The sequence below is a fragment of the Patella vulgata genome, chromosome 3 (assembly GCF_932274485.2).
Source record: "Patella vulgata chromosome 3, xgPatVulg1.2, whole genome shotgun sequence".
Taxonomy (NCBI): Eukaryota; Metazoa; Mollusca; class Gastropoda; family Patellidae; genus Patella; species Patella vulgata.
In genome coordinates, this window is record NC_065881.2 from 69,958,796 (window position 1) to 70,102,974 (window position 144,179).

At 36.3% G+C, this 144,179-nt stretch overlaps 2 protein-coding genes across 2 annotated transcripts; both read left to right on the forward strand.

Annotated features, from left to right (window-relative positions):
- Positions 1 to 200: 200 nt before the first annotated feature.
- Positions 201 to 79,237, forward strand: LOC126815826 (neuronal acetylcholine receptor subunit beta-3). The gene is made up of 6 exons (XM_050541799.2): positions 201 to 456; positions 55,188 to 55,330; positions 55,980 to 56,024; positions 74,124 to 74,233; positions 76,169 to 76,710; positions 77,341 to 79,237. The coding sequence occupies exons 1-6, from the start codon at positions 393 to 395 to the stop codon at positions 77,835 to 77,837; spliced, it is 1,401 nt and encodes a 466-aa protein (XP_050397756.1). The 5' UTR covers positions 201 to 392; the 3' UTR covers positions 77,838 to 79,237.
- A 26,046-nt stretch (positions 79,238 to 105,283) lies between these two features.
- On the forward strand, positions 105,284 to 120,321 carry LOC126815828 (neuronal acetylcholine receptor subunit alpha-7). Its single transcript, XM_050541803.2, has 4 exons — positions 105,284 to 105,351; positions 116,219 to 116,328; positions 116,558 to 117,096; positions 119,785 to 120,321. Exons 2-4 carry the CDS (start codon positions 116,276 to 116,278, stop codon positions 120,162 to 120,164), a joined length of 972 nt encoding a protein of 323 aa, XP_050397760.1. The 5' UTR covers positions 105,284 to 105,351; positions 116,219 to 116,275; the 3' UTR covers positions 120,165 to 120,321.
- The last annotated feature ends 23,858 nt before the right edge of the window (positions 120,322 to 144,179 follow it).

A 144,179-nucleotide genomic window follows, 5' to 3' on the forward strand; every position in this document is an offset into this window, starting at 1 on the left:
AGTTTAATAAGAAAAGATTCAAAGTTATTAAATATATAAAGGAGTTTAAATATCTATAAATATCTATTAAAGTTTAAAACATATTTAAAAACCAAAAAAAAAACAAGAAAAGATATCGATTCAATTTTCGGTATTTTGGAGAATATAGTGCCATCGAGTAAGGGAATATATTACGTCACCAAACAGAAATATTAATTTAGTGTGGGCTGCAAAAAAGAGTTCACGCGCGTATATTCGATATTTAGTAGATATGTTTAATACTCACAGAACGAAGGAATTTGAACATGGATGTAAGTTTAAAGTGAATTTGTGAGATTCTACAAAGGATTTAAATCATCGACGGCCTATAGGAATATTAATTACCAGTAATTAAGCATGGTGGAAAGTTAGAAATGGTTTATAACAACCAGTATTTATTGTTGGGATTCATTATCATCACTAGATTCTTCAGGACAGGTGAGTCATCATTATGCAATTGTACATGACATATAATTATTGGTGCAGTTCAAAATTATAGACTCGAATAAATTTTAATTCAATCAACGCATCCGAATGGAGAATCCTTAATACTATTATAGAACGAGTTTATATTTTTAAGAAAAAGTATGATGCCACTATATTACGCGAGAGAGTAACGGGGGTATACTAAAGCTGGAATTATATGTATTTTTGAGTAAATCTGTAAGCCGAAATCTGCTGATAAGTACTCGGTTGTATTTCTATTATAGCTATAATGTTAACATATAGCCTTGTATTGCGACATGGCCAATTATCTTATTACTCATGTCTGTTACATCACTGTCTGTTACATCTGACGGACACGAAGTTTCATACTTGGATCACTTTTATTTTTTATCAGGCAATCCACTAATATGTCCGTTTCATGAATTAGGATTCAAAAGATTTAAAACTTCATGTTAAATGTTATATTCACCAAAGTCTTAACTTTTAGTTACAACAGTTTCCGCTTAAGTTTGCTTTGTATTTTATATTAAAGGGCATGTATGTATATTTGTCGTCTATGTGTAAGTGACTACATATAATTAGTTTTTTTGTGTGGTTTATTTTGTCTTTCTCTAAATACAAAACAAGGTGTATAAAGAAAACGACGTGACTTGTACTTCTTGATTCAGATACCGATAATAAATTATTATTCCCGCGGGTGTACAAATGACGTCATATACAGATTTAAAATAGCTGGCATCATTTGTTTACCCCCTCCCCCAATTCTTTAACATTAACATATTATGATACCATAGATCAATCCATTGTAATTAAAACCAATATATAATTGGTTTTAATACTAGAGATATATCTATACGAAAATATAACGAAAATACTTCAAACATTATAATATATAGGATTTAGACAAAGAGCTGGCCCCTTTTGCTATAATAGTTGTAAATAAATGTCTAAATAATAATATAACATTTGATGTTAGATGCAAATGCAGACTCATCTCTTATATAATACCTATTTAATTGTGTGAAAATTCCTGGTTACACATAACCGTCGACGCAAGTTTGAACCCTTGCATCGAGAAACCTGTTCAGTATCCGGTACACAAATGTATAACAGTTTTAGTCAAGTTGTAATGAATAATATTCATTTCACCAGAAACTAAACTGGTTTTGGATGTTTGGCCACGAAACCCCATGGGAATATGACCTTTTCTTATAGTTAACCATGCTCGATACTCGATATGTCAAATAAATGGAAGGTCTCCCCACCTTGACCCAGAGTCGTTGAAAATAGTACTTTCCTAATACGAAGCAAATATTAGAAACTGACACAGTTAAAATGAGCTACGAAGGTTTGTAGGCAATTCATGGGATTTATGGTTATGCGAATATCACGGAATTCGCAAATGTTAAATACATTCAATGAATTTTCTAGTATCAGTTAATCTGGTATTATGTCTTTGTCGTATTGTCAGACATATCGTATTATATAATTATAAATTTTAACGGTAAACCTTGAATGCCAACTACAAATCAACTTGATATAACCATGTCACGTGTCATTGAATCGGGGAGCGTGTAGGAGAATACATTACTATTATTGTTTTTCAGAACACTTGGTATTCTGTCGGTTTTTAAAAATAACTATATATTTAAAGATACATTATGGGAGATTAGAGAAAAAACTGTCAGTTCTCACTATAATAGTTAAAAACGTGATAATGTAAAGGGTATTTACTGCAAATTTCAAGCCAGTTGATCCACTCTGAACCAAGAATTAAGCGATTGGATTTTCGGCCTAGCCTCGATCATCATTACTAAAGTCGGTACGATAAAAAAACATAGTCTCGATTATCCATTTCATGATTAAATCATGAATGAAAGTTGAGCAGCAAATATGATCCTAATCCAATAAATATCGCAGGCTAGCGATGACATCGAAAGTTGATTATGGTCTGGATAAATTAATTTTAATTAATTTGTCTAATTAATAATTTAGATAACATTTCAGGCCTAAAGAAAGACCTGCAATAGGCAGATTTAGCTCTTGCATAATGTATGATAAACTTATTACAATTATAGACGTTGAATGCCGCGAGGTTCGGCATCCGGGGGGTGGTTGACTTTACAGATATTATTTTTATAAAAAATTTCGTGTAGAAAAGCATTTGGCCAGAGTTTTATTGCATGAAAACTGGGCACATCTACGTAATCGACGGCAATTAAAATTTGATGCTACAAATACAAGTTCTTTTTGCGACTTTTAACCTACCAAAGTATGTGACGTCATAGGTAGAAACCGCTATTAACATGATACAATCAACAATACTGCAGATATTCAATCTGGATATTTTTCCTTTTTCACAAATCAAAAGGCGGGGTGCCTCACTTCTAGGAGCGAATGTTATGGAATCGCAACGAATATCATTTTCGGAGATAAAGGATTTAGAATAACTTGTCAGGAAAAGTAATTACGAGCAGATCTACAATTGAAATTTAAGAACAGGGTAAAATTCCCCTTTCTCAAAACAGATGATGGAGTCGGTATTGTGTCTCCTAAAATATAGAAGTACAAAAAATACGACAAATTATATTTCCTTAACACCAAAAGAAGTCTTAACCATACTTTGCCAGACTGCAGTAAGACAATACAGACAACATAAGATGACTCTCCATTCCATAACCGGCCTATAATTGTCAACGAAAAACGCTCCAGAACCTACATTTGAATGTTTAATCGTATAACAAATATAGATAATTTCTGTCTGTTGGATACAGCTGCAGCATGGATAAGTTCCGTGGTTTATCTAAACCGATTGAATATAATGTTAAAGGCTCAATACCACTCTTGTTGTAACTGAATAATATGTCCCAATCTTTATTCTGGTCAATAAATTGTACTATTTTATACAATATTCCAATTAATTGATGATATAAATTTCATCTTAACACACCTAATTTAAAAAATTGGAAAAATTCAACTAAATGATTTGAAAAGCCTGGCGTAAAGCTTTTCAAATGTGACTTGGATTTAAAAATATTTTTGAACCCTCTGGACAAGTAAAATAGGATTTAATGGATAATTTACACAACAGGTAGAACACTAACACATCTAGTACTTAGAATAAGGCAATTTTTTATTTTCTGGTGCTGTCAAGCCAGCAAGAGTGTTATTGTCCCTTTAAACATACGTGTTGGCGAGGAGCTTACGTTTCGTTAACGGGCAAACTAACTTTAAATTATTATAATTCCTCAATTAGTAGCGACAACCACGTCTGATGTACAAATTGAATTCTTTAAGTAATTTTATAGCTTTTTCTTGTTTCATAAAATTTATCTATCTGGCAAAACTACAACTACCCAATTTCTCGTAAGTGGACTTCGATGTCATAATACTTTGTGTTGATTATGAATTCGTTTTACATTTAATACATTGTCAAGAATCACAATTATCGAGAAGTTATTATATGTAAGCATACTCAATTAATTCCCCATATGTTTGTTGTTAGCAATTTACTACCCATAACGCGAACACACAGAGGAACAGATATATAATCTTGTGATTTTTCTAGACACTGAAGTAGGATATCGTCGCGGTGCTCGAAACTCAATTCATGTCTAGCACTTTTCACTTTTTCTTAACAGAAACTTGTTGAAATTCACATGACGATATACAGTAGACATGATTTAGCCTCGGGATTTCTAGACATTGATTGGTCACAGCGTAATTCTAAGTAACATCACTTTTTAAACATGTTACAGGTTTTTGGTAAATAAGTCAAACGAGATCAAAGTTCCCCAGGACTAGGGTGAAATCTCTGAAATAGATTGTAAAGGGATTATTTAAACCAAAAATTAATTACAAGTCCAGCTGACAACATGATTTATATTGACGAGTATTATGTTTCGTTTGTTTTATGTTCTACACTAAACTTTTTAATCTTCACAGTCCTTTAGATTCAGACCGTAGCGATATCGTCCTTACATGACTTCAATAAATTGCCGGATTAAGGCCGGTTTGTCACACATTACTGTAAGGAAATAACATCATTGAGGTTTGTATCTAAAGGATTGAAGCCTGTATACTTAAAATCTACCGAAATCGATTTGTTTTCTTAATTGACACTTATCTTCCCTTAAAAGTTCCGTTGCCAGAAGCTAGGTGAATTATAACTGGTTTTGGTCTATTTACACTATCACTTCTAGAAAATACTTAAATGGTGTCTTCGAACAAATTTCTTATTAAATAAAGGGTTTCGGCGTAAATATTAGGTTTAGGACCGCTCTAAGACATACATCACGCTGTATCTATTTTTAAAAAACCCACTAAAAGGAGTTTTAAACTATATTTCGTCTTCAGTAGCAATTAACCTTAAGGTACACAGGGATGAAATTATACTGCAGTATATTAGCTAGATTATAACGCGGATTTCGGTGATCTCATTTCGAAATAAAGCGTACATTAATAACCAGATCACAAAGTTCACTCTGTGATCTGGTGATTCATTGGTTTATAATGAATCTACGATTTCATTTATGATGCCCCTCTTGCTTCTATGGCAAGGTGGTTTCTTGGGTAAAAGATTGTGGAGATAAAAATGAACGCTTCCCACAGTAATCTAAGACTTGGATATCGCGTCTATAGATTACGTCTGATAATCATTTTAGCAGGAAATTACATAATTTACACATCAGGTCAATTTCAGTCGTTTTCAAATGAACCGGACATGTGATACGATCAAGAAAAATGTTCCACTTCATGGATATTTCTCTTGTTAAGCCAGGGCAGCTCAGAGGTCAACTCTGTAACCCACAGTCGTATGTCGAGCGGTCCGGTGTCAGTTTTGCTGGAGAGGGACTGTCTGTTCTATGCTATATTAAAGGAGATTGTACATAGCTATATATAACGATGTTTATAAAAAGCTCCCACCCCACCCCTCATAAAATACCAAAACCAACAGTAAAATAGCTGCTGTTCTAACAAAATTGCCATATATTTATAGCACACTGCATGACATATGCCCGGCTTCTTCTTCTTGGATCGCCTACCTAACCTAGTGCACCCCCCCCCCCCCCGAGTCCTCATAAGTTAAGTATCGAAATGATCAGGTTTGTGTCGAGTGGATGTCAAATCCCATTTCTTTTATTGTTGGTTGACTGTATTTATTGTCTACTGTTGTTTTACAGTAATACACGACCAACCACCTTTGAGCACCTTTCGCCTCCATTATATGTGACTGCAATAACGATTATATTTGCAATCATTTGTTAATATATCCATTGGCAAGGAAAGCGAGCGAATTTCCAAATGTCAAACCCTACGTCATTGCACCGACTTGTTTAGCTTATGTAAGATTTTCTCGTTTTTCATTTTCCAGTGACACGGTGGGTTATTATTGGTTGGAAGTCAAAACAAATCTAATTCAGTGCTTGTTTTTTTTTCAAATTAAATAGGGTTAATAATTTAGTTTATATTTCTATCCATGACTATCCACGGCGTAAATTAAGATGTTACCATTTTCTGTTATTTATATGTAATATTAGGTTTTAGATAATTTAATATCCAATCAACATCCTGTATTAATGAGGACGTTTTATCTCTTTCTATAATATAACAAAATAAGATAATGATTTAAGCTACTTCGATCAATCATTATAAAATAAGGTAGGTATGATTCGTTAAAGTACTACCAGATCGCTCAATCTGGCGCCAAGCAAATATACAACACACCAGCTAAGCATTCCAGAAGAAGTGTTGCTTATGTATTGTGTAGAAATGAAATGAAATGAGGTTTAACGTCCTACTGTTATGTTATATTGTGTAGGCAGTGAGGGCACTTACATGATACTAAAACTGATGAAAAGTAAAAAACAAACTATTATGTAAATATCATAAAAAAACTCAAATGCGATTGCCCCCGCCCCCCACCGTCCAAGTCTCACCCGAAAGGGATCATAAAGATAACTTTAACATCCATAAGTGTTTTCAAAGTAGTCAATGTAAATTACCCTTGAATTTTTGGAAATAGTAAAAAACAATTATTGAAATAACAGCTGTGATGTAATTTTTTACGAAACTGGATGATAACATCAGCCGCTATAACGCCCACAAAATTTCAAACCGATCATTGACAAACTCTGACATTAATGATCGGATTCTTCGTCTCTTGAACATAACACACTATGTATAAATTTCAATCGGGTGATAACATTGACTTCTATAGTGTCCACAACGAATTGTACAAAATATTGAAGAGAGACAAAAAAACTCTTAATCCACTGGTCAAATTGGCAAAACAAAAGCAATCTCCCTAATAATGTTTTAAACACTGAAAATCCCAAAGCGGACATTGCTTACTTTATAATTTATAACATCATTGTGATAATCTTTGGATATTATTAATTATTGATGAAAGTAGATATAGTAGAGGGTTTGTATATGTGTCAGCCCCCATAATTACTTGCCACAGCAGCAAAATCCTCAGAGCAGTCTAAATCGTTGGCATATTTGGATTGTTTCCGACCAGAAAATAATATAATAAGGATTATTTATCCCCAAAGAAACCCCATCCTTATGGTATTCACGGACACAATATGTCACCGAAACATAACTACCTAGAATGCTGAAAATCAACAGGGTTCATCCTCTGTAATCCCGATGTTTCACACCAAATTTGAAACTCAGTGGGATTATATTAATCATGTTCTAAAGCTTCGCATCAACAAATTTATGTCTCTATAACGTTCGGAAGTGTGTGTGAGTCTGAAACTGTAGGTGACCGAACATTGAATATTAATACGGTTCGACCTTACATGACCCAAGATCTTCGCGCCAGGTTTGGAATAACTCCGTCAAAAATACTAAACTTCTGTAATGTGACCATTCTTTGAAGAAAGAAAAGGGGTGGGGTGGAGGGTCTAACAGCTTTATATCGATAGTGATGTCACGAATGTAATCTTTTATATGTCTTCATTCTAACGCCAATCGGTTGTCTTTTCAGTAGCATTGATGGTTATCCATCACTATATCATAGAAATTAGTGAATCACCATCTACTTTAAAACAGCTTTTTAATTTCATTCACAATAGAAGATTGAATTCGATTTTATGTTGGGTGAGTTTAATACGAAAGATTAAGCGAAAGTAGTTTTGTTTACTAATTTATGTTTGCTAATATACCGTGAACTGTTGAACACAAACTGAGATATATGTATACACTGGTACTAAATTTCTAAATATAGAGATAACCACTAACCAAAATCAAATTAACACCTCCAATATAATTAAATCGAGACTTTTATTTTGTTTATCTAAATCAAAGAGGTTATATATCTTTTTAAAAGAACCCGAGGCAATATCACCATGTCATTTATTTTGGCCATTATCGCTTTTTATTTTGTTATTTTGGCCATTATCGTTTATTTTTTATTTTGTCTTTCAACTTCAATTTGAAATCTTAAAATTGATTAGATTCTTGAGATGTCGTCCTCCCTCTGAAAACACAATGAGTTATGTTAAAAAATAAAACCACCAATATGTCACCCAAGCGTTTAGATTGGGTCTAATTTTAAAAATACCCGATAAACTACCTAAAATCTAAAACTACTTCCAAATATTTTAATACGTTGGTAATTGAATGACATTCTTTCGAATGGTTATAAATACGAATCTGCAGCGCTATTGTCTCGAGTTCCTTTTGTAAACAGTTTTGTGAAAACTTTCTCTATTAAAATAAACGTAACCACGACAAGGCTATAGATTTGAATTTTATAATTATAAGAGCTATCTAATATGAACTAATATTAAATTTCGTACTCCCAATTTCCAAGCAGGGCGTTGTATAGAAAGTATCAGGCTCGCTAACGTAGGGTCCCACATCGGGACTAACACATGGTCCAATTTTATTTCAAAAATTCGCTTGGTATGGGTCTTTAGCAGTGGGAGGAAACCGGATGATCGGGCGGATAAACCCACTTGGTTGGTCAGGCGACCCTACTCCTTGTCACGTACAGCCGGGACCGGGGAATCGAAACCACGCCAGTTGACTCAATGACAGACCTTATGACACAGCGCGGACGTGCTAACCAGTCGGCCTTACCCCCACCCCCACCCCCGGGTCCCACGTTTGATCCCGGAGTAAAAATAGAAAGTTCATCGGGATTTTCCCGCGTGGTTCCCAAGTGTCAGGGGTGCATAAAAGAGGGCATGACAAGGGACAACGTATAGTTGTTCGGGTGGAACAAAAAATGGAGATCCCGTGCACACATTGGCGTACATGCAGAAGATCCCTTGACGGTTGGAATTCGAAATAAGAGTGGGCCGAAGTACCGGGAACAAATTACATCATAGTACACTGTATAACGTATGCCTGTCTTCATTAGCCCAGTCGGGGCAGATTAGTAGGACGTTAAACGCCATTTCATACTCGTGTTGTTTACCAAATAAAATCCAGTTCATTGTTGTAGTATTATAAATATCATTTCTTAATAGAAAATCTGTGCTGTCCCATACTCTAATGTTCATCGATCTCAATTTATCAAATGAACATCTTTCTAATTGACCTTTGACATTTTATATGAGGTAAGTTGAATTGCGTTCAGAGAAAATGCATACATCAGGACAGTATCAGAAAGGTCAACTAGACAAGTGCGTCAGTTAAAAGTTGTGTTTGTGTGGCACACTTTACGTCTAATTAAAATGTGTATATATTGTCTGTACTGAATATATGGATCAATCAGTCGGCTATAATTTTGTAATATTCCTAGAACAACACAACCTTAAATTCCCTAGGTGTCATTAGTTTTTTTTTTCATCCAAGCTAAAATGTACTTAAATTGATAACATTTTATTAAAGCGGCATTAGGTAAGATCAGACAAAGAGCCGACAGTTCTCGCTATAAAAGTTAAAACATGGATTATGAAAACAAAATATGCTGAAAATTTCTGTCAAATTGCTTCACTGTGAACCACCGTCTTCATTAGCCAAGACGGAGCAGAACAGTAGGATGTTAAACCCCATTTCAATTTCACTCTGAACCAAGATATTAACCATTGAATTTTAGGCTAGTCTGGATCTTCATTACTGACGTTTGTATGATAACAATCAAAGTCTTAATTATCCATTTTTACGTTATACTATTCATCACAAAACATATTCAAATCCAGTAAATATCGCAGGCTAACGATAGATGGCACCGAGAGTTGATTAAGGTCTGGATAAGTTAATTAATGTTCAATTAATAATTTAGATAACATTTCAGGCCTAAAGAAAGACCTGCAATATGCAGATTTAGATCTTGAATAATGTATATTATTAAGAGAAAAAATATATATATCGACCGCACATCACCTCTCGAAATGGATTCGGTCGATTTAAAATCAATTTTGGCAGTTTTGGTTGCCGTCCGTTTTGACAATATCCAGTTTTCATTGTCTGCCGGGAGATTATCTGGAATGTGGCGAAATCTTTAATGAATTTTGGAGATTGACTTTAACAATATCAAAGTGGCGATGAGTCGATCTTGAGATCAAAGAATTTATGTTATCGCCACTTCAATACTACAAGATAATGCATTCGAACTGTTTGTCAAAATATCTAACAAGCATATGTCGAGCATTCAAGTTCTGAGTATCAAGGTAGATACTGTGTGATTTTATCTGGCCATAGCATCAATTTGACAATGCTATGCAATAGACTCAGCGATGCTTCTTCATAAAATTCCTCATTTGAGCAATTTCAATTCATATCTATTCAAAATTATATTTTTTTGTTCGTTTCGCACAGTTCCATTTGTACAAACGGCAACTGTATAATGAATACCCTTATAGAGCCGTTTACATGGTTTCGTAAAATTAAGACGATAAGAAAGATAGAACGCAATTTAACTGAATGCTTCTAATGAGCAGTATACAGACCAACCAGGTAGAATTTATCAGATACCATTTAGCCCGTCTGCTCATTTAAAGACGACCTGCCAGATTGGGCATTTATGAAATTGCTGTATTTTACGTAATAGTGTCATCAGGAAATAGTAAAAATCAATAGTTGAATACACTATATGTTATGAAGGGGGGGGGGGGGAGGGGGCGTAGCACCAAATCATGACAAATCAAGTCGTTTCGGGAATAACTCGGTGTAATTTCATTTCAATAATTAATGTGCGCGTTTTGGGTCTTTTGGTAGTGGAAGGGGGCCGTATTGTCCAGAGAAGATCCCGGTAGATCGTGGGGGGGGGGGGCACCCACTCATACCAACTCGGGAATAGGATACGGTATAATTTTATTATACGCCCACATGGAAATGTGGTCGTATATTGCCGTCGTCCCCGTCCGTCCGTCTGTCGGTCGGTCGGTCCGTCCATTGTCCACAATTTCTTGTGAACACTCTACAGACTACATTTATCATATGAGTGTTTTGGAATTGATATATGTTGTTAGTGAGATAAAGAAGCCTATTTAATTTCAGGAAGTTATTTTCTTCTGGAGTTATGGTCCTTGTTTCACTTTGTTGCCCCTTGTGAACGCTCTAACGACAACAGTTATCAATATGCATCATTTAAATTAGTAAAACAAAGAAGCCTATTGAATTTCAGCAATTTCCGTTAATTACATCTAGAGTTATGGCCATTGTTTCACTTTGTTAAATCTTGTGAAAGCTCTAATGACAACAGTTATCATCCGATCTGTTTGAAATTGATATGAAATTGAAAGTGAAATGAAGAAGCCTATTGAATGTTAGCAATTTCCGTCAATTACTTCTAGAGTTATGGCCCTTGTTTTACTTTGTTGAATCTTGTGAACGTTCGAACGACAAAAGTTATCATCCGAACTGTATGAAATTTATATGCATTATTTGAATTAGTAAAACGAAAAAGTCTGTCGAGTTATGGCTATTGTTTTAGTTTTTAGAACCCTGTGAACCCTCAAACGACGAAAATTGTAATCTTTTCAATAATATGTATGCGCGTTTGGGGTCTTTGGCGGGAAACCTTACGAGTCCAAAGAATACACACGTATGGCTTCGAATCAAAACCACGCCACTTGATTAAATGGCAGGCCATTAGACGTCGGTCGATCCCCAACCCTTGTCTTTCAAGGGGTTTAACGTGTGGAGATGGAAGCTCCTTTTCATTTATTCTCTACATATTATTAGGTAGATTGATACATTATTAAGCAGAATCTTCCGAGGACCAACCATCCTTCAATACAATTTCATATCATATTATTGGTCATATATCATTATTGTGTTATTATCTATACCATGGTTCACTGTCAAGATTTGGCAATTAGAAATTTAGGGAACCATTGAGGTGACCATCCATGAAATGAACCGACCAATAACCACGTTAGAATATCAACTATGTAACGACATGCAACGATTCCATAGTGATGTATTGGTGCCAAGGTCTCTCTGCAGCTCCCAAGATTCTAAATAAGACTGGGGTATATGCACCTGCATGTAGACATTTGAACGAAACTATGTTATTTAAACCATGATGAAATAATATATTCAGAAACTTTAATGAATACATGTGTTTTGTTCTGACAAGGCATTCATTGATACCCACGATCATAATATTTTGAATACGTTACCTCCTTACATTTGTGGGGGGGGGGGGGTGAATGGCCGAAGGGTTAGCACGTGCGCACTGTGTCATAAGGCCTGTCATTGAGTCAACTGGCGTGGTTTCGAATCCCCGGTTGTACGTGACAAGGAGTAGGGTCGCCCGTCCAACCTCGTGGGTTTTCTCTGGGTCCCCCGGTTTCCTCCCACTGCTAAAGACCCCTACGCACAAGCGAATTATTGAAATAAAATTAAACCATATTAGTCCCGAAATGACCTAGTTTGTGTCGAGTGGACGTTAAACCTCATTTTTCTCTCTCTCCTTTCATTTGTAAGTCTCTTTATTGAGTCACGAAGGTTAATTTTCTAGCTAGAAAGAAATTCACACACAGGCTGCCGAGTAGTAATCATTTTGTGTCCGTACATACTTTAAAAAAATTCTAATGCAATCTTAGCAAATATGGCCAAGCTAAAATTGATCTCAGTGCATACACATATATTGGATAGCGTATATGAAGGAACCATCTCTAGAAATAGTTGCATTTAACAAGCAACTGGCTCGTAAACCCTGTGAATTTTTATAAATTTGCTGTGAAGCATTGGGGTCATGAGAGGATGAACCATATTGATATTGAGCGTCCCACACCTTTCCGTCCCCGAGTTATTCCCCCCTTTTTCGCAAACCTTGTGAACGCGAGGCTACAGTTTATAAAGGATTTTTTTTTTCAAATGTGGTAGAAGGCAAATTTGAGAGGACAAACCCCATGAATACGTTAACACAATAGAGGCTACAGATTGTAATGTTTTTGTTTTCATTTTGGACTGAAGCGCTCCATAACCTTCCGTTGTGAACCCTATCGAGATTAGATTACTTGAAGGCATCATTATTAAATTTGGTCAACATTCAAAATTTTTCCTCGGATATGCTGCTGTGTGGCTATCTTTTGTAATATACAGATTTATATTATTCTGACTTATGGCAAACCGAACGATTAACGAAGTTAAAACCTACATTACTTAAATTTATTTAGCAAATAAATGAACAACAGATATTTGACCCGAGCAAATATTAAGGGAAACATAGACAATAGGTTTATTTGATCATTTAAAATCGAATCTTCCATTGTTGCATGTCGTTTTTAATGGATATGTTTCTTTTCGTACATTGGCCCGATAATGTCTGGGACCGTTTGATCTATCAACCTCATCTTACACTAGGTATTTGACTAAAAATAAAACAATTACTTTATGTTAACCGTTTCAACATCTGAATCATGTCACGGAATGTCGTCATTTGTCTGATACTTTGGCTCAGTTACTGGAGTTGTCTGTAAAGTTAGGGAGTGGCGCCGAAGATCTGAAGATACTTCTCGTAAGACTGAACAAATATTAGCCTATCGCGTGTTGTGTTAAAAAACGAATAACAACTGCATATGTAATTATTACTTATTCCGTTATAGTAGTAATAAGATCATTTACTTGAGACCGAGATCGTAACAGCAAGGGTACCATGCACACTACAATTAGTTAAAATTACAGTAATACGGCAAACCGTCTGCAGTGTACTTTGAGAGAAACTTCACACGGACAACAGCGTCTCCACCTAACTCTTTATCACAATCAAGGGATATTTTACGTGCGCACCGGACCTCGGGTGTTCACCCTATCCAACAGTGCTGTACCACTAAAAAGAAACCAATCTGACAAATTCACAGAAACTTTCTTGGCTAACACCAGGACCGATGCCCCCCCCCCCAAACAAAAAAAGTTCAAACGCTCTCTGCAGCTCATGTGTATATCCGACTGTTATATTTCGCTGACAATCAGAATTTAAATCAACAAAAATTGGTAATTCAAAATCTCGAAATAGTATCGGAAAAGCCATATACAATGGCGGTCATCTTGAAAATGTCATCATAATGGCTGCTGCTGCAAGTGCATTTTCAATGTGTGAAGTCGGATATACTCGCCGGATGCAGTGGGCATTCGGATCTTGCTTCTGGCATTCATAGGTTTGAAAATAAAAAATAATGTATAAAAGCCGGCGTCCGGGCCATATTGAAATCCAATATGTCGGCTGTTATAAGTGAAGTTTAACAGTCGGATATATTCACGAGGTACAGTAAGCTAAAGTATTTTATGGATGACTTTTATAGTTTTTGATACAAATGAATTCTTTGAAATGTTATATGGGGTTGTTTGGCAGAATCTCTGATAACTCCATAAAGTTCTTTGATATTGAACAGATTGACACGGCGACGGACACTTAATATCCCGTCCGAATTACAGTATAAATTGAGAAATGAAAAAACTTAGTTATTTTGGTGACCATTTTTTAATTCAAGATGGCAGTTACGAGGACGCGTCATACTTTGGGGTCCATTGTTTTTAATGATTCTCAATAGTGCAACATTTACTCAACAAGTGAACGTTTTTGTATTCTTAGCCGCTATATATACGTCAATGTAAGTATTGGCCCTGGGATGTTGCGCCTTGGTACATCGCTACAGGTAATCCGATTGTTGTATTTAGATACTTCTTAGAAAAAAAAAACCCGACAAGGCGGCAACTGCGCGGCGGGGTCAGAACCCGGCATTGCCAAAAACACCCGTATAGTGCATGGGAGAACTCTTCTATCTCAGTGCGTGGTTAAGGGTTATTTTTAAAGTGCATTGATATTTGCACACGAAACCTGCAATAAAGTGGTTTAGAGTTTCAATATTTACATAACGAAACAAGGCTCAACCTTCTTGCCTTCCAGTTACATAATTCTGATGTTTAAAATAGATGTTAAAAATGTAATTGAAGAAGATGTAATTGGATTTGAAGTAAAATTCTATATGGTCCAGATGTTACAATTGCTCCCACTCTTATCTGGCAAATCCCGCAAGGCAGGTTACTTAACAAACAAAACGTTATTTAAAGCAAAGTTTGATTTTCTGGAAGACAGAAAAAAAGAGATACACCATTTGGTCATTGAATTAAGGGGCAATTGACATTATAGATAACCTTTACACAATCAACTTACTATTGAACTTTTCATAAGAAATAAAAATGCAACGATAGTCACATTTTCTATCTATAAACTATTCTACACAAGAGAGTTTCTTTCAAGAAGAATGACGGCATGTGTAAACGATTTGACAGTAGATTGACTGACGGTCGTTTTTTGCTGCTAACATGAAGCCGTCTGGTGGCTGATGTTTAACTACAGATATCATCTTCTAGTTATAAAACATCCCGAAAAAAATGCAAGATGGTTTGATAGGTCAAAGGTTACAACTCCTCTATTGTTTATCTTAATATGATCGGCTGTTTTACTGATATCCTCGACAACTCATCTGGCACGCTCTACAAGTATCAAAACGTGAAGGAAAACATCAGATAGTATTTTGAAGACATGAGTTTTTATCAAAGAGTGACAGCATGGTGGTAGAAGATGGTGAGACTTTAATACCCATGATTACATCCAGACGGCGATATATTGCTGCAATATTGGTAATAAGATCAAAGGTGCAGAAATAACTTAACTGCCACAGAACTAAAACGTGTTTTTATGTATTTATTCTAATGTCAAGATATACAAAGAAATGGTGTAGTTGATTACTTTAGATATTTGTTATTTTTTAAATCATCTCTGCCGTAAAGCAAAGCTCTAATGATCATTGTTCTGTGTTATATAAGGAATGGATTTGGCTAAATTGTACCAATTATCTTAATCAGATGAAGATACAATAATTGAATGTCTAAATGTGGAAACACTTCTTGGACCTTTAATATACAACTTTCAAAGAATGCATTGACCACAATATTTACTATAACATATAGTTTAACGTTTAATTGTGTGTAAACAAGCAAACAACATCGAAAAGATATTAAAGTTTCACACTTAAGCCACAACCTAGACTTTCGCTGCCAATGTGCAGTCCGAAATCAAATTAATTGCTCATTATCAGTTTTACGATATGGTCAATCTGTGGGGGAATTGCTTATTTCTGCTTAATAAATTCACTTTGTTCTATGTTGGATTTCCTTAATTGACAAACATTGACCCGATCAACTTTGTTAAGCTTTCCTGGAGCCCGAGGGGAGACAAATCATAATGTACCTAGTTAACTCAATATATCGTCTACTGGTCATTTAAATATACTTGTATAAACTGTCGACTATCTAATTACATTGTTATTGTCTTTAGCTATTTGATTGACAAATGCCACTTATGGTCAGTTTTAATAAAACTAGTTGGTTGCACTGCCTTAACCCGGGGTTTGAACAATAATTAATGATGGAATTGGCATCTAATGGCCTTTCTTTATGTAATTGATTCACTCTCAAATGTCCATCGAAGGGATATTAAGAGAGCTGACGATTGGAAAAGTCACATTCTGGAACCCTTGATCAACAAGTCTTCACGTTCATATAAATCTGTCACAGTGTTCGGGTATTATTTGTTCTGTTACTTGCATTGCTTGTTGGAAACGAAGCAAAGACAATAACCACATAAACGCGATATAGGTTTTTTTTTACATTACTTTTTATTTAGTACAGAGCAGAAACATTATAAAATGTGCATTGCTTGTTGGAAACGAAGCAAAGACAATAACCGCATAAAAGCGATATAGGGGGGTTTACATTACTTTTTAGTTAGTATAGATGCAAAAACATTACAAAATGTTGAACACACTTCTAGAATGTTCGAATCCTTCTTAAGATCGGTTCAAGGGTAAACCCGAAGAGACAAAACCTATAGGCCCGTGCAAAACATTAACTGAGAAAGTGGATGCCGCACGATGGCTAAGTAAGACATTATCTCTCATATTCGATCCCGGTCTTGGCCGAGAAAGTTCAGCAAGATTTACCGGCGTGAGCCTCCACCCCTCACCCTTGTCGGGAACTGGCACGGGACAACGTATGGTCGGTCGAATGGGGTGAAAAGCGAGGTACCGTGTACTCATTGGCGTGGTTCATGCAAAAGAGCCTTTGAAAGTCCAGGCAAAATTTCCTTCAGAGCCCACTATATGGCGTATGCCCGTCTTCATTAGCACAATCAGGACGTTAAACTCCATAACGTGTACGCCAATGTGTACGTGAGACCTGGGTTTTTCGTCCAATCCGAACGACTATACGTTGATCTTTGTCAATTCCACGGTTCTGCATCACTGACAAGAGGTAGACGTGTGGGAAAATCCATATGAACTTTCTCGGCCAACGCAGGGATCGAACACCGTCTTACTCACTGAGCCCGAACACAAAAAATAACTCAAAATGCTTTATAGGGGGCGGGGAATAGAAAGGTTTTATTTCACAAATTATTTTTTCTAGGATCATCTTCCCTGGGGCGTCGATTAATGATGCTGACAGAGGACAGTTATTGCGCGTTGGTTCCTTGTGACAAAAAAAAAAAAAAAAATAAATAATTTTGATACTGCCATTGTTTTGATATTAGTTTTTAAATGTCAGCTTTTTTAATAATTTGAGAATTTTAGCCTAAAGCAAGACTTTCCTACATTAAAAACATAATTAAATATTTCTCTGATCAAGGCATTGAAATAAGAATACTAGAGCTTCAATAATCCTGTTTCAGTTCCAATCAGGAAAATATCCCACGCTCGTTCCTTAATGTTTGAAGTATGGTAGTATACAACATATGGTACATACGCACTCAGATTGATAGATTAAATGATATACAAAAATCTAAAATAAAAAGTATAAATATTGCGACTACAATTTTAACAAACATAATCAACATATAGATATTTATTTCTGATCATGAATGACCAATACAGAGGGTTATAATTTCGTGCTATTTGATAAGGTCATAAAGGAGTCTACTTGGCGAATCACAAAACGTCATCAAACGACAACCAGTTTCCATGCGATCAGCGTTTTAAGACTCGACAAATTATTTCAATTAAATGAAGGATTGGGGTTAGTCAATCTAGTACCTAATCACTAACTTGACATTGAAGTGTCTTGGTGGTCACAATCAATAATGTTTATTCTGCACAACATCACATGTCGAATATGGCATCCATTTCATTGCATGGATGCCTGTCCTAAGAACACGCCTTTTGAAATAAGTTACGCAAGTCCAGTCAATTAATAATTGGCGCTATTGACAGTGTAGACATTACTTACCGAACGATTATTAACTAGTCATTATTATGCGACACCCGTATTGTATTTTCTAGTACACTTCGGTTCATTTATTCCATTAAAAATAGTTCAGATCTATGGCACCATCCACTGACAGTTCATTGACTTCCAACCAAATACGCATAAAACAATTTCTATGGTATTTGCAATAGAGGTTAGAATGAAAGGGTAATTATTTGCTGATACCGAGGCAAACCAAAGGCAATAGGCGTAAAGATACCACTTAAAATGACTACGCCTTAATTCTGGAGCCGAATGGGCTAATACGAAGCTGGGGGCGACATGAATTAAATCTTATTAATGAACGGTACAAGCCGAGGGCCGATTTCAGATGAATTTGTCTATGTTTATTGGGTGATAGAATTAGCTTAGTTATTGGTTTGTGGCTTGACACGAGTCATTCTTAACCGATTTACGACAGAAGACCGTGAGTTATCAAGGTCAGTTATTGTTTAGGAACTGGTGCAATAAAGGCAGTGGGAACAGACTGTTACGGAATGATTCGGGACACGAACTCTTGCCGCACTCCATCCCATCAATGCGCATTAAGCATGTGACTAGCTAATTAGCTTCGGCAACCTTAGCTATCTTATTTTCGATATACATCAAAGACTATCGGCGGGAATTACTGACATGAATCATTCCCAAATACAAGTAACTAAGACCAAGTGAGGACATAATCATTAAATATTTAGATACATCTAACTACACAGAATACACGAATCAGCTTGATATCCAAATATTTTGGCTTGCGGCACGCCCCCCCCCCCTCCCGTGTGTTACAGTTTTGGAACAACTTCGCAGATTTCAACCCAAATTGGAAGTTCTATTCTGATTGTTAGGAAGCCATTAGAAGCATCACTTTGGCGGCCAGTTCCGCCCTTATCTTAGCCCAGTAGCTTTCAGTCCGTAGTGACTGCCTGAATGACCAACTTACAATGGCACAGACCTATGTATGTGACCTGAGCTATTACGCCACTGATGATAGAAAGATGATATCACAAATCGATGATTGGAAATTTGATTACGTCTTGATCATACCATTTTATTTCATAATTTAGTCTCGAGTCCAGACGACTTAAAATCTGGAGAGGTATAAAGTATACAAATGTCCTATCGTACATCAAAAGCTGTCTGCGATTCCGTATACAAATACAATAAACTCGGTAATCTTGACTTTTTAAATGATTTGAATGTTTTTGTCTCAAGATATGTTACCCTTAAAACAAATATTTATACATTTTCTTGGTAATTACTTCATATCAATCAATGGTATTGACATTGTGTCAGTCAAATATCTCAGAGCTGATTGGTCAGTGATCCACAATTTCTTTTTTACTTACTGACTCCTCTCTACCTCACATTCCCTAATATTCTTTTTCAGTCCCCTAATTTCGTTCGTTCATGGCGTTAACGTCCGCTTCCATCTGGGTGATATTGTTGACACTGATCTCCGGAAGAGGTGTGTGTGGGATAGGGGTGGGGGCAGATATGGAGAACATTACTGTTATTGCGGGATTTGTAGAATTATTCAAAATCAAAAGCAAATAATTTTGGCTTTTCAGAATCTACGTCTGGTCTGACACCCCTCCACTCCCTTCATTCTTACGCGACAAGGAGTGGGGTCGCCTGTCCAACCTCGTGGTTTTTCTCCGGGTCCTCCGGTTTCCTCCCACTGCTAAAGACCCCTACGCGCAAGCGAATTATGGAAATAAAATTAAAGCATATGTTAGTCCCGAAATGACCTAGTTTGTGACGAGTGGACGTTAAACCCCATTTCTCTCTCTCTCTCCCTTCATTCTTTAACTAGGTTTTAATATATTAAAATAAAAGGTTTTGTAGGACACTGGGAAGATTAAACTATATTTAGAAGAAAACATGTATTGCTATTCCATAGTGACATTGAATGTAAGTAACGGGCATTAGCTATTCAGTAGATGTAGCTTTATGTATGGCCACTAGCATTAACAAGCAAGATTAGTTTTAAATATGCTGAAACCCCATTTCAGTCTGAGAGATGTATAACACGCTAAACCTGGGTACGTCACTTAGGTTATTGCTAAATTGGACGCTTCTAATAAATAGATTCAAATACGTAACTCTAATTAAATTTAATAAAACAATTTAACTGAAACAAATATGGTGGTCAGAAAACAGTAAATTGGTATATGTACGCCATAAGTTGAGAAAGTTAACAAGATGGCGCCCAACAGCTCTTCCTGTTCAGACTTAGAACATTTCAAATCGAGCATAAAGAAAATCAATGGAGGAAAATGACTTTAGCGGAATAAAACCCCGAAGTGATTATTCTCTCGTTTATTATCGACGAAATTCAGGTAAGTTATTGGTTAAATTTACTTTTCCAACCAATGTTAACAGAATAATTATATAATACAATAAAGCTTTTCTATCATTTTGATCGATCTTTTATAAAATTCCAAGCCATCGACCGAATATTATGCTTTATAATTTAAAGCGATATGTAGTTGATTATGTGGATAAAGAATCCACTAGATTGTTAAAGCCAGACTCCCACTTGAGAAGGAGATATGACACGAGACTGCCGTGAAAAATCTGTGTGCCATCTGGTAATGAAGTTATGAAGAGTCTGACACATTTATATACTTCATAGATAAACCAAGAATTTTAATTTTAGTCTAAAAATATTCGGCTTATTTAAATACAGATCCAAATTGTCTCTCCATTTAGTTATAAGTTGTGGTGTGCACACAGCTGGCACACTTTTCCAATTAAATTCCATGAAAAAAGTGAGGAAAAAATATAAATGAATCGCCTGAACAGAGTGCTTGAGAGCATTTAAAGTTTAGTTCTAAATGAAACTTATATTGTAATAAAACAAACATAAACAATAATGTGTTCTACTGTGCAGATTCACTATCGGATGCGCTTTAAATATTGCACGTTAAGTTTTAAGACACCAGAAAATTATACACTGCATTTGTACGCAGTCCGAATGCAATCCTCAAATATACAGAAAACTATTACTTTGAAATAGGGTTGTGTACGGCAAAGATAGTTGATAATAGTCATGTACATTATCTATATCTTAGCTTGCCTGAACGATCATTTCCATAATCCAATTAGCACCCATTTACCCCAAGTCTGCTTCCACGACATTCACTAATTTGATGCCGTCAAAAATAAAACAGTCAACCAAAAAAGGAATATTGGGGGCTTAGATCAGATGCTCTTCGAGGCATTTTGCCGACATTCATTTATTAGATTACAGCAAAAGAATTCATGACATTCGAAGAAGTATTCATTTTTTTTAATCATTTCAAGAACAAATTCCCAGTAGGCCTAATACATCCTCGATTTTAAACTCCCCAGTTTATAACAACTTTCACTTACATAAATAAGTGCAACAGTTTTTGGGGAGAATGCAGCAATATCAGTCGAGTGGGTAAATTACTAGGGAAGTAAGCGGCCGTGAGAAATAAATTGAAAAACCAGCATTATGGGCTTTTCGTTGAAGCAATATGTCCCCTCCCGGCCCCTATAAATTTTTACAATTCATGCACCTTTAAGTGGCGAATACATTTCTGTGAAATTAATCCAAATATAGATGGAATAAATTCTGTAAAACCAAACTTTCACTTAATTCGTTTGTAATTCTACTATGCAAATCGGTTCACTAAATATCAACCAAATACACTGTACATCAATGTCGGAAAACATAATTTTAATTAATTGGTTTGTAATTCTACCATGCAAAACAATGCACTAAATGCCAATCAAATACATCATGGTCGGAGAGCAGAATTTTGTTGATTTATATTCAACACAAGGGCATATATAAATAGAACGGATTCTCAAAAAATTGAAACCAGATCTGTAACTCGGCTACATACAATTGAAATTGGGTTTAACGTCCGACTCTTCTGCCGCTACATACAACAGTTTAGTAAATTTCAGACGAAGTTAACATACTTTTCTGACCCACCCGATCTAATGCAGACGTGCAGCTAGAGAATTTTCTCCCAGCCGACGGTGTTTCTGACTACTCCTCATAGAATTATTTTACAGGACCGCGGCTTTTGCGTCCGATCCAAACGACTAGCCACTGTCATGCCCCGATGTTGTACCACTAATAAAAGGGGGTGGGATGCAGACTGGAAAAGCCCGAGGAAACTTTCTCGGTTAACACCTGGAGACATTCAAAAACCTGGTTAGGGCTCCAGCGCCTTATCCGCTGATCAATTGTTTGTGGGGGGTAATTTTAGATGCTACAAGAGGTATTCTAGTAGTTAAAGAGGGGATGCTTAAATCCAGTTGATCGATAGAATGGTTCCGAATAAATTTAAGTTACATATACATCTGTTTATGTTGTAAGCTAACCCCGCAGTGATTGTGTCAAGTCTTTATGGTAGTAATATTAGCTTTTAATCTGTGTAAATTGATTTTGAAAGAGGACCTGGAATTACTTCAAAAATAAATTAAATGAATAGATTTGAATCAAAATATGTTATACCCCCCCCCCCCCCCAAATAAAAAAAATAAATAAAAAAAATTAGTATTCATAGAGATCTCTGTGAGCGTTTAAATTTGATAGACTAGTCTCCGGGACAACACTCAGACATCGTCTGCCTTATCATAATCTAGTTATCTAGTATATGTGGCTTGCATCGTTAAAGACTCAAGTTACCCAATTATAACCGCATTACGATTTGATAATTATTTGCATTTCTTCAGAAATTCAATTCAGTACACGCCCATGCACAGAAATCAGAATCGTAACTGACAAAAAAAACATATTTAAACAAACTAGAAATCTTTTGTCACATTTCGTGGTCATTCCCCTGTATAATTGTATATTATTATGTCTTATTAGGCAATTTACTGAAATCGATTTCTTTAACATAATTATTTTATTATGAAATTGACCATAAAACAGGAATATATTTAATCAGCGCGCATCTATTTACACACCATGAGTGAATAATTGACCGTGGATCTAAACCTCCTTCATTCAATTAGCTTATAAACAGATTATCCTGCTTATTCCAATCCACGAAAGTGTTCGTCGTGAAAAGATGTTAGGATTCTCATTATCGGTGTCCAAAGTGGTAGCCTATATCAGTCTGGTAATGCAAATAATCAATAACTAGATCTAACATGTGGATAGTTCAAGGATTACCCGATTTTTAATTTTAATTTTTTTTTCAAGACAATCAAAACATTGTTTAAATAACTAAAGACTGTGTGTTATTTAGGACACAATAATATTGAACATCAAATCCAACGTAAGGGGCCCAAGTTTGAGCATATTATGCTCTGGCGATCCAAACATTACAAATTCGTTCTAAGTGATGCCTCCCAAATTGCGTTATCAAAATACGGCTGTTCATTTTAAGCGGTATGTAAAGTTTCTTGTCCTAGTGAGCCGTTTACATTTTCAACTTACGCTGTTATAGTATGGTAAGTCACCTGTTTATGACATAGCTAAAATGGCTTTTTGGAGGAACGGCTTGGTCTTTAAATCCAAAGTTGCTCAATGAAGTCTAGAAAGTCACTTACAGTAAGATTTTGCTTTCAATGATTTGTTGGAATGTCTCCTTTTATTCTTGTGTTTTGAAGGCGAATTACTGCAAATGTGTCTGACTGTGGTTTTTGACGAGACTTCGTCAATATGGCATTATGTCTTTGAATTTGTTGGGATTTCGATCTTGAAAGTGGATTTTGTTAATGGGATTTGGAAGAGGTGTAAGGTTATCCCAAGATGTCTGAGAAAACAAAAGAGAATAGAAAGATAATAATATTTAGGTAGCTGCCATGAGTATCTCTAAACAAATTCCACTCTCTGTCGTGTCATTAATCAATTAACAAAATATTGTTACTAATTGGCCAGACAGTATCAACTCAATGTCATTAAAACCTGACCTATAACCCCACCAACTCCTGGTAATGACCAAATTTCTGGGTCTTTAGCACTAGTTGATGTTATCATAATGTGCTATTACCATTATCATTAGTGTATGTACTGATTACCTACACGTAAATAAAGACATTAAGACAACGTCATTTCATTACCAAGAAACCTACATTAATCTATTTGTCTAATTCTATGCAGCATTAATCTACTTGCGGTTCTTGGTTTACTGATTTGATCAGCTTTTTAATGTCAAAGCATACACTTGTTCGAATTCTGTTAATTTATGTGCATATTTTGCTTACATTCTTTTATGCTTTTAAGAGTTTGAGTAAGTATGTGTAGCATGCAGTTTCCATATTAGTCCGATACACACAAAAAGTGAGCAGTTAAGTGCTTCTGCTGCTGCACCCATTTTGGTAGCTTCGTCTGTGAAAAACTTAGTTGCTCCTCTCACATGGATCTTTACTGTGCTACGCTTCGAAATACTTTCATCGTTCAACTTAATGGGACATTACATTCTATGTTTGCTGGCTCGATGGGCTGTCTGCCCAATAATACATATATATTCGAGGTGTGGATGTCAGAATAGAACAGACAGTGCGCATATGTGTTGAGGACTTCCATCCAATTTGAGATAGGCTACAGCTTGACACAGGACAACCGCTGTTTGGTTGCCGATATGCGCTATTTTTCTGCACGTAATGCATTTTGCCAACGGACTGAACAATCATATGATGTTGAGAAAGTTGTTCCTTTAAACTTCTCATCTGTTGGTATTTTCGCCCGATTCTATAAACATGACCACAATACTGTTGCAATTCTATCTTGATAATTCTAAATTATTTAAATTAACATTGACCAAATCAATATTCTTTATATTTTTCTCACCATCAACTGGCTTCCACGTATCATAATTAAGTTCTTTAAATATCAATATTAGCGATTAAATCCAAATTTCACTAAATGGTACGCTAACTCAGTATCATCCACAGTCTTCAACATTGAGACAAAATTGGCACACGAATCGTGTACCAGAATGCTTTCTAGCGTCATTTGTAATGAAGCTACTCGATAAACGAGGAATAATCAGACCCCAAAGACTGCCATTTAATTTGGATTCTTCGTGTATTTCGCCAAACATAACTGATTAGAAAGTACAGTAAAACAGAATCCATTGAATGTACAACAGATTATGTATATTCATATTACATTATTAAATGCGTTGCGACCCATTTGTGTCTATTTCTAGTTGCCAAAGACCCAATTAATATAGACCGGAGGCTCAGCGCGGCAGGTGGGGGGGGGGGTGTCCATCAAATGGGCACAAAACCAGACCCAACTTTTCTAGAATAAAATTTTGCGTAGAATACGATGCCAAGTGGTAATCAGTCCGTCGTTGGGGCGATTTCGAGATATTCGGGGTCAAAGGTCAAATGAGTTCATTTGCACTGAAAGTGAATGTGCAGTCATTCCTGTATTATGAAAAGATACTGGAAATGATCGAAAGTAATCACACTTTCAATAAAAATGTAAACTTGCTAAATTCACCGTTAGTTTTAGTGACCCTGGAGGTCAAAAGGTGAAATTTACCGTTTTTGCTCTAGGAAGATTTAAAGCAATAAAATGTCAACGTAAAATATAAAAACTAAAGCGAGAAACCTATTCTAATTAAAAATAGAAAAATTTAAAATTTATCTTATGGGGGTCTTAGCACCGAACTCTTACTTTGGAACGTCGAAAATGACCTTGCATAACAGAACCAACACACTTTGAAACTTGTTTCAAAAATACGTAAAAACTGTCAAATCGAAATCTCTCAGATTTATTTTCAAAACGATTATTATACATAAAGATACTAGTTATCTGAAAAACAAATGAATAGTTTCAGTGTTGGACTCCAGCCTGCAGGTCGCGTGGATTTCCGAGAATCCCAGTCCAGGGAAACCGACGTTAATCTGTGACGGGAAAACACGTATCTGACGACGAGATTAAAAGTTTTTATGAATTTCGCCCGAACATGGACGCAGATAAAACCGACGGATGCATTGTACATAGTAGTTCAAAGGATGTATATGTCGTATTGATGAATGTTAGCGGGGAAAATTTTGGCAGGCTTTGTTTTTTTCAGACAACTAGTATCATTATGTATAGCATTCGTTGTAAAACTAATTCGGAGAGATTTTGATTTAACAAACTAAAAGTTCGGTGCTAAGACTACCTAAAGATAAATTTTAAATGATTGAAAGTGTGATTACTTTCGATCATTTTCAGCTTATATTCATGATACAAGAAAGACTGCGCATTCACTTTCAGTGCAAATGAACCCATTTGACCCCGAATATCTCGAAAACGCCCCAACGGACTGATTACCACTCGGCATCGTATACTACGCAAAAATTTACTCTAGAAAAGTTGGGTCTGGTTTTGTGCCCATTTGGTGGACCCCCCGCGCTGAGCCTCCAGACTAATAGACTGTGTTAATAAGCTGGCACCACCCTATCTGTATGATCTTTAGTGATACTTTTTGGGCATCGATTAGTATTTGTGAATGCAGCTGCAATAGTCCTATTGGATGCTTGGAATTCAAGTCGGCAAAGAGTGGGATTACGGTTGCACAACGACTGGACAACTTTGAAGTTGCTTAACGCGTGGGCCAGAATAGTAGAAAAACGCAGTTGCGGCGGTTAAATTTTCAAAAATTTTTCGAGGAGGACGAGGCCCCCATACCACATTGAAATTGCTGTATTCGCGGGTCCGTCTTTGTGAACTGAGACCGATTGAGTGCTATATTACATCACTTTGAAGTAGTTGTATCCATGAGCTGGAATAACAGGAAAACGCGTTTGCTGCCGCCAAGTTTCCCAAATGATCTTGGAAAGGGATGGGGGATACCTACACGGTAAGCTCAGCTCCTTCGTCTCTGGCAGACGAAAGGCGCCGCCGTCTGTAACCCGAGATTTTTATGGCCATTTCAGGTTCTGCACACCCAACATTCATCGAGTCCGTACACCTATGCTCATCAAACTGGGGTGGGCACCAACACTATACGACCACATTAATATATGTTTGCATACAATAATAATAAAAAAAGAAAAAATTGAAAGGACGCAAGGTCGAAATGCATAACTCTCTCTTTATTGGTAAAGAAAGGTATTCACACGAAGCAATCCTGCTGTTGATACAATGAACTGTTGTAATGACATCCCCAAAGATGGTGACAAGAATAATCTTCAACTAGCTAATCATCTGCATGGACGTTATATGTATGTAATTGCTAAGTTTAATGTGTTATATTTTTATGTATATTAAGTCTGTTGGTATTTGTGATAGAGGTGATAATAATTGCTGCAAATGTAACGTTTCATAATTTTATGTATATGCAGCTGGTTCGTATTTGGATTAAGAGGAGATAATACTTGATAACTTGTAATGTCAAATGTTGAATAAATTTATATTACAATAATGAATACTAAGTTGATAATTTGTTTGGGTAATTAAGGACAGATAACATAAAAACAATGATACCAGGACAAATAAAGAAATCTAATATTTATCAGACCTAATTCTATGTATTTTTGAAGTTCAATTACTTCACTCGGTTATCTCTATCTCTGAAGATTATATTTTAGTATAAACTCAATAATATTACAGAGTTATCTCCTTTGATCGTATTAATGCGCTTGTGCTGTCTAGTCGAAACTCAAATATATTAATCGCTAGTGGATAGGAAGTTTTGGCCTAGTGGGAATTTTCGCTCTTTGCGACGTCTGTGACTTGGACATACATTACTTTATTGGGTTTTGACTCTACTTTCTTTTCCAACGACTTTTGAAGTTGATTTGCAAAGGTTGGAGATGAGAAGACGTCAAGTTCAGACCACTCTTGAAATTCTATCCAATATATGGTCTAACTGAAAATGACAGTAGTGTATTTCTGTGTCTGCTGACAGAATTTTCACGTCTGAGTTTTTCTCTCTTTAATTGGAATAAAGCTTGATTTCAGACGACTGGAGATTAGATGATCTGTGTGTTTCTAACTAATATGTTTGTACTCCAATAAATATAACCCAACTTTACTAATTAAACATATGCCTAGATGACAAAGGCTACACATCTTTGTACATTTACATCAGTCTTCCATACAAGTTTATCCATGGAGTATCAGGGATGTATTCGTCTTTATTATAGAAAAATGGTGAAACAAAACACGAGCACGACACCTTAAAGCTAAATGGAGCAATGGCTTGGAACGAAGCCAGTGGGTAAATAAATGTCCGACAACACATAGTGTAATCTAATGCATTATCAAATCGTTGCCCGATTATGTGAATCAAGTGTTTATTTATTTTAAAGATACCCCCCCCCCCCCGCGTACAAACTGGACTAAAAATATGTTCAAATTAATTAATCTAGCAAACATTGCTTCAAACCCCTCTCAAAACTTTGTATTCGCGAGGAGATACCCAAAGATATAATAAAATCTTTTTAGAAGCCATGTTTGTCATTACTTACTGTCAATTTACCATACATATTGAAGCCTAAGTAAATTCTTGATTTATTTTTTCTGCCAACTTCTTTTTTCGCCGTTTAATTGAAGAGTTTGTTATACGTTTACATCCCTCAATGATCCCCAAACCGCCTAACCATTCGATCAAGAAATAACAACCTGACATTTTTGCTTTCCCCATGGGTGTTTTTCGGGTAATCCAGTATTATATTTTCTGGGTGTCTTTACCTTCCATATATAACAAATTTGCCATACTTTTATTGGAAATAACCACCCGATAAATACTTTCGTAAGAATGTATCTTTAAAGGAACGAATTATTCCTATTCAATGTAAACAAGAACATAAATGTTTTTGCTGACGAATTGGCTGCCATCACACATAATTAAATCCATATAGTATGCAATTAGATCTTAAGTAAAAAAATTCTTTATACAGTAATTTACCAAACATGGTATACTATAATTGTAAATGTACTGTCTTGTCATATATAGACTTTTGTGTGCAAAAAAATATTGAAACATCTGGTATATATCTGGTCTTTCACATTCTGAAAGCTCTTCATAACGATTTTACTTGATGTCCAGTGTCTCTGAGAGTGGATTAATTTAATTGTTTTTTTTTTCCCCGACCTCGTCTAATCATTTTGATATGTTTATCGTTTTACACTCGTCTAAAGTTCAGATGGAAATGATCAATAGAATGACTTGGTCATCCCCGGGGGCCCATCATAGACCACTACCCCTCCATTCAAAGATAACTTGTAGTAAAACTACCATCAAATTAGTCAACGTGAATACTAAAAAAGACGATAAAGAGACGGGAAAATGAATAAAATTAGATTAAATGAATTAAAGCTTACTGGTTCTGCAAGTAACTGTTGGATCACAAACAATTGTTTCTTTAAACTGTTTTTTCTTGGATCAAACCATTTTGTGTCGTGTTTTGATAATAAAAATGTTCTTCTAGACACTTTTAATTTTTGTGAAAAGAGTGCATGTGCGTTACCCGACCATTTTGCAAGGAAGAATACTTTTGAATCAGTTTCGAATGTCCATATTGTTCAGGTTTAAATGATATTTTAATACAAAAATAGAAACATATACAATTATGTCGAATAGTAAGTGGATTGCCCTTTAATTATCAACACAAGCATTTATTTGCAATGAAACGTACATTCAGTTTGTTTCGTTGGAAAATATCCGGTAGTTCCTCATTTTTGGATCAAAATACAAAGTAGGAGGGAATTAAGCACATTTCCATACGTTTCTGCAATCGGCAGATCATAGACCTGAAGATACTCGAAACTGAAAATCCGTTTCTATTTGATAACGTTGTTGTTTGTTTGTTTTTTTTTGGGGGGGGGGAGCTATCATGGGATCTGGCTGAAATATATAATGTTAAGGGTTTGTTTACAAAACAAAAAAGTAAAATAAAGCAGTTGTTAAAACTGACATTATGCAATAGTTCCGAGTGGATCTACATATGTATCAATATTCTCCAAAATGCAAATCTGTGCTCTTTTAAGTCGATATAAGATATCTTTTTTTATATTTCCCATGGACCCTGCTTTTTAAACATCCACTGTATTCTGTTTTATAAAGAGTTGGCTCATTTATCCCAGTATCCAATGGACTAAACACTTTTGTATTGCTGGTCCAGAACCTCCGAACCAGCAACAGTCAAAATAGGTTATCAAACAACGAAATAGAAAATACATACTCAACGTTTAGAAGAAAATGTATCAATGCGTTTATTAAATGTGTATAAATTGTTACGTAAATCAACAAATATAGAAATAATGAAACACGTTAAACATATAATTTTTATCTTTAGCATATTGTATGTATAAATGTAACAGTAAATGTCGACCTGAACCCAATATCTGGCCATTACTCAAACATATATCTTTCTACATATCTTAACAAACGTCTTTCTACCTCCATTTTATTCTCTTTGACATTTGTAAAAACTTTCTTTGATTAGATATTGCCCATTGATTTATATTCATGCCATTCTTTATTCCTTTGTAAAATTGGGAAGTTTTTTTGTTTCGATTCCATTCAAACCTGTAAGAATAATATCAGTGCAATGCAGACTAGCGGCAATTAATTGATCTTTGCAATCATTTTGTTTCTAATTTATCGATTTAACGATTTTTCGATCAGAATTAAGATTTATGGTTGCGTAATCCTCCTCTTATTTCCTGCACCTCGATTATCCAAAAATAAAACGGTGCGATGACTTCTGAAATAGATCAATACCGAGATCGATATCGATAAATAAGGCTGGATAATGATAATGTCAATACTCAGGTCACGTGATCAATCAGCCATAATTCAGTTCTGTCATTCAATCTGCGCATGGTACTTTGAAGACACGTAAAATGAAGCAATTAATATACCATGAATGGCGGTATTGATACGCTTAGAACTTGATCTATGCTAAAATATATGTCCTTTAAAGTGATTAAACAACATGTAGCAAGGTTATGGAGCATTGTGCTTGTTCAAAAGTTATTAACAACAACTATATATTATTTATTGCATTCGGATCAGTTAATTTATAAATCCAGTAAATTATTCATGTAACTATTAATTTTAAAAAAAAACCTTATTGACCAGGAACAATACAAGACATCCGTTAGTTTGTATCCATCATAGGTCAATAAGTACATCTTAATAATGCACATGGAAACAATACATAATGAATACAATTGTTGACAAGGCACCGACCATACTAGACAATTACTTTTGAAGGAATTACAAAAGAATAGAAATTATCCATATGTACATAATTAGTATGCTTCCTACGAGGCTGACCAGACAGGAATTGCCATCTGACTAGAGAAAGTCACACAGTCTCATTAAATGTCTTTGTAACCTTCTCTTGGTGTTTCAATTGATTCAAAACCAAGACTGAAAACTCAGACAGAGCGCAACTGTTTGTGAACACAAATAATTTGTACACACAGGCCTGAAAATACGACCAACTGTCACACATTTAAGTGCCCTATTGATAAATAATTATTCAATATGTAGGTGATTATGTCTTGGGCGTTTTCAATTAAATTTATACCGTATAATTTAATTAGTCTGGAGCAAAAACTATGTATTAGAGATATGGAAAGCGGGAATATATTTCAAGAGCTGCTTCGTATTAATCCAACCTTTGCATTTTTAAATCAAATTGAATGACAGTTGCAGTCGAAAGTGGCTTCGACTGGTTGACTATCAAAAGGATTCTCCCTCCTATATAGATAGCCAACCTATAGAAATTTCAAAAACAGTTGACGAGCTGAAAATTGTAGTCGTTAGGGTATTTATACGAATTGTGTACGGCAGATAGACCGACAACAAAAAACCGCCACAGAAAAGTATAAAAACACATTTGTTTACTATAATAGTAATACAATATTTGCGCTACGTGGCGATACTATCAGGTTTTTTTATACTCTTCAAAAAAGTAGGGGATATTGAAATGCAAATACCTATGAAGGTTGCGATATGATAAATAGTCATGGACATTTGACACGCTTTGAGAGTATGTTCACAGATGAAGAACTTATCGCCTCAACAGAACCACTGAGCCGCACATGCGACACGTAATAGCGCCATACAAATGGGAGGGGTTCATTTTAAAATTTGACACTTCAAGGAAGGGTTGATGAAAACTGCCGCGTGCTGTTTTATCTATCCATGTTTGCTTTCCTATCGGTTTTTGCATAAGATTTACTTTTTAGCGTATCTTTTTTAGTGTGTTACGTTTAATTTGATCGGGAGACGTGTTCGTCGACGTCAACGTCAACCGGCACCACTGCAAGAATTTACCGTGGCACTGCAAGAGGAGTGGATCAGATTGCCCCAAATCGTGATCGAACGCGAGATTAGGAGCATGCCACGACGAACTCCTGAATGTCTGAGGATTGTTGGAGCAATTACTCATTATTAAGACAAAAATAAAAAACGTCCATTATCACTTTTGACGGTGTATCTCTTTGCGAGTGAAATGGGGCCGTCAGATAAGCCGCCCATATGAACAGTTTATGTTCATGTATGCAATTGGCCTGTTATTAACATAACTGGTTAACTCTATAGTAATAAAAACAGCAGTGCATTTCCGCAGTTTTGTATTGTTTCTGAATATCCCCTACTACTTTTGAAGAGTATATATTGTGGTCAGTCGCAGCAATCGTGTTGATCGTATCAAAACGTATCTGCACGTACCAGATCGTGGACTCAATAGGGACAATCCTATCGAAACGCATCGCACGACAGTGGGAACCTAGCATGAGATCGACTTGGAAAAACTTGTCTGTTAATTAGTTTCAATTTGTATTAATCAAATCTGTTCCCGGGAATATGACAGTTCTATAAGGTCTAGACTAATTGTGTTAATACATACAAATCCATTAGTTGTAATCCGTGCCTAGATGACCAGGTTTCTTAAGAGTGCCACTGTAAATTTTGTCGTGGGACACCAATGGCTAACACAATAATAATATTTCCAATGTTAAGGTTTATGAGGTGTGCCAATCGTGTTTTAGGACTGATAATGCTAGGCTCCCACTGTCATGATTCGCGCTACGATCGGAATCCTATCGTAACGCCTCGCACGACAATCGGAACCGATTGTTATCCTGATTTAGCTTCAAGCAAGTTGAATCTATACATGGTTTAATTTGTCCGATACTGAAGACATTTTTGTAAGCAGACTTAGAGATCTGATCCAGCATCAAATAATCTAAAATATATATTCTTTACACTTTATCTTCGATACTATACATTATAAGGGATTTTAAACCCTTTAATTTATTATTATTATCGGTTTATTTGGTAATACGATTGACATATATAGATTCTACTGACAGTTTAGGTTTATAGTCAAATTATATAATAAATCTAGGGACATTCTTTTCATCGTATTACTCCTGTATTGTAAGGTTATACCGCATGTGAATTAATGTCATATTATGTTGGTATATACTTTAGAAATTGTTGTTTTATTTTACCTGATATTATTTATAATCCATTGTCATGGTAATCTATTTATGTATACCTAATGTTTATTTATTTAAACATGTTATAACATCCGTTGACGCCCATTAAGGGTAGGCAGTTGGTCTTTGATTTGATGTATATCAGAATGAAGTGATTTCGTAAGTGAAAGTGGTTGATTTTCTTAACAGGGTGTATTTATAGAGAGAGAGAGAGAGAGTTTTAATAATCACAGATGGCGGCGCGATGACCGATATGATCTAAAATTATTACATTTAATATCGGAAGTCGTTATGGAGCAGTGTTTACTAGTCGGTCGTGACAAACGCTTCAGAAACTGCTAATACTACCGGTAGTGTAATACGCCGCTTGTCGACATACATCTTGATTTTATTTACATCTTTGTTTAAAGCTGCAGTGTCAGTCTACGGGAAAGTTTCTTGAGGTGTCGATTTGAACAGCGAAGGCTTTTACGGGTGATGGTTGGTAATAGATCATCAAATAAAACGGAATAACTAGGGATGACTTCATTTATTCGGTTGATTAATCGACTACTGGATTTTGACAAGGGGAAACCACGGTGGAAAATCCTAAGGACCTTTCACGGCCAACGCTATGAGCAAATCCGAGACCTCCGTATTAGCGAGCCAGTGTCTTCCGCGAACCCCAGATAAATGTTTGCCTGTCGGTGTCTGCACTAGATGCTTACCTTCTCGCATCGGTTAATGTAGATTCAATGATTAGCACAGATATATTCCTCTAATAAGACAATGCTACCATACATCTTTGTGACCATGGCGGCTCTAATAATTAAAATGACCACCATATTTCTCGCCAGACGTTACCAAGTATCTACAATCCCCTCGTTCACTCAATAAACCCCATTTGTATAACAATTCCAATCTAAGTTATTCCCCATCCCCACAAACACACGAGGCGCTTGTTGACCTTTGCATAATGATTTATTATTATAAATGTACATGAAGGATTAGAACACCATCATGTGGCTTATGTCCCGTAACTACATATATATATACTTTCTAAAGATTATTTCATCATTTAATCAGCATTTGGTAAAACCTATGCATTTACTTTACTTATATAGTAAAGTACCTGTCCAATGGCGTTACAATAATGATATACACTTATAAGTACTTAAACATGCATTATGTAAAAAATAAATCTGCCTATTGCAGGTCTTTCTTTAGGCCTGAAATTTTATATAAATTATTAGATATTAATTGACTTACCAAGAACATAATGAACCCTCGATGCCATCGGATGTAGGCGATATTTAGTGTATTCAAATACGTTTTGTGGTGGATGCGGTTACCGTAAAAATGGATAATCGAGACTGTTTATTATCGCAACAACGGTGTTAATGCTAATAATTAAATTTGACTAAAATTTTCAATATATTCTCTTTTCTTTGTCTACTTTTTAACTATTTTTTAGCGAGAACTGTCTGCTCTTTGCCTAATCTTACCTATCAGGCTATATATACGCTGGATCCAATCTCTCATTCACCAACACTTAATCATTAGCATGAGAAAAATCAAACATGTTGAAGCATAAGTTGCACCATGTTGCCTAAGCAACGACAGCGAGTTTTACAACATCTAGACGTTGCAAGGTCTGCAATTCCCCAACTTATAGCTTACGTTATCTTCCTTTGACGAAGACACGTGAACGATAGCGGCCAAGCAGAGGTTGTGACACAAACAAATTCAAATCAAACATGGCGACCTCCACAAATGGGTCGCAACGCATATAATAATGTAATGTGAATGTATATAAACTGATTTACATTCAACCGTTTCAGTTTTACTGTAATTTCTAATCAGTTATGTTCGGCGAAATACGCCAGAAGTCTCAAATGGATGGCAATCTTTAGCGTCTGGTTATTCAAATCTACACCGATGATATTTATTGCCCATACTCGCCAGATAAGAATATAGCGTCACCATTTGACATGACTTGTGGAATGTGTCTAGCCGCGTTCTTTGAGTCCCGTGTTCCAAATGGCGCTGAAACGCATTATGGGACACAAATCGTGTACCAATGGTAAAATGTTTATTTTGTCTTGAATATTGAATATCAGAAGCCCATCTTTTCCCTGTAAGATCACAAGAACAATGTTGATTTCAATTGACAAATAATTCGTGTTTTCAATGTCGAAGATTTTTGATGATATTGAGTTAGAGACTTAGCTACTTTAAACTACATTAATTTACTGAATAAGATATCCTAAGCTACAGTAGAAAGCGTGATAATTTATCTGTGACCTCAGAAACTAAATTAAGCCTTAGCTTATGTCCTTCAAACAAAACTGAGCCGAATCTCAGACACACTCATATTATACGGAATCGGATATCATTTTGACAACAAACTCTGCTTTTAACCTATTTTAACAGCGTAATGCCAACAAATTGTACCCTTTCAGAAAAACATTAATCATAATTTCTCGTCATTTTCCAAATTAATCATGACCGTAGGTAGACCAATTATCTAGCCTCAAACACATCAATTATTGGCATATATAAGAAACTAAATGTATATCATAAAAAGATTTTTACACGCAGCTCCTGAAAAGAAAGTTAATTCCACTGATCGGTCAAGACGTTGCCTTTTATACAATATTTTTATTTTCACATCGTTTCATTTCTGTGCCATAATTTTCTATTAAATACTGATAGAATGTACGAGTTTTGAAACATCCACGTGATTTATTTCGGAACATATATTTGTACCTGGTTACATCTTGATTTGTATGGGTGCTTTCCCGTTCTCGGTGTCGCTGAACTGAGTTCCTGGATAGGACCGAAAACGAGGTCGGAGTGCACGTAAAAGAATTCGACGTAGGGTAAGCCGAAACGCCGTGACGTATGCCTGTCTTCATTAGTCCGGTTGCTGCGGACAAGTAGTAAGTTAACCCCATTTCAATTAATTTCATTTCGTTATATATGCAGCGGGATATATAAATTATTGTCTAAAAGCTACACGTAATTCATTTGCAACATACAGTGAATATTTAAGACAAAAAAATCAGTAATCGAGTTATTCGCAACATACAGTGAATATTTAAGACAAAATAATCAGTAATCGAGTTATTCGCCCGATTCGATATATTTGCCTTTTTCCCGGGTAAATTTGATATATTCTTCCTTTTATAGTTACAATATTATAACTTTCAAAGCCGACAGACCTTATCAAGACTTGATTATAGCCTTATAAAAAAAAACATTTAAAAAACCACCAAACGATTTACATATCTGATTACAGTCTTGAAAGCACCTGCTCCACTAAATAATTTCCATTTCTCCCTTTCCTTTGTTACTTGGTGCTGTAATTATCTAATCTAACATAATATATATTTATTTTTTAAAATGTTATCTAAGGTATAAATATCTTGGCCAATTTAACACTTCGGGTAACTTCAACAAATTCTCCGGTCGTTGAATACAGTTATATAACGGCTTGGCCGAAATTCATCATCTGTTAGAAAATAACTCGGTGATTCAACGGATCTAAGCGCAAATATGTAAGTCCGGTTATGAGTAGAAAAAAACATTTCCTTCTGCCATGCGCATAATCATAATGATCCGTCTGTAGTCGCGTTCAATAACAAACCCACACTTTGAACTCTTCAAATGTCACGATGTATAGCAACTGTTTTTATATCTCCACAAACACGACAAGATGACATGTATAACAATACATTGCAAAGCTTAAGGAAAAATAAATACGCATGAAATTTAAACGCCAAAATAATGGTAAATTTGCTTGTATAAAAAGTACTTTGTTGCTCTTCCCAAAACCTTTTAGTTACAAATACTTAAATATTTGAAATTTTGACAAAACATCACCCACAAGAATTGGATGTGGTCAATTGATTAAGGCTCGAAACAACTAAACATTAAATTGGTTTGGCCGGAATGATGTGGATAACGTGGTCACATTATGTTAGATGCTAGTAGCTATGCCCCTAAAGTTCAGATTACTTTCAATGAACCATAGACAATCGATTGAATTATTCAAATTGCGTACTTAAAGGAACATTAGTTAAGATTAGAAAAAGAGCTAAAAGTTATCGCTATAATAGTTAACAAGCGGTTGCCGTGCAAGATACGCCCACATTTTGCAAGACATGAACATTAAACAAGCTAAAAAAAGAAGCGATTTTTCGTTCAATCAGGGGACATAGTTCAGTAAGTTATTGTCCGATATGCACGAATATATCTCTGGGATATAAACAGATAAAAAATCTGACCTCTAGAGGGTCCACACCTTGGTATTACATACTATTACACTATTTTCGTACAAGGAGCAGCCATTTGTCCGGCAGTTTCGGTGCGATTTTCACGAATTTCTAACTCAAACATCATTATGCTTTAATGATATTTTTTGAGCGTTTTTTTAAATCGGATAAAAATTGTGACTTCTATGGGGACCACAGGCTAACGCGATTTTTCATACAATCAGGGTCCATATCCAGGAAGTTGCGGTTCGATATGCGAGAATATCAAACGAAACAGAGATCTTTGGGTTAGAAACATACATATCAAGTTTCATCTTAATCGGATAAAAATTGTGACCGCTAGAGTGTCCACAAGCTAAAAACGTGATTTTTCGTACAACCAGGGGCCATAATCCATGAAGTTTCGATCCGATACATGCCAATATCGAAAGGAGCCGAGATCTTTTGGAGATACATTCGGACAAGAATTGTGAGCTGTAGAGTGTCCACAAACAAATTGTGGACATACGGACAGGGGCGACGACAATATACTTCCACATGCAAATGTGGGCATATAAAAATAGTTAATGAAAACAGAATATGTGATTTTAGCGATTCGATTTTAGGCTAGCCTCGATCATCATTACTACCGTTGTTACGATAATAAACAAAATCTCTAGATTATCTATTTTTACGTTAAATCACACATGACAAAATGTATTCAAATCCACGAAATATCTATCGCAGGCTAGCGATGGTCTTGATAAGTTAATTGATGTCCAATTAATAATTTAGATAACATTTAAGACTCCTGGGCAACTCTACAGAGCCTCCGTGTAGCCTCCGTGTGTCATCCGGTTATAAACTACAATATAAAATTCACAACTTTTTATTATCTTCGTGTGTGATTCGGGTGCTATCTGTAGGTATCGCACTTGCTTTGGCTGTTGATTGGTTTTTGACCAAGTTCGGGGCTATCTTCGCACGGTATAAAGACAAAAAATACAGCCTGTACCCCAAGGAACATTCGACCAACTGTCCGTTACGGTGGAGGCTCAGTAATGGTTTGGCAGTATATCTTCATGACTTCAAGCGGAATTTAGTTACCATACAAGGCAGCCTAAATGGTGATCAGTACATCAGAGACGTCTTACAACTGTTGTTCCACATTTCGACAACCACTCACTAGCTAGAAGACCTGTGCAGCATTACATCGGGAATAGCAGCAGCTAATTAACACAACAGGACGTCCGACGTCTAACAGAAGGGATAAGACGCAGGGTTGAGGGCGTCATCCAAGCACGTGGTGGTTACGTTCGATACTGAACTTTAAACAATAGACAGCGTCAGTGACATTTTAAAAGTGAAATGCCTGTATTATCGGTTTTTTGAATTATGAAGGCCAATACTTAAAATGGACATGTTTTACTGCAAAAACTGGCCTTGTGATATTGTGCTTAGATAATCATTTAAATTAAAATATCAGTTGACATTTTACATTGTTTCTCAGTCAATGTTATGTTCTAACAGGTCGGAAGATTATCTTGTCAGTGACTGTTTGATATCTGTAGTAACCTTTGTCATTTCGAAAAAAACATGGAAATGCTTATTTTTTTTTCTTTATGTACATATTAGAATGTTAATGTGTTTCCGGGAGAAAAGGATGCAACATATAATTTACTTATTTTCAATATCGTTTTTCAAAATCGTCAATTGGTAATAGGGAAAAATTAATGTTTTTAAAATCCGGTCATAAATAATTTTAATACGATACATGACAATGTTAATCAGAAACCGAATGGGTTTTAAATGTGTTTTTAACAATCAGTTATATGTAATATCCGACTGTGTGTAGTTTGCTCGTGTTCTATTGTGTTTCATACGGTGCTGATGAACTGATAGCAAGATTATGGTATAACTGTTTATTAAAATAAATTCTAGAAAGCTAGAAAGAAAGAACGGCCATTGGACAAATACGAAGACATTAGCTAATAGTCCTTTAAGACAAATCAAAATGATGTTGCCTGTTTTTTTTAAATTGAGCTCCGATAATGGAATAATGTAATAAATTTCCAGTTAATTGGAAAATGATGTCCTACTTTAGTACGTAATTCGAAAAAAAAGAATAAATTCCGTAATTAGAAAAATAAAATAAAATTATCCAATCCGACCTAAAAATGTATGGATCTGATTCTGAAAATTCACTGATGCCATTAATTCATGTAAGAATGTATACAATTTATTCTGCATTGATCTACCCGAAGGTATTGTTAAGAAATATTCATATAAACAGGCAATTCGTCACACTAGCTTTAACTCTTTTCAAAATAGTTGTAACATATAAGGTTTTGCATCGCTGAAAACCATTACCTATAAACTTAACTAAACAAACTAAATGCCGTTATCCGATGGTCCACACAGGGGTTAGTCACAGTGTAATATTATGATGCGAGCACAATTTAAGACTTTATAGTATCATGTAGAGGAGAGTCTTAAGTTGATAGCAATGGTCACTTTGAAATCTTGTTTAGGTAATTAAGTACACCATTAACTGTTGCTTACCTAAACCGAACAGATTACGAGAAATCGTCGGGGGGGGGGGGCAAAAATGAGACCGAGTGATCCACAGGCCCCAAGAGTAAAATTAAGTACTACAATGTACTGTGAATCTGTGACAAATTCTGAAAGTGATAGTTACATCATTTACATGGACCTATTATCTTCGATATATTATTGTGGTGAATATACATTAAAGGAGCGAAGTCGCTAATATTTGGGACCTAGAAATTGATACAAATGGGTCGCAACGCATACAATAATGTAATATGAATGTATATAAATTGATTTACATTCAAACGTTTCTGTAATTTTTAATCAGTTAGGTTTGGCGAAATACGCCAGTATTCTCCATCGAATTTCAATCTCTAGTGTCTGGTTATTCCAGTCTACGCCAATATTATTTATTAGGCTTGCTCTCCAGATAAGAATATAGCGTCACCGTTTGACATGACTTGTGGAATAAGTGGGTACGACGCTGGCTCCTTAGCCTGGAGGTCGGGTGTTCGATCCCTGCATTGGCAGAGAAAGTTCATCCAGATTTTCCGGCGTGGTTCCCCCCTGTCAGTAATGCAGGACGGATGGGACGAAAAACCGAGGTCCCGTGAACACATTGGCGTTCACGTAAAAGATCCCTTGACAGTTAGAATTCGATATAAGAGTAGGCCGTGGTGCCACTGTCCGGGCAAACTTTCCCTCATAGCACACTGTATGGCGTATGCCCGTATTCATTAGCCCAGTTCGGAGCAGAACAGTAGGACGTTAAACCCCATAACATGGCGTTGTCTGTTTACCTCATTAATTTATTTAGTCGCCGATTCATAATTGTGAGACCGACTGTACTTATTTTAAGATCGACTATCCCAACTCACATTTACGTCCCTGAAAAACCCGTGTTCAAGCGATGCCTTGGATATAGAGAGTTTGGATCTTATTAAGCCAGAGGTAAAACGGTAGTAAATTACAAAAAGAAATTAATTGTGAACGCAAAGAAAATGCATTCTCAGTTACCTGCACAAGACAAATGTTAGAGAAATAACTTAGACAGAATTGATTTTAGCGCCCCAGGTAGAATGTTACCTCGGGGTAAGGGTTCTGTTCAAAATAAATGAGAAGAGGCATCAATCAACTATTCTCGTCCTATGTAATCATATTATTGTCAACATTCACAGACAAGATCTCAAGTCACGATCCAGTCTCCAACTAATTCTCATTCTAATCAATATTACAATATGAACTAAATATTACACTGCTGATATTCCACACCTTCCCCCATACTTTATCAACTTAATATTACACTCCCGTGGGAAAACTTATACCAATAAATAGATAAAACCCTTAAATTTAATCAATTCTCTCTGTTGCCAATAATTCAAAGCTTTTGATGTTCTGAGATGAATATTAAAAAAATATCAAAATATGTGTCGTGTGATCGATTCAAGAAAAAAAGAAAAGAAATATTAGCTTTCGGGTAACAAATGTGGCTGACATTTTTCTTATATTTTCTCATTGAAAACGGGGTGAAGAGATGTCCTCACTTATATCCATAAAAATAAAATATCTTTTGTGTGTTGTCTTTGATAGCTGTTCTTCTGAACAAAGAGTTTGTTATAAAAAAAATAAAGACAGTGTAAAGTGGTTATTTCTCTTTAGACAAATTGTTTGATTAAATCAAATGGCAAGCGATGCACTAAAAAACAAAACATATATTATTTGGTTTTCACATCAAACGGTTTCTGTAGAAACTATTGATATTAACCCACTGCAAATAATCAGAAGTTGTTCGGATGGTGGGCCATTTACTGTCTGAATATCCATGTCCTTGTGAGAATAACGTTAGAAGGGTGGATTAGTTTTAACTAGCTGGTTATTCTTGTATGGAAACCTCATTTATCGGTAATTAGCTTCCCCTATCCCAAACCTATTTCCATAATCTTACGGTGTCTAACCGGGCGTGTGGGAATTTGGGACCTCCCAACCCAACTGAAAGTAGAAACCCGCGATGGTATTACATATCTTTAGAAGCTTTTATCCGGGAGAATAAACCATGTATCGGATATATATGAAAATAATGTCCCTGTTATAAATCTGTTTATTATATGATTATATTGGAGAATGTCCCTGTTAATAAAATTATTAGGCTATCCCATTTAGAGGTCCCACTTCCATTCCTGATTAGGGTAGAAAATGTAATGCACATTGTAATGCGGGCAGGTTGTATCCATATTTCAAAGATTTCTGTTGTTTCACGATTTACGAGAATGAACTGATTTAGGATCACAATTCATAACAAGCGCCTGCCATGCACGATACGCCCATATTTACAAGAGATGGACAGAGAACAAGTTATAAAAACGCGAATTTTCGTACAATCAGGGGCCATAATCCAGGAATTGACAATCTGATATGTGCGAGTATCGACAGGAACCGTGATATAAACATATCAAAATCAGACAAAAGTTGGGATCTCAAGAGATTCCACAACCTTGGTATTACATGCTTTTACATTATTTGCGTACAATCAGCGGGCAGTTTCGTTCCGATTTTCAAGAAATTAGAACTAAACCATCATGAAAATATATCGGTGACCTTTTCACCCTAACAATATATACGTGTTTACAAATGAAATGACACCAGTGATCACAAAAGCAATGAAATCTCACATAAACATAATTATTCGACAAAGTTTTCAGAACAAACCAAATTATTTACTGCCATTCTCTAACAGAGGTTAAGGCATTCACATTTAATTTGTATAATCGAGTCATTCTTCTATCAGTGAGTTAACTAAAGTAATCTGATTAAATGGTATTAGGTATATGCACGGTGTTCACAAACATCGCAGATTAGACAGGGAAGACGAATATTCTGTCCAAATTCTGTTTTTTTAAAATAAATTTATTGAATTAAGACACGACAGGAAAGCTATTTTTCTGGTACTGGTCTTACGAGAGTTTTTTGATACTTCTCACAAGTCTTTTTTTCTTGGAACAATTTTAATTGCCCCCTTTGTTCAATACTACAGATAAGCAAAAACACATTAAGATGTATCACCAATGTCTTCTTTCTTTTAAATAGATATATTTCTAAAGAGCTAGCCTACTTTTAGGATTTTTTTAAAAAACATTTAAAACTGAAAATAATCGAGATTGATAACGTCCTTGTTATTTGTTTTATCAAGAGTTAAATTTCGTGATTTGATGATATATTTGGATTAAAAACATATACAGACTAATTAATCTATCAAAAATTGGCTTCAACTCCCTCTCAAAATGTAAATACATCTCATTTTAGGAGGCAAGTTTATCATGTAACTTGATTGAGGGAGGGCCCATTTTCAAAATGTATTTGTTGTTACTTATTGTCCATTTTCCATACATATTGAAGCCTAAGTAAATTCTTGGATTATATTGTGCCAACTTCTCTTTGCGCCGTTTAATTGCAGAATCTGCTGTACGCATAAACCCCCAAATGTTCCCAAAACCGCCTAACCATTTGATCAAGAAATAACAACCGCTCCCTAAGTCAAGCTCGCAGACAATAAGGCGTCGGGTTGCCAGTTAGTGATGCTCTTAACATTTGTGACCAGTTCTTGCTTCATTAGTGTTTTTCAGGGAAACAATTATTTTTCTAGTACGACTGGGCGTCTTTTATTTCCTTTTATACCAAAGTTGCCATACTTTTATTGGAAATAACTATTCTATAAATACTTACGCGATAATGTATCTTAAACATACATTATACAAGAGCTAAATTTGTCAGAAATGTTATCTAAATTATTAATTAGACATTAATTAACTTTTCCAGACCGTAATCAACTCTCGATGTCATCGCTAGCCTGCGATATTTACTGGATTAGGATCCGGTTTGGTGCTCAACTTTCATTCATGATTTCATTATGAAATGGATAATCGGGACTAAAGTTTATTATTGTACCGACTTTAGTAATAATGATCGAGGATAGGTCGAACATTCAAATTCTCGGTTCAGAGTGGACCAATTTGACTGAAATTTTCAGCAAATTCCCTTTACATTATCTAGGTTTTAAAAATTATAGTGAGAACTGCCAGCTCTTTATATAATCCCCGATTATGCATCTTTAAACACGTAGTACAGATAATTAATCAGCGTAGTTTACCGGATGAAATGTGATATTTTTCAATTTCTACTCATTTAAATAATATTCAGTCAACTAAACAAAATATGCTGTGCAAACAAAATATGCTGTGGGAAATCTCGCTAATTTTCCTAAAGCGATAATTAAATACATTCGACGTATTAACCATTCATGCATGGAAACCTTCTGTGTTCGGCACCCTGACTATATCAACGTTGTGGCTTAGTGGATAAATTAAACTGCAGACCACGAACTGTAAGATTATTGAAGAAACTGGTATGGTCAACGGCGTTGCATGGACAATACATTCAAGTGCAATTCACGACGCGACTATGTCCCGTTTTCAAAAGGTTGATGGATTTAATTTCTCGCAAAGGAACATAATATGCATGAATTTTATAGTCCATTAAGTCTTTTGACTAATGAGTTTCTGCACATTGCAACATGAACGTTATTTGATTAGCTCAATTCACATCATAACATGCTATTTTCTCCTTTACATTTACACCTTGTGGTTAGTTAGTATTCATAACTGTTGAACTCGACACTTATATCGAGTTGGATTTGTCGTTATTAACATTTATTACCCAATCCATTATTTGCAAGAGATTTTCTATCTAAAGTGCGACAAATTTATATTGGTCCCACGGCTCTGATATTGAGCTTCGGAGATATTGTAAGTAGTAGCATCGATGTTAATTTAATTTGGAAACCTCTGCCTAAGATGTTAGCAGGTCGTATCAGTGATTTCGTATTAAGGATAAGGGAGTCCTTATAAGTTGTTGACTGACAATTATTTATCGCGAAATTCCGTACACTACGCCTACACGTGCATTTGTTTCTGTGCATAATTTAAATAACATTAACCAGAGTTGTCAAGCCACTGTACATACGCAATATAATCGTTGAATGTGGTTGTTTTTACCATGACAATAAAACACGTTGTGCTCTACCTGAATGCGCATTGGTCTACCAAAATGGGCTGCTTTGAAAATGTATAAATTTTAATCGATAGTTCCAAAGGAAATATAGGGAAGGTTTTGCCAAATCAGTAATAAAAGATCTCCATTAAAAATCTAATCGCGGAAGTAATCTATTCTCTATGTGCACATAAATGTGTACATAGGGATTTGAAATTAACCGAGTAACTCGGTTCACGATAATTAACTCTTTGATCAAGCTCACATGGAGGTTGTATATTAATGCTGGAAATGATACTGGCCTAGAATGTCATACACTATATTTGTTTCTACAGGATATGACTGTGTGATATAATATGCCTCTGTGTAAGAAGCTATAACAGAAGTATATTAAAAATTTCAAACAAGAAGACCATAAAATCAGCCCAGTTTGTTTACCAATTTCCCAGATCGCATAAATCAGTATCGTTAAGCCGACCTTTTCTGTGAGCAACATAATCACACTTATAACACTAGATTATTGTGCAAAACCATTGCTCATATATATTCTGAGAGTAAAACTCTTTCCATATAAATCTGACTAGTTGTCAAAGGAGCTATCATAACTATTATACACAGGATAGGATTTATTCAGTCTTTACATGGCTAAATGTTTTAACGTATTACTTTCTCGCCGTTTTTCTTTCCATGATAAAAGATATTAGTTAATGGCCCAAACAAATTGGTTGGAGTAATCGGAATATTTCCGTCAAAATTGTCTTTGTTATAGACGACTCGTATCGATCTATAATATATTGTAGCAAATAGGCTTTCTCTCGGCATTGAACGTGAGTATCAGATACAAAGATCAGACGGGTGAACTAGGTATTTTTCTTTGTACTTATCATTCTGCAATGGGCACACCCTTTGAAAAACAACCACACGTTTAAATACCGTTCAGCTTTCATACACGTTTATGAATTTATTGCTCCCGTCACCTAAACAATTTAAAGTTATCAAATCTACTGTTATTTAATAAAATGAGGTTTATCGCCCTACTATTCAGCACGAACGGGGCTATAATGGCGACGAAATAAAGGATTGTTTGGTTTGTCATAAGACTGTATGAAGTTCTTGTCCATTCTTTAAAATTCCTACAAAATCGTCAACAATTTGAATTATATAACTAGACATAAGAATGGACCTTGTTAAAACTACGCGTTGCTTATCAGTTGTTGCCCTTGCTACCGAAATAGAATTATTGGTCTTGTGTGAGTTATGCTGTAATAAAATTCTTTTCCACAGCGTGGTTTCCAGAAATGCTGGTTATCTTAATTTATATTTTGATTTTAGAAATTACCGGAATTGAAGCACTATATTTTTCCGTGTACATAAATATATACCAGAAGTATAAAGCTACCAGTATGCCAGCCTCGATATATTTTAAGTGCCAAAATGATGAATGGTTTTATTGTCTTGTAGTCATCACTCATCTTACAGGCAAAACTAGTACAAAAATACAATTGTTATTTATCAAATCTTATTGGACATGATAAAAGTGTCTCGTGCATGGCATTTACTGAATATTAGCTATTGTATATTATTATAGACCGGGTTCCTGTTTCTCGAAATCTTAATAGTAGATACCTCAATTTTGATTGGCTAAGCACTAAAATCAATCTAATATTATCCAATAAAATTACTAAAATTTGGATTTTATCTTAGTTAAAATTTCGTGAAACAGGCCCCCAGGGTTTTAGAAACAGGTTTAGTCGTCGATCATGCTGCGTACTGAATTCTAGTTGTATACGAAACGGGGTTAGACGACGATCACGCTAACACTTTAGTATGGTGTTCTATTTCGGCCACTTTCCGCGTCCCCTTTTTCAATGTTAAGCTATGGTGAAAAAAAGGGACGTCGACTTTTTAACACGACGTCGCCCTTTATGAAACGGCGTGTCGCCCTTTGCGTGCGTCGCTTTTCCAAATTATTTATAGACTGACTTCCCTTAGGGAGACTTCGTTATTTTACATTTTAAATGTAAATACAATAATTCTTTAAAAATGCACCTTCATTTTTGTCAGTTTTTTGGTTTTGTTTTCTTTATAAATTATTATTTTAAAATTTCTTTAATCATCAAAAATCAACTGAGCGCAGACTTTGTGTCTAGGTTAACTAGTGCAGAAGTGAACGTAATCTTGTATTCTTTCAACATCGATCTTAATCTGATTTCTTCAGAGTTGATAATATATTCGTCGTAGGATATCAAAAAATTTTCGTATTAATCCTGTCTGTAAAAAAGTCAATGAATGTTCATACTATAAGTAATACAACACTTGAGAACCTATAAAACAACTGATGAAAATAACGGAACCATACCCACATCGTTATCAGTACCGTCATGACTATCTGCAAAGAGCACGAGGTCACTCATTCACGTTTTAAGTTTAGAACAAATATTTATAATGTAACATATAATCTGGATATTATAGAAATGTCTTGTTATATAAAAGATAGTATTGACAGTTCTTGTGTCCAATGCAAATTACTGTATCGAAGATAAAATACCAAACGGCTAATACACTGCAAATGAATTCTCTTGGTACATGCGCATTTAATCACCAAAACTATAATCAGAATCCTTTTAGAAAAAGCGACGTCGTGTTAAAAAGCCGACGTCGCTTTTTTTCTCTATAGTTTTAACATTGAAAAAGGCGACGCGAATTTTGCGTCGTGCGTCGCTTTTTTCAACGGCGACACGCGGGAAGTGGCCAAAATAGAACACCATACTTTAGTGCGTTGTACGAGTGGAGGTATAAAATTGTATATTGGTTTCATCGCAAGGAACAATATCGTCGTTTGGTTGATCTTACTGGCTTACTTATATAGAAGGTTGACAAAACCATTTAGATTAGTACATGTACATCAATATCAGTCAAATAAATAGGATGAGGACACCTTGAATCGTTACTTGCCAACAATGCTCCTCGGCTCTTTCAGGCGTGGTTTATATATAATCTAGTAGTTCGGTCGGAGATCCGGTGTAGACATTGCATGGCGTAGGCCTACACGTAAAAGAATCATTGGTAGTTAGAATTCGAAATACGAGTTGGCCACCGTACAAGCACATTTTTAGTATGTCTATCTGTTAGCTCGGTGGATCTTAAACCTTTGTTTGACAAGCAATATTGCAGACCCTTATCCATTTAGTTTCACAAGGAGATTAAAAGACTAATTGAGGCCATTCAGATTAAAAAGTTCCAACCTACATGTATCAATCCATTTCCAAGCTGTGTCTATAATGGAATGCCACGGATGCTTAGTCAGTAGGATGTTGGCACGCTAACCTAGAGGTCTCGTGTTCGATCCCTGCGTTGAACGAGAATGTTCATAGGGATTTTCTTGTGTGGTTGTCCCTTGTCAGTGGTGTAGGACGGGGGGCCTGGCAAGGGACAACGTATAATCGTTCGGATAGGTCGAAAACCCGAGCCCTTGACAGTTGGAATTCCAAATAAGAGCAGGCTACAGCGCCGCTGTCCGGGCAACATTTGCCTCATAGCACACACCATGGCGTATGCCCGTCTTCATTAGCCCAGTAGGAGCAGAACAATAAGACGTTAAACCCCACTTTATTTCATTTCGTGTCATTATAGTGTGCTGGGCAACCAAAGAAAATCATTTTTCAGTCAAGTTCAGTAATTGTCTTCTATAACTTTTTGTGTTATTATGACCTCAATACGTCTACTGATTGTTTTGTCCTAGAATTGACCCACCCCTTTTCACCATAAGATGCTATATTTGATGCTCTCTTTGACAGTCTTAAAACAGTTCGCAAACTTGTGTTCTTATTATTTTTATATACTAAGCACCACAAGAAACGTCAGGTTGGTATGTTACTCTGAATAGACGCATTGCATAAAACTTGCCAAATGTGTTTACTGTATATTTGTGACCACATCTCCATCTTTACCTGAGCAATAAGGCTCCTTACCAGGAAATGTTCTCAAAAACGCAACCTGACTTCTGAGATGGTAATGTGTTCTCCATGATTTTCATGTAACACATGCTGCACATGCTGTTCACCGGGACCAGCCCTATAAAATGCACCCCTATACCTGGTTGAATCATTCACACTACAACGTCAGCAGCATGCCATGACTCACAACAGCTCAGAGGAACCAGGCGCTTGGTAGACTCGACGCTGGCCACACTGTCCATGGTTCGGGCCATCTTCAGGCTTCAGCAACGCTTTCGGGCCACCAACACCACGGATAATCATCCCCGAACTGGTAGATCAAGGGTTACCACAAGGCGACAAGTCCGCCATGTTGTGCGAGAGCACGTGCGGAATTCCTTCACACAGCCATCTGAGGCAGCACGTCAGACCCATCAGTACCGATACAGTGCGCCGACGTCTAACCAAAGAGAACATCCATTGCCGTAGACTAATTCTCACCCCTCGCCATCGACGTGAACGTCTACAGTTTGCCCAGCAACACCAGAACTGGCGACACAGGCAATGGAGAACTGTTCTGTTTACAGATGAGAGTCGGTCGGTATTGCGTATCAATAGTCCTGGCTTAAACCCGGTTGAACATCTTTGGGATGAAATTCAGAGTAGACTTAATAACGTCGTACCGAGGCCAACCACAGCCGGTGGATTGCGCCAGGCTTTTCTGAGGGTGTGGTTCCAGGTGCCAATGGCGTTCATCAATCGTCTGATCCATTCCATATATGGACGCTGTGCTGGTGTTATTGACACTCGCGGTGGACACACCAGATACTGATGTATAGACTGTGTACAGATTCTAAACCTTCTCGTAATGTTTTGGAATTGTGATGAATTAATCACTAATGTGTCAACATACTGTTCACAAAAAATTGCTTTGATCCATTCAGTAAGTCGTTTTCAAGACTGATTTGATTGAAGTGCCTCTCTAATTTTGAAATCGTACTGACGGTTTTTTTTTCGTGGTTTAGTATATGTACCCACGATATTTGATACAACTTGAAACGGCGTGATACGTAAAAATGTGTGACCACGTATGTCTGGTCTTATGAAATTAAGACCGAGTCCATGTAACTTCTATGTGATTTATTAAACATAGATAATTCAGCAAATATTTACAGGAAAGAGAGAGATCCGATCCGTTATAAACCATAGCTCACTCTGTATTTCAAATATAGTTCTACAAAATATATAATGAACAATTGTGACACATTAACAATTAAACTATAAAATATTGCTTCTCAGTTGAAATCTAAAAAAATAGTTTGTTTTGTAGAGAGTTTGGTCAATGACCAATTCTTAATCCCTCCATTGTTAGACTTCAATGCTTAGTCTAAATTATATCTGACGTAATAGCCATTGGCTCGATTAATATGGTTTTATAGCCCAGGGGCAGTTGATATTTGATTGTAAAGAGTTTTACTCTATGTGTTTTATAAGGACAATATATCACTCATGCCAGTGTTTATAAGGACAATATATCACTCATGTCAGTATCTGTTTAATTCAACTCGTATCTTACATGAGAAATAATTAGGTAAATAAAATAGATTTAAAATACATTAATGTTGTCAAAGATATGTTTACCAAAATGGGAAATGTAACATATAGAACTCATATGACTTATTTATCGAAGCTAACAAGTTTGACTCCTGCCCAGTAGCCAAGGAAAAACATTCAATTTTACTTATAAATTATCAAATTTTGGTGGTGTTTACCTCTAATTTACCCCTATTATCTTTTCCTGACCACAATCATATCGACTTGGTCATCGTTGGTCGATTTTTAATCTGGGCCTGCCATCGTGTAGACCGTCAACCTATTCAAGAGAAATCCAAACAAGAGGAATCTACTCTCGGTTTTAATTTGATTCGTTTCCCCTGGGATTGTGCACTGCATTCAGACCGACACAAAGCTATGTCTAGATTGGGAAAAAACTTACCATAGGTCATACATGCCCTATACATGTAGTTGGAGTGAAACAGTTAAGACGTAGGCTCGTTGTCTACGCCCAGGGTAGTAAACAGGTATATGTTTAGAAATTTATTAACATCAGTTCCATTAGAGATTTCCTGCAGCCATGTCTCAATAAAAGGTCCTTAGGACTTTTAATCTGCGTCCCCGATACTAATTATAGCATTCGTCTCCGATACTAATTATAAAATTCTTTAATTTCACCTTTATCCGGCATCTGAATGACGTATGCAATCTCTAAACGTCCTGGTTATTAAAATCTAAAAGTAACAACACGAATAGGTTTAGATTTCTTTTCTTTATTCGTGTACGAGGGTTAATGAAATCTGTCATTATGATCTCGACTACGTGGGTCGGTGTCCAATCTGCAAGAGGGTTGATATGAGTGACTGGATGACGGGTTCTAGACAATAACTGATCAACGTTGACTAATTGGTTTCCAGTGGTTGTCCAATTCAGTAAATCAGAACATTTATTCTCACTCATCAAGACTGATGGACCAGGCATCAAAATCAACCATTAGATTTGATATGTTCATTTGACTGGAAAAAGTCATTGATTTGTGCTCATGTTTGGAAGTTATGTTAGTGCCACATCCTTTTCTCAGTTTTGCAACAAGTAGATAAAGTATTATTGAAGGCACCAATGGTTGTCATACATAGTTGATGAAGATCATGATCTTGGTTAAAAGGAGTTGACACCCATGAAAACAGTCTCGATAATTGTGATTTCTGTACCAGGTGAACAGTTTATGGACACCAGGAAGCAAAATAACAAGAGCATGAATCATTTGTTTGTTAAATTAAATTCACGTTGGCACCGTGTACATTCCAAGATTGTAGAGCATCATTATTTGAAATATTCATTCCTATGTTATGCGAATCAGTCAGCTTCGAGCTAAGCAGTATTATCATTATAATGCCTGTTGTAATCTTATAATTGTTTGTTGGATATGATGTGGTTTTAATGATCCTGGCTATTTATTTAACTCTTTGACTGACTTTATAACCTTTCCGACTTTAATAAATACAGAAACATTGCCAAATGGTTTGTAAACAGCGATTAGATAACAAATTATACTTTGTGCGAGTTTAATGGGTTTTAGATACACAAAGGTCGAATTGCAAAAATCCATCAGATTTAGATTGCACTGATAGGAACCACTTGCTATGTAAGGTTTGTGTTGCAAGATGAATCCGGAATATCTGTAGTGAATTCGTCCGATTTCAAAGGTTTGTTAACTTTACCAAGGAAATAAATTTGAACTGATATAAGTTCTTTAATGATAGTCGATGTTTATCTAAATTAAATTTAAAGTTTTATCGTCAACAGAAACTTTGGTTAGATATAGATCAGAGGGGTCACACCTATCGCCATAAGGCCTTTTAGAGCAGTTTTAGTATGGAATATTGAAGATATGACCATTGACTAAATATCTAATTATTATGGTCTAGTGCTACGATAATATTCGTCATTTATTCGGCTTAGGATAGATTTGGATGTAATTACTTTAGTTTTACGAGTTGTTGCCTTGAAGGAGAGAATTGTGTGGAAGAATTTATAGGAAGAATTATCATACAAACTACCCTTCTTTACAGCTCACTCAACTTTAAATCCGTCTCATTCCTCAAATGAACAATGGTCAGGGTTGGATGAAAGCGTTTACCACATCAATACACACATCTTATATTTAATAACCTTTATGCGGATTGGAGGATTGCAAACAAAGCATTGAATATGAAATGATGTTTCGGGGTATATGCATCTTCAGTTTAGAGCCACAAGATAAACAGCTCCAGCACATCTTTTTCTCTGGATCAACTCACTTTAAATGTATGTTTCGACACATTATTATGTACTGACTGAAGGAATTTAGTGATTCAGTTTATCCATTAATTTATCGGAACAAAAGTTCTTAAATTGTCATAGATATACAATGTTTCCGTTAGAAATTTTAATCTAATTTTATCTTTCGAAGGACGCTTTATATGTATTCTAATTATCTTATAAAGAAAAAATCGATCCAAGCCTCCAGGTGTTTAATCATCACTGAAAGGAATAATACACAGACAAATCACACCATAGACATATAAAACTTAATTGTTGTCTTTCTGGTTTTTTGTGGTTTCCTTTTTTACGATATATAAGGATTTAGTATGTATAATAATTAGTGCTATATGAAGACTTGTTGATGTATCCAGTGACGTGGAGTCTCTCATTATATTGCCTTTTGAAGTACCTAGGAAGGTACTTTCCGCTTACAAGAAAATGGTTTAAATCTGTGAATTTTCTAATTTTCGTATTTAATAGTTAGTTAATGGTTCCAAGATGGAACCTGTAACGGGATCACAGTTTCAGCCACCAACAGCTACTACAGGTATCAGTGTATTATTAATGTTATTTGTTATCAAAATATTATTTTAATTCATTTATATATAAAACTGAGTTAACTGCATTCTAATCATATACTCATCAGTAAAAATCGTTTTTTCCATCCTCATTTGAAATAGAGTTTCCATTTTAATTAATATTGAAATAACTTGGTTTAAATAAAAGACGCGGGTCTGCCTTTTGAGCGCGTATGTTTGTTACACTGTCATAATTAATATCAAATAATGATAGTAAAACTGTATTCTTTCAGGCAAAGGTTAAATACTTATGTAAACAGTATTTTATTCATAAACGAGTATGGCTAGAAGCCTACATCAGCACTTTTCAAATAATTAAGTTCATCATTATCAAAATTTGTCAACTAATAACATTCTTTCAACTGAACTTAACTAAAATTTATTTTAAAAAAAAATAGATTTACAATGGCGGGTTATGAAACGAATCCACATTCAGGCTCATATACATTTCTTATTTCATATAAATGTAATGAAAGTTGATCATAATATGAATTTAACCACAAAGAAGTATTTGCAAATATTGTATTTGTTTTCATAGGTGATTAAATTTAGAATGATTATAAAAGTATAATTTGAAGTTTTTGAGTGGAGGATAAACTACTTAAAAATATTTCGTTGTTGGCGATATATTTTCTAAGTCTTCGAATGACTCATAAACTCATGTTCGAAGAAATTGATACAGAGCTTCAAAACCACAATCCTGACCAGTAGCATCTTTAAGATTCAGTAAATAACAGGACACACACTCATTTGCTGTAATATTTTATTTCTGAAAGGATTTTTACTAATTGGGTCCAAGCTTTCACGCAAAATAAAAGATGTTATAAGGTAGAAGATCACAGCCAAGTTTAACCAAAGTTACTCTCCATCTTGTCCACAGCGTTATTCACGCAATGCCCATAACTACCAATATTCAGTTCCAGTGGGTCAACTCCTTTGCGAATGCCGTCTTCATTAGCCCAGTTCGGAGCAGAACAGCAGGACGTTAAACTCCATTTCATTTCATTTCCTCTGCGAATGTCAGCAAGTTGTGTTTAAACACCTGCTCTGCTGAGCGAAACTATATGGCGACGACGTTGCCAGCATTCACCGAATTCGTTAATGATATAGAACACCCACCTTAATCATGTAAAATACCTGCGAATACCATGGAATTGTCTCTTCCCGTTCCTAATGATTTGGGCTGAAACTAATGTGGGCGTGTGAAAAGTACATAAGGTAGACACCCCATGACGTCATTGTTGACTTTCTGAGACAGGCATGGACTTTATGACAAGCCATTTATAGTAAATACGAGAATACCAATATTTACGACCCGGGAGAAGATTTCAATTTTATTTTCAGGCATTATCTTTCGACTATATATTTACACCATTTTCGCCATTGATTCCATTTGAATTGATTTTTTCAGGTTGGTCGGCGACAGCAAGTGACATGATCCGCTTAAGAAAGTCTTTATTTGGGAATTACAGTAAGGAGATTGTACCGTTATATAATCAGAGCGTTCCACTTCAAGTACAGATGTCTTTCTTTCTTATTATGATACATGATCTGGTAAGATCTATCGCTTCATATTTATTATATATATATTGAAAAGTAAGGAAGAGTCTTACTTTTAGAACACAACAAACAGCATCCCAAATTTGCAATTTTCCAGAACATTCCTCCTCCTTACATTTCTCGCTAGTAAATTAAATGTATTAGTAAGTGCAGGCGGACAGCAATACACATAAACAGACCCCACAAGAATAAAAGGCGGAAAAAACCTACAATACACACATTCACTGTGAATAATCAACAACAGATTAAATGAATGGGTCTTGGGTTCACCCATACCCGTCCACTTCGATTTAGTATTAAATTGCTGAAGTGTGATTGAAATTTTATTTAATATTAATATGGTGTTTATCAAGTTTTGGAAAAATTAAGTCTCTACTCTGTGGTAGATGTACATTGTATTAAATTCTTGGTACACTAACATAACTGTTAGTCAGATTTTGTGAAAAATGTAGTCAACGTACAACACCATTTAGTTGATATCTGAACTTAACTCGGAATTATTGTAGGTAGTAGGGGGATGGCTAAAATCGTAAATAGAAAACTCGAATCTCCCAAAATGATTATTTTCACATTATCTTGGAATGTCCCTATAAACAAAAGTGGAACGCAGGCAATAGATATATACCTTTCTCGTTTCGTATAGGATATGAAGAATCAAGTTTTGACTGCAAGTGGTTGGTTGAAAATAGTAAGTAAATACATTTTTGATATAAAATATTGCCCCATTCTGAAACTGTTCAATCGTCACATGTGGGCCCGGAATTGAGAAGAGCGTCATACAACCCAACCCATTAGGTAAGAGCGTCACCCATTAGGTGATTTCTACCGTTCAACTATAATTGATAGAAATAACTCCGCTTGATGAAGCATTATGCAAGAGCCAAATCTGCCTATTGTAGGTCTTTCTTTTGGACTCAAATGTTATATAAATTAGTAATTAGACATTTATTCACATGTTCGGATGATAAGTCTATAACCAACTCTGTAGCTAGACCACCGGCGGGTCGCAATTTTTAATGAATTGAAAGACGATCTCCATTTTTTTTATCTAACAGTTATGGCAATGAAAATAGACTACACTATTCTTATCAAAACTTCAAACACTGATAACTTTGCTCAGAATAAATTAATTTGAATAAAATTTTCAATAAATTCTGTTTTGTTTTTCATAATCTATTTACACCATCTATAGCGAGAACTATCAGTTCTCTATCTAAATTTTACATCATGCATCGTTAATACAAAAAAGAGAATAATTATTTCTAGCGACATATTGGACATTTTATCGGTTGGGCCCAAGGGCTAGTGAGTACTATACATATCGGAATTTTCTCATCACCGACTCCTCATGCTGGGTATTCATAGACAGAAACTCAAAGTTGAAAGCAGTTTGTTTATTCCTTCTTAAAATAATGAAGACAACTTCTAATTAATTAGTACTAATTGATAAGATCCATATTTAAGTTTCACTTCTGAAATCTTTTGAGAGGTTAGTCGTCGAACAGAAAGCGATTATTTCACATTTTTTTTTTATTGATTCCAATTGTCAAAGTAGGCTTTTGACAGAAGCCTACAGGATAAATATGAAACAGAATTATAGCCAAGATTAACTTCCGGCTATTGGCGTTCTGCACCGACGGGGCTAATGCATGCTGGGGTACGTCATACAGTTTGCTACGATGGAAATTTTGCTCGGACGGCCGCGCTATTAGTTCTTACTTCAGTAGCGCCCTACCTTTCTGCACCAAGCTAATGGGGACGGGGTATTTTGCAAATTCGGTAGTCTGATTACATAGAAACAATAAGCGTGCTATTAATGATATTGAAATTAGGATTGTATGTCCTGCTTCAGTCTATACAAACGTTTGACTTATCTACCTTGTACACTAAAATTCCCCATAGTAAATTAAAAGCTCGGCTAAAAGACATTATTCACAACGTCTTTTCATCTAAATCGGGAACTGTTAGATATGAATATCTAGTTATTAATTACAATTCCCATATTATTTTGTTAAGGACCATAGTAATTCCATAAATAAGTACACCGCCAACAAGATAATAATTGATAATATCTTTGTTGAATTTGGAGGGGAAATATATCAGCAAGTGGTAGGTATCTCCATGGGCACCAACTGTGCACCTTTACTGGCTGATTTGTTTCTGTATTCTTACGAAGCCGATTATATACAGGCACTCGCAAAACCAAATAAGCGATTAGTCAGACGCTTTAATTTCACTTATCAAAATATCGATGATGTTCCATCTCTGAATAATCCTAAATTTAGTGATTATGTAGAATTCATATGTCCTGATGAACTCGAAATTATACTACTGACAGTAACAATTACGCTTCCTACTTGGATCTACGTCTCGATTTTGACAATTGCCATAAACTGAGTGTTAAGATGTACGATAAACGTGATGACTTTGACTTTTCGATTGTCAACTTTCCATTTCTACGCGTAATTCGTATCTATGGATGGGTTCAAGGAGTAGGATCGTCAGTCCTACCTCCTGGACCCCCCCCCCTCTCTCTCTCTCTCTTATTAATGTCATGTGGCGTCCTCATTAATGTCATGATCTGGCCCCTGCCTTTAGAACCTAATGATTGCAAAATTCTAAAACTCATCTTCAATCTTTGCACTATGGCTTAATTATACAAAAAATAACATAAAATGTGACAGCTGAACAAATCGGATGCGACGGTGATTGTGAAAGACGATGTATCATACGTAATAAGTCCTTCTAATATATAATCTAATAACCCATGTAATTCAACAATTTCATACCGGAAGACTGTACTGGACTGGCCGACTGGGTTTTAAATTCTGGTAGTATGTTATAATAGGATTTTTTTTTTTTTAAAAGGCACACACCAGGTTTTAAGAATGTTTGTGGACCATATATACGGACTGGTTTATTTTTGAACAACATCGACAGTTCAACAAGATTGTTTCTTAATTATGCAATTATTATTCACACGCTATTTATCCATTATCCACATCCTCACATTAGATTCTACTGAACATATACTTTGTGGTTCCAAGGGGATAGAGTTCATCGTCTCGTCAAGCCTTAACGTAGTACCCCTTGCAACAAACATGACATTTCTAAACGCTTTCTATGAAATTATCAGATTCCCGTTACTTTTCTTCTAATTACAAAGTTATTTTGAAACCCTAACTCACGAGAATATTAAGGATCGGGAATGGACTACTAGCAATGGTCATAACCACATTACTATCATCCTCGGTATCCCCAGCGCAATCATTCCGTATATGCCACTAAACCATTTTTCCATCCATAGGATATTCACGAATTCAAATTATCTGTCCTTGGTGGTTTCATTGGCCACGTAGGTTTATTCTACGAGCCAAATAAAAAAAACAGTTAACATACCAGTCTTGACGTCATTGTTTTCTTTCACAAAATGCAGCAGCTGTACGCTCAATTATGATAGAGAGTTTACAAGAAATTTAATATCAAAGAAGTGACATGCTCACAAAACGATGTCCTAAAATATTTTGACAAAGTGTGTAACAACCATTCGGCGACCGTAGTTGCAAAACAAATAACAAATGGGGGCCACTTCCCTTTGCCCACTCCCTTCCTATTTATAGAATTTTTAGATTGGTCGATAAAAATAGCACAATTATCAAGGGCGGATAATTTGACCTACGAGTCTCTTCCGCGAATGGATCCAGGGGTTAGTGGAGGATACCACTGGGGATACCGAGGTAGCACCACCACCGGTGATAGACTATATATAAATTATTAGTAGACAATCGATTGACTTACTCTAAGATATTGTTTATGTCTGCGTTTATTTATTTTGTACCTAATATTTATAATTTCCATAAATGACACCCGTCCTTTAAGATAAAGATATCAATTGTTTCCGTTGCAAAAGAAAAGGTTGCCTTTAGAATTTGTACAGATATTGGCAATGATATACCCAGACTAACTAATCGCTGAAACATTTACCCCCTATGGGGTTTAGGAAGTTTAAGATGTCTAGTGGCAGAAAGGTTACAAATCGATGGTATTGTATTATGTCTTTGAGATTATTTTCATTTATATTAATGTATTAAAACGATTCCATCATTATTCAACTGACAATGAATTGTTTAGAATTATTTGCTTTCGCGAAAAATGTTATATGCACGGCTAAACGAGACTTGATTTCTCTGTTTTATAATTGTTCCAGTTACTATTTTGTGAATTGGTTAAAGTAGCTAAGTCCCTAACTCAATATCATCCAAAGTCTTCGACATTGAAACACGAATTATTTGTCAATTGAAATCAACATTGATGTTGTGGTCTCCAATATTTAAGACAAAATAAACATTCATTGATACACAAATCGTGTACCATAATGCGTTTCAGCGCCATTTATAACAAGGAACTCGAAGAACGAGGCTAGACATATTCCATAAGTCATGTCAAACGGTGACATCATATTCTTATCTTTCGATGCAGACTGGAATAACCAGACGCTAGAGATTGCTATTCGATTGAGACTTCAGACCCCGTGTTCACAAAACATTCTCAGACTTAAGTTGAGATTTTACTCAAACTTGTTCGCCTTATGTTAACTAAAATATAGAACTTTATAATAATTGTGTTGTTTTACTGTATCAGATATATCAGTAAGAAACTATTTGCAAAGTTTAGTGTTTCTGGATCAAAGATGTTTCTCATAAACCGTGATTGAGCAAATTCTCAACTTAAGTCTGAGAATGCTTTGTGAACTCGGGGCCTGGCGTATTTCGCCAAACGTAGCTGATTTGAAATTAGAGTAGAAACGGAAACGATTTAATGTAAATCAGTTTATATACAATACTATTACATAATTATATACGTTGCTATCCATTTGTGTCAATTTCTAGGTCCCAAATATTAGCATCTTTTATTTATTATTATGTCAATTCAATATGGTCACTTTATCTCCGAATACATAAGCCGGTGGTAGATTTGTTTTTCTTTTTCAAACATTAATGAGATCGATGGCAAACCATATAGATATTGGAATATTGGAACTCTGTAAGTGTTATCAAGTATGAAGATTTTCCAGTTAAGTGATCGTTAACTACGTTATTTAACAACTAAGCCTGATACCTCGCCATCTGATCCCTATTGATTCTATAGTGATTCAGTTAATTGAACGTGCTAATAAGTCCTTGAAAACGCGTTGAATTTGCCGTTCTGAAAATTATACTCTCATTCACTTAAAGAGTGCTAAATACAAAGCTACAACGAACATCGTTGGCTATTTGAAAGCAGCGTTAGGGATTCTAGGGTATTATACCCACCACTACTTATTGCTATCTATATATATATATATATATATATATACTCAGCCAAATTAAAAACTTGACACTGATGAATTTCAACAAAAAAAAAATTCTGGTAAGTCAAATAAATTTTAAAGTGTTTCTAACTATAGTAAGTAGTAAGAAGCCTTTAATTTCATAAAATTGTAGTCACGTGGATCACGTGACTTCTGAGCATATAAAGATGAAAAACCTAAAAACACGTGCAAACACAAACTCGTGAGGTCAACTTGAACTGGAAAAACAAATTAAAATTGTTATTTTGATCTTTGTTAGAAAATGCCGCGCCTTTCAAATGTAGAACGTCTACGTGCTATAGGTAGGCTCTATGCTGGTCAGTCTGTGGTCACTGTTGCAAGAGCCTTTAATTGTTCACGCCAGACAATAATTAATCTTAGAATGAGAGTGCTTCAAACTGGAACTATTGCCGACCGCCCAAGGGCGGAAGCGCCACGTGTGACGTCACTCCAGGAAGATCAAGCTATACGATTACGTCATCTTAGAAACAGATTTGTCACTGCAACCTCCACAAGTGAGAGAGAGAGAGAAAAATGGGGTTTAACGTCCACTCGACACAAACTAGGTCATTTCGGGACTAACATATGGTTCAATTTTATTTCCATAATTCGCTTGCGCGTAGGGGTCTTTAGCAGTGGGAGGAAACCGGAGGACCCGGAGAAAACCCACGAGGTTGGACAGGCGACCCTACTCCTTGTCACGTACAACCGGGGATTCGAAACCACGCCAGTTGACTCAATGACAGACTTAATGATACAGCGCGCACGTGCTAACCACTAAGCCATCCAACCCCCCACCTCCACAAGTAGAGAGATGTTTGGTGGAAGGGTAACTGCACAAACTGTTCGAAATCGCTCGCAGGCTGCTGGTCTTCGAGCTCGGAGGCCCTAAATGGACCAATATTAACACCTCTTCATCGCCGTAACCGACTTGTGTGGGCCACAAGACACATACGATTTACTCAAAGACAGTGGAATTCGATTGTCTTTAGAGTGACGAATCTCGATTCACTTTGAGATTTGCCGATGGCAGGGTCCGAGTGTACCGCAGACGAGGTGAACGTTACGCTCAAATATGCGTCAGAGAAGTTGACCGATTTGGTGGCGGCAGCGTCATGGTTTGGGGTTCTTTTTGTGCACATGGACGTTCTCTTCTTCTTGTTGTCCAAGGGAACTTAAATGCTGTCCAGTACAGGGATCATATTTTGCAACCTGTTCTTCCGTTTGTGCAGAGACATGGGCGTGGACTAACGTTTCAACAAGACAATGCTCGACCCCATACAGCAATTGCTACCCAGAATTTTTTAAGAAATGCCGGTGTCCAAGTCCTGGATTGGCTGTCGCTTAGCCCCGACCTTAATCCTATTGAACACATCTGGGACGAACTGGGTCGATGTGTTCGTCAGCAAGTGAATCCACCACTGACGTTGCAGGAACTTCAACATGCTCTTGCTGAGCAGTGGCGACGTCTTTCTCGGGTAGTGTTTACTAATGTTCTGAGATTCATGAGAAGACGTTGTGTGGCAGTACGAGACGCTAGAGGAGGCCACAGCCGTTACTAAACACTTTATTCTGATTGTTCTCCAAGTCTGTCAATTTCATTTTGGGGGTACTGTGACATCACGAACGTTATCAATGTCAAGGACTTTCGGCGAGACGTATTCTTGCTTTCTGTTTATGTCAAGGTCGTCTGTGCACAACATAACACTAAAATATTTGCCTTAAACCAAATATTAAAAATCTAGTCCCAAAAATCCAGAGTGTCAAGTTTTTAATTTGGCTGAGTATATATACATTCTATGTAAACGTCGCGGATAGGATAGCAAACCGAACCGGTGATTTCAGAAAGCGAAACTTCGATTTCGGAAACGGAAGCTGTATGTTGACCTGAGGATATGGGCTACCAGAAAAGTAAACAATCAATTTTCTAAATAGAAGTTCACAAATAAATGAGAAATGTCACAAATAAATGTTGAACGACCAACAAATGTATCTATCAGTGATTCATACAGTAACTATAACATCCTACCCACAATTTTAATCTTCTAAATATTACATAACATTATAAGCCCTTATATTTGAACGGCGCCATTCCAACCATGCGTCACACTATTTCAAAGTATATATCGCGCAATGAAGTTCCATCTTTCGAGGTACTTGCTGAAGAACGCACATCAACGCCATATGTGCAACTTTAACTAGGAGTAGTTGGAAGGTAGATGAATTCAAATAAAATGTTGACATAAGTTAGAACCTCAACTTCATATTCTTCTGAACATATATCAATTACAGTATGCATATATCGTCACTATATATGTCTAGCCGGGGCCTCAATATCAATGCCATTTACACATATTTAAATATGTTACTTCGATCTTGATGATGATGTAAGATGCATTTATTGCAATTCACCGATGGACTTTTGACCCGAGGATCACAGCGTAATCGTATTATTGTTTAATGTAAATAATATACTGTTTTGAGCGTTTGGCTTAAAGGGTGCTAACAATAAATTGCGGACAAACAATCGTCAAAGTAATCAACGGACTACCCTACATTCTTATTCTTTCGAAACTCACACAGTTGAAAACATCTAGGGCTTCTGTCCTGATACCGTGTGAATTAATTTCATTTAATCCTAGCAAGGGGAGTACTTCATCAATATGAGAAATCACGGTGGTAATTTAATTAACATATTTATCAATCAAGTTGATAATTGATAGGGAAATTACAGATTCAAGGATAAACCAAAAAATCAGGATCAATTGTCATTTGTGTTAAGGATGACTTTGGGTGTGATTGTAAGCGTAGGAATTCATGAATAATGATGCCAGTGGTGTAATCGGGACCAGACTAAATCGAAATCAGTGTCTTCGGTTAATTGAATAATAGTAAGGTGACGACTTTTAGTTTTAGAATCTTGTATAAGTGGTTGTTATTTGATCTCAAAGGTCAAATTAATGATGTTGTTTTGTCGTGTACTATTCGAAAACGATCTGTATATGTCGAATTTTAAGATAAGTGTGATTTATTTGAAGCTGTTGATATAAATACACGACGTTGTTTGTTTTCTGGGGGCGTGTGTAGGTGGCCGAATGGTATAATGGGTGCGCTTTAAATCATAAGGTCTATTATTGAGTCAAATGGCGCGGTTTCGATCCATGTACGTGACAATAAGTGGGATCAGCTGGTATTGAGTGGACGTTAAACCCCCAGCCCTCTGTCTTTCGCTACCCCCTACCCCGAAAGTTCATCGGGATTTTCCGGCGTGGATCCCCCTTGTCAGTGGTGCGTGGCAAAGAACAACGCATAGCTGTTCGGATGGGACTAAAACGTGAGTCCCGTGTGCCCATTGGCGTGTACGTAAAATATTTCTTAACAGTTGGAATTCGATAGTCCGTATTGAAACTGTCCGGGATTAATTTACCTCATAGCACACTGGCTAGCGTTTGTCTTCATTAGCCAAGTCGGGGCAAAATATTTGGACGTTAAACCTTATTTTACTTCATTTCTCTCCCAAGAAGTGTATAATGCTTAGAAAAACAAAACCCAGAATGTCATATACCACATTTTAATAGCCGGTAAAATTCAACGCTGAAAGACTCAACATTTCTGTAACGTTAAGATAAACAAGGATGAAGCTCTTGTATTTATCACAAGACTAATATTGATATATTTCAGAAATCTCTTTGTAAATTTTGATTAACGGTAAGATTTGCAGAATAAGCTCGACTCAGACACTTGTCATTTGTCAAGTTAAATGTGATTTTCAGACAAATCGGACATTGTCATTTACTAAAACACAACGGCCGTGTGGTAATTTGTAGGTTCGACAAACAGCGAAGGAAGACTTGTGTCTTGGTGTCAGGTCAGCTCAAGACTCAATGACACGAGGTCAAGGCAATTTCGAATGATGAGGCTATATTTTCAAATATAGGGGACGGGCCTTAATGCACAGATATCTATTTAGTTGGACATTAATTAAGGAATGTTACTTATGGGTGGATGAACAATGGCCCTGATTAACTGTGTGTATACGTGGAGGCACGAAAATTAAACATGGTGCTTGATTGATCAAGTTGGTTTAATCATGTAGTTGTGAAGTTTTGTTTATTTTCATCGAACCTTTCCTCCGCAATTGCAATATTTCTTGATTAGATTTGAAAGCTGACAAAAGCCATTCCTGGAGTGTTAAATTGACTAGTTCTGCTGTATTAATCATGAAGAATTAATGCATTGTCTTCAACCGCATGGTTAAAGGGATCTTTGCATTTGCATTTTGCAAAGATTTTTTTGTACATTTTAAACCGAATAAATCATCCGTTGGCTTGATGCATGTCAGGATGCGGTCAAAAGCAATCATTCAGATCATACCATAGATTCTCTCTTTACTTGATTAATTGTTCTGTATATAGGTTAACGTGAGCTAAATTGCTAGTTCCATTACACAACAAACAGCATGTGTGTACCGAATGCCCTAGCTTAAAAAAAGACACAGTTCCTGGTTGTAATAAATGTATACATGTCATTCAGTGTTCAGTAACAACCTGGTGTCAATTTCGTTTTATTTTCGACGCTGTAATACTGTATAGGGATATAATTCAAGCATTAATTCCTTCGTCCCTTCATTAGATCCACCCCATTCACTTATTGTCCAATGTGTTGTTTTAATAACTTATTTTACTTTCAATAACTTTCTTTTAATACCAATACTACCCGAAGCTATTAATCTTGTATAACAGACTTGGTAACCTACGGTTGACAGCTGACTCATTGATAGTTTTAATTGTATGATAAGCATAATCCCTGTTATTTCCATTATTTGTAATTATTGGCTTTTATATGTAAATTTAATTTAACCTTTGATACTAGCAGCTTTAAATACCAAATTGTACATTCATTCAGTATTCTAAGTTTTATCCCGTTTCCACCACGTCACTCTGCCTGTCATGCTGTTCTGTGTATATGATTAATATTATCGGTATTAAACAGTTTAAAGGATAATTTCTGTGTATATACATGCTGTAATACATTGACATCTGACATTTTCCTGATGTTATAAAAGATTGACATTTGATTATTTTTTTCCTGATGTTGTAATACATTAACATTTGACATACCTGGTTTTCCCTGATGTTCTAGGCCAATACAATGCCTCTGACATAATTTCTTTTTCTCAGTTGTCATATTACATTCACATCTGATGACGTGAACTGGTGGCCATTTAAAATATATAATGGTGCGGGAAATAAAACACAAAGAACCCTCAAATAACACCTTCCACTAAATCAATCCAACATTTTTTCCATCTCCGTTCTTCCCTAAATATGCATTATGCAAGAGCTAAATCTGCCTATTGCGGGTCTTTCGTTAGGCCTGACATGTTATATAAATTATTAATTAGACATTAATTAACATACCAAGACCATAATCAACTCTCGATGCCATCAGATGGCTCCGATATTTTGTAAATTTGAATACGTTTTGTGGCTGATGAAATAACCGAAAAAATGGATAATCGAGACCTTGTTTATTATCGTAACACCGGTAGTAATGATAATCGAGGCTAGACAAAAACTGTATCTCCGATAGCTTGGCTCAGAGTGACGTAGTTTGACTGACATAATCAGCATATTCTCTTTTCATTATCTCATTTTTTTACTGTTATAGCAAGAACTGTCAACTGTTTAACCAATCTTACCCACTGTCGCTTTAATGTCGCAAAGTTTGATGGTCGACAAATGATTACATAAAATGTTGTTCAATGTCTCCAATCGGCCAATTTGAAATGCATTACCTGTAAAGTAGTCATTGACTGAGAGCCTATTAATAATAAATAGTCCGCAGGGAAGTTGGTTAGATTAAAATGCAATGCAATGTTCAGAAAAAACAAAAGAGTATTGTAATATAATTTTAATTTGATTTGTTCATTATAGATTATAATGACGGAAAGCGCTATATTAAGTCGACCTCAGTCGAATCTCTGTGTGGGCTGAGGAACCTTCTTAATATTCTATGATCGGTTCTACAGAGGTAAAGCCAGAAAACGATCGCACAAAACATGTGTAACATCGAAGTCAGAATTTACTCACAAAATGCCCCCCCCCCCCCCAATGATAATAAAGTATGTAAACACGCTTGTTAAAGTTCGGAATATAGCTATAAACTATCATTTTCCCTTTTTGCACGAAAGGAAAATTAAAGAATAGTTCATAAAACGGTCTGTGGATTACTAGATCGAAGTCTGGATAAAGAGTCATCGGTAGATCTTAATCCATTTAGCCAAGCCTTTCATGTGTATGTCCTAGACGAAACACAGCTTAAACTAATAGTTATAAAACCGACATTTAACTTTAAGACATTTATTTGACTACAGATGCGGCAAAAAATTTCATGATCAAAGACAGTATCTTGGGACCCAGTCAGCGTGACAAAAGTTTTAAATTAATGATTTAACGATAAAAGCACAGGTTATGGCTTAACTAATATTGAGCATTATCACATCACTAGCTCTTCAATGCAGTTTAAAGAAAAATACAGTCACTAAACCTGATTTTGAATACCAAAATACATCAGACCTTTTCTCGTGTGTGGCGTGTCGACTCCTACTACTCGTAATATCGATGTCAAGTGTTTACCATTCAGTCAACAGCCTGGATTCTTGTACTTGAAGCCAATTGAAGACTAGTTGTTTTTTTAAAGTTGTCCCAAAGGCTTTATAAAGATGTGATTGTTGTCTCACTTCTCTACTTGTACTGTCCACTTGTCTTGAAGAAGCATTATTTCAGAGCTAAATATGCCTTTTGCAGGCGTTTCTTTTGATTTTAAATGTTATATAAATTTTTATTTAGACATGTATTTACATGCCTTGTTGATAATCAACCGGGTCGAGATTTAAATGGATTTGAACACCCGCGAGATATACGAATTCTAAGAATAAACTGGATATTAGTGTCTAGGTCTCGGTTGTCATGTAAAGATGCTACGATAATCAGCGATCTACGCTACATCTTCAAACAGTCATAACTTCGCCCAGAATAAAGTAATTTGAATGGAATTTTAGACATAGCAAGGTTTGGAAAAGGGGGCCATTTTCTTTTTATTTTGCTGGAACAATAATAGTTTATACTATCATCTTGTAAATATATTCTACAAAATTTTATTCTCTGGTGTTTTTCACCACAAGAGTTCCACAAGAAATTGGATTTCGAAAAAGAAAATCATTATTTTCTTTAAAAATTTCTTCTCAGACCCCCTATATGCCTGTGTGGTACCACATTTCACAAGATGTTCGACTTAGAATAATTCTGAATGAGTGTGTTGGGTCTGTGGTGTTTTTCACCAAAAGAGTTCCTTTCAGACCCCCTATATGCCTGTGTGGTTCCACATTCCACAAGGTTTTCAACTTAGAATAATTCTGTTAGTGTGTTTTTGGTCTGTGATGGGTGTTAAAGGAGACCCCGGAGCCTTGCCATTTGTTTATATATCTTATTCATTATCTAATGTTTAAATACTTTCCAAAATGTAGAACCCCAAATATATACAAAGCATTTCGATTAAACTGGCACATTAGGATACCAGAAATGACATAACCAAAGTAATTGTTAGACACTATTTATTAAAGATTATTCAAGAGCTAACTTTGCACATTGCCGGTCTTTCTTCAGGCCTTAAATGTTATATAACTTATTAATTAGACATTTATTAACATGACAGGACCATAATCAACCTTCGAGATTTTAACTAGATTAATAGAACGGTTCGACCATTTAATGATTTAACTTAAAAATGGACAAGCGATGCTAAGACTCGAATATACCAGTACCGTGCTTACGGTAATAAACAATAAATGCACATGTCTTGTCAAAACTACAGTGATAACCTGCCACAGAATAAAGTAATTTGAATGAAAATTTCAATATATTCATTTTGCATTATCTATTTTTTTTTTTAACTAGTATAGCACTAACGGCTATCATGCTGCATCAGCTTAATCACATGCACGCTACACAGTTATGAAAGTTGAGTCGCTAATGCCCCCGTCAGACCGGGGTAGCACCTTTATTGCGCTGCTGCGATCGTACGGCGACCAGAAAATGCTCAAGGTCTCCGGCGAGTAAATGTCCCAAAAAGTTATATGCGCCCGTCACGACCACTTCGCGCTTATGGCGTTTTTATTGAGATCTAGTGGAGTGGCAACGGCGATCATCGACGAATCCGCTTCGCTCTGACTACGCTCATGGGGTTCTTACGTGCTTGTCTACCATGTGATCACGGCGACTATATAAAATGATCAGATTTTTGAAAATTTCAAGAGGACGATATACACACTGATGTATGAACTTTGAATCGCCTGTTTTATAGCAAGTCGCACATGAAAATCATGGTCGCCATAGGAGCGCAATGCAAGCTTGGTAACCACGCCATGGTCGTATTAACAATTCCATAAACGGAGTGGTTACCCAATAAGATCGCCATAGACGCACTGGGTACCCATGGGGACGTGGTGCAATCATGCAACAGTGGTGAAATCATTGTAACATCGCCATAAGGAATCCGAACGCTTGGTGTGGTCGTGGCAGATACGCAAGGGTCATTGTGAAGACACCATGAAGTCGCCCTTGCAAATGTTACAATTTTCGCAACGTCTTTGCCACGTGTGTACTGCACGGGTACTACGTTCATGGATATGTTATCACAGCCTTCCAGGACAGACCACAGAATCTTGGCGTTTGTTTTAAACATGCTAAAAACAAACGCCGTGACTCTGCGATCATTCGCGACCATGGACACCACAGCACGATATCTGGCGTTTCCACCACGCTTATGGCGATCTTGACGCCGTCTGAGACAATTTTCCATCACCGTAGCAGCACAGTAAGGATACCAACCCGGTCTGACCTGGGTATAAATGGTATACCAGTCCAAACATGGTTCAATTCCGTTCAGTATTTACAACGATATGATAAATTGAAAATATGTCAACATTCAGCATCCTCTACAGATGATATAAATATGAACTGAAAAAAGCCAACCAGCTACACCTATATCTCAGTGAAAATCAGTGATGCGCCTTTTTAAGCCCACGGAATCGAATCCATGATAATATCTACCGTTGATTTTATTATGTGTTTTCTCAATAATTATATTTTAACGTTGATTAAACAGGCATTATGTAAGAGCTAAATGTGCCCATTGCAGGTCTTTCTTTAGGACTTAAATATTATATAAATTGTTAATTACACATTAACATGACAAGCCCATATTCAATTCTCGATGCCATCGGAAGGCTCCGATTTTAAGTAGATTAGAACGATTCGACCATTTAATGATTTAATTAAAAAAGGGATAACCGAGACTGTGTTTATTATCTTAACAACGGTAGCAATGACAATCGGTGTTACACTATTCTTCTAACGTCGATAACTTCAGAGTGAAGTAATCAGGCTAAAATTTTCAATATATTCCCTTTTCATTATCAAATTTTAATTATTATAGCGAGAACTGTCAGGATTTTATCTAATCTTACATAATTTCCCTTTAAGTCGTAAATAATGATATGTCGATCATCGGCTTTAAGTAAATGCCAAGTCAATAGGGTCTGCAATCCTTTGTTTATAAACAATGAATAAGGCTCCCACATATCGTCACAGTCAGTGTCTTTATTTGGTGATTCAAACAATCGGTAACGGTAGAGTTCACCTTGGCAATTAATGCATGTTTTGTATGCTTTGATTATCTTTCAACAAATGCATCAGACTAAGAGATCAGCTATACACAGATTAGCCGGTTAATGAGGAAGTGGGTGGCATTACACGTCTGCTATTGATGTGCTAGGCTTAACACTTCATGGCGAATCTAAGTGCTTCGAGTTGATCCGTAAAGCATATCAGGTTCATAAATTACGTTAAAAGTAGCATCTACGTCCATGATGACAACTCAACTAGGCGATTTCTATTCATTACACGATATCATTATGTTCGCTTCATGCTCGATACAATCGATTTAGAATCAACCTCCAAACAATGCCACAGTAAAACCACAATAACATAAATGCCCAACTGCTTTTAAAGGATCTAGAAAAAACCAAAGAGAAAATCATTCACCTCAAATGAAATAGACGTTTTTATATTCTGATTAATAACACATAGGTCGTAAAATGTATTGCTCCAATTCAGCTAGGACATTCAGTGATTGGTCACGACCAACAGTTACCCTAGTTGGCTGTCTCGTTTGAGCATTTTCTTTTTAATCAGGGGCGTTATTCAAGAGACAAAAACTGTTTTTGTCTTGTTCGTGTATACTGGCTGAGAGCTAACAACTGTGTCAGGGCGATCTACATTTTGTGTGGTTGTGTGTGTTAAGGGTTTGGTGGGGGCGAGGGAGGGGGGCAGATCAATTATGGGGAACACTGGAATTCAGTACAGTGGGTATCCTTGAGTGTTTGAAAATTTATAGAGTATTCCTTGTAATAAGAAAATTTAACAACATTTTCTTAACGAATATGTATTTCATTTACATTGTGGTTCCTTGAGCTAAAGTATATCCCGTATTTTATCTCCGCCGACATGGTTAAGAAATTGATGGAATGCATTAATAATCTCTATGGCGGTGCTATGTTCAGAATTAACTGTACTCGGATTTATTGCATTAGTATTAATGTCATTGCTTTTAACCCTGTCCATTCACATATCGAATACATTCTAACTCTTAGAAATTTAAAACCCCGTAACTGTAACAGATTTGAAATTGCATTAGATAAGAATTCATTGAAAGGCAACATTTTCTATTAGTATAATGCAGGAAATATCTTCATTCATTTAATTGAGGGGGTCTATTGATCGTGGTCGAGAAACAGACGTTAAAGTTTCAGAAATGATATAAAGTTTATATGACCAGACAAAAATCCAGTTTCGGAGAATTCATTCATTAAAAACGTAACGATAAAATGTAAAAAGCATGTTTCTAATCAACTCCAGTAAATTTAAACCCAACCAATGTTTACTTTGGGTTCTGAAATTCGGCTACATAGGATTTTTTTGACACTGAAACGACGTTGAGTCGCGAAAATTTGTTATACTCACGTAATATTTTATCACAGAATACTGCACTGAAAGACTTCTTGGTTTGGTATAAGAGATTTGAGAAAATGAATCGCCTGAGACCGAATTCGTTTATTTTGTTTAAGAATATAATATGCAGGTTTTTTTATCCGTCATCAGTAAAGATAGGATGTTTTTTGGTCTATAAAAAATTATGTCATTATATAAAATGTTGAACGCCGGTTAAGGGGTTTTGAAGTTAGCACTGGGATAATAGAAGACATTCTATGCGTGTGAAGTACACTGCTTCCTGTTGATATACAAGGTAACGAATTCCTAAAGAGATCTTAAAATCTCTTATTCCGTCGTAACGAGCAGACGAACGTTGTTCAAAATGCATTCATTTCCTTAGTCCGAAATAAAATATTAAAAGATAAAAGAGGTAATGGTTATGTAGACTTTTCATATGGAAACATCCAAGTAATCATCGACATTGCAACCCAATGTTATGGTCACAGATCACTAATGATTTCCCTCCCCATTGACTTTAATGTTAAATCTCGTCTCTTAGACCGTAACGTTTTTTTCCAAATTTTCGTTGGGTAGAACGCTTTCTACACCAGATGGAGCAACATGTGGCAATTGCTTGCTCGAAAGCACGTAGGAGGTTCATCATGGAAAACTTGAGATAGACAAACTGGAAGTAAAGACCAAATAACATGCACTTTTCGGCCATACATTTCAAATTAAACAACCTCTCAACTCTCGTATCCTTCCGCCTCCAAATCATGATTATTCACCAAAACCTGGCAGAGAATGCATGTTCAAACCCCTTTCTTCGATTCTACACCAAAAAGTCAACAAATTTGGCATGGAAAAGGGAGGGGGGGGGGGGAGAGAAATACTGAAAAAAGCTTTGGCCCTTGGTGAGCTATGTCCTATATGACAAGGCCATGGCCATGCCAACCGAAATATCCCAACCAACGGCATTCTAATAATATATATGTTTTTAAAAATATTTTTTTAAAATTGTCTGTGCAAAATAAGGGAACTGTATTAGGATACCATTTGTGTTCTAAAATGCGTTTGACAACTGTTCTGTATGGAAGCCTATAACTACCATTCATAATTTCTACTTTTCGCCTCTTCAGAACAGGAAAGTCGAAAAGTAGAAGTTACGACAAAATGTGAGGCGACAAGACGGTATACAAGCCAAAATCAACTCGAAAATAGGAAATTAAGAAATAACACATCGCGATAATAGCGCCCCCCGTTTTTTCTTAATTTCTACTTTTCGACTTGCATTTTGGCTTGTATTCTGTCTTGTCGACTTTCGACTTAGTCATATTTTTGTATTTATTGATGTCAGTAAGAAGGCGCCAACACGCTATACAAGCCAAAATGCAACTCGAAAAGTAGAAATTAGGAAATTAACACACTGCGCTATTAGCGACCTATGATCTGTCGTACTGTCGACTTTTCTACTTTTCGCCTAGGTAGTTGTTGTAGTCTCTGCCTTGTAGGTCACATTTGAATACGCGCAATTCCCGTTAACAAAAATGTTGGTGTGATAGAGTCTAGTAATGATGGCGATTATTTTATTAATATCTCGATCCCTATGTTACGGAAAATTTTATGCAGCCGTCAGTACGACAGATCATAGGTCGCTAATAGCGCAGTGTGTTAATAGTTAAGTTGTTGTAGTCTCTGCCTACCAGGCACATTTGAATACGCGCAATTCCCGTTAACAAAAATGTCTGTATGTGCGTATTCATATGTGACCTGGAAGGCAGAGACTACAACAACTTCCTAGGCGAAAAGTCGACAGTACGACAGATCATAGGTCGCTAATAGCGCAGTGTGTTAATTTCCTAATTTCTACTTTTCGAGTTACATTTTGACTTGTATAGCGTGTTGGCGCCTTCTTACTGACATCAATAAATACACAAATATGACTAAGTCGACAAGACGGTATACAAGCCAAAATGCAAGTCGAAAAGTAGAAATTAAGAAAAAACGGGGGGCGCTATTATCGCGATGTGTTATTTCTTAATTTCCTATTTTCGAGTTGATTTTGGCTTGTATACCGTCTTGTCGCCTCACATTTTGTCGTAACTTCTACTTTTCGACTTTCCTGTTCTGAAGAGGCGAAAAGTAGAAATTATGAATGGTAGTTATAGGCTTCCATAGTTCTGCTATAATTATATATACAAAATATTATGCCATTCGACGATCTACTCACTATTATATCAACAAAAACATCAGCCGCATGAACTGTTAAATTTGTTATCTATAATACCCCAAATGCTAATAATACGCTTGTTTTATTTTTCATACTAATAAACCTATTAGTGAGAGCGTATTAGTCAAATAAATTTTTAATTATTTATTCCAGGAATGGTATGATGAGTTTTTGAGATGGAATCCAGCAGATTATGGCGGAATTGATGAACTTATAGTTTTTCAGAGAGAAGTTTGGTTACCTGATTTATTTGTTGAAAATACGTAAGTTTTAAGGTTAAATATCGATAATCTTGTAGTTTTCGCTGACCTTAGTTACGGGGACATGCGTGTAGATTTCATTGTTTAATATTGCTTAATCTGGTTATACCTAATTTCTGGAAACTGTTAGTTGCCGATGAATATATTTATATACAAATCGGTCACATTATAATATACTACCTGACAGGGCGACTGTAGTCAAGTATTGAGAGCAATGAACTCGTCACTAGAATATTCCGGGTTCGCATCTTGTGATTCGCCAATCCCGCTTCTCAGGGGTGGTACCTGTGGTGCTAACAAGTACAGGTCCGTCGTTGTACATTTCAGGTGGAATGCAGTGCATTGACGTTTTGTGTTGACGAGACGCCAAATCCAATGTTTTTTTTTTCCTGTCACTATCGCCTCGTCGGCGAATTTGTTTTTAGAAAGTCTACACAAGAGCTATGTATTTTTTTTGACTTAAAACGATATATAATATATTCTCATGGCAAGCTCATAACCAATTCTCTAGAACATCTGTCTTCGATACTGAATAGTACTTGTCAACACTTTAAACATTCATAACTTCGCTCAGAATAAAGTGATTTGACTGAAATTTGCAATTTATTCATTTTCCATTATCGATTTTTAAACTATTATAGCAATAAATGTCAGCCCATTATCTTTTAAATCCCAATTCTGATGTTGTAATTCATTTTTTCAGTCGCATCATTATTTTTCTGATCATTATGAGTTTGCGGCTTTGTAATGCAAGGGCGAATCCATTAAAATTGAATTTTGATATTATGTCAGTTAAAGTATATGATGGTCATTTGTCTTTGTTATCCACACCAAAAGGAAGAAGACTTTGTGGAGCGCCAGACAATAACAATGTAATGGATTAGCGTGAAGCCAAAAGATCGAGGTGGCTGGCATTAACACATAGCGTGTCAAAATGTATTTCCAATTTACCCTGTAAATCTATTGGTTCCGGATAATGCAAATTATGAATAAATTATTTTCCTTAATACTAATTGATCCTGCGATTCTGGATAATGAATGCCAGGAACGCAGAAGCTTGTTTTTATTAAAAATAACAACAGCAATAAAAATAAGGTGTCCCACACAGTTAAATTTAATAATAACTTTAGTGAATGTTAACCGTAAATGATAATTTCTAAAGTGATTGATTACGTGACAGTTCCGGCTCTAGCCAGTAATCACCTATAAAAAGAAATGCTCATGTTAATTTTGTGAAAGAATAAAGCCTGAATAGCATCATGAATAACAGTAATATTTACGTTGTTAGTTAGCTTGAAAATTAACTTGGATTTATTTTCAATTTGCTGTTTTATTAACTATGCGGATCATATCGAGATCCATTGTTTAGTAGAATTTATCTCGTAAGAACATGCCAAGAAACAAATATTATTAATACTTTTATAAAATTATTAAAATGTTAGTTTAAATGCAGCGCTCACGTGATATGGAATTCAGATTTTATTTCCAACTGTCCATAATATTTCTTATGAAATAGTCTCGATAATCCTGACCAGTTGATACGTTGGTGAACGATCGGTAGACTGGTTTAGCGCCACTGATGTCGAAGTAACATCAAGTAATGGGTACAAGAATTAAATGGATATAACTGATTTAAAACTATATGACTGTATATTTAGCAAAGATAAAATGGGCAAAAAATACGGGAAGGATTGTCAAATGTTGGCATAATACTCAATATAATTCGAGGAGGTATTACAGCACTCACAAAAACACAGTAAACCATTAAAATATACATCGACCCGCCCACTTTATATTTTGTGGCTAAGATGTTGACAATGTAGATGTAGGGATACAAGTAAATACAAATCAGATAGACATTTTTGGAGAAATTGAAATAAAAGCCTGGTAAAACCTTTATTATTTCTTTTATAACTAATACCCGTGTTTTCGTTTCAGGGCTCAGGATTATAAGGAACTTGGTAATGACGCCATGTTAATTTCAGTCAGTCACAGAGGGAAGATATTTTGGGAGCCTGGTATTGTGACAGAAACCAGCTGTGCCGTGAATATTGGAAGATATCCGTTTGATTCACAGTCTTGCGACATAAGATATTTAACATGGATGCACACAAATCGCACATTGACTGTTGAACCCGAGTTCAAAACAATCGACTTGGAAGCCACACTACCGAATGGAGAATGGGACATTGCTAGAACGGAAGCACTGCCATATTCGTACCCATCAACCTACAAACAAGGAACAAGTCACACGGGAGTTAAATTTTTCGTTTATTTACGTCGCAAGAGAACATTTTATATATTAAATACTATTATACCAGTAGTGATGTTATCACTATTAAATGTTTTAGTATTTATATTGCCTGCTGATTGTGGTGAAAGAATGGCTCTAGCAGTCACTGTTCTCTTGTCCTTTACAGTTTATCTGGGAATTATCAGTGACGTCATGCCAAAGACGTCAGAAAGCCTGTCCTTGTTAGGTAAGAAATGAAATAATTGCACGTCTTGACTAATTCAACAGTAACTAACCCTAAATGCCCCTTTACTGGTGTAACAGATCTTTTGCAATTAGGTCTTTGAAGCAATCTCCTTGACCAGCATTGGACCCAGGTCAACATTACTCTATAATACCACAAAACTTCAATGTTCACTCTACAAGGAATCACTTGCCGTACTGAAGACACCCTTGCCCCTAAATACCTATATTTAATGCCCTTCTTTTTAACAATATTTATTACACTAATACTTATATGACATGGAGAACAGATAAGGCATTTGCAAAATTCCCGTCATGCGTATTGACAAATTTTGAAATGCATGACACTGGGAAATGATCTGGTCAAAGATACAGGTTTAATTGCCTGGCGCGTGTCTGATAAATTTATAGTTTTGTAAATTACAACTTTAAACACAGTTTATTGAAATATTTCATGGATATAATCTCCCTTTTACTTAAGTTGTTATGCTTATTGAATTAATTTAATGTTGGATTTTCGTGCCACGTTTCTGTGTCATAGAAAATGCAAGGTAGCTTGAAGCAAGAGGAATATACTATGGCATCAATTATGTCTTTATGCCCTTCACAGAATTTTTTATTTTGTATTTTTCAGCTGTTTACCTCACAACACTTCTTTCTCTCAGCACCATTTCTGTTGGCTGTGCTGGGGTTGTTCTTAACATACATCACAAAGATCCACGGACGGCCGTACCTCGGCTTGCTCGTATTTTATTAGGCGGAAGCGGTAAACACAATTACAAAGCGCTACACAGGCGTTCGACAATACGTGACAAATACGTAGAAAGTGACAGTTTACGTGACGTACAGGATACTGTGCATCTAAATATGAAAGAGATGGTTAGTGATAACAAACCCTTAGAAAATGGCGACGCCGACAATCATAATGTTGAGTGTAAAACCACGTCATCAACGGCGCCGGAATGTCAGTGGCTGGTCAAAGATGGCGAGGATGTCAGTAAAAAACACTATGCTACGTGGCACGATATCGGCAAGTCATTGGACAATATCTTATTCTGGATTTTTTTCATCATTACGGTAACCGTCACAACCACTATGTTATTGCTATTTTGTGGAGTGCATGGATTCTGACATCTATTCAAGGGTAACGACACTTCAGTTGAAAGCGAATATTAAATCCCATAGTCAGTTAGTGAACAATTGGTCGCGATGAGGAAGAGTATGATATGCTGTTTAATAATTGGGAATAGCCTTATGCATAGTCAACATTGGTATTATATATTTATAAACGCCAGATTGCAGTAAATTCCATGACAGTGTGGTGAACAAGATAGGTGTTTCGATTAGTCTATGGTTCAGATCGTAAGTTATCAATGGAGACCAAAAAGCACCTTTTAAACTATTACTTACTGTTTGTGAATATATTATTGAATTAGACACCCATGCATATATTTAGACGTTTTAAATAAATACATAATATGTACATGTTGTATATACATACACACTACAAATAATCACTTGTTGATGAAGGGGTATATACCTTATTAAGTCAGGTAAATTAAATGTTGAATTACTGGTGGTGCAAGGTTTATGCGGTGAGATGTTTTTGTTTCCAAAGACTGAGCCGAAGTTGGTTTGTTTAATAATTTTAATTACATTTTACATCTCGACTGCTGAACAGACAAAGTCATATCTCAACATTGTCTTTATTACGGACGTACAATCAACACATACAATACAGTCAAATGGGCAATCAGATTTTAAGTATTGTGGCACATGTTGAATAATGTATGATGAATTGGTCGTGTTAAGTTTTCAATCTGTTTAAAACACAGTTCCTATTTCGTTTCGTTTTTATAGTTCAATATTTCGCGTTACTTGTCTTTACTACACTAGGATCTAGAAGAGTTGTTATCATTGAAGTGTTCTGAATGGTGTGAGGGATTAGCCAATGAAACGGTCTGGTCTGTTACTGCGAGCTTTAAGCGTGTTTTGCGCGGAACTGTGGGTAATCCACTCGTAACATCAATGCTGATTGGTTAATCATATGTCTGACGTCATAGGGTCAAAAGCCGCTCGTATGACCTCTGACGCGACCTATCCCTACGACCGGTCAGATCTTCATGTAGTGTAGGCCATCAAAAGTATAAAAAAAACGACACGAAATATAGTTCTGTATTTTAATCAGATTGGTTAAGTTGTCAAATGTCAACAGAATTCGATTTACGGTGGTCATACATTTTCCGAACTGAAAACACGGGTTGCCGTTTACCCACAGTAATAATATTGGATCGGGTGAATGTGCATTTTGCCTAACACTATATGATTACATACGACAGTGTATAGCTTTAATATTTATTTATATGGATACATTAATTAAATTTTATATGAATTGTTTTATCCCATTAAATTTAACTCCAGAAAACAGTTTTGTTATTTGTGTTCAATTTAAGAACTCTAAATGGCACTGACATTCTGATATTCGGCAGATGACAATGTTACATTTGAAATAGGGTAAATTTATATAGTAGTGTATAATAGCGTTATTTTCTATTTTAAATCAGGTCATATACTTTGTGATATGTGTACATGTGTGTATATAGTTTATTTTAATCATTATTAATATGTAAATAATAATTAGAATAATATAGATAAGAAATACATACATGTAGACAGATTGCCACGTTATTTTAAAACGGTTTATTTAACTTCGAGACATTTTAATTTTCTTTTTCAAATTATATATACTTAATGACACATTTTATACTCTTACGTATCACTTATTTGTTATACTAGAGACTTTTGGCAAGCGTAAATTTCTGGTCCGTATCGCGTATCCGTATGGATTTTGCGTGTGACGTCACAAATGTGTGTGCATTTCTCAGACGTGATACGGCACACGGAAACGGCAGCACGCACCGAACAGCTTTCATACGGAAAAGATCCGTATACTATAACATTGTCGTGTCTTGTTACCGTCTTTTTGCTACTTTTAGACGCTAAAAATCTTTGTGTATATTTGATGTGATTTTAACAATGATGGTTGATCTACGTGCTAAATTTAGGGAGGGGAACCTTGCAAATATGTAAATAATTTTATTCTGTGGTAAAGGGGTATAAACTTTCTGAAATGATACATTAGTTAAACCAAAAATTGCAGTCGAGTCGAAGATGATATTAATTTTTATTTAATAGCTCAGCGACTGTCGATCGACTTCATTCCCTCCGGGAAATTGTCGGCTATAATAGGTACTTGACTAGTACTGATGGTGATCTTGGTAGATATTTGCCATTATGCTGTAATAGAACTAAGCTCAGCTGATCGACGCACGCGTACGCAACGCGAAAATCTGCCAAAACTCTAAAACTACATTGACGCAACGTATCACGTGTACGATACGGACACGTGATACGGATGGGAAAATTCCGCTTGCCAAAAGTCTCTATTGTTGTAATCTGTCCGTCCGCCTGCCAGTATTTGAACCTTCTTTTCATCACTCTAAAAATGAGCGGTCTTTTTTTTAAAAATCAAAAAGCTAACAGACGTCCCGACGTCGCTCTACAAATTGGAGATTGATAAATAGGAAGGGGTGTGCCATCTTTCAAAATTTTTTGAATCAATACTTCTGGATTAACTGCGCATCCTTTCTTCGCGGCGGAGTGATATTTGTCATATAAACCTTGAACTAAATCGGTCTATTGCAGGTCTTTCTTTAGGACTTGAATGTTATATAAATTATTAATTATACGTAACGTCCACTCGACACAAACTAGGTCATTTCGGGACTAATATATGGTCCAATTTTATTTCAATATTAAGTTGATTTAAATACGAGAGGGAGAAAGAGAGAGAAATTGGGTTTAACGTCTCGGGGTCGTTAGCAGTGGGAGCAAATCGGAGGACCCGGAAAAAACTCACGAGGTTGGACAGGCGACCCTACTCCTTGTCACGTACAACTGGGGACTCTAAACCATGCCAGTTGACACAATGACACGTTATGATACAGCGCGCACGCGCTAACCATTCGGCCATCCAAACCCGCTTGCTTTAAATACGTTTTGTGGTTGCCGTCAAAATAATTAATCGAGACTTTGTTTATTATCATAACAACAATCGCAATGACAATCAAGGCTACAGTGTTATTGAAACGGGAATAACTCGGCCCAGAGAGAAGTCATTTGACTGAAATTTTCAACATAATCCCTTTTCATAATCTATTTATTTAACTATTATAGTGGGAACTGTCAGCTCTTTATCTGATCTTACCTAATGCCCCTTTAAGTTCTTGGGGTTGAATCTTATTAAAATTAATTGTAGTGTTTTACCCCTGTCATGACAGTCTTGTGAAAATTCTACAAATGGCAGGATTCCAGAATTCTCTTTGAAACTTGCTCAGATTGTTTATTTGATCATGGGCGTATGCTCCAATGCCTGGCATCTTATCTTTGTACTAGTTCATAGTAATTATTATAATATGGTTTTTATGTTAGGGAATGACGTTTTGCGACATGCACACATTCTGTTTTGTTTTGTTTTTAAATTTTTTACGGTAAATATTTCTAATTGATTTTTAATGTGAACAAAATTCTATTAATGTTGGAGACTTCATTGAACATCATTCATGTCTTTAATCTCATTTTTAAAAAAAAAAAATAACTAACTCGATATTAAATAAGGTAATGCGATTAATTGGTACTGGATGTCTTGTTGATGTCATCTCGATCAAACATGAATCTGACATTAAGGGGTTATTAAGAGTAGTCTCAATATCCACGTATGTCAAACCTAAAAGGATAACTCGATAAATATTTTACGGTGGGGAATTAATAAAACAGATATTACAAACCATAATTAGTATTTAAACCTCAGTTCTTGAACCAGCAACTAAGACTTAAGCGCTATATATTCTTCTTCTGGAGTACGATGCTCTTCGAAAACAAGCACCAGCCCTTGTCAGTTCATGTACAGTCGATATGAAACGTGGCATTCTTGTTTTTTGGACAATTGCGCATCGACAGATGTCCTATTTGGATGTGATGTTACCATTCCAAGATGATGGCGATGATGCCATGCTCAGTTCCTGGTTCATCGTACGCTTGTATAGCAGTCATGTGTTTATGGTCAGGAGTAGAGGAAAATAAATATGTTATGAATAGATTTTATCATACGTTTTCTTATCTTCCAATTCGTTATATAATATATTTTCTTGGCAATCTATACTGGTGTTCAAATAATGTATATATCATGACTTTAACGAGACTATAGTGAAGTAAAGAAAACAACCGTATTTTATATTGAATGGGTTTGAAATTCATTGTGGCTTTTAAGTAAAGAAACCACCGTTTCATTTACCTATACATATACCTTTCTCGGCATAATTTCGTTTAAGCAACTGTATATTTAAAGTTTGTTTAATAGCAAATATAAAATATCATAATTAAGGAAACCACAACTTCACTTCCTTTATCTAAATTATTATGCGATTTAAATTAGAAAATTAAACGTCAGTATATCTAAAGTTTCCTTAATAGCAAGAATGAAATATCTCAGCCACAAAAAAGCCCACAACTGTAATTTTGTTTTCATTTAATTTTTTTTTCAGTTTATTATGTTGTACTGTATAATGTTTGTATTTTAGATGAACATAAAAACCGATTTGAATAAAATGTACATTTACTATCATACTGAATATGAGTTTTAAAAAACCCAACCTATTCATATACCCAATTCGGGCCCCTATACTGCTTAATTCCATTTTTTCTGTATTCTATTGAAACAAACAATGAAACAAACCACGTTTAACAGTTTACCAGAAAATCTTTGAAATTCAAATAAAGTATCAAATTTTATGTTATAAATTATTTTTCCTCTGGAATAATTGATTCAGGCTATATAGCATTGGAAATCCATTTTTAAAAATCATTTATTATAACCAAGCCTTTATAATTTGAAAACATAACTTTCTAAAATCGGATTCTATGCCTTTTAAATGTAATAAAACTTGGCAATGTATCAGATGACCAGTCTTTGGATTTCCGTTCGTGATCAAATTTCTATTCAATTTTAAAGTGAGATTACCAAAGCCACAGCTAGTCTGAAATTTGTATTGATATCTTTATCGCTAATCAGATCTTTCTCTGGATTGAATCTAATGTACGTCGTCATTTTTAATCAAACCATCAAAGCGACGTCATTAGACGATATGGCTTTTGAAGTTCTTCTGAAATAAGAATGGATTAAGTAAAAATGTCGACTGAAATCTCCACTCGGAAGTAACTGACCGCTTTGAAATCATTACTTAGTAATATACATGTAATTACCACCCACCGATCTTTGTAACTAGATGTAAATGCACACAGAAAACACTTTGAACGGAACATAAATTTTATTTAAAACCAGAGTATGTAGATTTGCGCTTATACATGTAAACTACCGTCGGTTAATTAAAATGTTGCCCCCATACATATAGGTGAGTAAGTTTGCTGTAGACACGTATTTGTTCATAAAAAAAGTAGACACTCATATGTTCAGACAAATGTAGAAACATATCTGATCAGAAAAATGTAGACACAAGTATTAAAACTGTTTTTTTTTTCAAACCAGGATAATATTTTTGAAGCCCGGATTAAGACTTTTCATCGCAAAGTTTGGATTTCGGCCAATGATTGCATAAACCTAGCATCAATCATAATTGCGTTGCGTAGGTTTATTTAGAAGAAAGGGTGGATTACTAAATGTCATAGAAACCAACGCCAACAAAAAACTTGTCTCAGATTTGTATCCCATAATTCAATTCATTCAGACTGAATAAGCCATGCATCTGCAAATATAGGAACCAGTTCATGTTAACTTTAAAGGAAGCCAAGTGACCAAGTGCGTTCGATTGGAATTTATCTAGTACCCCCCCCCCCCCCACTCCACACTAACACTCGTATTGTCGGTGAAGTGTCAAAAGGGTTAAGAAATAGAACCTTTTGCATTTCAAAATTTCCACAAATCAAGATACAACATTTGGACACATGATACCAAGAACAGTTCTAATTGGCGTAGAGATAAACAGCTTGGGCAGAAATGTGCATATTAATTGGGAGATTTTAAAAATGCAAAAAAGTGTATTTGACTAATTTCCCGAGATACACCCTTTTGACACTTCACTGACGGTATTCTTTCACCGTTATGTTGTCTTATTCAATTTATATCTTTAATCCATTTCTTTTTTATTGTTCAGATTTCCACTTGAGTGGCGAACTTGAAAGCAAGATATTGTCTAATATAATTGCGGTACGATTTTAAAGAATCTACAACTCTACATTTATCGTATTGTATAATGTTTGATTGTATTTTAAATGAATATGAAAACTGATTTGAATAAAATGTACATATATTAGCATACTGATTAAATTCATATTTTCCATGACTTTGTTATAAAACAACCGACTCATATAACCAGCTGCTTAGTCTGTTAGTCATGGCAACATATTTAACACTTCAGGCCAGGTTTTATCGTGTTCATACCATAGAGTTACTCGAAAATCAAAACTATGGACTAGGTCTATTTAAAGGAGCTAAATCGCTAATATTTGGGACCTAATATTTGACACAAATGGGTCGCAACGTATATAATAATGTAATATGAATGTAAATAAACTGATTTACATTCAATAGTTTCCGCTTTTACTCAAATTTCAAAGCAGTTATGTTCGGCGAAATACGCCAGAAGTCCCAATCCAATGGCAATCTCTAGCGTCTGGTTATTCCAGTCTACACCGATAGTATTTATTGCGCATATTCTCCAGATAAGAATATGAGGTCACCGTTTGACATGACTTGTGGAATATGTCTAACCTCGTTCTCCGAGTCGCTTGTTACAAATTGCGATGAAACGCATAATGGTACACGATTCGTGTACCTATCGTAAAGTGTTTATTTTGTCTTAAATATTGGATATCAGAAGCCCATCTTTTTCCAGTAAGATCACAAAACCAATGTTGATTAAAATTGACAAATAATTCGTGTTTTCATTGTCGAAGGTTTTGGATGATATTGAGTTAGAGACTTAGCTACTTTAAGTCAGATGTAGGAGAGAGGTGGGTGTCAACGATATCACCCATGTTGGAAGTTGACGTAAAACTCTAGGAACGAACGAGAGGGGGATATGATTCAATTTTATTTCAATAATTCACTTGCGCTCAGGGGTTCGAAAATCGGATTCTATGCATTTAAATGTAATAAAATTTAGCAAAATATCAGATGAACAATCTTTGAATTTCCATTCATGATCAAATTTGTTTTCAATTTTAAAGTGAGATTACCAAACCCACAGCTAGTCTGTGTGAGGGTTTTATTTAAAGTTACAATTTCATATTTTTAAGTTATATTTTAAAATGTACTAAGATAAAGCCTTAAAATAGATGGTATCTATAAACAGTCCTACCTTGTTAAAGAATAATCCTATTAATCCTATAATTCACTATTGCTAGTTGAGAAATTGGCAAAAATATCATTTTCAACTTTAAATTCAAACGTTTGAAGATAGCTATTCCACGGTGGGGGAATAGGAAAACAAGGGAGGTAATTGGAAGGTAATTGTGTTATTATTTCCGGTGTGAAGATTTTTAAGTGTGAGAAAGATAACCTATGATCGTATAATAGTGAGTTGACAACCTATTGAACAAAAGACATAGAAATAATTATGTTTTGACTTTTGAAATTGTAACTGCTTTCTTGGTGGATGAGGCTCAATACCAAAAATCTGCCAATGCAGATAAGGTCGTTGTAATAGCGTAGCGATCACGTGGTAGGAGCGTCGTGCAAGCATGGCGCGGTCTTCTAGAGCGTGGTTGCAATTAACTTTGTTGAGCGCGAATGGGTAGTGGCTGATCATGAGCGTCGTGAGGTGCAGCGGGGACGTGGCAAGAACGCAGCGAGGGTGTATGGAGCGTGATGAGAACGTGGAAAAGGGAGAAAATCTCTTCGACTTTGCGTGTACTGAGAGCGTATAGTGGTCCGTCACACTTTAGTTATACCCCCGTCAGACTGGGGTGGCGTCCTTACTGCGACGCTACGGCGACGGAAATGGTCGCAGAGCGCGTCAAGATCGCGGTAAACGCGTGGTGGAAACGCCAGATATCGTGTTGTGGTCTCAATGGTCGTGAATGATCGCCTAGTCACCGCGTTTGTTTTAAGCATGTTCAAAACAAACGCCAAGGCTTTGCGATCTAACCTGGACCGGGGTGACGTCCTTACTGCGCTGCAGCGACCGTACGGCGACCAGAAAATGCACAAGTCGACGGCAAACGTGAACACAACGTACAAAAATGTCCCAAAATATTACAATCTTGAAAAAAAAATTGCGTTTTCACATCTTTCCAGGGCAGATCGCAGAACTTTGGCGTTTGTTTTGAACATGTAAAAAACAAACGCCGTGATTCGGCGACCATTTGCGACCATCGAGACCACAGCGCGATATCTGGCGTTTCCACCACGCTTTAACCACGCCTATGGCGATCTTGACGCGCTCTGGGGCCATTTTCCGTCGCCGTAGCAGCGCAGTAAAGGTGCCACCCTGGTCTGACGGGGTAAAGAACGAGACTTTCTTCAAGTTTGTAATTTTTTGTGGACAATTTCTCGCGTTGTGTTTAAGTTTGCCGGCGACCTTGTGCATTTTATAGTCGCTGTACGGTCGCAGCAGCGCAGTAAGGACGCCACCCGGAGTATTTATGCATTTCACCGCGACATCGCTAAGCTCTAGAATTTATTAGCGTATGGCATATTCAATATTTTATTTATAGTTTTTCCTAAAATATCAGCCATTATGGGTGAAATGCAAACGTATTTTACGACGAAGGAACATTTCTTTGCTTTTCAGAAATAAAATGTCATTCGCTGGGTTTATTTTTAATTTTTTTACAAAACAGATGCCACTATTCAACAACTCCTGTCAGCAATGTGAACGCCACAAACAAGAAGAGGTATCAAGCCTTCTAGAAAGTATAGATCCCCCCATCCCGCACCTCAGCCGTTACAACTTATGACTATGTTTATAAATTTAATTTAAAAGGTTTTTTGTGTTTTTTTTTGGGTTTTTTAAAGAATGCAACAAAAGTTTGTTTTTGACAACCATTAGCGGTTGCTTGAACTATAATCACACTAGACGAACGTACACATTTTTATTTAGAAATATACAATGTACACCTCTTTCCATATACACTGTAATCACTCTAAGTGAGTCAATTTCCATTTAGATGGTCTTTAGTTCGACGTTTACTTACATCTAGTTTGTGCCCGGCTACCCCCGTCGTCTTTTCTGTTCAAGACCAGACAAAAAAGACAACAAAACTCCATTGAAGGATTCCGGAGTTAAAAATAAGGTTATGATATGAATATTCCATCATCAAATCCTATCCCAAATGGTAGATAAATTCAACGTTTATGTTTATTGGTGTAATAATATATGTTTGGTATCATAAAACCCCGTCTCGAGGATTAATAAACAGATAAAATCTATCAGCAATCACCATTCCAGACAATGATGCGTTTTACTTTCCATCTATACTGTGAATCTTAGACCATCCCATAACGTATTAAACAAGTAAAACCAAGCACAGTAACGTGGATTTTAACCTTTGAGTGTCTCAAACAGACAATCAATTATGAAACGAAATTGTTGTAGGCCAACAACAGTGCACTAGTACCTTTTATCGTCAAAGAAAGATGAGAGTCGCATTCCTTACAGAAAAAAGCGTTTGACATGCAAGATACGCCCACATTTTGCAAGAGATGGACAGAGAACGAGCTATAAAAAATAATTTTTTTTTTTTTTTTGTACAATCAGGGGTCATAATCCAGGAAGATATTGTCAGATATGAGCGAATATCAAAAGGAACCGAGATATGTGGGTTATGTCAAGTTTCATCTAAATCTGATACACAGTGTGACCTCTAAGAGTTTCCAGAAGCTACAAACGTGATTTTTTGTATCACCATGGGCCATAATCGGATAAAATGGTGACCGCTAAAATCGGATAAGAATTGTGATTTGTGGAGTGTCCACAAACAAATTGTGGACGGACGGACGGACAGGGGCGACGACAATATACGTCCACGTGAAAATGTGGGCGTATAAAAAAACAATAAAAAGCATTAATAAATTATTTGCAATAAAATATGTTTAAACCATTAATAATGACATAACCTATCTAAACTAGTCTTCAACATTAACGACAAGTCGCTTAAATTGATGAGCACTTCTGCACAGGCCCAGCATGTGCCGTAACAAAATGTTCATAATGGCTGTTTATAATGATTTTTACCGGAACGAATAAAGATTTTGCATGTCATTTGCTAATTATGTAGGTCTATTCTAAACACCGATTTCGGTACTAGCATTAGTCTGCTATATATTTTACTGACACCATTGAAGCCGATATCATTATTGGCCCGGGACTGCACGGCTGCTGGATTTGGGGGGTTAGATGGCTGAATAGTTAGCGTGTGTGCGCTGTATCATAAGGTCCGTCACTGAGTCAATGTAACTGGCGTGGTTTCGATTCCCCGATTGTACGTGACAAGGAGTAGGGTAGCCTGTGCAACCTCGTGGGTTTTATCCCACTGTTAAAGACCCCCACGCTCAAGCGCATTGTTGAAATAAAGTTAAACCATATGTTAGTTCCAAAATGACCTAGTTGGTGTCGATTGGACGTTAAGCCCCATTTCTCTCCGTCTGTACGGCTGCACCTCCTCCTCCGAATCCATTCACTTGATTTGATATAGTTTATTTCTTGCAGCAGTGTCGATGTAGTTTGTGCCTTGGCCGCAGGTTTCGTCACTTGATTTGATATAGTTTATTTATTGCAGTATCATTGTAGCGTGTGCCTTGTCCGCAGGTTTACCTTAACGGTTTTTGCGTATAGTGCGGTCCTCCTACACGTACTATTGATACAAGTGGGTCTGTTTATTGGAAGTAAACATAATACCCTTAGCTAACGAATAATCGTCATCAACGGCACCTTCCAAAAACCTGGACATAATAAAAACCAACATCTGTATTCAAATTTTCAGACAATCAGCTACACATAGCAACGTTTGAGAAAGGTTCCATAAATAAGTAGGATATGATTTTGCCTTGACCGTATTCTTTGCACTACATAAGTCTGGCATGAAACTTTTTATGTCATTTGTATTAAAAGTTATTAAGATGATCTCAGGTGTTACGTCTATTTAGGAGTCCTGTTTGCCCACTTCCTTACATGTATTCTTTGGATCGTTTATCAAATACAGATTACGCCTCGCACATACTGATTATGTTCATATTACTAACATCATTAGGAATAAATAGAAGGCATTCGTCTTCGCTGAATATATGCGTCACTTCTTAACGAGAAACTTATCAATATGATGTCATTATTTTCTCTTATATATGACTGTTACTGGTTGTCCACATCTCTAGATGCATATCAGATTGACCAGACGGTGATATGAAAGGATTTAATACCAAGATTGCGCTCCATGCATACATGTATATTTATGGCGAAAATGTCTGAAAGAAAGCATTCATAATTAAGAACTAACATAAAATGTTTCATGAGCGACATGCCTGTTGCAAAGACGTGACCGAATTCTTACTACACGACAGTTTTCATTTATTGTAATGTAAGAAGAGGGCAATCTTGTATAATTGACACTCGTATTTACAGTTGTCGGTTCATGGCCAGATTCGCAAACATTATCTATGGCCAATATGATCTACTTGTTTGTGGGTCAACATATATCAGATATTAGGTCAGATTTGTGTAATAATAATAAAGGTACTATAGTGTAGAATTATAGTGATTGTATTGTATTAAAGAATAGGTTTATTGCAGTAATATAAGCCAAAGACCAAAAGTTGCAAGTTTGAATCAAATATATGTGCAATTATATTTTAAAAGGAGCGATTCATTTTAAAACTGTTCATCGTTGACAATTGCAAGTTTATATACAATTCTTATACATTGAACATGTAATACTATTAGCAAGTCTGAAGATAAATTAATAAAACATTTAAAACCTGTTTTTATGTTATTAAAGTTTTTAAAAAAATCTGTATAAATAAGTATACTTCGGTGGTGGCAAATATTTACAAATAGGCTTTATTTACAAACAATTGGCACTGGCATAAATGTTAACAGCGACGATACTTGTATTCAAGACGCATTATATAAGAGCTAAATCTGCCCCATTGCAGATCTTTTGTTTGGCTTCAAAATATATATTAATTAGACATCGGAAGGTTGTGATTTTGAACAGACTGGCACACGATTGCCATTAAATAACTTTAAAAATTGATAATCGAGACTCAATTGTTTATTATTATCACAACGGTAGCCATGAAAATCGAGAATAAGCTATTCTTCAAACAGTTTGTTGAGAATAATACCTTGTTTGTTGTCTACTTTTAAACTATTATAGCCAGAACTGTCATGTCTTTCTAAATCTTACATAATGCATTTTGAACTTAAATGTAACACGGAGCATCTTGACTGGGAACCAAAGCAACGAACCGTGTACGTGTAGAGACGCGTTATGCCCAAAGTATTACAAGGTGAGCAATCCTTGGCAAAGGTACATGTATATAAACAATAAAATATAGAATATTTTAGGTGCGTCAGAAAGCACAAACCTTGCAACCATAACATGATTTGGATGTCATTTCCGGATTTTCTGAGCCTATTACGTATTGATTGAAGGGTGCAAAAACTTCTCGTGTCGACTAAGCCCGTCTCACACGGTGTAGCCTGGTGTAGGTAGTACGCAGAGTGACTCCATGATGACGCCGCATTTACGCAGCGTAAAGCCTACTTCAAGGGATGTAATCATAGGATTATCCCTGGTCATAAGCTAAGTGGCACGTGAGACAAATATAGTGTAGGGGTGTCGCAAAAGCTTGGTTGATATTTAAGAATGTTCAGAATATTGCTAAAATAAACGTTACTATTTGTATGAGTAACGCTATGGGTGAGATGTGACACATGCGTAGCCTTTTGAGCCAACTGATTGCGTCGTCTGGCGTACATGTTGAGTATAGGTATTACGGTGGCGTCACAAAGGAGTCACGTATCTACCTACGCCACGGCCACACTGATTAGGAGTAAATATTCGCTAGGTCGCTACAATCATATATGGATTATTGAGCTCGCAATATTAACTTTTTTGCTTCTGCAGATTAACCTTTAGAATATTTTTTTTGAAGTGTTAATAAAATAAATTAAGGTGCTTGAGGTATATGTAGGTAAAACATATTTCCTATTTAGTGTATTAGGATATATAAAATAGGTTAAAAACACCTTTCTGTCCAGACCAGTTTTAGGCTTCAACGTCTTATGTAAACAGTGCACACGCCATTGAGCCAATGACCGTTATGTGACGTCACATATGTGAGGCAGACTTTAGACATGAATCACTTTCTATTCGCGATCGAAATGGAATGTTTGAGTCTAATATGTTATTTGGAAGAAAATTAACTACGGATCTGCCCAAATTCAATAGGTTATCTAAATAATTACAAATAATATGCAGCAAGCTGATGTAAATCTATTTTGTCAGGTTAGTTACTTATACAAATCATTGAAATAAAATTGTTTAAGTGGCTTGTCGTGTATTAGAATATGAAAACAATTTCGTGCTGCTATGTATAGAAATATTCAATATTTTCTTTCCGTAATGCATTATCTGCTCAATGGGTAAATATACTAAATGAATCTCTAAATTAAAGTAGCCATAAGTCTTTTACTCAATATCATTCAAAGTTTTCGAAATTGAAAACACGAATTATTTGTAAATTTGAATCAACAATGATGCTGTGATCTTACCGGGAAAGATTGACTTCTGATATCCAATATTTAAAACAAAATAACATTTTACCATTGGTACACGAATTCGTGTACCATAATACGTTTCAGCGTCATTTGTAACAAGGGACTCGAAGAACGCGGCTAGACATATTCCACAAGTCACGTCAAATTTTAACGTCATATTCTTATCTGGAGAGCATGCGCAATAACTACTACCGGTGCAGGCTGGAATAACCGGAAGCAAAAACATCACTGATTTGAGTAAAACGGAAACGATTGAATGTAAATCAGTTTATATGCATTCATATTACATTATTATATTTACGCGTTGCGACCCACTTGAGTCCATGTTTAGGTTCCAAATATTAGCGATGTAGCTCCTTTAAACTCATTATCCGTAAATTATAGTCTGTGGCCACGTACAATAAGTGTGCATTTGCTTTCATTAATCCAAAAGTAACTACCTAAATTACACATTTTAAAATATCGATGGCATAATACAGATCAATGCACAGACATTCATGTAACGTAATCCAGAAAAGTCCGAACTTTCCAAATCAACACAAAGATTATACCCGATGCTCATGTCATGACAACGCTTAGCCTCGTAAAAATATAATTATATTTTCGAGCTATTTCAGAAGCTACTACCAACCGGCCAAACCTTAACATGAACCAGTATGATAGAAGCTACTGCCAACCGGCGAAACCGTAACATGAATCAGTCTTCTCTATGATAGCTTTGGTGGCAACGATCCGATGGACATATTGCGCCCACACGTCCTCAATTGAGTGGTCCATCCTCCCGCTAGACGACATTCTCGTTTACGACTGGCTCTTGCAATTTTCTTGCTAAACATTTGTCTGTGATGTTAGACTCGGTTGAGGCGGAAGTTGAGCCTCGATAGAAATGAAATGAAATGAAACGTGGTTTAACGTCCTACTGCTCCTATACTGGGCCAATGAAGGTGGGCATGCGCCATACAGTGTGCTATGAGGGAAATTTTGCCAGGGCAGCGGCACTATCGCCTACTCTTATATCGAATTCCAACTGCCAGGGGGTCTTTTACGTGCATTCCAATATATACACGGGACCTCGGTTTTTCGTCTCACCCGAAGGACTAGATACCTGTCCTTGTCAGGCCCCCCCGTTCTGCACCACTGACAAAGGGAAACCACGTCGGAAAATCTGGATGAACTTTCTCGGCCAATGCAGGGATGAACACCCGACCTCCAGGCTAGCGAGCCAGCTTCTTAACCACCGTGGCTCCAGATTTAAGTATATCACAAAATAAAAGTTCTAACAGCTAGGATTACATATTTAAACACAAGTCTATTGAACAAATAAAATGCCTTCCGGTCATTCAAAACCCGCTTACCTCGATCTAGCCAAAGCGGCTGACTTCTTGAAACCTTATCTTCTAAGAAAGGGCCTTCCCAGCTGGAGCGTCTCCCGGTATTTTATATAACCCTGGTACGTCGTCGACCACCAGGTATTAACAAATTGATTGGTTGAATATTATCATTTTATTTATTTGTGTTATATGCTTGATAACGACTTGTGAAATCTTGTTGAAACGTCGCAGTGAAATAAACCACAGTAATTGTTATCCATAAATAGTGTGTTATTTGATTATGTTCCAATTACTAAATGCCATTTAAAGAATATATTAGACATCAATATGGAGATGTGGCTGTCAACCTTATTAACCAAATATGTAAGTGTGAAGATAAGTATATACGTACATGCAACAGTGTTACCTTTTTAATGAGATGTAGGGACAGTGCATGCTTGCTGATTTTGCATCCCATTGGAGGGTTCGCACTGCTCGTGTATATATATATATAGCTATTTTGTTTTCATTTTATTTATTTGTGTTATATGCTTGATAACGACTTGTGAAATCTTGTTGAAACGTCGCAGTGAAATAAACCACAGTAATTGTTATCCATAAATAGTGTGTTATTTGATTATGTTCCAATTACTAAATGCCATTTAAAGAAAATATTGAATTCCAACTGCCAGGGGATTTTTTACGTGCATTCCAATATATACACGGGACCTCGGTTTTTCGTCTCATCCGAAGGACTAGACATCGTCCTTGTCAGGCCCTCCGTTTTGGAGCCTCGATAGACGAAAACAAGGAGTACAATTGAGATCCATAAGCCTTTTGCATATCTAACACAAAAGCATGTATTTAGGATTGATTCTTTTAATCAAAGTTCACCCATGCCCATTTTTCTAAAGTGTCTTAATAACATTGGGAAACAAACTCGTTGGAATAATATTTGAGACTACTGGGATTGCAGCTATTCTTAACAAACTGTGGCCGATATTGTAAAAGTGGACAAAGTCTTTACTTCGGAAGTAATTGGGTAAAAAATAAGTAAAACATACTCATTTTGTGTGGGCTATGAGAAAATACTCAGCTAGATGAGCCCTTTGACCCAGATTACAGGCATAATGTTACAAATAATGTCAGCTATGACTCAGTTTATTGATTTCCGGCTTATCAAATAATCGGCGAGTCAGAGTCTAGTCATTGGTGCACCCTTCCGGTGAAGTGAATTGTGGGTGAACGTTTTATGGCGGAAGTTTAATGAAGTCTGGAAGCTTGTTCGACTAAAACAAAATTTATACCACATGCAGATATCTACCATTGTGATTTTTGTTTAGGATAACCCTTTATTCAATATTATGTTTTACTATAATACAGAATATGCGGCATAATATTATATGAAATAGGCCACTGAATTTAATTTTCATTAAAATTCAAATTGATGAAATCTTTCTTATGGTTGAGTCAAGACGTTTTGGGCCTCTATAGGCCTCGTTTAGGTTAGGAAATCATCATTATCCAGTTAGTAATTTATATAGAAATCTTTAGCTGGTATGACAAAAAAATAAGGAGTAAATTTTACCATAGGTCTAGAAGGAAACTAAATGTAAAATGTAGGCCTATACTTATACATTTAAAGAGAGAATTGAAAACGATCCAACATGCGTAATAGGCGTGACAACGATGTAAACGAATTTATTGCAAAGAAAAGAAAGATTCTATCAACACCCAACAGCCCTTCCGCTATCGGCAGCTTCAAGCTCCACCCGTTTTGACACAAGAATTCAAAGAAGAGTACCCATGCCTATTGCACCTTGATAAAGTTTATATTTTACATTTGATGGACTTTTTCATATTTTAACCCTCGCGATAGGGGTAACTACTCCTGCCCCCCCCCCGCCAACAAGACAATTTTATGGGCAGTTCTGCTAAATGTCGACAGAATACCGCTGTCACTAGTGTTATTACCTTGATCAGTGTACCAGTACAGCGGATGTACAATATGCAAGAATGGCTAGCTCTGTATGGCGTTGTAGCACTTAATAGGCCGTACCTTGTTTGATATCAGTAAGGGAGGAGAAAGATCTTCGGAATTTTCCAAAGCCGGTTGCCCCATTGTCAATGATGCAGGTTAGGGAAAAAAAGAGTTCCGTGTACATGTTAAAGACCCTCTAACAGTGAAAAATCGAAATTTGAAGTGTACACGGGCACAGTTTCCTTGGTGTGTGACTCTCTCGAATACTGATAAATGTCCATTGAGTATTAAAGATACATTATGGGAGACTAGATAAAGAGCTGGCAGTTTTCACTATAATAGTTAAAGACTAAACAATGTAAAGGTAATTTGCTGAAAATTTCAGTCAAATTGATCCACTCTGAACCGAGAATTTAGGTATTGAATTTTCGCCCTAGCCTCGATTATCATTACTAAAGTCAGTACAATTAAAAAAAACAAAGTCTTGATTATCCATTTCATAATTTAATCATAAATGAAAGTTGAGCAACAAATCCGATCCTAATCCAGTAAATATCGCATGCTAGCGATGACATTGAGAGATGATTATGGTCTGGATAAGTTAATTAATGTCTAATTAATAATTTAGATAACATTTCAGGCCTGAAGAAAGACCTTCATAGGCAGATTTAGCTGTTGCATAATGTATGTTTAAGTGATTGATTTTGCTATAATTTAACCTGACTGTTCAATTACACAAGACTTGGCTTTTTGTACGTCTAACACCCACATGAGCAAATATTCATGAACTGTCGGGAAATTACAACTTTTGAAAATATTTTAACGGATACATCAGGTATGGGCTATTCGGTTCACCAAATTAGATTGTTTTTTACAAATGCTAGCTGGATATGCTATCACAGCACTTCCTAAGCTACTAAGAGTGGCCATAAAGAAGATGGTTTGTCCAACAGAAATGGTATGCAAAATAACCTTTTAAGTTTTATTGGGGAGGGAGCGGTGGGTGTAGTCTATTGGGGTTTTATTCATCCACCTACAACTTTAAAATGTTATTAAACACCGAAATGGGGTGGGGTTTTTTGTCTGTACCAACTCGGCTACTGAAGACGGCTAAGGCCAGTTTTCTTTGAGGGAGATTTTGAGAGGACAGTGGCGCTACGGCCCTCAGCACCCATTCCGCGTGGCAATTTGAATTGAAGTTTTCGTGTAGAATAATAGAAAAATGTTTGAATTGACATTGTCTGCCAGTTTTGTTGCATATTCGTGATTTGCTGTGGGAAGGAACAGACATGAATTAGGAATGCCCCCACCCCCCAAATAATAAAGAAAAATCCAGATATCCCCGCCCCCGTTCGACAGTTTATTCAGTGAAATGTTAAGCTCTTCTAGCTATAAGGATTAAGATTATCGTAGAGTTAGATCAAAATAGTAAAAACCTGGAAATGACAACGCGGTTTGATTTGAAATTACCTCCAATAGAGTTATTCCCCTTTTATATAGTCGCGATTCATGTTCATATTCTGTGAATAGATATACAATGTTCTGCATCGTCTAAGCTGATTTAAATACTCTGCTAAAATGTCTTTCCATTATTAGATTATGTAAAAAGTACAATGTAAAAAGTCCTAATACCAGTAAGACCAAAGTTAAAGTAATGTCTTAAATGATAAATGTCTTACTGGACGATGCTGATTTTTGACATGTCAACATTTTACATTTCCCTCATTAGATTTGTCCTCTGCCGCATCCCATTTGTATTTCGCGCTTTCTACATAGCACCCGACGTTTTTCAAGGTATGCAAGTTTGAATTTGTCCAAAAACTTATTGACATACGTGAAAAGGGCAATGACTGTGCTTTTCAGTTACATATAATATTTGGAATTTCGTAATGAAGACCCGTATTTTAACCTTGAATACCCCCCAACACTCAAACACAGTCACCTAAAGATACATTATGGGAGAATAGATAAAGAGCTGGCAGTTCTCACTATAATAGTTAACCAGCGACTGCTAGGCAGGATACGCCCACATTTTGAAAGAGATGGATTGAGAACAAGTTAAAAAAAAACGAGTTTTTGTACAATCAGGGGCCATAATCCAGACAGTTATGGTCTGAAATGCGCAAATATCAAAAGGGACTTAGATTTTTGGAATAAGAAGATCTGTTTCAAGTTTCATCAAAATCGGATAAAAATTGTGACCTCTAGGTCCACAACCTTGATATACCAGTTTGTACGACAGTTTTGGTCAGATTTTCACAAATGTCGAACTAAACCATCATTAGGGTGTAACGGTGATATATGAAAACGTATTTTTAAATTGGACAAAAATTGTAAACTCTAGAGGAACCACAAGTTAATGGCCGATTTTTCGTAAATTCAGGGACCATAATTCAGGAACTCAACTATCATTAGGGTGTAACGATGATATACTAAAACGTTCTTTTTAAATCGGATAAAAATTGTGACCTCTACAGGGACAAGCTAAAAAACGCGATTTTTCGTACAATTAGGGGCCATAATTCCGGAAGTGACGATCCGGTATGCGCAAATATCGAAAGGAACCAAGATCTTTGGGTTATAAACATTCATTTCAAGTTCCATCAAAAGTGTGACCTCTTCAAGTGTCCACAAGCTAAAAGCGTGATTTTTCGTACAATCCGGGGCCATAATCCATGAAGTTATAGTCCGATACATTCCAATATCGAAAGGAACCGAGATCCTTGGGAGATAGACCTGTATTTCAAGTTTCGTCAAAACCGGATAAAAATTGTAACCTGTAGAGTGTCAAGAAACAAATTGCGGACGGACGGACAGGGGCGACGACAATATACGTCCACTTGAAAATGTGGGCGTATAAAAACTAGATAATAGTTAAAAACTAGATAATGTAAAGGGGAAATTTCAGTCAAATTGATCCACTCTGACCGAGATAGCACTGTAGAGTGTCAAGAAACAAATTGCGGACGGACGGACAGGGGCGACGACAATATACGTCCACTTGAAAATGTGGGCGTATAAAAACTAGATAATAGTTAAAAACTAGATAATGTAAAGGGGAAATTTCAGTCAAATTGATCCACTCTGACCGAGATAGCAGCGATTGATTTTTAGGCCTAGCCTCGATCATCATTACTAAAGTAGGTACGATAAAAAAAATATAGTCTCGATTATCCATTTTTTGATTTAATTATCAATAAGCGTTGAGCATCGAAAGACGGGGGACAAAAAATTCCATGACATTTTCGGTTGGTGTCTGGGCAATTTCTAAAATGGCGATCAAGTTAATAAACTTAAAAATAACCTCAAAAATTTGTATTAAAAATCCAAAATGGCGGCCAATTTTCTTCTCCACGTCGTCCATGGCCAGAAACTGGTCGCTATCTAATAATCCGTTTGTTGCTACTATATTCGTCTTTGAGTGTGTAGGATACAAGTCAGCCCACCTGAATAGCGCCCACTATTGTCTAATTTTGCAAACTGCGATTCACAGCCAGGGTGAGTGAGCGGAGCAAATTCTAGCTTATTCGGGCCAGGTATGGTTTGTACATCCCCTTCCTCATCATTTCCAAAATAGTCCATTTCTGAAAGTTGTCGTGTGATTGTGGTCTGTATCTCACCAAAAACTGCTCCGATAAGCTGTCCTTTCCCAGTCTGCGTCATTGCAAAGTCTGCATGAAGTCCATCTCCCAGGTCTTTGCTTGATACGTGCCACACGTATCAATCCCAAATAGGCCCATCAGCAGGAATATCAGGAGATCGCCGATCAGTGAATGCACATCCGATTAGCACGTGAACCACTGGTTGTGTACAAAAGTCGACACAGCTAGGACCAGCTTATTGGCATGTTGGTCCACGATGGTATCAAAATATTCTTGGATCAAGGTTCTTTTTATCAGGTATATCTTGGCCAACTCGGCGATTCACCCAAATCCTTAAACTCCAAATACAAAGACACCGAATGGTCAACATGGCTTGGTGATAGAAGCTTATTGATAGCGATGAGGCCGACTGTGAACACGGATGAGGATGGGCGACTTGAGTATATTATTACAGTTGATCAATTTGTCGAGTACAAACTTAGTTTCTGTATCTTCAATGTATGTTCAGGTTGTACGTCAAGATGTTGTAATAAGTTTTTACAAGTCTGTGTCTTGTCGCTAATCCAGAAATTCATTCGTTCCTTTCGTTTCATCCACAGTAGTTCCTGCCAGTGGTTTCAATGCCATCTTTTCCTGAATGGGAAATGTGTTCGATATATCCCGCTGTGAAACACTATGTGATCTGTCTTCATGTCAAACAACTTATGACCTGCAGCCTTGGTAGTGTCATCGAACCCAATAGTAACAACCTCTTACCTTCTCTGACAACGTCTTGGCAATCATTTCCAAATTCATATATGAAACATCTTCTAGGTATGTTGCTATGCAGGATCTACTTGGCATGGTGAATGATCTGTCTGCTGAGCTCATCTTCCACTTTGTACTATGTATCTCATCTTCTGTCTTTTCATCTGAGGTTTCATCTGAGTCAATGTCCTTGGAAGGTGAACTAAACAAGTGTTGTCCAAACACGGTATTGACCAACTGCAGGGTGATACAGATAAAGTCCTTGGTCGTGACCTTGTGTTCTGACAAACAATGAAGCAGACAGCGCATCAATGATTCATTTATCATTCTGTGACCAGTTCTTATCATGACCTGTAGACTGTGGAAATGGTGTATTGTTGTGGCAGGGACTAGGCCGTGTCATCGGTGGCGAACCCATTAAGTCGTCAGGTACCTAAGATTCTATGGGGTTGAAGTTTGGGTCGGTTTGTTCACAGTCCTGTTTAATACAGTCTAGCTCCACACGCCTTCGCATTAAATCCTCCGACTTCATTCGTTCCTCTACTCGCCTCTTTTGTTCCTCGGCACTGTCGCTGTACATTTAGCAACACACTGTCCATAGCAGTTATCTTGATAGGTAAAACTCGTCGTCTTCCCTGGTCATCACTACTCCAAATTCTCTTTCCATATGCTTCTCACACTGCATATCCAGGTTTTGCTGCTTTGTATGTACCAGATGTCCGACTACTTTCTCGTTGTGCGACGCTCTGACTTCCTGAACTCGCGAAACGCTTCATAGTCATCACATAATCTTCTCGCAATAGATTTCTGTTAATCCAAACAGCTCTCAATTCATCTGCAACAACTTTGCTCGCATCATTTCTGCTCATTTGTGCGACCCCTTTCTCGGGCACCTTTCACAAAGCCAACATTCTACCAATATTGTGTTTACCACTGGGCAACTTACTTGTGGTAACGAACACATCCTCGTTATACTGCATTACCAAGAACTCCTTCATCATATCGTCACTCCTCAACTTGCAAAAAGTAGTCGTAAATACGATCCAAGATGGCGACCAAAACTAATGTTGCTGGGCAGTAATTTTGATGTCGCAATATCAATTATGATGTCATTAATAAGTATTGCCCCTGACATTGCAGTGAATCATTCATCCCTCCATTAGCAGAGTAGTATTTTTCCCGATGTAGTCACCCAATATTATGCCCCAAATAAACCGTATTGGATGCCATTTTGAATTTAGGGAAAATGATTTTAGGGATTTTTCTTAAGTTTAATGACTATGAAACCCTATATATGATATATTACAAGCCATACCTTGCGTGATATTCATCCATCGTATCGAGAAATTTATTTTTCGTCAGTGGGGAGTGGGGGGTGGATGGCTGAATGGTAAGCATGCGCGCGCTGTATCGTGGTTTCGAATCCCCGGTTGTACGTGACAAGGAGTAGCGTCGCCTGTCCAACCTCGTGGGTTTTCTCCGGGTCCTCCGTTTTCCTCCCACTGCTAAAGACCCCTAGGCGCAAGCGAATTATTGAAATAAAATTAAAAAACCATATGTTAGTCCCGAAATGACCTAGTTTATGTCGAGTGGACGTTAAACCCCATTTCTCTCTCTCTCTCTCTCTATTTTTCGTCAAATTTTGGCGGCAAGTTTGGCAATTGGACAGAACCCAATCAAAATGACGTCACAGAAGTAAAATAATCTCAAAATCGTATTCAATGACAAATTTAGCCTCAGCAACAACACGTCCCCAAATTTCGACCCAATTGTGACACCCCTATTTTTAGCAGAATATTTCTTAGTTATCAATTTTATTTAAATCATGTGTTATTTCCTTTGTATAGAGATTAAAAATATATTTACATTTTTTTCTATCAACTTTTAATAATGTATCACCAGGTAATAAGAGAAAGAAATGGAGTTTAACGTCCACTCGACACCAACTAGGTCATTTCGGGACTAACATGGTTTAATTGTCTTTCAGTAATTCGCTTCCGCGTAGGGGTATTTACCAGTGGGAGGAAACCGGAGGACCCGGAGAAAACCCGCGAGGTTGGACAGGCAACCCTACTCCTTGTCACGTACAACCGGGGATTCGAAACCTCTCCAGTTGACTCAATGACAGGCCTTATGATACCATTCGGCCACCCCCCCCCCCCCCATCCTAGGTAATAAGTAAAAGCCACTCCAGTCAAACTGTTATAAATAGAGATATTGTGTTCTACTGAAGAGAATCGCAACAGGATTTATTTCAATTTGAGTACAACATCAAAATGTTGGACTGTGAAATAATGAATTTAGATACTGTTAAAAAGAAACCCAAAACAATCAATGCTACTGTATCACAATAGATGTTTTTTTATTTGATTGTTTAATTAAGGTAATGAAGTTCCTGGGTACATACACATGCTATTGTCGAACCCATTAATGATGAGAATATTGGTTTTTGTTTTCGCTGGTTTCGACTTTATTGAATGAAAATGATAATTTTCGCAATTAACTCCTATCTGGATGTTAGCCCCAACTATACAAATATGGGACAGTAGACGTACACATGTTAAATAGGTATTATAATTAAACCGTTAATGGTAGTCAATACAACTGTATTTACTTATCTGATTGATATATATAATATATATATATATATATATATATATTACCATTGACCTCGAAGTTAATGTTTCTGGCGGGGGGGGGGGGGCTTGGATGGCTGAATGGTTAGCGTGCACGCGCTGTATCATAAAGTCTGTCATTGAGTCGACTGGCGTGGTTTCGAATCCCCGGTTGTACGTGATAAGGAGTAGGGTCGCCTATCCAACCTCGTGGGTTTTCTCCGGATCCTCCGGTCTCCTCCCACTGCTAAAGACCCCTACGCGCAAGCGAATTATTGAAATAAAATTAAAACCATATGTTAGTCCCGAAATGACCTAGTTTGTGTCGAGTGGACGTTAAACCCCATTTCTCTCTCATTCTCTCTAATGTTTCTGGGTGGGTGACTTAATGTTAATCCCGTGCCCTGTGAACATCAAAGAGCCTGTAGTTGTTTTATTCATATAAATAACGGGGTTGGTTTCCGTGTTTGGTTATTCCATGTACATTTCGAATAAAACAAAAAGTATCATTTCCAACATGAAATTTAAAAGCCGATTACAATTATTACAAGCGATATGTTGATTTACCATATTTAGAGAACAAAATGTTATTATTCGCTTTCAATATACTCATTGTTACTTATTGATCCAGCGATATATTTTATTCATGATTAAACCATGGACACGTATATTGCATTTGGAAACCTAAAGAAACATGAACTGCATACATTAAAGTAGATAGTATGTTATTGTATCATAAAATGTTTACATAATACAGTATAAACCATTCATAAAAGGTTGGTCTATTCCCATATATATGTTTTATATACAGAAAAGACCATTATGGTCAATTAAAACGATATTTATTTCCGAGGTACATGTCTACCTTCGACAAAAAGGTCATTATGATCAATTAGAAAGCATACTCAGATTACTACAGAGACCAAAGACAATTACAGCTATCTTTCATAACACAACATAGCAAAACAAATCTAAATGTACATGGTGTATAAAATTCCAAAAATAGCTTGTAACTAAACAGAGATTAAAACTATTTCGGCCGTAATAATAACATTTGTGGGAAATGCAGGATTGTACAGTGTTTGTGATATGATATCTACTGATAGGGGATCGGTTTCAGAAGAGTTATTTGCCACATAATTTGATAATATCGTTTTAATGCACATGAACGCAATAAACTTTTCACACATAGCCTCAGCTTACTAAAATGTGTAAAAGAATTGTCCACGTTACTGGCCATGTACCTTCGATTTGTCGTGTACATTTGATTTGTTGGAAAAGACCTAAATTCGGTTTTCTTTAAAACAGACGTCTTTAAATGTTAACATGGCAATCTAATTAAAATTCTATCATACAGTTTATTTTCTTTATATACAATACATTGTAATCTTACAGATATTATGCGAAGAATTTGTTTTATATCAAATAATCGAATCCAGAATAGCTAACCCCTAAACCAAACCGAACAAGCGGCTGCCATGTACGATACACCCACATTTTGCAAAAGATGCATCGAGAACATGGAAAACCAATAGGACCCATCCTTTCAGTGGACCAATGCTTCACATCGAATTAGAAAAAAATCGGTTTAAATTTCTAACCTTTCTCGCGTTCACAAGGTTTTCGGAAGAATGGGGGCAACTTGAAATATGTGTTCAGAATTAAAAGATCTTGGATGAGTTTGATCACGGATCGTTGAATATTCTCAAGTGATTCCAATGCTAGAAACTGAATGTGAAAAAAAAACCCGTTAATAGCCTTTTTCGCATTCAGGAACTACAGCCTCTATCCAAGTCGCAAACTTTTCCGCATATGCTAGGTTCCAACTATCACAATTCGGACTACGATTGGAATCGTGATGTAATCGTGGTGATTCTATCAGGTCTTATCATATATTGAGGTCAGTCGTAGCAATCGTGTTGACTGTATCGAAACGTATCAGAACATAGGAACCTGGCGTAAGGCGGCATGACTCTGGAAGGAAAAGGTTGTGAAACGCTGATTATCTTAAAGGTTCGTCCTCTCATGACCCAATTCTTCAAACTAATTTGAAAAAAAAAATGTCTGTTCTAAAATATAGCCATTATCGACTTTACAAATTTTTCGGAAAATGGGGCTTAACTCCGCAACGGAGGGTCCTATGCACATCAAAATTATTCGAGATCTTTTGGTCCTTAACATTGTCAGTTTCATCTTAGATTGTGGGCTCCAGAAGATCTTCAAACTTTATATATATTTCACTTTCTGGGTAAAACGCAGGGACCAGAAGCTAAGGTGTGATGCGAAACCTTTCTACTTTTAATTCTTAACATAGATGTTCGTTTTCATCTGAATCAGACAAAAATTGTAGCCTCTAGATGGTTCAAAAACATTATACATAATTCACATGAAGGGTAGGGGGCGTAACTCCGGAACAGATGGGCCGAAACACACCAAAATCAAATTCATCCAAGATCTTTTGAGCTGAACACATATCAAGTTTCATCTAGATTGTGACCTGTAGAGGGACCTAGGGTATTGGATGACCGAATGGTTAGCACGTGCGCTCTGTATCATAAGATCTGTCATTGAGTCAACTGGCGTGGTTTCGATTCCCCGGTTGTACGTGACAAGGAGTGGTTTCCTCCCACTGCTAAAGACCCGTACGCGCAAGCGAATTATTGAAATAAAATTTAACCATGTGTTAGTCCCAAAATGACCTATTTTGTGTCGAGTGTACGTTAAACCCCATTTCTCCCGGACAGCGGCACTACGGCCTACTCTTATATCAAATTCCAACTGTCAAGGGATCTTTTACGTGCACGCCAATGTGTACACGGGACCTCGGTTTTTCGTCTCATCCGAATGATTAGACAGCTGTCCTTGTCAGGCCCTCTGTCCTGCATCACTGAGAAAGGGGAACCACGCCGGAAAATCTGGATGAACAATGCAGGGATCGAACACCCGACCCACCGTAATTTCCTTCAGAAATGGCCTCATATACAAGGAAATTGACTTCAAATTTTCAAAATCTTCGTTGGGGGGGGGGGGGGGGCGCTCCGATATTTATAAATCATATAAATCAATTCCATTGTAATCATTATCCCAGAACAATGAAGTTATGTGACATTATCTACTGATCATGTGGTTACCACATGAATTTCCTTTCATTTTAACGGTGATAAACCAATCAAAATCCAGTAATTGTATATTCATACAAATAACAATAAGGATAGAAACCGAGATTAATTAAATACAGGCGCGTATACCGGGATTGCTATATATATTAATCTATAGATGACATTATTTTTCTGTTAGTTCATTGGATAGTTTTTAATGAAATATTTACATTGCAAAACACAATTATGATATCGAACTGTTTATTTTTGTTCAAGAGAAACGGTCAGTCAATAAGTGTATTCTTATTGTTAATAGCGTACAGAAATAGTAATCGTTTTAGCACAAGCAAATGCATGAAACATTTCCAACAGAGTGATCATGAAGAAGAGGGGAAATCTTTCAAGCTTTACTATTTTGTTTTTGTGGTATGTAACAGGTATGAGGGCTTTTTTTTTTAAATATTAATAATAAGAATAATAATAATGAAGTTTTATATAGCGTCTTCTCCATGTTGACACATGCTCAAAACGCTTTTTGTAATGGCTCTACTGGTAAAACTGTTGAAACAGGAAAGTCTTTAGTGCGGATTTAAATTGATTAAAAGTTTGTTGATTCTTGATCTGTTGTGGAAGTTCGTTCCATAATCTAGGACCAGCTGAACTGAAAGACCTATACCCATATGACTTCAAATTATATCTTGGAACAACTAGTGACTGTTTATTTTGAGAGCGAAGTGATCTAATAGGGTTGTAGTCATATAAGAGTTCAGATAAGTATTGAGAAGCTGCATTATTGCGACATTTATACACTAATGTTAGTATTTTGTATTTGACTCGCGCCTCAGCAGGTAACCAATGTAAAGAAGCCAGCACATTCTGGATGTGATCAAACTTATGTGTCCTTGTTACTATTCGGGCTGCAGTATTAAGAACCTTTTGGATCTTGGCTAGAAATGCTTGTGGGATTCCATAGAGTAAACTATTACAATAATCAATCCTTGATAAAATAAGTGATCTCACAAGTAGTTTACAAGCGTCAGCAGTGAGATAGTTTCTGATGTTGCATATACAGCGTAGATGATAGTAGCATGTACGGCATACCATATCAACCTGAGCGTCCATTGTCAGAGAAGGATCAAATATCACTCCAAGGTTTCGAACATTTTTGGAGAAATTTATTTCTGAATTACCAATGGTGATTTTAAGATCAGGTAGTAACTTGAGTTGTTGTGATGAACCTACTAAAAGAGCCTCTGTTTTATCGTCGTTCAATTTTAGTTTGTTCGCTTTCATCCACTGTTTAACTGCCAGCGAACAGTCAGTAGTTTTTTGTAAGGCATTTCTGATTAGCATAGGACTAGACACACCAATGAGTTGAGTATCATCGGCGTAAGAGTAGTGCCTCTGATCATAGCCATCGATCACAGACCCTAAAGCGGTTGTATAAAGAACAAAGAAAATGGGTCCTAAAACACTGCCTTGCGGTACGCCACAGTCAAGTTTAAACGGTAGAGATTTAGCCTCACCAAGTAGAACTGTTTGATGTCTATTACTAAGATATGATGTGATCCATAAAAGCGGTGTACCGGAAATCCAAAACTGGTTTTTAAGTCTATTGTATAGAATCTGATGGTCCACAGTGTCGAACGCTGCAGATAAATCCAAAAGAGTCAAAGATGCTACGTTCCCTGTATCCACTGCACACTGTAGGTCGTTGAGGACCCTCAATATATATATTACCATTGACCTCGAAGTTAATGTTTCTGGCGGGGGGGGGGGGGGGGGCTTGGATGGCTGAATGGTTAGCGTGCACGCGCTGTATCATAAAGTCTGTCATTGAGTCGACTGGCGTGGTTTCGAATCCCCGGTTGTACGTGATAAGGAGTAGGGTCGCCTATCCAACCTCGTGGGTTTTCTCCGGATCCTCCGGTCTCCTCCCACTGCTAAAGACCCCTACGCGCAAGCGAATTATTGAAATAAAATTAAAACCATATGTTAGTCCCGAAATGACCTAGTTTGTGTCGAGTGGACGTTAAACCCCATTTCTCTCTCATTCTCTCTAATGTTTCTGGGTGGGTGACTTAATGTTAATCCCGTGCCCTGTGAACATCAAAGAGCCTGTAGTTGTTTTATTCATATAAATAACGGGGTTGGTTTCCGTGTTTGGTTATTCCATGTACATTTCGAATAAAACAAAAAGTATCATTTCCAACATGAAATTTAAAAGCCGATTACAATTATTACAAGCGATATGTTGATTTACCATATTTAGAGAACAAAATGTTATTATTCGCTTTCAATATACTCATTGTTACTTATTGATCCAGCGATATATTTTATTCATGATTAAACCATGGACACGTATATTGCATTTGGAAACCTAAAGAAACATGAACTGCATACATTAAAGTAGATAGTATGTTATTGTATCATAAAATGTTTACATAATACAGTATAAACCATTCATAAAAGGTTGGTCTATTCCCATATATATGTTTTATATACAGAAAAGACCATTATGGTCAATTAAAACGATATTTATTTCCGAGGTACATGTCTACCTTCGACAAAAAGGTCATTATGATCAATTAGAAAGCATACTCAGATTACTACAGAGACCAAAGACAATTACAGCTATCTTTCATAACACAACATAGCAAAACAAATCTAAATGTACATGGTGTATAAAATTCCAAAAATAGCTTGTAACTAAACAGAGATTAAAACTATTTCGGCCGTAATAATAACATTTGTGGGAAATGCAGGATTGTACAGTGTTTGTGATATGATATCTACTGATAGGGGATCGGTTTCAGAAGAGTTATTTGCCACATAATTTGATAATATCGTTTTAATGCACATGAACGCAATAAACTTTTCACACATAGCCTCAGCTTACTAAAATGTGTAAAAGAATTGTCCACGTTACTGGCCATGTACCTTCGATTTGTCGTGTACATTTGATTTGTTGGAAAAGACCTAAATTCGGTTTTCTTTAAAACAGACGTCTTTAAATGTTAACATGGCAATCTAATTAAAATTCTATCATACAGTTTATTTTCTTTATATACAATACATTGTAATCTTACAGATATTATGCGAAGAATTTGTTTTATATCAAATAATCGAATCCAGAATAGCTAACCCCTAAACCAAACCGAACAAGCGGCTGCCATGTACGATACACCCACATTTTGCAAAAGATGCATCGAGAACATGGAAAACCAATAGGACCCATCCTTTCAGTGGACCAATGCTTCACATCGAATTAGAAAAAAATCGGTTTAAATTTCTAACCTTTCTCGCGTTCACAAGGTTTTCGGAAGAATGGGGGCAACTTGAAATATGTGTTCAGAATTAAAAGATCTTGGATGAGTTTGATCACGGATCGTTGAATATTCTCAAGTGATTCCAATGCTAGAAACTGAATGTGAAAAAAAAACCCGTTAATAGCCTTTTTCGCATTCAGGAACTACAGCCTCTATCCAAGTCGCAAACTTTTCCGCATATGCTAGGTTCCAACTATCACAATTCGGACTACGATTGGAATCGTGATGTAATCGTGGTGATTCTATCAGGTCTTATCATATATTGAGGTCAGTCGTAGCAATCGTGTTGACTGTATCGAAACGTATCAGAACATAGGAACCTGGCGTAAGGCGGCATGACTCTGGAAGGAAAAGGTTGTGAAACGCTGATTATCTTAAAGGTTCGTCCTCTCATGACCCAATTCTTCAAACTAATTTGAAAAAAAAAATGTCTGTTCTAAAATATAGCCATTATCGACTTTACAAATTTTTCGGAAAATGGGGCTTAACTCCGCAACGGAGGGTCCTATGCACATCAAAATTATTCGAGATCTTTTGGTCCTTAACATTGTCAGTTTCATCTTAGATTGTGGGCTCCAGAAGATCTTCAAACTTTATATATATTTCACTTTCTGGGTAAAACGCAGGGACCAGAAGCTAAGGTGTGATGCGAAACCTTTCTACTTTTAATTCTTAACATAGATGTTCGTTTTCATCTGAATCAGACAAAAATTGTAGCCTCTAGATGGTTCAAAAACATTATACATAATTCACATGAAGGGTAGGGGGCGTAACTCCGGAACAGATGGGCCGAAACACACCAAAATCAAATTCATCCAAGATCTTTTGAGCTGAACACATATCAAGTTTCATCTAGATTGTGACCTGTAGAGGGACCTAGGGTATTGGATGACCGAATGGTTAGCACGTGCGCTCTGTATCATAAGATCTGTCATTGAGTCAACTGGCGTGGTTTCGATTCCCCGGTTGTACGTGACAAGGAGTGGTTTCCTCCCACTGCTAAAGACCCGTACGCGCAAGCGAATTATTGAAATAAAATTTAACCATGTGTTAGTCCCAAAATGACCTATTTTGTGTCGAGTGTACGTTAAACCCCATTTCTCCCGGACAGCGGCACTACGGCCTACTCTTATATCAAATTCCAACTGTCAAGGGATCTTTTACGTGCACGCCAATGTGTACACGGGACCTCGGTTTTTCGTCTCATCCGAATGATTAGACAGCTGTCCTTGTCAGGCCCTCTGTCCTGCATCACTGAGAAAGGGGAACCACGCCGGAAAATCTGGATGAACAATGCTAGAAATGCTTGTGGGATTCCATAGAGTAAACTATTACAATAATCAATCCTTGATAAAATAAGTGATCTCACAAGTAGTTTACAAGCGTCAGCAGTGAGATAGTTTCTGATGTTGCATATACAGCGTAGATGATAGTAGCATGTACGGCATACCATATCAACCTGAGCGTCCATTGTCAGAGAAGGATCAAATATCACTCCAAGGTTTCGAACATTTTTGGAGAAATTTATTTCTGAATTACCAATGGTGATTTTAAGATCAGGTAGTAACTTGAGTTGTTGTGATGAACCTACTAAAAGAGCCTCTGTTTTATCGTCGTTCAATTTTAGTTTGTTCGCTTTCATCCACTGTTTAACTGCCAGCGAACAGTCAGTAGTTTTTTGTAAGGCATTTCTGATTAGCATAGGACTAGACACACCAATGAGTTGAGTATCATCGGCGTAAGAGTAGTGCCTCTGATCATAGCCATCGATCACAGACCCTAAAGCGGTTGTATAAAGAACAAAGAAAATGGGTCCTAAAACACTGCCTTGCGGTACGCCACAGTCAAGTTTAAACGGTAGAGATTTAGCCTCACCAAGTAGAACTGTTTGATGTCTATATCTAAGATATGATGTGATCCATAAAAGCGGTGTACCGGAAATCCAAAACTGGTTTTTAAGTCTATTGTATAGAATCTGATGGTCCACAGTGTCGAACGCTGCAGATAAATCCAAAAGAGTCAAAGATGCTACGTTCCCTGTATCCACTGCACACTGTAGGTCGTTGAGGACCCTCAACACAGGGGTCTCAGTGCCATGGTGGGGTCTGTAAGCAGACTGAAACTTATCCAACAACTCATATTTCGAGATATGGGGTTGAAGACGGAGATTTACAGCTCTCTCCACAATTTTGGAAAGGAATGACAAGTTAGACACATATTACCTTTCCAGTTTTTAGTTTCTCGCCGCGTTTGTGTAAATAGAATTAAATTATGTTTAGTTCTGCTTATATTAGGGAAACCTTTTGATGACCTTCCCGAATACTTTGATTTTATTGGCAAATCATTTGATACCTAGAGGTTAAATGGTTTTCGGAAGTTCTACAACTTTTTCCGAAATATCCAAAATATGTCGTTTTTATATGCCCCCATTATTATGTCGTCATCCTGTCCATTAAACCGTTTGTCAACAATCGGATAGTTTTGTACGGATCCCTTTCTGATTTGTTGTGAAGCATTGTAGTCGTGAGCGGACGAAGTTTTACTCGCCTTTGCCGAAAACCTTGTGAACACAATGTAGGCTGTAGTTTTTAACGGGGTGTTTTTGAAATTTGGTAGGAACCATTGGGGTTATCAGAGGATGAACATTTACTGATTTTCAGCTTTCCGTTTCTGAGCCTTGTACGATAGAGGCTATAGTTTTTAACAGATTTTGTAAAATGTTGGTGTGAAGCATTGGGATCATTTCCGATTAACCTAGTAGACGCGATAAAGGCTATAGTTTCTACTGGACCTTTTTCATATTTGGCTTGAAGAATAGGGGTCATCGATTGCTATGATATATTCATAATCGCAGCCTTCCGTTCCTGATTTATATCCCACTTTGCTGAAATCCGTGTGAACGCGACATAGGCTATAAGTTTTAACAAATATTTTTTGGAAAATTAGTTGGAAGCAATGGGGTTTTAATATAAAAGGGTAAACCGTAGAGATTAGTATTCTTCAAGGATCATTATACAATTTCCTCAACATCCAGGTTTTCCTTTCGGATAAGCTGCAATTGAGACAAAGCTGCTGCATGGGCCTTTGTGTGACTGTTCGGAGCGTTACGAACACTTCGATTGTATCGGGACAGTATTTGCCGCATAGAGAACAAAAATTATTTTAAAAGCTCTTTGACTATCCTAAATGACCAAACTGGTCGTTCGTAAAACAATATTGACTCACGGCTGATATTAGTCGTAAAAAAATATTAACGCCAGTTTTAAACTAATAAGTATGATTTAAGTGTTTTATTTTTGCATAACATTCGTTTCTAATCTCGGCTCCCAGTGAGAGGTTTACCGTTCGCTTTGGGAAATCTCGCGGGCCACTGTGGTGTGAGTGATGCATCCTTCCGCTTCACAAAGATCCAAGATGGCGTCCCCACTCTCGATTCTTCATAAATTTCGCGTATTTAGAAGAATCACTCACATTGCGCGCTAATAATAGTTCCCGGTAACTCATCGAATCGGCTGTTTTTGAATGAGGGGTCACGGTGGTTAAGTGGGTAAGACGCTAGCTCGCTAGCCTGGAGGTCGGGTGTTCGATCCCTGCATTGACCGAGAAAGTTTATCCAGATTTCCCGACGTGGTTTCCCGTTGTCAGTGATGCAGGACGTAGGGCCTGACACGGACAGCTGTGTAGTCGTTCGGATGGGACGAAAAACCGAGGTCCCGAGTATATATTGGCGTGCACGTAAAAGATCCCTTGACAGTTGGAATTCGGTATACGTAGGCCATAGTGCCGCTGTCCAGGCAAAATTTCCCTCATAGCACACTGTATGGCGTATGCCCGTCTTCATTAGCCCAGTTCGGAGCAGAACAGTAGGACGTTAAACCCAATTTCATTTCATTTCATTTACGTGCTGGGGCCCAGTATTGCAGAACATCTGAAAGTATAAGTAAAGAATGTATCAAATACCAAATAGACAGGATTCGCAAGTTCAATACTCCATCCATTCCGTTTTTACACGCCCATATTTTCATGTGGACGTATATTGTCGTCGCCCCTGTCCAGCTACAATCTACAAGTCTTATCCGATTTTGACGAAACTTCAAATATTGGTTTATCTCCAAAAGATCTAGGTTCATTTCGATTTTAGCATGTATCGTGGATTATGGCCCCTGGTGGTACAAAAAAACACGTTTTTAGCTTGTGGACACTCTTAGAGGTCACAATGTGTATAAGATTTAGATGAAACTTAAAATGTATGTTTATAACCCAAGGATCTCGGTTCCTTTCGATATTCGCACATATCGGACCACAACTTTCTTGATTATGGTACCTGATTGTACCAAATAGTCTGGATTTAAGCTTGTGGACCCTCTCTATAGGGCACAGGTTTTATACGTCCACATATATTGTCCTCGCCCTGTCCATCCGGACGTTCGTCCACAATTTGTTTGTGGACACCACACGGGTCATAATTTTTATCCGAGTTTATATAGGTTTATATCCAAAAGATCTCCGTTCCTTTTGATATTGGCATGTATTGGGTCGTAACTTCATGGATTAACGCCCCTGATTGTACGAAAAATCGCGTTTTCAGCAATTTTTATCCGATTTCACCATATGATGGTTATGTTCGAATTTCGTGAAACTAAGACCGAAACTACCGCTCCTTGTACGTAAATAATGTTAAAGCATGTAATATCAAGGTTGTGGACGCCCTAGAGGTCACAATTCTGGTCCGATTTTGATGAAATTTAACATATGTGTTTATATCCCAAAGACCTTGGTTCCTGTCGATATTCGCGCATATCCTGTGACATCCTGTATTATGTTCGCTGATTGTACGAAAAGTCACGTTTTAACTTGTGGCCCTCTAGAGCTCCCATTTTTTTAAAATCTAATTTTAAAAAATGTTTAAATATATTAGTGTTCAACTAATGACAGTTGAGTTCGAATTTCGTGAAAATCAGACCGAAACTGCCCGACAAAATTAACGCTCCTTGTACGCAAATAGTGTAAAATCCTACAGTACCAAGGTTCGCGTATATCGGACCATAACGTCCTGGATTATGATTGTAATATAATATTAAAGACACACCCTGCGATCAATCCGGAATAAAGCCAAGGATGAACCGATATCTTCATTGTAATGCATTCGAGCGTTTTTAGTCATTCTAACTTGTACACCTCATTGTTTCAAGATCCTGATAACAGTCGAGGCGTTGCGGGTTCATAACTGCTGCATCTCTATATAAAATAATTATAATTATCTACACACTTATAATAACATAAACAGTTTAATTAGCTACACAACTAACCCCAACCATAAATAATTTAAAACTATAGCACTAGTTTCAACTTAATTGCCAATTAAAATAGCTTAAGCTGATATTGATTACGAAAGCAGCCTTCGGCTCAATACGTAACATAAATAGCAGTGTTAATGATATCTAAAATAGTGAACTATTTGATATTTTTAACGACGATAACAATTACAATCCATATTATATAGCTGCGTGTACCGTACTATACAATAACCGTTATTGGAACTGTACCTGGCACGCTAACTAAATGTGGAACTCTTCGCACAAAAGTTAACTTCAGTCACTGGGAAAAGGGACAAATTTAACATTAAGCAGTGGCTATTGTTACGACGAGTCGTAAAGTAGTCCTCGGGCTATTGTTACGATCGGTTCTAGTAAATACATATAACCAATTTTATCTTTGAGCGACATTTAGAAATTGATATATGTTATAGACGTAATAGCATAATATATTGGAATACAATTTCAGTGTCGCTTTAATCATAATAGTAATAATTGTCTGAGGCCATTTTCTCTGTGGCCTTGACAAATACGAAGCCAGAACTGGAAGAATAAATGAAAGACTAATGTTATCTTCCAGTTTGCAATTTGTGACGTTTTTTCCTTTTTATCCAGAATGGATTGGCATTAAGAATATTCCAAGCTATTTAAGACTTGGTTTGACGTTTATCATGTACATGGTTTGGGTGAATTAACTAAACTTTTCTTGGGTGTTCTTGATAAAATGTTAACTTAAGAATAGGGAGGAACTGTTATGTTATGACACAATCGCCCAAAATTGACAAAGAATGATTACATCTATATTAACAATTATTGTTATCTGATAATAACGTATTATATTTCAGCTATTTCGTGTTATACATTTGATGATGTGTACAGATTAAAAGAAGATCTGTTCAAAACGTCAAATTACTCAACCATGGTTCGTCCGAAATTAAATCAATCAGAACAAACAGAAATTAACATTCAACTGTTTTTAAGTCGTTTAATTGAACTGGTAAGAAATTCATGGTTACACAACTCCACCGCAATGAATATTGATACTATTGGGCCCCTAACGGGTATTCACTATAATATGGTGCATATCGAAATATCTAAATCTACACATAACAAGTCCATGTATATGATAATCGAAGTTAATAACTAAACGTTAGAAACATGCACAGAAGGCTAATATGTTTATGGCCTCTATACGGGCCCAAACCAATCTGATTAAAACACAGATCCTACTTCGTTTCGTTTTTTATAGTTCAAAATTTCGTTTTACTTGTCTTTATTACGCTAGGATCTGGAAGAGTTGTTATCATTGACGTGTTCTGGATGGTGTGAGGTATTGGCCAATGAAATGGCCTGTAACGGCGAGCTTTAGACGTGTTTTGCACGGAACTGTGGGTAATCCACTAGTAACATCAATGCTGATTGGTTAATCAAATGTCTGACATCATAGGTCAAAAGTTGGTCGTATGACCTCTGACGCGACCTATCGCTACAACCGGTCAGATCTTCATGTAGTGTAGGCCCTCGAAAGTATAAAAACGAAACGAAATATAGATCTGTATTTTAACCAGATTGGGCTCAAACTATGCGCGAATGAAGTGAACGTAGTAGCAACTGTTTACAATCTGGTTTAACAGTTCATGGAGTGTCTCGGACTGGCTTGGGTGGGAAGCGTATTCCAGAACTTTGAGCCTGTTGAAAATTGTCGCTACTATGTGTTACTACTTGACGTGGTCTAGCATCAATACCATTCCTTCTTCTTGCTGAGGGGTGAGATAGGTGTGGGTCTTGATTTTCTTCAGGGACTTCTCTTGTTTGCTGTGATGGGAACTCTATACATGACATGTACGCTCAAGAACGCGTCTGTCGGCACATTGTCGAAGCTTTTGAACTCCCTGTAAATTTTACTGGCTAAACGGATGAGTGTCGGCCCCTGTGTACGTCTGTACAAAGTAAAGGGGCATTTCAGACGATTACATCGCTAGAGCCAGTGCCGTTCTGCCAAATAGTTTTCGAAAAGGCGAATCGTTACGAAAAGAGTGGCGTGAGAAAAAAAAATACAGTCAAGAATAATTAGAGCTTTTCACGTTGTTATAGTTTATTGTATCCGTGCTCCATTCAAGCAGTATTTACAACAGCCTGTCTACCGATGACCTTAGTAAATGATCCTACAACTACAGACTATTTCTGTTTTATTTCAGAATTCACGTGAACAAGTTATGAGAACCACAGGATGGTTTGTTATTGTAAGTAATGTTCACGAGTTTCAAAAGTTAGCTTCAAATTGTACATAATAGCAAAAGGAAAGTCCAAAACACAATGGAGTTATCGTCACTAACAAATTTTCAATCAGTTGACTCGGCTGAAACTTGAAATTGTGCTATTAGTCCGGCAGTAAAAGGTCATGCCTATCGTTCCACGTGATACAATATCACAGTTTCTGGTTCTACATATCTGAAACACGTGGAAACTAGACACAATCTTTGTAAGCACGCAACGGCAAGGTCCAACTCGAGTTTCCATTTAACACGACGGCAGTGACCATTCGGAGTATGCATATATAGAGTCCGCGTGTCAGTTTCTTTCTACTGGTAAGGATCAACCATTCTATAGAACCTAATGCCTTAATCGTATCTCTTGTTATTCCCATTTTCTGTTTGAAGACATGGGTAGATGAAAAATTGACGTGGAATCCAGACAACTATGGTGGTATTATAGAAATGAATGTTCTCCAAAAAGATATATGGATTCCTGATTTGACAGCTACTAATTCGTATGTATATTCGTTGTTTTTGTTGATTGTTTTAATTTGCAGGGTTTGATTTCATTGTACCCATGCAGATTTAGGATTCTTGTTATTAGGACCTTGCAGTTTGAATTATATCCGAATTAGGAATTAAAATCATTCGACAGGATGTAAGACAGAATCCTATTAGCACCATTTTGTTGTTAAAACCTTGTTTACTCTTACGTAATAAGTATATATTTGTTATTCTCTACAGAATTGATGAGGATGCAATTTTTGGAGGCGACAATCTACGAGTGTATGTTAACCATAGTGGTAACATTGACTGGGAACCAGGCTTTACTTTCACTACGAGTTGTACTGTTGATGTAACTATGTTTCCGGTAGATTATCAGACATGCTCAGTAACTGTTATGCCCTGGATGACTGCTGATAATGAGATTATAATTAATAAAACAGAAGTTGTCACAGACCATCTTTTAGCCCCTAACGGTCAGTTTGATATCGTGGGAAGCAGTGTTACCAAATCGAAATTTTCCATTTTTGGAAATCCCAATAACAAACTGACCGAGTCAGACTTTACCCTAGAACTGAAACGGAAGTCAACGTTTTATCTTTTAAATGTAGTTGGGCCTATTGCAGCAATCTCGTTTCTGTGTGGAGTTAGCTTTCTTGTACCCTCGGAGAGTGGAGAAAAGTTAACAGTTGCAATAACAGTGTTGTTATCCTTAACAGTTTTCCTGGGTGTCGTTGATGATTATCTACCAAAGACATCAGACAGCATCTCGTATTTTGGTGAGTTTATAAATTAATGCATGTATCAAGACTACCACTTTACACATCGGGTCTCGTGATTTATTGTGAAAAACTAACATATTTCAATTATATAAAATTAAGATATTAGCCTTTGAAGGTGTGAAAAGACGTGTACACAAATTGCAATCACGGTACTGGTTGTTCGAAGCTAAATCTCGCTCCTCCATTTCTCAATTAAATCAAAATATGGCTGAACCGTTCTAATCTTTTTAATACGGTGTACATAAGTTAATTAATGTCTAATAAATAATTTAGAAAACATTTCAGGCCTAAAGAAAGACCTGCAATAGGTAGATTTAGCTCTTGCATAATGTTTAACCCATACTATCAGAAATTATTCCATTTCTTTAAAATGATGAGCCAATATTATCTCAAAATGAGTATAAAAATCATTTATGTACATAAAACATTTTATCGGCAAGTGTATAACTCAATAGTTAAAACAATGATAAGTAAACACGTGATCACCGGTGATCACATGTGGGCGGGGCTTAAGCTTTAGTCGACCCTCGCTGGTATATCTAAGCTCATTAGTCATTAGTAAGTCGCTTTGGATGTGCCAGCTTTATATTGTGTTACCGATCACCTCATAATTTACGCATATTTGGATATTTGTTTAAAATTCTTGGAGAAAGTCTTGGATCGTTAATTTGGGAAACCCGGTGGTTTACCTGAGTAAGTTTTAAATTTAGTATAGAAGCTCCAGTAAATGACTTAGTTCCAAGTTCTACTATGGTACCCACGCTGTCAGTGACCTACTTAGACCGCCATCTTGAAATGCAAGAAAAAACTCTTATTCTTGGAGCTTCGCACATCGCAAGATTGGACAGCTTTATTCAAAAGAACACACAATGGACCAATTTAAACTTAAAGAAAAGCTGTTTCTCAAGTTATGTTTATTTGGTGTTTCTGGCGGTTCTATTCTCAAATCTAGACACGTACATAAATTCGAGTTGAAAGTTCGTTCCGAAAAACCAAGTCATCTGATACTTCATTTAGGAGGAAACGACCTTGATAGTGCCGAGGATAACACCGAATTAATAGTGTTTAAATTAATCGCGTACGCAGAGACTCTTAGAAAGCGGTACACTTATTTGAATACCAGCAGAATTATTTGTGGAAATAAATTATTTATAGATATTTCAAATCTTTGCACTTAATATAGGAATGCAATCATTGATATTGAAGAAATCGCACAATTCTGTCAGTTTTGGATAATAATAATGTAGTAGGTGGTTGAATTTTCAGTATTGGGGATATTTGGTCATTATTTGGCTTGACTCAGACGCTTCAACTACTGGGTACAGATACTATAAATAGATTTTTGCAGATTATCCTTAACATTTTGCTAATTCTGTAAATTAATAGACTTTTTAAATATATAATTGCAGTATTATGTTAGTTATTCAAATAAGGTGGTATTTGGAAGTATTGGGTAATTCGTTTAAGCATTTAAGTCACTGATCAGTGATGTATCAATAACAGCTCAGTGTTTTATTTTTTTTAAAAATGTATCAGTTCGGTTAAACATGCATTATGCAAGAGCAAAATCTGCTTATTACAAGTCTTTCTTTAGGCCTGAAATGTTATCTAAATTATCAATTAGACATTAATTAACTTATCCAGACCATAATAAACTCTCGATGTCAAGGCTAGCCTTCGATGTAGGCTGGATTAGATTCCTATATGCCGCTAACGGCCAAAGATAATTAAATCAGAAAAAGTGGATAATCGAGACTATGCTGTTTATATTAATGCTTTTAGTAATGATAACCGAGACTATGCAAAAATTTCACCGGTTTCTTTTTCGGCTCATAGTGGATCAATTTGACTGAAATTTTCAGCAAATTACCTTTACACTATCTAGTTTTTAACTATTATAGCGAGAACTGCCATCTCTTTATCTTATCTCCCATAATGTATCTTTAATTCTATCCCACCCAACCCCACCTAAATACAACATTAAAAGACGGTCGGGTCGAACCGATCATAAATTTACTTATGCACAAGTCCTAATACAGGCATCATTTTTTTTTAGTCTGGACCTCATCTTCAACCCGATGGACATATGTAATCGGTATTGGGGGTGTTGCTAAGAAGTGGAACGGGTTTCACCCCCCCCCCCCCAAATGCTATTGCTGTTGTATTACAGGTTCCATATTTATAACATTTATCGGTAAATATTAATTCGTGATCATAAGATGAAAAATAGGCATAGTTTATGGAAATTTGATGCCGCATATTATACTAGATAACGCAAACAACTACTTATGAATCACAAGACGGCTGTATCTAAATTCGCCATATTAAGACGTCCAGTCTGCAATCATTATTTTGTTAATACATAGGCCTACTTATATAATATGCTATGGAATTATATAAGATACAAGATGGCCATAGGTATATTGTAAATATCTTTGTAAAACGTGTCTGAATGTACTGCCATCTGATAATCATTCCGTCGCCCGTCCCGTTTCAGCAACACCCTCGTTACTGATTGTGATTATGGTGAATACAACTCGACCAGGGATATGTGGCAATAGATACTAAACCCTCATATTTTCTACGCACGATATTTCTGATTACAGACATTGTTGATTTCATCATTTATCGACCAAATGTGATGATGTTCAGTGCCGATTAAAACAATACATTATTCTCTTTCAGTGATTTATGTGACGTTATTAATCGGAATGAGTTTTTTAGCAGTCATAGGAAATGTGATTACCCTCTTCATTCACAGCAGGAGTTCAAGTGCTACCATACCACGATTTTTAAAGATTCTCATAATTCGAAAGTATAAAAACGCAAAATCTGAACAAAGGTCAATGGATAAGGTGTTTCCTGCATCCCTCCGTAGAAGTTCTGTCGTGTCGATTATGACTATGCCAGTGAAACCATCTTGCTGTGACATATGTGGTATAAATAATGAATCAGTTTGCAATCACTGGCCAGAAGTTGCAAAGATGGCCGACAAGTTCGTTTTTATCATTTTTACTCTTACTCTTTTCGGTATTAATGCTGGGTTTTCTTTTATGTATATGTGAAAGGTGTTCTGCAACCTTTGTTACACCCGTTTTGTTACAGACCATTGCAAGTGAGTTTCCAGTCAGTTAGTTTATTCTATTGAAATATAAGTACATAATCAGTGGAGAATGATATGATTCCGACGAGAGACGCTCTTTATTTAATTGTTAATCTCAAACCCAATTGTTAATCTCAAACCCAACCTAACTCCTTGACTTGATCCGGGTCAAATTCATAACAATGCATTAGCCATAAATATCTAATATGGCCAGGGAACATAAATTTGACGCTAGGGTTTCATTAGTCTCGGCCTATGAACGTTTTTTTTCCATTTATTAATGTGTTTTAAGTGAGCCCCATTAATATTGTAGGCTTAGTCGTGGGTCTATCTATTTTACTCATCACTATGGTTATTCATGTAAATACATTTAGAAAACAGTATATACGCACTGGTACTTAGGATACACAACTGTAGTCATCCACTTCTATATCAAATTTATAAGGATAAAATTACAAATATGATAAGGTTTTCATAGATGTGTATAGTAATTAGATAATTTAATTTTTTTTAATGAATACACAAATAAAACAATATGTATATTTTGTACTGACATATTACTTGAGTTTCCCTCAGCACTATTGGATGATTGTTCATGTACGGGCTAAATACCAGTGTTTAACTTCGTTTGAACAAGCCAACAGTGAGGCTGATGTCCTCTGCCGAAATCTTAAAAATAAACAGATGACACATATCAATTAATTGCACATTTTTCCTTTTCAAATCAAACTGATTATCTGTGCTTCTCTAAGCATAAAATGTTCACGATCAAACTTAGTCAGGTTTCGAAATACCTGGTAGTGAAACTATACACTAAGTTTCATCACTCTCCGTTAGTCAGAATTAAAGGTATATTGTCCCATAGCATCGACCAATGAAATTGATTATCTTTAGCAGGAAATATTAACCATTGAACTCAAGTCAAAACAATCGCCGAAAGAACATCTATATCGCAATTAAAAGCGAGATTTTTTATGATCCAAAGTCTTGACCAATCATGTTGCTTATCGCTACTTAGTCTAAGCAGACAATTCTCATCATCTAACTTGGTCAATGTATTGATATAATGAATCTATACTCAGAGTTTCATCGCTCTGACCCATGAATTACTAATAAACACATACACCAGGTTCTAGCTCAATTAGAAGGAAAGTTATTGTATCCCAAAAGGTGTGACGGGCAGGTAGGCAGGTCCGTTTTAATAGTCCCCATGCTTTCTTCGAAATGCGGGGAAAAATAAAGTAATCGAAAGTGCGCGGACATGTTATCAACATTCTGTGCGTTTAGCTAATCCGTTGTGCCAAACAGCACCCACAACGGCATCACAATATGGAACGGTCATCCCGTGTAACTTGTAAGGACAAACGCCATCATTAAGGAATAACAGAGCGAGGTTTACGTGTAGCAAAAGTATCAAGAGGTCTAAGACTAGCAGACTAGTTAGAACTTTTGGGTTGAAAATGTGAACTCCACCTACCTATTTCGGGAGACGTAAAGACATTTGACATATTTTTATGAAACAAATGAATTGGTAATCAATTAATTGCACATATTTATCTTTTAAATAAAGCATTGAGCAATCAAACTACTTATCTATATAGTCTTAGCAGAAAATGTTCATGATCGAATTAAGTCCAGGCTTTGATGTAGCGAAACTATACAACTAAGTATTGATGTAATGAAAGCATACTCTATGTATAGCCACTCTCGACCAAGTAGAATCAAAGTTAATAGTTATCCAAAGTCTCAACCAGTGCAATTGCGTATCTCCGTTTAGTCCTTGTGGATATTTCTCACCATCGAACACCCTGGGCACATTTACCTTATCGACACATACGTCTATTTGAAGGGGGGGGGGGTATTGTGTTTCAAAGTCAGAACAAATCAGAATGAAGTCTCTACGTAGCCTGGGCATGTTTATCGTCGAACTTAATCAAGGTATTGCTGTACCCAAACTGTACACCTAATGTCACCACTATCACTCATCTAGAATCACAAGTGATCGAACTCTTTAGTCTCGACAATCAAATTACTCATCTTCTACTTCCCCTATAGCAGAAAAGTATTGTTATAGGACTTGGATTATAAGGTTATACGCGAAGTGTCACCACACTCGCTTGATTAGAATCAAAAATTTTGTGTCGCAGAGCAGCAACCAATAAAATTTCTTACCTCAACCTACTACATCAGGGTATTCAGCTCATAAACACCTACGTCATGTTTCAACAGTCTAGCCCCATTTAATCCCGTTAACAATAGATTTTTTACGGTTTTAATAGCCATAGATGTGTTAAAAATTCCACGTCCGATGGCTATTCATTGAATATACTGCTTGTTATTCTCGCACTACGTTCCTAGCCAGGGATCAGTTTGGGACTAGTAATTCTTTGGGTTTCCTGCGAAGCTCAACTTTACAAATATATGCATAATAATACCAAGGCTGTGGACACACTCCTTGGAAACATAATTTTTATACGACTTTGATAAAACGGACAATGTATGTTTATAACCGAACGATCTCGACATAAACTGCCCGACAAAATAGCCTCTTGAAAGCATGTAATACCCTGTCTGTGCGCCATCCAGAGGTTCCAATTTTGATATACCCCAAATAAAAGGTCTGGGTCATTTCTATATTGGCACGTATTGGGCCTTAACTTTCTGGAAAAGGACCCTTGATTGTACGAAATATCCCCATTTTTATCTTTTTTTTTAAAAAAAACCGCTCAAATATATCACCGTTACACCATAATTATGGTTGAGTCCGAATATCTTAAAAATCGGACCGAAACTTTCAATCAAATGACCGATCCCCCTTACGAAAATAGATGAACTTAAAACCAGTATCACTAGCTCTTGGATGGGTTCAGTTTTGGTGCGCATCTAACTTATTAATTTGACCATAATCAACTCTCGATAACATCGCTAGCCTGCGATATTTACTGGATTATGATCCCATTTGCTGCTCGACTTCCATTCATAATTTAATCTTGAAATTAATGATCGAGACTATGTTTTTTATCGTACAGACTTTAGTAATGATGATCGAGGCTAGGCCGAAATTTCAATCGCTTAATTCTCGGTTCGTAGTGGATCAATTTGACTGAAATTTTCAGCATATTGCCTTTACATGATCTTGTTTTTAATATTTATAGAGAGAACAGCTAGCTCTTTATCTTATCTCCCATAATGTATCTTTAAGGATAAAAAATTCTTGGATGAGTTCGACTTTGGTACGCATCAAACCCCACATTCTAGAGCTATAGCCCCTTCTTTTTACGCAAAATGTGAAATATGTATGAATTTTTAGGCCCTCCAGAGTGGCTACACTTGTTATCCCATTCTGATGAAACTTTAAGATACATTATGGGAGATTAGATAAAAAGCCGGAAGATCTTACTACAATAGTTAAAAACTAGGTTATGTAAAGGGAATTTGCTGAAAATTTCAGTCAAATTGATCCACTCTGTTAGATTGAATTTCGGGCTTAGTCTCGATCATCATTACTAAAGTCGGTACGATAAAATACATCGTCTCGGTTATCTATTTCACGTTAAGGATCAAAAGATTGAGTGAGCGCTATTGATTTTACCTCTTCCCCATACATTTCTGTGAAAATATAGGAGTATTTTACAGGGCAACCGCTTGTTTCAACTGGTCATAACTGATAGCAGTGAATTATTTGATAGATAAGGGACACGAAACAGTGTGAGATAATAAAATAAAACCAAGTACGAACAATCCAAACCATTAGACAAAATTCGAAGTCCTAAAAAAACGGTATAGGCAAAATAGTATAATAAAACTCTATCCCGTCGGGTTTTTTTTTTGTTTTTTTTTTCAAATACCTAATCTGTCATAGATACAACAGAAGTGGGATGGGGTTGAAAGAAAGATCGACTCTTCATTTAACTAATCGTGACATTCGCAACTAGAAGTCCCTTTACCCATGGATCAGTAGATACCATAACAGGGTTTTCTTGTGTGGTAATACTTGCGTTACAATAACCCGGAGTAAGAATACTTGCGGTAATGATAAAGTCAAAATACCTCTAAAGCAAGTGTTAAATGTAAAACGTCAAATGTTAAATGAATTTATACAATCTGTAGTTTTGGTTTGTTTGCAATGGGTTTTGGACACTTACAATTATTTTCTCCTCACAACAAGAACGTGAAAACAATTCTGTCATTACTAGGTGCGAACTAACCCTTATTTGAAAAACTAACCCCTTCTCCATCAGATTACAGATTTTCTGCGTTTCTTTAAGATAATAAACTGCGTCTTTTTCGTGTACAAGACCATATGCATTATTTACATTACCCTTAAATTTACTATGCCCACTATATCTGCTATAAGCCAGTAATTGCCGCCATTATAAAGTAGTAATAACTGATTTTACTCTAGTGTAAATATGATATATTTTTGATGGATGCAAATGTACATTTTCGATAATGAAACCAGGTATTATTTTTACTTTGGATTTTTGTTTTGTTCATTATTTGATTGCTTTTATTTCAGAACCAATATAGCAAAGTATATTCATCAAGCCATGAATATTTTTGTTTTGTCTCTTGCCAATGCCAACAAGATATTTAGATTTTTCTAATATTGATATTTGTTGGGAGTTTTTTTTTTTTTTTTTTTGGGGGGGGGGGGGGTAATAATTCTGTATTATTTCTGTAATAAAAGTTGGCACTAATTGAACAACATCACAGTTATATCTGTCCTTGCAAGGATTTAACAATTACGGATCCCCACTGATTACAGCGATGGTAAATTTGAGTGATAAAAATTGAGGTCGTGAAAAAGCTGTTGACCCTTTTCAAATTCTACTCACTAGATGCTTCTCATCGAATCTGTTTTTAACAACCTTGAGAGGTCCTCTTTTGACAATAGGAACATCTTTAAGAGGTTTCGCTTGAACATTATTTGATTTTGGTGAAGACCAAGCACATAAAATAGATGAGCGTATGTGAATTAAGATCTGGCAGCCTGGCATATTCGCAGATTCCCATTGCCAACTTCTGCTCAGAAACACGAAACCTTCATTGCCTGACTTATTAGGCTCCAGCATATCTATTCTGTCGTGACAAACTATGTTCATCAATTTAGTCCTGGGAGTAACTCGTCAGATCCCCAAACAGCTTAAGGACATGTAAGTGTACTTCATCGTTGGCCAGCATCCAAACTTCGTGAAGTGTTCATTTTTACCGGTGTATGCCGATGCGGCTTTGAGTGAAATTGGGTTACACCTTACCTTGGGGGAATGATGTATACTTAACGAACTGCAATTAATTAGGCAAAGGCCTGGATTTACGATGGCCGATCTAAGATGGCAAATGGACACCAAACTGGCGCCCATAGCAACCCGTAAAGAAAGCAGTTTTTTGACCGAAAAGTGGTTTTTGGACTCACAGGCGTCGTTACCGTGGTCGGAGGACCTTGAAATTTTAATGGAATGTGTATTGAAGCCCTAGCTACCACATATTTCTTTCTTTTATTTGCTTTTAATATGTGATAGATGTATTAATTTTTTTCTGCTTTTAATATGTGATAGATGTATTATGCATCCCCTGTGACCACCGGAACGATCTCTGTGTATTCAAAAAAGACGTTTTTGTGCTTTTCGAAATTTCGGGCTGTTTTTTTTTTAGCAAACTGACACTGTTCCTGTGATCTTATGAAATTAAAATTTTGCTAGGATGCGTAAAATACTTCTACCTATCCACGTATGGAGGAGCCGATAAAATTTAAAAAAAACGCATTTTTATTATACTTCCACGCTCATAATGTGGACGTATATTGCCGTCGAAAATGTCTGCGTATGTATGCCTGTGTGTCGCCTACAGGCCGCAGTTCTTAACTGTAGAACGACAAACAAATACAAGAAATGGGCGTGGCTCTACCCCTGGGGGTTGGGCATGCACTCCAAACAATAGGAATGTTCCTGTAGACGACAAACAAACAAATACAAAAAATGGGCGTTGCTCTGCCCCTGGGGATCTGGAATGCACCAAAAACAATAGGGGTCATCCATAGGGTATAAGGAATAAGTGTGTAAAGTTTCAAGATCGCCTGTAGGCGACACACAGACACAAAACGAAAATGGTCGTGGCTCTGCCCCTGGGGGTTGGGCATGCACTCCAAACAATAGGAATGTTCCTTAGGGTACAAAGAATAAGTATGCAAAGTTTCAAGATGATACGTTAAGAAATGCGGGCCTGTAGACGACAAACAATCAAATACAAAAAATGGGCGTTGCTCTGCCCCTGGGGATCTGGAATGCACCAAAAACAATAGGGGTCATCCATAGGGTATAAGGAATAAGTGTGTAAAGTTTCAAGATCGCCTGTAGGCGACACACAGACACAAAACGAAACAAACGATAGGCGTGTTCCTTAGGGTACAAAGAATAAGTGTGCAAAGTTTCATTATACGTTAAGAAATGCGGCCTGTAGACGAAAAACAAAGAAATACAAAAAATGGGCGTGGCTCTGTGCCTGGGGGGTCGGGCATGCACCAAAAACAATAGGGATCTGTAAGCGACACACACACATACACACACACAGACAGAGGCGACGGCAATATACGTCCACATTATGAATGTGGACGTATAAAAACGAAACGCGCGGAATTATTTTGGTTGGGGGGGGGGGGGAGGGAAATAATAAATAATATGTAAGTATTGTAACGATCAAATCAATCAATATCAAAATGTAAGAACCAGCTTATTAGACGTCATAAATTACATACATATTGAACCCACTGGTATAATTTTCGCTTTTGCAGACTTTATTTAATACAAATTATCTGCTTTCAAATAATAATTGATGTCTGGGAATGAAAACAAGTTAATAGGATATTATATTTAAAACGTTAATGGTAGATAATAAAGCTGTATTTATTTATCTGTTTGATGCATATATACACGCATTTTACCCCTAGTCCTGCAGTTAATGATGTTCTATCAAATGAGGGCGACTGTCAAATAAGGGTGGGGTCGGTATGTTATTCCATAAAAAGTCTAGCAAAATGTTCCATCGAGTATGTTGAAAGCTGATTAAGCTAATGTGTGTATAACTGGTGTGTGTATTTAATCATCTAGAACAAATGTTGTTCTTCCATTTCATAATTAATGCAGCTAATATTACCTTATCAATTGAAAGGTATTAGAATAAACACGTGTAATTACAAATACGTGTAATTCTAACACAAATTCTAGAAGTTTGTGTGTTGTCTTATACACAGTACAATCTGTTGACATCATGAAAACTGGCTTTAATGGGTTGTTTACTCTCATGTATGTTTCCTTTTTTTAAAATGTTCATTATAATTAATCAGAAAGCATATTTTATCTGCTATGTATAGACGCCAATTAAAATATATATCTTTCATATCAAACTGTGCAAAAAAATGAAAGCAAGACAAATCTAAATTTACATTCTGGATACTATTCGAAACTACGCCAACACTAGCAGCTATATTTTCGGCTGAATTAAAAACAAGCCAACGGTGGGGCTGATGCCCCCGCCGAATTCCCAAAATAAATAGATGACACATATTAATTAATTACACATTTATCTAATTCAGATTGCCGAGTAATCAAACTGATTTTTTTGTCTATTTTCAATGTTCCAAAAAACAGAATCATACCCCCTTTAAAAACAGAGTTGTGTTCCAAAGTCTTGACCAATCAAATAAGGCCTATAGCCAAAATTCCTAGCGTGAAATTCCGCTACAAGGTCCTCCCGGCTAAACAAACTATACATTTTTTGGAAGGCTTATAACACCAGGAACACAAATCCCGATCCGTCTTCATTAGCCCATTCGTAGCAGAACAGTAAGGCGTTAAACCCCATTTCATTTCATTCCATTTCACAAATCCGAAGGGTTTCAAGCAAAATGTTTGCTCAAACTCAAGTAAATGCTATATTTATACTACAAATTGTAAAGTTGACATATAATTAAAATATTGGCAAAAAGACCCAATGACCTTATCCTCGGCAAAGGATATGGTATTGATTAAGTTTTGATTTAAACCAAAATGCAGAAACCATATGTGATTAGAAATTATAATAAAATGTATAAATTAAATGTATAGCTTTTTAGACCTATTTTCGTCTATTTTCAGGTTTAAAAAAACTAGAGCTATACACGCTTTCATACAGATTACGTGCGTGAACGCGATTCCATTATAATTATTGTTATCTGATATTCTGTCCTGTTCGGGTTGTTACACTCTAATGTTTATTTCACTTTTGATGTCTACAAACCAATCAGTTACCAGTATTGTATTAATCTATATTTCTACTAATTCATCCGCTGCTCTTCATTAACATGGTTGATTCAACAGGGTAGACTTCAGACCTCGTTTAATTTCATTATTTATTGGACAGTTATTATTGAAATACTGATTGAATACAACGTAATCATAAGATTGAAGAATTATTTTGGATGTAGCATTAATTGTGTTAAATTGTATGTAACATTTCTAAAAGAAATTGAAAATGAAGAAGTGGGTTAATCTTTTTAGCTTTGTTTTCTTCTGTTGGTGGTCGTTGACAGGTAAGCAGGGCTTTTGTATACCCTCCCCCTATTTTGAGATTTTCACATTTCGCAGCTATTGGGCAACATTATTGTGTTTGTTCGAGCTATTGAATTGGCAACAGGCAAATAACGTTCAGTTCAGAAAACAAATATGTTATTCAAATGAGCCTTATTTCAAGGAAATTAAAACAAATTATATATAAATGGAGAACAAGCAAACGATTATAATACTTTTGAGGCGTTCTTTTTTCTTCTATGATTTCCCTCTGTCCAGAACGGATTGCTGAGGCGTGGGTTAAACTGTAGGTCTATCATGTATATGATTTGGATGAATAGATTTAACTTTTGGAGGAAAGGGGTTTGTAATTAATTCGTTTTTTAAATGACTTATAATCTCTGTACCCCATTCACCATGGTCGATATATCTATCTAACAATGATTATGATTTCTCTGATTCTAACGTAGTATATTATTTCAGCTATTTCTTGTTATACATATGGTGATGTCTGCAGATTAAAGGAAGATCTGTTTAAAACGTCAAATTACTCCACCATGGTTCGCCCGAAATTAAACCAATCAGAACAAACAGCTATTAACATTCACATGTTTCTAAGACAATTACTTGACCTGGTAAGAAATTAATAATAACTAATAAGAAAGGCAGAACTACTACTTCAGCCAAAAGATCCTATTCTTGTACTAAGCATTGGTTATGGTAATCTGCGTTAGTTTTCCTCCTACTGACCAGTGCTCTCTTTTTAGATAGTGTTTTAGATATGAACTCACTCTGCTTAGTGGAATTTAAACCCCACTTCTTTCATGCAGTAATTACGACAATCGGCATAGAAAAGACACTGTAAGTACATAATAGTTTTGTTTTATTTCAGGAGTCACGTGAACAAGTTATGAGAACCATGGGATGGTTTACTATTGTAAGTAACGATCTCCAAATTATCTCCAAATTGGTAAACATACATGATGAACTGACATTGAAATATGCTACACAAATTGCACCCTTTTCTAACCCTATTTAGACTTACCATGTATAGTTATATTTCCTAAAATGAATTGGGGCTTAACGTAGTACTCCGACTGGGCTAATGAAGACAGGCATACGCCATACAGTGTGTTGTGAGGGAAATGTTGCCCGGGCAGCGGCACCATGGCCTACTCTTTTATCAAATTCCAAGTGCCAAGGGATCTTTTACGTGCACTCCAATATATACACGGGACCTCGGTTTTTCGTTCCATCTGAACGACTATTTCGTCAAGTCTAGTGTGCCACGGTGGCTTTGCTAGTGAGATCCCTTTGTTGACCGAGAAAGTTGGTTGCAGGAACGACGTATAGTCGTTGGGATAGGACACATTGGTGTGCACTTAAAAGAACCCTTATAAGAGTAGCCCGTAGCGCCGCTATCCGGGAAACTTTTCCCTCGTAGCACACTTTATGGCGTATGCCCATCTTTTTAGCCAGTTGGGGTAGGACATTAAACCCCAGTCTAAATTAATTCTATCATTCGGTATCCGCATTCAACTCATTTGTGGTGTCCTTTCCTTCTCTGACTTTGGGAATTCATTCAATTATCTTCTACTTTAAATGGAATGAAATGGGGTTTAGCATCCCAGACTTTGCTACTAGGTCTGATTCCCATATTAAGATTTCTTTTAACTTAAAGAATTTAAATCCTCTATTAACCGTTTTATATATCATCGCTGAAAATGGTCTTTCAGACACAAATACACTTCACATTAAGCTTGGCTTAGGAGACTGGCCGCACTCACAATTTTGGGCCCAACCGGGTTTATATGGGAAAATATTAGCCGTTTTTTTTTAAAAAGAGAGAAGATACGGGCTTTTATTAGGAATTGTTAAATTGTAAATAATTATAGTTTAGTCATATTTATTATCATTTAATTATATTTAATATTTAGTGAGATTTTATATAAAAGATTTATTAACGTTCCGTGATAATTTTAAAATTTTGATATATAAATTATATTATGTTTCCGTGATTCTAGTGGGTGGGTAGAATATAATTCGCGTTGTCTTTTGCAATATGAGGCGGCTGGTGCTGATGTGCCATTAAACATCATATTGTTTCATACATCATACTCGACATTCCATTCATCACGACGGCAGTAATGCTGGGTAAGATTGTTATTTGTTGCGAACCTGCTACCACATTATGGGACTTTTCTCGTGGCTATTTCGTTCTTGAATTAATAATTTTTCTTCTTTATATTGTATATTGCTTAATGTTTTATAACTTACATTCCACTGAATATATGGATAATGACAGATCTAAGTTTTCCCCGTTTTGTGTTTAAAGACATGGGTAGATGAAAAATTGATGTGGAATCCAGACAACTATGGTGGTATCATAGAAATTAATGTTCTTCAAAAAGACATTTGGATTCCTGATTTGACAGCTACTAATTCGTACGTATATTCCCAGTTTGTTGTTGTTTAAACTTACTTGGATTGATTAACATTGAACCCTTGCGGAATTATGGTGGTGTCTGGTTCCTGATTTGTCAGTTTCTTACTCGTAGGTGTTTCGAAAAAATATAATATTGGTTTGATCGTCTGTCTATGCAAAGTGGCTAGCGTGTTGATAGTGAAGTGTCTACGTCAGAAAATAACGACCATTAATGTATCCGCCGATAGTATAGTGATTTTAAACTCTCTTTCGCAAGATTATAATTATTGATATTATATTGACCTGAACTTCGTGCGAACACCTTTACATACCGGGCCGCAGCGTGCATTGCCGGGTTATTCTATGTTTCTGTTGTTACAAATATATATGATTGACAGGTCTAAGAGAGTTGTCGGGTGCCCATCAGCATATTATGAAAAAAAAATGAAATGGGGTTTAACGTCCTACTGTTCTACTTCGACTTGACTAATGAATACGAGCATATGCCATACAGTGTGCTAAGGGGGGAATTGTGCCCGGACAGCTGTTATAGGCCTGCTCTTTATCCAATTTCAGCTGCCAAGGGAACTTTTACGTGAACCTCGGGTTTTCGTCCCCTTCGAACAACTAGACAGCTGCCTTTCTCATACCCTCCGTCCTGCAACAATGAAAAAGAGAATCCACGCCGGAAAATCCAGATGAACTTTCTCGACCAACACCAAGATCGAACCCACGACCTCCAGGCTAGCAAGCCAGTATCTTACTCACTTAGCCATTATTTTATAGTGCATACAAACTTATGTAAAACTGTAAAGTTATATGACTCTAGCATTAATAATCTACATAAAAAGTTTTTCCAAATCCCCGCATTTGACGATTACTGTCTAACTAAAAGATATAAAACCAGTACACCATAATCGGGTCATAGAATAGTAGTTTCAAAACTTGCGAATGGGTAGGCCATATCTCGGTCAATATTAATGCCAGAGTGATATAATTTTGCAGTTTTACATAAGTTTGTATGTACTATAATATCATCTTTTGCCATAATAATCTTGGGGGGGGGGGGGGGCATCCGACAAGCCCTGGTCCACTTGATACCGAATGACCCAGTAGCGTTCGCATATGAAAGAAACATTCATTTACTTTATGAACAGAAAATGTATTTTTATTAAATCTCTACAGTATTGATGGGAGTGCAATTTTTGGAAGTGATGATCTGCGAGTGTATGTTAACCATTCTGGTAACATTAACTGGGAACCAGGATTTACTTTCACCACGAGCTGTCCTGTTGATGTGACTATGTTTCCGGTAGATTCTCAGGCATGCTCAGTAACTGTTATGCCATGGATGATCACTAACCAGGAGATTTTGGTCAATGAAACAAAATTTGTGACGGAGACTCTCGTCGCCACCAACGGCCAGTTCGCTATCGTAGATAGTAGTGTTACCAAAAGGTTTTATGAAGTTTATGGAAATCCCAGTAACAAACTGACGCAGTCTGATTTTACCCTAAAACTGAAACGTAAATCAACATTCTATCTTCTAAATGTCATTGGACCCATTGCAGCAATTTCATTTCTGTGTGGAGTTAGTTTTCTTGTACCTTCGGAGAGTGGAGAAAAGTTAACAGTTTCTATAACAGTGTTGTTGTCTTTGACAGTTTTCCTGGGTGTCATTGATGATAATCTACCAAAGACATCAGACAGCATCTCGTATTTTGGTGAGTTGATATGGTATGTTGATGAATTAATTGATGTACCAAGGTGATTACTGTACTATAGTAGGATTCGTTTATTGCGGTAAATCAGTTGATGGTGCAAGGTGATGACCTTTTTCATCAAATACGTTCTAATTACTTCAGTATTGCCCCTAAAACAGTACTGTGCTCCGTAGATAACCATTTAAAATATATCTGCATCGCCAACAATGTAATAAAACAATATCCATATCAATATTCGTGACATTCTTTCGTGGGTGAGAGGGGACCCATGAACAACTTTAGCGTGGAAAGTAATGTATCACATTCGCCATGTTTCTTTAAAATCAGGACCAAATATGCTTATAAAGTTATTTACTACCCGTGAACATTCTACATACTTATTAAAGAAGGATTTTGGGAGATTAGATAAAGAGTTGACAGTTCTTTCTAAAATAGTTAGAAATAGATAACGTACATAGAATATGCTGAAAATTTCAGTCAAATTGCTTCACTCTGAACCGAGATATTAGCTTTTGATCTTTAGGCTATCCTGGATCATTATTACTAAAGTCAATACGACAAAAAACAAAGTCTCTATTATCTATTTTTACGTTTAATTATTTTTCAAAAAATGTTTTCCAATCCGCTAAATATCACAGGCTAGCGATGGCATCGAGAGTTGATATGGTCTGGATAAGTTAATTAATGTCTAATTACTAATTTAGATAACATTTCATGCCTAAAGAAAGACCTGCAATAGGCAGATTTAGCTCTTGCATAATGTATGTCTAAATTAATTAAAATACAATACTCAATATGGGTGCTGTTTGACACTACATGTGAATTGAAGGCACATAAATTTGATACCACGTCCGTGCACTTTCAATTATTGTATTCGGTTGAACCACCATCAAATGAAATTACAGTTATATTTATGGAGCTAAGGGATACTCCGGTAACATGTGGGTCTTTGCTGACATTACACTACTATTACTGCAAATGTTTTCCCCACATACGATGTGCCGATACATAGATATAACGGACAGTCACATACACAATAGTTAGTCTATAGGCTACAATGAATGATTTCTCTCTGAAACCCTAATAGCACTCTGACCATGCTCATTTAATTCTTATCAATACTGGATAATCTCCCTAAATTACGTACAAAAGGAATTCAGTATTTAAGAGAAGTGTCCATTCCACAATTTATCGACTTAAAATAATGACCTCTTTCTCTCTTTCAGTGATTTATGTGACGTCATTAATTGGAATGAGCTTTTTAGCAGTCATAGGAAATTCGATTATCCTCTTCATTCACAGCAAAAGTCCAGGTGCTACTATACCACGATGTTTAAAGCTTTTCCTGATTAGAAAATATACGAAGTCAAAATCTAAACAAGGCACAAATAGTAAAGTGTTTCCTGGATCCCTCCGCAGAAATTCTGTCATGTCTATTACGACTACTTCGGAACTATCTTACTGTGATATATGTGGTAAAAGCAATGAGTCGGTTTGCAATCACTGGCCAGAAGTTGCAAAAATTGTTGACAAGATCGTCTTTATAATCTTTGCACTAGTTCTTGTTGCTATTAATGCCAGGTTTTCATTTATGATTATGTGAAAAAAAATTCTTTTTTTTTCAGTTTGATTCAAAATAACTTTGAACAGTTACGAGTGTACAGATTATTTTTTTTAATAATTATAAAGATACATTGTTAGCTAAAATTATTAAAACGCGTGTTTAAACGATAACTTTTATACACCCACATTCACATATTATGCCGTCGCCCCTGTCCGTGCGGACGTCCGTCCACAATTTGTTTGTGGGCACTCTACAGGTCACAATTTTTATTCGATTTTGACGAAACGTGAAATATAGGTCTATCTCCCAAAGATCTCGGTTCCTTTCCATATTGGCATGTATCGGACCATAACGTCATGGATTATGGCCACAGAGTGTACGAAAAAATCACGTTTGTAGCTTGTGGGCACTCAAGAGTGTCACCCGATTTTGATGAAACTGGAAATGCATGTTTATAACCCAAAGATCTTGGTTTCTATCTATAGTCGCGCGTATCGGATCGTAAGTTCCCGAATTATGGCCCTGGGTGTACGAAACATCGCATTTTTAGCTCGTGGTCCCTGTAGAGGTCACAATTATTATCAGATTTATAAAAAAAACGTTCGAATATATCACCGTTACACCATATGTTGGTTGATTTAGAATTTTGTGAAAATCGGAAAAACTGTCGGACAAAATGGCCGACCCTCGTACGCAAATAGTGTAACCTACATCAAGGTTGTGGACCCTCTAAGACTAACTTAATGAGATTTTCGCAAGCTTATATTGCAAGTAACTTTCACTTTCATACATCTATTTGATACACTCTTGTTTTTAATAATTATTTTTTTGGCATTTACTGTTACAGTGTCGGCCTAATTAATTAAATCCGGGAAGAAAAACTAACCGTTAACAAAGCTACTACTGGCCAATTAGTGCATGTCTGTAACTTAAAAACGCCACTCCAATAAGCAAACTTACTCCCCCGATATTTTTTATACAATACCAGATGTGTGTGCAGATATAATACGCAATTTCCATAATAATTAAGTATACATTGGTTTGGAAGTTCGCTAAATACATGGACATTGTAATTTTTAAAAGTATCGGTACATATTAAGCGAATGGATCCACCCGGTGTTTATTAAATTATTTTAGACTATTATCATGATTATACTACATCTATTAGATCACTATTTCACTTATATATCTTACTTACTCTTGGAATGATAATCCACTCCCTTTTTGCCTGACATTAAAATAACCAAAACAACAACTCTATGGCATACAATCTAATTAAAATATAGATCTATATTTCGTTTCGTTTTTTATACTTTCGATGGCCTACACTACATGTAAAATTGAAATTTTGAACTATAAAAACGAAACGAAATTGGATCTGTGTTTTAATCAGATTGTATGGCATATTGGTATATGGCGACGTAGGCTAAACCTTCCCGGTTGTAAAATTGCGACCAAGCTCCATAGTCGGCACGCGATCACCATATACTCTAGTCAATTATATAAACCTTTATGGTCTCAACCAATCTAATTGCTTATCTCTACTTAGCCGTAGTAGAAATATGCATGACCAAGGCATTCACCTAATAGACACCTACACCGAGTTTGGAGTGTCTACTTTGGCTAAGCAGAAGATACCCAGCATCGAACATTGTTAAAGTATTGATGTAATAAAACTATACACGAGGTCTCACCTTCCAAAGTCTCCACCAATCAAATTGCTTATCGCTTTACTTACCCTAAGCGAGAAATGTTCATAGTCACGGTATTGGTGTAATAAACTATACACCAAGTTTCATCACTCTTACTTAATTAGAACTAAAGTTATCGTGTCCCAAAGGATCAAACAATCAAATTGCTTATCTCTGCTTGCCCTTAGCAGAAAATTCCTATCTTCGAATTCCATCAAGACATTCACCGAATAAACACTTACACCACGTTTGAGCATCCTACCTCAAAAGACCCTTTTTATTGGTCCCCTGCTTTCTTCGAAAGACGGAGGACAAAGAGATTTTCACTTGGTAGTTTTTTTTATGAAATTAAATTCTGGTCCCGCGATGTTGCTAAAACTGCCTAAACAAAACATGTTGGATGAAACTGTTGAATTCCCAATTGCCTTTTAAAACATATACATCATCTTCTGTTCTTAAACCATCCAGACGGTTGTAGCCCTACCCTCAAACAATTTTACTATAACTATTACAAATAAAACAAACACCTAAAAGGAGAATAACGCCGCAAAAACTTATTTTAATATTATAATGTTTTCGGACCTGCGAAATTTTAAAAGTAGTTCTGAAATTTTTATGAAGGAAAAATATACCCCCCCCCCCCCAAAGAAAACGATTTTACATTTATACTAATCTTTAATCTCGTTTTGATTTTTTTTCCCTGAGTGACGTCAGAGACGACAGACGTGAATTTCGATATAGAAGGCTACTGCAACTGGGCACTGTATTGCGACATTTTAACTAACTGGAAGCATAAACATGATCAATTGCGTTGCATGGGGATGTACTAATAGCACCAACAATAAATCAGGAAGCACTCTCATTTTGTTTAATTTCCAAGGGAGGCAACATGAAGAAAGGTTTTGACAACAAGATATCAACCTGGCGAGAAGGGCTGGTCGCATCAAAATACATTTCTCTTTGTTCGGAACATTTCGAGTTATCTGCTTACGAATGTGATCCTGCTCGATTGATGAAGAAACTGAGATATGGAAACTCAAGTCAGATGCCGTGCCCACATTGTTCCCGAGGAAAACGTTTGTTAATTTTCACAGTGCAACTGCAACTCGAGGTGCTTACAAGTTACAGGAAGCGGCGTGAAACTGAGCTAAGTACTATAGTCTGCCCTGACATAAGTACTGAAGTCCACTGACCAGTGAAGTTTTAATAATAGTATTATGTCGATCAAGATATAGCAGTTATGTTATCTTTCTTTGTTAAAATTGTGCATTGTTCTATGGTGAAACCGACATGCTTTCAAAATCTGGCATAGAAATGACTGATGTAACCATAGCAACAACACAGCTAGGAGCCTAAATACTTATGACTGTAAATTAATATCCACTTTTAGAGGCGCCTATACGTCATTCTCGTATTGTTACTCTATGGTTAGGGTAAACGTATTATGGTATTAATAGTTTTTCTCTGATATATTTTCGCCGATGAAACGTAAACATCAATAAATGAAGCGAAAAGTTATCGAGAATCGAAGGACTGTACCGTTAAGACCTAATTCGAACACAACCTGCAGCAACTGTTCCTTTTCATTAGAAATGGTAGAATGTTCCGAACCATCATCGTCACCTTTGTTGCTCGCATGTCTAATTGGCCCGTACTGATAGGGAAGAACATTCGGGGCGAAATCAATGTCTGACAAGCTGTTACTTTCTGCCGATGCCATATTGAAATATAAATCGACTTCTACACGAATGTCGCCTCTTACGTCATGTCAAGTTTTCTTCCGAAGATAGTGTATTCACAGGGATTTATCACAAACTTTTGACAGATAAACTAGTTTGAATATGTTCAAATATATTATATTACACAGTTTGTAGACGGGAGGCATCTTTAAAATTGTATAATATGTACAAGGGTGTAAGTATGATACAAAATACCCATTGATCCCCCAGAAGAATTAATTGGAATCAGGATATTGATCAAAGAGGGATGTATTTACTGGAAGAACGTACATTAAATACTGGTGTCCTTTTACTGGAAAAACACCCATAACTCTTTTGATGGCGCTATGAAAATATTGAATTTATTTTTATTAATGATTAACAAACTGTAAGTAATTAGAATACACGAGGACTTTCTGTGCTATTAATTTTAGTTCATCATAAATATTATATTATCCTCTCATATCAGGTATCAGTAAATGATACTGTAAATACAAACCGCGTGATATTTAGAATATCGGAACATTGGGGATATCTTTCTTGTTGCAATATCATACCTGTTCATTGGGCATAAGAATACGATATTGATCCTAAAGAGTCCAAAAATGCAAGGTGACAAATTGGTAAAATAGTAATAGGTAAAATAATATCTGTTCTTTTAAAGGGACAATAACACTCTTGCTGGCTTGAAAGCTCCAGAAAATAAATAATATCTCTATCTAAGTACTAGATGTTTTAGTGCCCTACCTGTTGTGTAAATTATCCATTACATCCTATTTTACTTGTCCAGAGGGTTCGAAAATATTTTTAAATCGAAGTTTCATTTGAAAAGGTTTACGTTAGACGTTTCAATTAACCATTATGTTGAATTTTTCAAAATTTTTAAATAAGGTGTGTTAAGATGAAATTTGTATCATCAATTAATTGAAATATTCTAAAATAGTACAATTTGTTGACCAGAATAAAGATTGGGACATATTATTCAGTTACAACAAGAGTGGTATTGAGCCTTTAAAGAGAGTATGCTCAAACTGTGCCGCACATAATTACAGGGTACCGGAGAAAAGGTTAGGCAGGCTATCACCACTCCGCACCTTCCTTTCTCTATCCCTATGATTTCTCCCTGTTTTCTTGCTCTCTTTTCCATTTCCTGTTTATCGCAAATAGCCCAAAATGATCCGTCTTCCGGGTATCTTTCGTGTTCCGCTCTCTCCCTCTCTCTCTCTCTCTCTCTCTTTTCTAATTTACCACCTATTACATTGTCCTAGTTGTGATGGAATACCTTTTCTAATTTACCACCTATTAGTCTTCCCTAGTTGTGATAGAATTCGACGTGTCTTCTGGAAGTTGACGGTGTATAAAGCGGCGTTAACGGGGTGATGTTGTCTTCCTGGATGGCGAATACTGCTAACGGGATAGCTGGCTTGGCGGTCTTAAAACGTTCTGCTGGTACACCTAGGCAGGTGCTATCCTCCCGAATCATGGTGGACTTGACAGACTCCACGCTAACTACTTTGAACGATTTGAACTATCCAACCTCCGGACAAGGGCATCCAAGTATTTCTTGTTTGTCAACACTGAGTCATCCATCGCGAACATCTCCTAGACGGACCACCATTCATTATCATCGGGGCTCTGACGTCGCCTGTGGCCATTTTCACTGCAACTAGAGGATGGACTGGGACTGGTTCTCCGCTCAACTCGCACTCTCCTGGGCACAACAGAGTTATCGGGGGCTAGTTCGATAACCTGCTTATATGTCAGGGTACTGGGATAACCAGAAACAGTTGTTTTCCGAGAAGAATCCTCCGGGCAAATCCTTGATCTCCTCGGAATGGCAGGCAGTAGCGTGAATTTTGAGGTCGATAGCTCACCAATCTTCCGTGTGGTATCACTATATAGTGGTTCTTGAGAGCCTTCCTCGTATTAAATACATCAACGGCTAGCTACGAGAACGTAGCTAAAACCGTTGAGATATACTGGTGTGCTTGTTTTTAGATACGATTGGGTGCCTTTAGTTCCAAGTGGCAAACCCAGTTTCTTTATTAATGTATGTATCACCTTAAAAAATAAGATAAGTTTATACTTTTATGACAAATTAAACTCACACAACTATCGCCTAACTCCAAGTATTCGCGTTTAAATTAATGACGGGTTGTTTTTATCCGATACACCGCCATAATCTCCTCTTTAAAAATGATGTTCCTAGTAACGGCTTAACGCCTCGATTTTAAATACGGATGATTTATACCCGTTTCAGGTAGGATTATATCTTAATTGTAGTTGGATGTGGCAGAAAGATGAAATGAAATGAAATCAAATGGGGTTTAACGTCCTACTGTTTTGCTCCGAACTGGGCTAATGAAGACGGGCATACGCCATACAGTGTGCTATGAGGGAAATTTTGCCCGGACAGCGGCACTACGGCCTACTCTTATATCGAATTCCAACTGTCAAGGGATCTTTTACGTGCACGCCAATGAGTACACGGGACCTCGGTTTTTCGTCCCATCTGAACGACTAGACAGCTGTCCTTGTCAGGCCCTCCGTCCTGCATCACTGACAAGGGAGAAACCACGCCGGAAAATCTTGATGAACTTTCTCGGCCAATGCAGGGGTTGAACACCCGACCTCCAGGCTAGCGAGCCAGCGTCTTACCCACTTAGCCACGTGATCCCCCAAAGCTGTGAATAGATAATAGCTAACCCCAATGGCCTAAAACATCACCCCGTATCTCTATGTTCGTCCACTACCGTATCTGAATTCATGGGCCGGATAAAACGACAAAACATTAGATACATAATTTATTTTCTACAAACGTATTGTTATACAAATAATTGTATCTCATTTTGGTAGTATTGACACCATACTTTTGGGTCAATGGTTGTTGCTCTTGGGTGATCAAGGGAGATAACTGTAATAGCGATACGGTCTCAGACTAGCAATTATTTGCCCATTGACTTCAATGTTAAATGCTGTAACATCACAGGCTGTAGCTTTTTGCTCAACATTCCGTTTGTTCCAATCTCTATAGGCACAATGGGAACAACAATTGGCAATCTCCTCATCATAATTTTGTAGGGGGTTGACCATTTAGATTTTTTGCTACGCAGATTTCAAGTTGACTGGGGTGAAAATCTCACTTCCGACACAATGATTGCTCTGCAGAAAGACACTTTACAACCCCTATCCCTCCGCTGTAATATCATCAGTATTACCCAAAACTGCTATGAAATTGCAAATTTGATCCCTTTTCTCCAATTCTAGACCAAAAAGTCAACCCGAAAATGCAGGAAGAGGGGAGAAAAAAAATAATTACTAGTCTTAGTCCATACACTGACCATTATATTTGCCACGAAATTAGTATATTTTTATTTTATATGATTTATGCCAGTGTTTCACAATAATAAGTTAGTCTGTTGTGGTATTAAAAATTCGTATTGGGTGGTACTGGGTAAATCGTCCTGCCCAAATCCTACGTTACAAGAAATGCAACGTGCAACTCCCCGTTTGTCTAGATTTATTTCTGATGGCTGAATGATATTTAGGGATAGAGTATGGATCGGGATATAAAATTCCGCCATGCTAACTTCTGTAATAAGAAGATGATAACTGGGTTCGGATCATATCAATTTTATGAAGAAGTTAAATATTAAAGATGGGATATGGACTTGTTTGGAAATTTACAAAAGAGAAGAAATTATGTGCCAACTGATAAAACCAGTGATATTTGAAAAAATGAATGATAAAATTGTGCAACTAGAAAACGATATCGAAGAATTACAACAATATTCCAGGAGAACCTGTCTTAAATTCAGTGGGATAAAAGAAACAAAAGATGAAGACACAGATAAATTAATCTTAGATCTTATCAATTCACAAATTTTACCAGAGAGTGAAGAAAGGTTAAATCTTCATCATATTGGACGCTCGCACAGGGTTGGCCGCAAAAATGTCGGATATGAAAGGGACATAATTGTGCGTTTTATTAGCTATAGGTACAGAGCTGTTGTGTTTAGAAATAAAAAACTTTTAAAGGATTATAACACTACTAATGAATCCAAAATTTATATCAACGAAGCCTTAACAAAGAGAAGATCCTACATATACAAACAAACACGAGGAGTTTTCAAAGCTGGCCTAGTAAAGAGTTGTTGGACGTATGATGGGAGAATATACGTCAGAAATCTAGATGACGACAGAACATATCTGATAAATAATGAAGACGATTTGAAAAATTTCACATCAGTACCAGCAACAACAAGACCTGTTCTTAGAACGCAACAAGGAGATACCAGGCGAAATATATTTGGAGACCTAGCATCTATAAACGAAGGACAGAAGACTACTAGACAACAATCCATAGTAAACTTTGGGGTTATGACGTCAACACCCAAAAACCCAACACCAACAATGTCACCAAATAAATCTAGCCAAGCTTCAAGATTCTAATTATATATAACAATGTATGTAAGTTTCTTTAAATTCATATTTAAGTATATAAACAATTTTATATTGAAACTTTAAGCGTATACAATATTTCTTAAAAATATGTGAAGTTATAAGTAGTTCATAGTTAAAGGGAACGTCCCAGATGATTATTTGGAAGATACAAATGTTTAATTTTTCTATGAAAATTACTTATAAACCCCTACTTTAGACCTGTACAACTATTACAGGCCATATTATTCATTACAGGCCGTATACAATATTTCTTAAAAATATGTGAAGTTATAAGTAGTTCATAGTTAAAGGGAACGTCCCAGATGATTTTTGGAAGATACAAATGTTTAATTTTTCTATGAAAATTAATTATAATCCCCTACTTTAGACCTGTACAACTATTACAGGCCATATTATTCATTTTTTAACCGTTTTAGAAAGTAAAAACAGTAAGATGAGTCTATATGTCTTTCATCTGTGAATATAATTTGAGGCTAATGAAACCCGACGAGCTTTCAATTTTTAACACATTAGCAAATAGTCGCGTTTGTTAAGATCCGGGAACTTTTAGTTTTAAAGACCTGAACTTTCTGGGAGTGTCACTTTAAGATTATAGAATACTTTAAATAATATGTTAGGATGAAACTGGTTGATAATAGTATTCTGTACACACAACATTGTATAATAGTAACTTATGTGAGACTTATATGCAATATTTCATAGTAATATGTTAAGTTGAAACTGGTTCATACTTAAATATTAGCACTCTGTACACATATCAGGTCAACATTTTCAAAATAAGGCCGAATGTTGTAACTTGGTCATATTTAAGTCTATACAATATTTCACAAAAAAATGTTAGATGGAAACTGGTTCATATTATGATATTAGTATTCTGTACACCTTACATAGTAATACTATGTTATATTGAAACTGGATCATACTGTACTCATACTTAGACAAAAATTATTCAAAAGACAAAATATTGATATAATATTCCATAGTAATAAGTTATGAAACTTGTCAGGATCTTTATACTAAGATAGTAGTGTAACTAGTGTTATGTAAAAAATACTAATACAATTTTGACCCATCAATGGCCACCGTTTCTATGAAACAGCATTCACTAATTCAATACAATTTTCCAAAAAAATATATTGTAGTGAAACTTTTCTCCTTTTTTAGGCAATAGTATTAGTCTATGATTTTATTGATACAATATCACAATAGGTAATAATAATATGCTATGTTGCAATTATTTAAATAATTATTAAATAATGGTATTCTATAAAGAGATTAAGACAGTACATGTATTATATAATAATGCCTATTATATTAATATTTTAAAACAGCAATTATAATGATATATTGTATTGCAATTTTGTTTAGATTAAGAAAAAAGAATTTACTACAATATACTCAATATTTCATAATAATCTATCATTTCACAAATTGCTCTTAGATCTTAGAAAATAGTATCTTATAAACAAATCAAGACAACATTGTATAATGATATATTATATTGAAACTTGTTTATCCTTAGATAATACATGTAGTATTCTGTAAACATGTCAAAACTGAATTTCATATAATATTTTATGCTTAAAACTTGTTAATACTTGGACAAAAGTATTCAATGCACACACTAAGACAACATTTTATAACTTGCTACTAAGACAGTAGTACTCTACTCACATATTTAGATTATATGCTGAAATTTGTTCATACTCAGAAAACAGTATTCTGTACAAAATTTTTAGAATTAAACCTAGAGTAGTACACATATTGACACAATAATTCAAATTATATCTTAAATTAAACTTGTTCATGCTCATAATGATATTTAGTGTAAAAGTTGTTTATACTTAG

Bases quoted from the DNA above. Each gene is read 5' to 3' on its own strand.
- LOC126815826 (XM_050541799.2), top strand. From the start codon at position 393: ATGGTTTATAACAACCAGTATTTATTGTTGGGATTCATTATCATCACT. The intron at 457-55,187 runs GTGAGTCATCAT...TGATTTTTTCAG, and splicing joins CACTAGATTCTTCAGGACAG to GTTGGTCGGCGACAGCAAGT. The intron at 74,234-76,168 runs GTAAGTTTTAAG...TTTTCGTTTCAG, and splicing joins GATTTATTTGTTGAAAATAC to GGCTCAGGATTATAAGGAAC.
- LOC126815828 (XM_050541803.2), top strand. From the start codon at position 116,276: ATGAATGTTCTCCAAAAAGATATATGGATTCCTGATTTGACAGCTACT. The intron at 116,329-116,557 runs GTATGTATATTC...TATTCTCTACAG, and splicing joins GATTTGACAGCTACTAATTC to AATTGATGAGGATGCAATTT. The intron at 117,097-119,784 runs GTGAGTTTATAA...ATTCTCTTTCAG, and splicing joins AGACAGCATCTCGTATTTTG to TGATTTATGTGACGTTATTA.